The sequence below is a fragment of the Orbicella faveolata genome, unplaced genomic scaffold (assembly GCF_042242905.1).
Source record: "Orbicella faveolata isolate gen_17 unplaced genomic scaffold, um_ofav_v1 contig_24, whole genome shotgun sequence".
Lineage (NCBI taxonomy): Eukaryota > Metazoa > Cnidaria > Anthozoa > Scleractinia > Merulinidae > Orbicella > Orbicella faveolata.
This window is the reverse complement of record NW_028301552.1, coordinates 21,093,895-21,236,877: the sequence shown is the minus strand read 5'-3', so window position 1 is coordinate 21,236,877 and position 142,983 is coordinate 21,093,895. Positions and strand designations below refer to the sequence as shown.

The following is a 142,983-nucleotide window of genomic DNA, read 5'->3' as shown; positions in this document are numbered from 1 at the left end:
GAACATCGCCGTCTGAGACAGTTTTGTAAATTTCGTTGTTATTATTCTCTCCATATTTAAGGAGCAGTTTCCAGTTAGGCGGAATGGCGGAAAAAATGCCTTGTAGGAGGAGGTAATCTGACAATGAGAGATTTTTCTCTCTAAAAGTATCCCAGCTTTTTAACTTGGAGTCGTTTGAGAGGATATGCCTAAGTTTCACAAAACCTGCTTCTTTTATTCTCTTATTGTATATTGATTGCTTGTTAATCAAGAAGTTCTGGTTGTTCCAAATGATCTCATTTAAAACTTCCTGTTTTGTAGCTATTATATCATGATGGCCATTGAAGTCAGACCAAGCTTCAAGACATTCTTTATAAAAAAATTGGTAATTTGCAGGGTAGGCGCGATGGATTGGAATTGCACTGAAGCAGAAAACTAGTTCCTTCGTTCGTAAGATAGTTAGACTAGAAAACTTTCCAAGGGCTAACATAATCATCTAAATACCTTTTAAGACTCGCAATTCTTTGAGTTTTAATCAAAGATTCAGGATGAGGCATTTTGAGGCTACCATCTTCATATTCACTAATTAAAGCCAATCTCCTGATTTTGTCTTTGCCTCTCCACACAAAAGTGAATATCACAGAATTTGTGCTTTTAATCATATCCTTACCAAAGGAAATAAGGGAGGCTCGATACATAAACTAAGGCATAGCGAATGTTTTGACTAATTGAATTTTACCAATCAGTGTTAAGTTTCTCCATTGCCAGCAACTTAAAGACTTTCTTATTGACTGTAAAGTTAAATTGAAGTTGAGCTCTTTACTGTTATGCTGATCATAAGTAAAAAAGATACCCAGTATTTTAATTGGCTCGTTCACCTTGTTTATATCGAGAACTTCATGATTTCGATAAGAACTTCCTAACCAGTAGGCTTCTTTTTTTGTCCTTATTGAATGTAAGCCCTGAACATTCACCAGATGTGTTCAATAAGGAACTAAGAGAGTCATAAGATTCCTTATCACATTGTTATGATTGGGTGAGTCGCGGTTAGAGTACAATTCAGTATAAAAGTGATACATTCTGATAAAATTAATTGAGGATTAGTTATCAATCAATCAGATAGAGAGCCTTTCAGACCATACGTCAGACAGCCCGTCAGACCATCAGTCAGTTAGTCATTCAGCCAGTCAGTCAGTCGGTTAGTCAGTCAGTCAGTCCGACCGTCCGACAGAACGACTGTCCGATTTCTCAATTATCTAAGACGTTGCCATGGCAACCGCAAATTTCATGCAGGTTTGGCCAAAATTCTCAGCCTCGCTGTAATTTTCTGAAGCTTAGTTTGGATTATATTCTGTACATGTAGTTAAAATCGCCCTGAGTCGAAACTGAACTATTTTTAAATGCTTAAGTATTATGAGTTTGCTCTATTTTTATTTGCATTTCTTTTGCCGTTGCGTAGAGTTGAAATAACTGAACTTACGTCTTTCAACCGATGAACAGCAGCCTCTTTCTATTCATCTTTGAGCGAAGAACCGTTGAAATTTGTCTTAATTCTGGTAAGTCATAGTAGCAAAAAAAATTACATTGAGTAGATGACCCCGTGCTTGCTCTACAAGGTGACAACAATTTTGTTAGGTTTGACGTCATATGACGTCAAGTGACGTCATCTAATCCGCCAACGTGGATTTCAATAACGGAAGTTAATACAAAATCGAGCCAAAATGATTATAAAATGCAATTACAAGAATTTCTGATATTTGATGAAGAGAACTGCAAAAAAGTATGGAAGCATGTCGATAAAGTTAAGTTTTGAAAAGACGATTAACTCTAAAATGCTAAAACTTTCGGTAGCAGATGTTCATTCATCCTTCGCGGTAATTTTGATTTGTCAATTGTGCGCCCATGGTTTTGGACGTTGCCATGGCGACTTGCAAATTTCATGCAGTTTTGGCCAAAAATCTTAGTTGAGACTGAATTATTTTCAAATGAAGTTTCTCTCCTTTGATCTTTTTTTTGCAGATAATTGACTTGTATTAAGAACTATTAACTACTCTACCTTTAATGTACATTTTCATTCAGTAACCACGTAACCATTAGAGAGGTGAACATTATCCATTCCCCGATGTATGCAACAAAAATAATAATGATAATAATTAATAGTTGACGTAAAACACCGCGAAATGTTTTCCCATCACCACAAAACACTAATTCTCACGAATAGAAACGTATCAATGCTAATCCATTGAGATGTTAAAAGCTTTTTCACAAAGTACTAGCTCATGTCACTGCACCAAAATATAACCCATGGCTTCGATGTGTTTGATTCCATTATCTGGTGAGTGAGTTGCTTCGTTTCCACACGTGTTGCTGTCATCATGCCGTCCTCCTGTACCAAATCCGATTCTGGAATCACAGTTTCTGCAGTCATTTTCCTGGTTGCTAGTGATGCCGATTCTTGCTTTCGATTGGGAAATAGAATTTCCCACAGCATTGAACCCTTCCTTGTTACAGTTGAGCTGTAAGGAGGCCTGTGAACCAATCAACTTCTTCCACGTGTTACGACCCAGTGAGGTGTTGCGGTATTGCCCGTCAGCGATTAGTGAGTGCAGAGAGTTGGCCGACCTGTTGATGACAATAAAGTTCATTTCTTGGCTGATCTTCATACCGAGACAAATCTTGGAGAAGGGTGTGCTCCAGTATGTTGGTAGCTTGGTCTCCTGTGTATCAAACCCAGTCTGACCTGCTGCAAGATTATAACCTTTCGTGTCGTTCCAAAAGTGAGAATTGTAGTGGAAAGTTCTCTGAAATTAAACGTGGCGGAAAGAAAATATTAACTTAAAATGTTGATGAATGGTCATAATGCTTATGGTTTACATGGGGCATCGCTGGATAGAGGTTTGTACCTTACTGCCGTTAATCTTCATGGCTAGTGTCCATCCTCCATCTCCACATCCAAAGTTTTCCATGTGACAATAAACAGGGATCGTCTGCCCACTAAACATCAGTGAAAACACTCGACTCTCTCTGGACCTGTTATAGGGGAGAAAAGAGAGAATTGTGGAGGATGAGGCTACGTAAAGGAGTTCAGTCACAGTATTTTGAGCTAATTTTGGCCACGTACAAAATTACCTTTAACCTGAAGGAAACCTGAAATTAATAGTTTTCTAAGATAGAAAAACACCAAAGAGTTAACAATAAACCATTAAGGGAACACGGATGGTTAATGATAGAGAAGATTGACACGGATTACAAACGGTGAACTTGAAAAATTTAGGCTAAACTTTTCAAGATGCGCAAACCGTGATACAGCTCTCTTAACTGTCCAAAGTCAACGAGCCAGGCCAAAATTTTACTGTACGCCCAGAGGATTTTCCCAGTCTAGTGAAATAAACTGATCATCTCACTCACTTCACTGTATTTCCACTCGAGTTTCCACATGTTCGCAACTTGGTTGGTTAGTTTCGTTTCCCGCTGAAACGAAACGTGCAACGCGTAGTGCATGGTTTGTACGAGATGAAATCTAAACAGTTTAAATACCTTGCAATTACTAGTATAGTATCATTGAATGAAAAATTAAATAATAAGGGCCAAAAGTGATTAAAATGCGAGAAAAATATAGACTGCTGTAACTGATTTCAGTTGCGCGATGGATTTCTCGGCGCTATTGGTTTAAATTTCTTGGTGAAATCGTTTGCACAATTGTCCCTCTTCCTACACAGTAATGTTTACAAAATTAAGAGGAGATAGGGGTCTGCCTGGATATTTGTGCTTTTAAACAAAACGCCACGTTAGCGTCGTGAACTGAAGTACGGTGGGAAGTGAATCGAGAGGTGAACGACTCCGTTTAAATTGCCAAAACGGAATTTAACTGTGAACTTACTCCTGTTTGTCATAGAGTTCCTTACAAGAAGACACGTCAGTTACAGGGAGGGCTGTAAAAAAGATTAAACGTCTGTCAGTTATATAAATTGTTTTAAACAGCGCTTGCTACTAACAAGACTCCGAGTCAATACAGTTAACGATCGCGCGATGTTAACCTGGTGTATGTTGCGGAGTGCAGGTTTATTGACCATGCTGCGCGATTAGAGCTTCCAGTTAACTGGTTTCGTTAATATGCTACTGTCCTAAATCCAGTTACAAACCATCGTGTTGTTGGCCCCACCAGCCCCTGTGCAAGGTTGTTCCAGTACACCAATTAATTTAATTATTACCAGTAAAATATGATGTACATTGAAAGTATGAGTACAAATGAAAGGTTTTTGCTGTGTTTCTTACGTAATTTTTCTGCTGTACTGAGAATGTTTTCACAGTGTGCTCCGGTGTACCCTTCTTTACAGATACATTTGCGGTTTCCGTCGCATTGCTCCACGCAAATGCCGCCATTTTGACATGAACCAACACCGCATGCGAGAGGCTGCTGAGAATGAAGATAAATAAGAAAGATCTAGTAACCGGTCGATTGTCTTTTTTCTTACATGTGGACTTGAAGATTACGTGCTACTAAGATATAACCCCAAACGTCAGAAATTTAATGTCAATTCTCGTGCTTCCTCAAACTATGTGCAGCTGAGACATGCCACCTAGATCTTACTGGAGGTAGGAGTAATGATGAGCTCTCGTGTGCTCGTAGTGAAACCTCGGTGTTATATTTGAACTAGAGTCTCCCGCTCTGATCTTAGTTAATACATATTTTGAATTAAACAGCAAGCTTGTTCAAGGTATGTCGGGAACCAAGGAGTGACGTAGTGGTGAGAGCACTCGCTGGCCTCCTACCCTGTCGGTGCTCGGGTCCTAATCGTTAACCCGCACGGCGTCATACCGGTGCATGGTTGGAGATTTTTGTTGGTTTTCGTCCTTGGCCCGATGTTTTTCTTTTGGGTTCTCACCTTTTTCGTCCTCCGCGCAATAACCAACACAACAAATTCCAATTCCATCTGGTATGTGTTCCCGATTTGCAAGCCTTTCAAGTAATGCTAGAAGTTTAAAGGGACAAGCAAACTTTCGACGGGGTCAAACGTAAAAGACAGACATATTTTCATTGACAATGGTCTAGATTTGTTAAATTTTACCATATAAGTCCACTGAGCTATTAAAAGAGTGTATAATGAGTTATGCATAAACGAGGGACATCTTCACGGAGGCTACGTTTTCGGCTATACTGTAATGCATATTATAGCATCATTGCCTTAAAGTAACGTCTTTTAAAGGGTGTGCATATTTTGACGCCTCGACGACTTACCTCAAACTCATAGTAACTGAACCCATCCAGGCCAATGAAGTTTTCAAAGTTCTTTTGCTTTTTCTCGTCATTGATCTGGCACACGTGTCTTAGCGATGTAGCGTGATCCTCGAAGTTGAAGGAAACGCACCTGGACTCGCGCATGCACCAGTGAGCACAATCGATCACCGAGGTGACCTGGTGCTTAGTGATCACGTGATTTATCAGCACAGCGTCTCCAGGTAAGACAAAAAAGACATTAATTTTGAGTTTTAACGCCTTCCCTTATTTGCGAAAAATTGTGATTCGTAATCGGCTTGTTGCAAGCGTTTGGTTGCAAGTCAGTGTTCATGTTGACTCTGGGCAGTGATTTCTTTTGCTTTTCTAAGAGCTACGATGTTATCGCATTGCGAAGACCATGAATTTACATAAAACAAGCTGAGCAGATTGATATACGTATTGACTTTTTTGTTGGTGTTGAAAAAACGATCCCCGACCAAAAATATAGACCTTAGGACCTTCCACAAAAAAATGAAGGGCATGGATGACAATTTTTTCGTTGCTTATTTAGCTTCGGTGCAGCGACAGTATTTATACTTCTTTTCTAGGGGATTTGAAAAACGCTTTAAATTCAATGAAACAGCAGTACAACTTAAAAATATTGAAGATGTGATACCAGGATTCATTGTAAGAGGTAAAAGTGTAAATGCTAAAAGTGTAAATTTTAGCATTCTCGCATTCTTTCACACGTATTCTATTTAATATATGCCATTCGCTTGTTATATTCAAAAACTTTTAGGTCTATTTTATCATTTCATATTTTTCTGTCAAAGACAGCAGACTGGCTGTTGAAAGCTCACAACTTTAAACAATTTTACCAGAGAACGTTTTTTACCCCTTTTATAGCAGTACAACTGTTTGTTGAACGAAAGGAGGTAGCGATGGGCAATGAAAGAGTAAGCGAGCCTTTGTAAATTTCTCCTACAATTTACTTACAACTCTTCCCGCTCCTATTTTATTTGTTTAGAGAGATATTAGGCTTACCAAGGCACGTGCCATAAGCTATTGTTTTCCCGCGGTCGTTTGGTCGTTTGGAAGTTTGTTTAAATTATAACCGCAAATTAAAATACTGATATAGAGAATCTATACGACTGCAATCCGTTAGCAAGATGGTATACGGTATCTCTACCATGCAGTTAGTTTAATTCTTGAAAAGAAGTTGACGTGCAAAACCAAAACCAAATTTCGAGTCTAAGAAGAAAAAAAAGCAGCCGTTTTTCGTTTCGTGTTCTTATGAAACTGAAAAAGTGTTCTTTTTCGACGCAACACTTTCATTCTCAGTCAGTTTATTGGACCTGTTTCAATGGCAAATGATTTTTAGTGTTGCTTGATTCATATTGTACCAAAAAAATTAAACTCCTGCTTAAAGAAACCGCCAGGAACAACAAAAACCGAGTTTAACTTTTAACCGATATCCCAGTTGTACTTCATTTACTAGCAACATTGTATTTGAAGTGACTTACCTTGAGCTTTTTTAAAGAAAAACCGCTTAGCAACACAAACGTCTTCACCTCGTGCATGATCGCACCGTTCGGTGAAAAGAATACAAAACACTGCAAGCGTCACTTTGAAAATCCCCATCTCACATGCAAGGGTCACGTCCACTAGTAGAAACTGTTTTTGAAAATAGCGCCTAAAGAAATGTGATTTACTGAAATGAGGCAATATGTCTAATGCACTATTTGTAGCAGAACTCAGGCTAACTCGTAGACGAGTGAGGGATTAATATAACAGAGATAGAAGCATCAACTGTCGATAAAAAACAAAGGGAACTTACTTTCATTGAATTTTAACTATGAAAGACTCTAAACTTTAGCAGGTTTGTTGTTCGCGGATGAAGAAACAAAGTGTATGTGACATAAAATTTCAATAAGAATAAATATCTTTATTTATGAGTACACCTGCTTGGCTCCAACCAGGATAATACACAGATGCTTAACTTACTGAGGGAGATAAGTTACTAAAACATGGGAAGCGTCACAAAGATAATTCATTCCAGGTTCTCTTTTAAATCTGCGTTGAGGTTAATTTGTGTACGATTAGTAATAAGAAAGAAGAGTTTTATTTAGTATTCCGCCTTGAAAATTACCAACAGTTACTAGCGGTGAACTGTCGGTTTATATTTTAATTGCAGTTCCATGGCAGTTTTACGAACTGTAATGAGAGGAGGAACATCTAAATGTCAGTTTAATGTCATCACCATATTGCCAAGCTCATCAGCTGGCAGTGTGATCGTTTGAGAGAGAAACACAATTTGCAGTTTAAAAGTAATTTCAATGTTTCTCAGTTGTCATCAGTTTTCGTGCAAGTTTGCACCTTTTCCTGTCTGCTGCTCCGCACAAATGACCCTAACAGACTAAGATAAAATTCTCGTTAACACTCTAGTAAAGAACCAAAAATTTCTTATATCCAACTGAAGAGCCGCTTTTCCTCTCTATACAAAAGCTGGATGACTGAAATGTAAACATTAATAAATATACGAAGATTTATGTCAATATTGAAAAACAAAATGATTATTGATGCAAACTTGTCAATTAAAGTCTTTTTGATAATACATTACGAATGTGTAGGATACAAAGAAATAAATCGTGTATCTTCCAGGAATAATTAAATTATCTCAGATATGCAGTCGCTTTCGTCGCCATACAGTTGACAGAGTGAGCACTTTTAAGAAAACCAATCACCTTTAGACATAATGTTTTCAAAATGCGACGCAACACTGTTGCGGAAGGGGGGATAGTTCTTTCTAGAAGAAAGTAGTGCGAAAAGCTGCTTGTTTGAGAGGCCGGCCTGTATTACTCTTGGGAAACCTTCTTCATTCTTACTCGAGCTAGCTCCTGTTGAGCTGTAGAGAAAACGGACTGAAGCGCCTCTAAATGACTGCCCAGCCCCTTCCATCCGTTAGTTGATTGCAGAGCACTTCCAGCGAACCAATGTTGGTGATAGTGATGTTATGTACATCTGGTTTACCGTCTTCCAGTTGTAAGGGGCGGGAAGGGCGGATAGAACCGCTCCCTTGGTTTTTGTTCTGGTAAGCCACAGTAGGAAAGACAGTTACATTGAGGAGATAACCCCGTGTTTGCTCCACAAGGTGACAACCAACCTCGATCCCAGGCTCTCTCTTCTCTGCTTCCCTTGGTCGTTGAAAGAAAGACCCTGGTTGCGGCTGGTCACGTGACAACCTGTGACACAAACTTTTCCACCGGGGTAGAGTCAACCAATAATTTTAGTCGATCTTAACTGAAGCGAAAGAAAGGCAATCGCTAGCTACACCTTTGAAATCTTCCATTCCTATTGTAAGCTTCAAACAGGTCAGACGAAATATATCTATATATATCCAGCGTATTGAAGTATCACTCTGATTTCAATTCCAGCCGGTCGATTTACTACTAGAAGTAAAACTGTTTCGCTGTTTTATGTTGCCTGAATTAACCTCACGGCACATTGTTCGCTGAATAAAAAGATGTTTTATTAACCACTTTGCAAAATATAATTCTTGACTACGCCAAGGAACCGTGTTTCACCAGCTGTCTAAATATAAACTTACATAAACCTGATGCAGATGAAATATAAATGTGGGCTTATGCCTACAAAACAAAACTGCATTTTGCACTGCTGTAAATCAAATACAAGTCAGAATACTCGGTTAATCGGCCGTGTGACAGAAATACTTTTAACAATCAAAATACCGCACAAACAAACAAAATAATAATAATAATAATGAAAATAAATTACCTCCAAATTCAAAGATTCAAGAGACTGATCCACTGGTTTCACTTTTCGGTACATGACATTTTACATTTGCTAACCGACAAACAGTTTCTGCTCCATTCGGCTGCCGAATTTCTTTGTGAATGAGTCTTCTCTATTTTGAAGACGGCAGAAATCTTGTAGCATTCTTCATCGGCAAATTCGACGTCGAACCCCGATAGAGCGGCTAGTTTTGAGCGACTGCCCGAGGTTTCGAAACCCACAAAGTTTGTCACAGCAACAAACAAAACACTCTGCCATCCCTCCCACCCAACAGATTTTTTTACCACCCAGATTCTGGGTGGTTACGTGACCAGCCGCAACCAGGGTCTTTCTTCCAACGACCAACGGAGGAAGAGAAGAGAGAGCCTGGGAAAGAGGTTGGGTGAATAAACTTTTGTTAGTTATGACGTCATATAACGTCAAGTAACATCATCTAATCCGCCATCGTGGATTTCACTATTTTTGTTAAAAACTCAAAAAAGAACGGAAGTCAATACAAAATCAAGTCAAAATGCTTATGAAATGCAACTACAAGAATTTCTGATATTTAATGAAGAGAACTGGAAAAAAGTGTAGAAATCCGACCGTCCGACAGTCCGACTGTCCGATTTGTCAAATGTCTTGGACGCTGCCATGGCAACTGAAGTTTTCTGAAGCTTATTTTGGATTACATTTTGTACATGTAGTTAAAATCGCCCTGAGTTGAAACTGAATTATTTTTTAAATGCTTAGGTAGTATGAGTTTTCTCTCCTTTCATTTGCATTTCTTTTGCCGTTGCGTAGAGTTGATATAATTCACTTACGTCTTTCGACCGATGAACAGCAGCCTCTTTCTATTCATCTTTGAGCGTAGAAACGTTGAAATTTCTTTTAACAAGATTCTATTTTAAAAACAACCACGTTATTACCAATCACGGCAAGGCGCAAAACGCACTTGAATGCAATCATGATCGGCCGTTGTCAAGGTGATGACACTTTTGTCGCCTTTCGGCCAATGGGAATTTTCCGTCTCTGGAGAAACGGGGAATTCACCTTTTTTCAAAGATCTCTACAGCCCCTCTATTTATCTCGGTCCCCTTCCCCCTGCCCAGTCAAGTCTTCCGTTTTGCGCTGGCGTCTCTCGAAATTCTATCCGCGCGTTCAACGATCAAATAGAAATAAGAGAAAATACAGGGCTGTGAGCAGTCGTTGTCGGTATAAAAGTCCTTAGTCGTGAAATACTGCCACGAAGAATCTCCTGCCCAGTCGCTGATATTTCCATGGTAACGTTGTATTTTCAACCGGTTATTCACCTTCGGACTGTCCACTGCGACGTGGAGTAGTTTTCGAATCCAGGCAAGGTTAAACGTGATTTGAGTTCAATTCGAAGGACACCGGATGTCTTCATAAGCTTGTTGATGGTGATGTTCCCAACTCACCTTGAATAGTTCCGAAGCCTTCTTCTTACTCGAGCTAGCTCCTATTGAGCTGTAGAAAAAAGGGACTGAAGTGCCTCGGAATGACTGTCCGGCCCCTTCCATCCGTTTGTTGATTGCAGAGAAATTCGAGCGAATCAATGTTGGTGATAGTGATGCTATGTACACCTGAGTAACCACCTTCCAGTTGTAAGGGTAGATAGAACCCCTCCCTTGGATTTTGTTCTGGTAAGCCACACTGGGGAAAAAACTTTCATTGAGTAGATAACCCCGTACTTGCTCTACAAGGTGACAATAATTTTATTGGTTTTGACGTCATATGACGTCAACTGACGTCATCTAATCCGCCTTCGTGGATTTCTCTCTTATGAAATGTAACTACAAGAATTTCTGATATTTGATGAAGAGAACTGCAAAATGTATAGAAATATGTCGATAAAGTTAAGTTTTGAAAAGACGATTTACTCTAAAATGCTGAAACTTTCAGTAGCTGCAGCTGTTCATTCATCCTTAACGGAAATTTTGATTTGTCAATTCTGTACCCATGATTCTAGACGTTGCAAAGGCAACCGCAAATTTCATGTAGCTTTGGCCAATTTCTGAAACTTAGCTTGAAATACATTGTGTACATGTAATGCCTGAGTTGAAACTAAATTATTTTTAAATGTTTAAATATTAAGAGTTTTCTCTCTTTTTATTTTTTTCGCAGGTAATTGACTTGTATTAAGAACTGTTAACTACGCTGCTTTTAATGTACATTTTCATTCAGCGAGTTGTGCCTAACCTATGTCGGAAGAAAATGTAACCACGAGGGTGGTGAAGATTGTCCATTCCCCGATGTATGCGACAAAACTAACAATGATAATAATTATTACTTGACGTAAAACACTGCGAAATGCTTTTCCATCACCATTCTTTATTTGTTCTACAGAACACTAATTCTCGCAAAATAGAAAAGTATGAATGCTAATCCACTGAGATGTTAAAAGCTTTTTCACACAGTACTAGTTCATGTCACTGCACCAAAATATAACCCATGGCTTTGATGTGTTTGATTCCATTATCTGGTGAGTGAGTTGCTTCGTTTCCACACGTGTTGTTGTCATCATCGTCTCCTCCTGTACCAAACCCGATTCTGGAATCACAGCTGTTGCAGTCGTTTTGCTGGTTATTAGTGATGCCGATTCTTGCTTTCGATTGAAAATAATTATTTCCCACAGCATTGAACCCTTCTTTGTTACAGTTGAGCTGTAAGGAGGCCTGTGAGCCAATCAACTTCTTCCATGTGTTACGGCCCAATGAGGTGGCGCGGTATTGCCCGTCAGCGATCAGTGAGTACAGAGAGTTGGCCGTCTTGTTGATGACAATGAAGTTAGTCTGTTGACCGATCTTCATGCCGAGACAAATCTTGGAGAAGGATGTCTTCCAATAGGTTGGTAGCTTGGTCTCTTGTGTGTCAAACCCACTCCGACCTGCTGTAAGATTATAACCGTTTGTGTTGTTCCAAAAGTGAGAATTGTAGTGGAAAGTTGTCTGAAATTGAAAAGAAAATATTAGCTTTCATGTCGTTAAAATTTTTAAATGCTTATAACGTTCATATCATGTAACACATTGTTGTGGGTAGAGATTTGTACCTTATTGCCGTTAACCTTCATGGCTAGTGTCCATCCTCCACCTCCACATCCAAAATTTCCCATGTGACAGTAAACAGGAATCGTGTGCTCACTAAACATCAGTGGATACACTTGACTCTCTCTGGACCTGTTATAGGGGACAAAAAAGAGGATTGTGGAGGATGAGGCTTCTTAATCCTTGTAAAGTCAAAGAACCCAACGCCACTCCTTAAATTATTACTGTACGACCAGGGGATTTTCCCAGTCTAGTGATATATCGAGTTTCCACAGTCATACCGGTTTTGTACCTTTTGTACCTCTCTGAACCTGTTAGGGACCGTTCATTTTTTATGAGGGAGGGGGGGCTGGTGGGATTTGGGAAGCACCATTTAAAAATCGCATGACCCCCCCTCAGCTTACCAATTTTTTCACATGGCCCCCCCTTATAGCGGTCATTTTTTGGGATGACCCCCCCCCCAAAAAAAAAATTGAACAAACAATATTTAGATTTCAACTTTTTTAATATTTCTCTATTATCCCCCTACTTCACGTTATTGTGCTCACTATGAAGACAATATTTACAATCTCTATACGACAGAGAGCTGTTGTTTAAAAAACAAATCAAAAGAAAGAGAAGTCAATTTCGGATCTCCTAGTTATGGCTCGCCCTGAGCGTGTGGCATTTGGCCTCTCATTGGCATCTTCCTCATCTGAATTGATGAATGCAAGAATGACGTCACTTGAGTCATCTTCTCCCCCAGAGTCAATGGCATCACTGTCATACTCATCATTGTCACTTTCATCCGTTTCACTGCTGTCAGCACTTGCCCTGTTGTCATTTTGTGTCAATGTCCTGGCATTTCTCAGTGTTGGTTGGCCAGCTCTGAGAGGACTCTTCTGCTGCAAGCATGAATGTCTTACAATTGCCTTTACTTTCTCACTCTTGCTGCTTTTCAAATGCTGCTTCAGCCCGTGGTGGTTTGAATACTTGTTTAGTTCTGGAACACGTAGCTTTTTAAGCTTGGTTAGACCTTCGCACAACTCAGTCCAAGGATAATCCTCCTCCCTACTTAACTTTGCCTTTTCTTCTGCTCTCTTTTTCCTTTTAAATTCCAGCACTTCAAGATGCTGAAGATAATCCACCACAAACTTCGATTTGAGAATAAACTTATCTGCAAATAGAGCAACGCTCTCTGGGTCAGATAAAACCAGCCTGCCACTTCCATGCTCTTTCTTCTTTATATTGTTAATCCAATCGGGGAAAGAGCGCATTACTACATGAGCATCATGAAAGAGGCTCATTCCAAAATGCGCAATAATGGCAAAAGCGACGAGTCGTTTAAGAAAAGGTTTACAGCTGAACGATCCAGGCAGTTTGACATCTTACAAGCAAAAGAAGCAATTTTTCTAGGTGCGGATGGCTGTTCAGAAAGGGCGAGTGAGTTTTCCATGCAAGGGTACCAGTTGAAGCCCAGTGATGGAAGCAAACTGAGCTTCTCCATCAAAGAGCACAGAGCAATGGTGGAAAAGTTGAATGTCATATTGAAAGATGTAAAGGAACACGATTCCACACTCTTTCAGTCCAATGGGGTTGCTTTAAAGCAGGACGAAGAATTTGCCCACAGTTTTAATGTAAAACAGATCAAATGTACAGAAGCTAAGTTGACGAAGGTCACGCAGGACATGGAAGCACTAGAAAATAAGAAGAGCAATTATAACAGCATATTCAAAGGCATACTCAAACAGCACATCAACAAAAGGAGAAGGAAAAAAGAAAACCGCAGAAAGTCAAATGAAAGAAAGAGGAAGCGGACTGAAAACAACGTCCATGGAATCTGTGTTGGAAACCCGCTAGTAAATGATCTTCCACAATGCCTTGTGTACCCTCCTAGAACGGCCGTCCCAGAAGAGTGTCTTAAAGTTGAGGATGTTGCCACGTCGATATTTAGAAGAGATGGGCCATACATCGCCCAGCTCTTGGAAGGAAATTATTTCCCCAATGCTGCAAGAAGCAGAATCACCACCAACCTCGAGCGGGAAGTCAGAGATTATGTTTACACCTTCATGTACCCTGAAGAGTACACTCTGACAGAAAGCATTGCTGCTTCTTGCAGCATTGGTGAAAGAGACTCCCATAGCAGCACAAGCGGCGACGAAGAACTCGACGACAGCGGAGATGAAGATGAGTGCCGGTGAAAGTTGCATTCGAAAATAACAGTGTTAAATACTTCTTTTCAGTAGCTACAAATGCTTTTTGTCGCCAAACGTTTTTTAAAGCAGAAGGAAAGTTTGTAATAAATTTGTATCCTGCCTTCTATGTTTATTCTATAGCAATTTTTTTGATATTCAAACATTATGCCATTTTAAAGTTTTACTAAAATATTTCACGTGACCCCCCCTTTTTCCCTTATTTTTTTAGGATGGCCCCCCCTCGAAAGCCATTTTTTTTCGCATGGCCCCCCCCCCCCAAATCCCACCAGCCCCCCCTACCTTATAAAAAATGAACGGTCCCTTATAGAGAAGAATGGAGAGGATTGTGGAAGATGAGGTTTCTTAATCTTTACAAAGTGAAAGAACCCACGCCACTTCTCAGTTAAATTATTACTGAACGACCAGAGGATTTTCTCAATCTAGTGACATACGCTGTTCATCTCGCTCACTTCACTGGGTTTCCACATGTTCACAACTTGGCCGGTTAGCTTCGTTTGCTGCTGAAATGAAACGTGCAGCGCATGGTTTGCACGAGTAGAACTCCAAACAATTTAAATACCTTGCAATTACTGGTATAGTATTGTTGAACAAACAATTAGGGCTAAAAGTGATTAAAATATTAGAGTAATAAACTGCTGAAACTGAATTCAGTTGCGCTGTGGATTGCTCGATCAAATCGCTTGCAAAATAATCTCTCTTCCTAAACAGTAGTGTTTATAAAATAAAGGAAAGATAGGGATTTGCCTCAGCATCTTGAGCTGAAGTACTGTAGGAAGTGAATCGAGAGGTGAGCGAATCTGTTTAATTGTCAAAACGGAATTTAGCTGTGAACTTACTTGTGTTTGTCATACAGTTCCTTACAGGACACGGCAGTCACATTAAGGGCTGTAAAAAAGATTAAACTTCTGTCAGACATGTAAAGTGTTTTAAAATGCGCTTGTAGTGAAGGTTGCGGGGTGTACGTTTTACTAGCACGTAAAGGGCATAAACCTGATAATGTAGATTGAAAGTATGAGTACAAATGAGAGGTTTTTGTTGTGCTTCTTACGTAATGTTTCTTTTGTAAGAATATTTTCACAATGTACTCCGGTGTATCCTTCTGTACAGATACATTTACGGTTTCCGTCACATTGCTCCAAACAGGTGCCGCCATTTTGACAACCAACACCGCATGCGAAAGGCTGCTGAGAATGAAGATAGAAAAGAGATTCAGTTACTGGTCGATTGTCTTTGTTTAAAACGGCTGGTTTTTAAAATACCATTGAAGGCTGAAAGAAACATTGGGGTCACTCTTATCTCAACGCAGAAGAATATAATATTTTGCTCAGAGATATTTTTAATTTATAAAGAAGGAAAATTTGTTAGTTAAAAATGACCAGTCTTAATGAACGAATGCAGAGAGTGGCTATAGCCTCTACTAGATCTGACATTTTGTATTCATTTGGCGAGGGAAATTTTATTTGTATCAGGGAAAAGTCAGGAAATTTTTGAAAAGTGATGTCTGTGTCAACCATGTCAGACATGCCAGGTAGATCGTACCCGAGGTAGGAGGAATGAAGAACTCTCTTAGTTAGGCAGCGGTGTTATATTTAAACTAGAGTCTCCCGTTCTGATCGTGGCCGGCTAATGTTATCATAAATTAAAACAGCAACCTTGTTCAAGGTATGTTGGGTACTAAGGAGTGACGTAGTGATGAGAGCGCTCGCCAGCCTCCTACCAGTGTGCCCCGGGTCCTAATCTCAACCCGTGCGGCGTTATACCCATGTGGTAAAGCAAAGAAAACGGGAGACATCTTCACGTAGGCTGTTTTCGCCTACACTGTAATGCATTTTATAGCATCATTATCCTAGAGTAACGTATTTTTGAAGGTGTGCATATTTTGACGCCTCGACAACTTACCTCAAACTCATAGTAACTGAAGCCATCCAGGCCAATGAAGTTTTCAAAGTTCTTTTGCTTTTTCTCGTCATTGATCTGACACACGTGTCGTAGCGACGTAGCGTGATCCTCGTAGTTGAAGGAAACGCACCTGGACTCGCGTATGCACCGGTGAGCACAATCGATCACCGAGGTGACCTTGTACTTAGTGAGCACGTGATTTATCAGCGCAGCGTCTTCAGGTAAGACAAAAGAGAAAGAAAGAAAAAAGATAACACAAAACCGTTATTTTTATGTAATTTGATCGCCTTCGGTTACTGTATCGGAAACATGTTTTACTTCGGAAATAAACTGCCGCTCTTTTGTAAACAACCCACCCTGGAAAAATGTCTAAAATTTGGGTCACGTTCACTAACGATTTGGCGACAACTGGTGGAGAGCGAAGACGTACTTCTCATTTAACTAATTAGAGGACAAATACCATCGTCAAAATATAATAGTTTCTGGAAGTCGTACACTGGACGAAGTAGGCTTAACCAAAGTTGTGATAAGTATGCGACTCTTGTTGCAATTTGAGATCGCAAGAGAGCTTGGTGTGGAATCCGATGGACACCTCTTCACAAATGTCTGGCATTGAAAGCGAGAAACTGTATTTAGAAATACAGTTACTTTGACGTTGAGATTGAATCACGGTTTTACCCTTATATTATAAGTACAGGGAAGCAATTTGCTTATCAGTACAAAGAACTAATAATACAAGGACTTTAAACGCCTAGATACCCGCTTGCCCTCAGAACAACGCGCACTAGTCACTTTTCGTGATGTTTCAGGTAAAATCGGAGTTTTTCAGCCGGACCTCAAAGAACACTCGAAGAATAATCCAAACTGGTCTTAATACATGTTTTACAACAGCATTAAAGTATTCAAAAGGCAAAGTTTCAAGTAATTTGAAGTTATGGCACATGTCGAAAAATATCTCTGAATTTTATTCGTAAATTACGAATTTGACCTGGTAACTCAAAGGGATTTTTTAAAAATTTGTTTGTTTATTGTCGAATGGCGCTCAAGTCAAGTTCTAACCTGTTCTGGATAGCTGAATACTTTGTCTTTCAAGAAAAAGTATCGATAAATTGTGGTTCTCCCGCTTTACACGCAAACGCAAATTAAGTTTAGGTTTTTACTTTTCAGCCTTTGCCGTGTTGCCATTTTGGCGACCGTCGAGTCGAAAATCGTCTTCTCGAATTGAAAGCGCTTCGAGCTCAAAAAAACTATATCACGTTTCATATCTGCCTTGGAAGGGCTATTTGTGGACGAAAAGAGAGAATAATCGATTTTTCGACTTCTGCCGCCAGATTTAAATTTTGCTCGATTTTTGGTGACATTTGCTCTTAAATTCATCGAAGCAGCTCGCTACTAACGGAGCAGCAGTACAACGGTTTGTTAAACTAAAGGAGGTTGCGATGAGCAACGAAAGAGAAAGCGAGCCTTTGTACATCTCTCGTACTCTGTATATTTACTTACAGATCTTCCCTCTGCTATTTCATTTGTTGAAGGGAGGAATTAGGCTTACCAGGGCAGGTGCCATAAGTTATTGTTTTAACGGAACTTTACGAAGGTCGCTTGGAAATGTGTTCAAACTAACCGCAAATTAAAATGCTGATATGGAGAATCTAAAAAAGACTACAAGGCGTTTGTGAGATGGTATACGGTATCTTTATCATGCAGTTAGTTAAATTGTTGAAAAAAAAAAAAAAAAATGACGTGCAAAACCAAAACAATTTCGAGTCTAAAAAGAAAGCAAGGCAGCCCTTTTTCGTTTTCTGTTCTTGCGAAACTGAAATACTGTTGTGTTTCAATTTTCATCCTCCCTCATTTTATTGGTCTGTATCGATGGCCAATGATTTCTTAGGGTTGCTTGATTCATCTGCGTAAACTGCAACCGTCTGGACCAACTAAAACCGTGTTTAACCTTTAACAGAAATCCAAGTCGTACTTCACTCACAAGAAACATTGCACTTGAACTGACTTACCTTGAGCTTTCTTTAAGAAAAACCGCTTAGCAACACAAACGTCTTCACCTCGTGCATGATCCCACCGTTCGGTGAAAAGAATCCAAAACACTGCAAGCGTCACTATGAAAATCCCCATCTCAGACACAAGCGTCATATCCACTAGTAGAAACTGTTTTTGAAAATAGCGCCTAAAGAAATGTGATTTACTTAAATCAGGCTGAATATGATCAAGCGATATGACGGGTTGCATGTTAATACCATCAACATAATTGGAATGACATTCAAGTTGCCGCTAGAGGTTGAGAAATTCAACATGCACGATTTTGGGGAAAACCTACTGTCTAATGCGTTACTTGTACCAGAACTCAGCTAACTCGCAGACGATTGAGGGATTAAGATAACGGAGATGAAGACATCAACTGTCGATTAGAGACAAAGGGAACTTTCAATGAATTGAACGATGAAAGAATCCAAACTTTAGCAGATGTTTTGTTCGCGGATGAAGAAATGAGGTGTATGTGACATAAATAATATCTTTATTTATAAGTACACCTACTTGGCTCCAACCAGGATAATAGACAGACACTTCACTTATTAGAGGAGGCAAGTTACTATAACATGGGAAAATATGACAAAGATAATTCATTCCAGTTTCTCTTTTAAATCTGCAATGGGGTCAATTTCTGTGCACGAGTAGTAAAAAAAAAAGAGAGATTTGGTATTCCGCTTTGAAAGTTATCAACAGCTGTTGGCGCATAAGTGTCTCCAAACAAAGCGAAAGCTCGGTATATTTAATTACAGCTCGCTGGCAGTTTTACGAACCTATAATGAGAGGGGGAACAGCCAAATGTTAGTTTAGAGTCATCACCATATTGCCGAGTTCATCAGTTGGCAGTGCGATGGTTCGAAAAAGAAGGAAATAAGTTTGGCAGTTTAAAGTAAATTTCATTGTTTCTCGGTTGTCATCAGTTCTCGTGCAAGTTTTCACTTTTTCCTGTCTTCTGTTCACAATGACCCATCCCAAGCCAACGAAAACTTTACGACACGAAGTAAGCCTAACTGACCAGGATAAAATTGTCGTTAAAATTCTAGTAAAGAACCAAAAATTTCTTATATTCAACTGAAGAGCCGCGTTTCCAATATATACAAAAGCTGGATGACCGAAATGTAAACAATAATAAATACACGAAAATTAAAGTCAATATTGAAAAAGAAAAAAAAGGTTGTGGATACAAACTCAGTTGTCAATTACAGTTTTTGTGGTAATAAATTACGAATGTGTAGGATACAAAGAAATGAATCGTGTATCTTCCAGGAATAATTAAATTACTCCAAATATACTGTCGCTTTCTTCGGCATACAGTTGACAGGGTTAGCACTTTTGGGAAAACCAGTCATCCATTAACTGATTCATGCGCGCGCTCGCGCGCGTTGCTAAGGAGGTGAAATTTCACTTCCGGTCACTGACGTCAGCCTGAGCACGGAAAATAAAAGCAACTCAAAAGCTTGCAAATTCGCATACATTTTAGATGTTTTTCTTTGTGTTTCACAAAATGGAAAGCAAAAAAAGTACAAGCAAGGACAAAATAAGAGAAAGACAGAAAAACAAGAGCAATAGAAAGAGAAAAACTAACTCCGGTGGCTTTGTGTGATCTCACCGAAGTGCGCTGGTAGTGTACATTGCGCACGCGCTGATAGGGTAACTTCCAATAGATATCGGGCGCACTTTCGGTTTCTTTAAATGCTAAAGGAAACGCGGTTTTCATTAAATCCAGCCTTTTTCGACGATTTTCGATTAAAGCCAACGTTGGCAACATAGCTATGCATTCCTTTTTCGAAATCATGCTTTTTTCAGAAAATTACGAATTTTTCAATATTTTGAAATGCTCTCAAAGTCTGACCTTTTAGAAATGAAACAAAATCGATGCATAGCGTAATGAGGATTTAAATTAAAATATTAAATCAAAGAAAAAAATCCGGAGAAAGAAATTTGCCTGGGAGCCTTTGCATTTTTTCTGTATTAGTCACATGACCATGGGCGTGGCCTGGTGATGTCATCACTAGTGTTACTGGTCATGAAAAAGTTGAAACACATGAAATAACTCTGAACTAACTAAAAATGAGGAGTTAGATGAGACTGAATTTTCCTTAGCAACGGCTCGAAAAGATCGGTTAATGGGCCCTTAAAACTGACATAATGTATTCAAAATGCGACGCGACACTGATGCAGAAAGGAAGATAATTCTTCTAGAAGAAAGCAGAGCGAAAAGCTGCTTGTTTGACAGGCAGGCCTGTGTTCCTCTTGTAGCGATGGTCCAGTCGTCACTAAAGTGGTGGGCCATTTAATCGGTCGGCTCGTCGGTCAGTTAGTCAGTCCGACCGTCCGATTTGTCAATTGTCTAGCTCTGGACGTTGCCATGGTAACCGCAAATTTCATGCCTCTCATCCTAACTGAAAGTTTCTGAAGCTTAGTTTCGATTACGTATTGAACGTGTAATTAAAATCGCCCTGAGTTGAAACTGAATTATTTTTAAATGTTTAAGTATTATGAGTTTTTTCTCTTTTTCTCTTTTTTTCGCAGATAATTGACTTCTACTAAGAACTGTTAACTACTCTGCCTTAAATGTACATTTTCATTCAGACGGCTATCTTTGACCTATGTGGGCAGAAAGTAACCGCTAGAGTTGTGAAGATTGTCCATTCCATGATGTGTGCAAAAAAGATAAAAATGAGAATAAAAAATGCTTGACTTAAGACACCACGAAATGTTTTCCAATCACCACTCTTTATTTATTTGTTTAACAAAACACTGGTAAATTAGCTGATGTGTCATTTCATTATGCAATGTCACACCTGAATAGCTAAGCGTACGTATGACACAAAAAAACTTGTATTATATTGTATTGTACTCTATTGTACTGTACTAATTCTCGCAAATAAAAACGCATCAATGCTAATCCATTGAGATGCTAAAAGCTTTTTCACACAGTAGTAGTTCATGTCACTGCACCAAAATATAACCCATGGCTTTGATGTGTTTGTCACCATTATCTGGTTTGAAAGTTGCTTCGTTCCCACACGTGTTGTTGTCATCAAATTTCCCCCCTGTGCCAAACCCGATTCTGGAATCACACCCGCCGCAGTCATTTTGCCCGTTACTAATGATGCCGATTCTTGCTTTGGAATGGATATAAGAAGTACCCACAGCATTGAACCCTTCCTTGTTACAGTTGCGCTGTAAGGAGGCCTGTGAACCAATCAACGTCTTCCACGTGTTACGGCCCAGTGAGGTGGCGCGGTATTGCCCGTCAGCGATCAGTGAGTACAGAGAGTTGGCCGTCTTGTTGATGACAATGAAGTTGGTCTGTTGGCCGATCTTCATACCGAGACAAATCTTGGAGAAGGATGTGCTCCAGTAGGTTGGTAGCTTGGTCTCTTGTGTGTCAAACCCACTCCGACCTGCTGTAAGATTATAACCTCTCGTGTCGTTCCAAAAGTGAGAATTGTAATGGAAAGTTGTCTGAAATTGAAGAGAAAATATTAGCTTTCATGTCGTTGAAATTTTAAAATGCTTATAATGTTCATATAACACATGGCGTGGGGAGAGGTTTGTACCTTATTGCCGTTAATCTTCATGGCTAGTGTCCATCCTCCATCTCCACATCCAAAGTTTTCCATGTGACAATAAACAGGAATCGTCTGCTCACTAAACATCAGTGGATACACTTGACTCTCTCTGGACCTGTTATAGGGGACAAAAAAGAGGATTGTGGAGGATGAGGCTTCTTAATCCTTGTAAAGTCAAAGAACCCAACGCCACTCCTTAAATTATTACTGTACGACCAGGGGATTTTCCCAGTCTAGTGACATATCGAGTTTCCACAGTCATACCGGTTTTGTACCTTGGCCGGTTAGCTTCGTTGGCTGCTGAAACGAAACGTGCAGTTGATGGTTTGCACGAGAAGTACTCCAAACAATTTAAATACCTTGCAATTACTAGTATAGTATCATTGAACAAACAATTAGGGCTAAAAGTGATTAAAATATGAGAGTAATAAGCTGCTGAAACTGAATTCAGTTACGCTGTGGATTGATCCATCGAATCGTTTGCAAAATGGTCTCTCTTTCTAAACAGTGGTGTTTATAAAACGAAAGAAAGATAGGGATTTGACAGCATCTTGAACTGAAGTACTGTAGGAAGGGAATCGAGAGGTGAGCGATTCTGTTTAGTTATCAAAACGGCATTTAGCTGTAAACTTACTTGTGTTTGTCATAGAGTTCCTTACAAGACACGGCAGTCACATTAAGGGCTGTAAAAAAAAAAATTAAACTTCCGTCAGACATGTAAAGTGTTTTAAAAAGTGCTTGTAGTGGAGATTGCGGGGTGTACGTTTTACTAGGGCGTTAAGGGCTTAAACCTGATAATAGCTTCGTTAACAAGGGAATCCTGAATCCAGTTACAAACCATGATAATGCCGGCGTAAGCGTTTGAGAGTGACAAAGATTTGGTGTCCTTCGCGGATGATATCACAGTCATAAGTATAAGCAGGTTTGCGCTAGAACATGTCGCAAATAACACGTGCATTTGGCGTATTCATGGAAAAACGTTGTTGGTACGACTGAGATCTGTGTGTTAAAACCTCTGATGACTGGGCTACCTTGTCCTCTAGCTGTTATTGGCGGTAAAACAAAGCTGCAAATAACACGCGCGTTTTGCGCATTCGTGGAATACCGTTGTTGGTCCGACTAGCTAACTTTCGCTGAAGAAATCATGGTCAACAGTACGCGAATAATTTCTTGCTTGCAGCTACATCGACCAAGCAAATTAAAGTTTTCCTGGTTTATTTGGGGTGAGAGATTCGTTCATTTCCAACTAGCCTCCTCAGTTGAAGGGATTTGTTTTTCTCTCTCTTTTGCTGGAATAATTAGTTTTTATAAATTAAAAGAGATAAAAAACGTTCTCTGGTAAAATTGTTTAAAGTTGTGAGCTTTCAACAGCCAGTCTGCTGTCTTCGACGGACAAAAATGAAATGATAAAATAGACCTAAAAGTTTTGAATATAACAAGCGAATGGCATATATTAAATAGAATACCTGGGAAAGAATGTGAGAATGCTAAAAGTGTGAAATTAGTGTTTGTTTAAAAGAATGTTATATTGTCCCGGCAGAGGGCACGAATTGTTGTCGTCCTCGGCCGTTTTCGCTGTGTGCCAGGATTCCAGCGTCTTTCTAATGCGGCTGTTGCCTTTGTCAATTATCTCAGCATGGTTAAAGTCGATGGTATGATCAGAGGTCCAAGCATGTTTCGCTACATTGGAGCCTTTAGCACATTGTTTAGTATTTCTGATATGTTCTTTTCGCCTTGTACTAAACAATCTTTTTGTCTCGCCGATGTAACTCCAGGGACAAGACCCACAAGGGATTTTGTAAACAACATTCCACTGGTCGTCGACCCGAGGTCGAAACTTGGGAACAGGGAACTCTTGTTGTAGTGTTTTGCATTCTCACATTCTTTCACACGTATTCTATTTAATGTATATGCCATTCGCTTGTTATATTCAAAACTTTTAGGTCTATTTTATCATTTCATTTTTGTCCATCGAAGGCAGCAGACTGGCTGTTGAAAGCTCACAACTTTAAACAATTTTACCAGAGAACGTTTTTTATCTCTTTTATAATGAATCCTGGTATCCGATCTTCAATATTTTTAATTAGTTTTTAACTGAAAGAATAATGGCCGACCTTCGTACCGAGGTATTCCTGTAGTTGGATAACTTGTCAAACTGGCATTTCTGCACCTGTTATTATACTGATTATCTAAAGGCAAGTACCTAAGACCGGCATGGCGGCAAAGAATTCTTTCATTTCTACGATTGCAGCTTCACATGTCTGATATCTTCATTGCGTGTACATGGTTTAATTTTTAAGGACGGAAATAGTTTATGTTGTCAATATCTCCCCTCACTCGATTTCCAGTGAGACCGATAGACTTGCCAACCACGAATTGAGTCGACTCGTGCGAACTGTGTCGATCCGTCAACACTTACTACCACGCTTTCACGCTTTAGGAACGAGGAAGGTTCGATCGACTCGATTCGTCGACTATTTTAGACGAATACTACATGCGCTTAGAAGACCCCCTCCCCTCCCCCCGCTTATGCGCCTCCCAGTTATAGACCATCTTCTTGTAAACTAAAAAATACATCCGGTTATATATAAGCCCCCCCCCCCCTCCCACCACGGATATAAGTCCTCCTCCTTTCCTTGTTTTGAAGCTTACTTGAAAACCAGTTTGTGAAAAGCCTATTTCCATCAACACAGCCATAGCTTGTTTCGAAACGGTTTTTCATTCCTGGTGTATAAGCTCCCTCGGTTATATGCCCCCCTCCGTTTATAAGCTCATCTAACAGCCTTTACAAAGTTGTATGAGCCCAGGGCGTATAAGCTGCAGTTTACGGTACATTGGATGCAGTGGGCATGGATGGGGAGAGGTAATTGGCTGCTCGGCTCCACCAGCCCCTATGCATGGTTGTTCCAGGCAGCCGCTGCACCAATCAATTTAAATATTGCCTGTAAATTATGATGTACATTGAACGTATGAGTGAAAATGAGAGGTTTTTGTTGTGTTCTTACGTAATGCTTCTGTTGTAAGAATGTTTTCACAATGTACTCCGGTGTACCCTTCTGTACAGATACATTTGCGGTTTCCGTCACATTGCTCCAAACAAGTGCCGCCATTTTGACATGAACCAACACCGCATGCGAAAGGCTGCTGAGAATGAAGATAGAAAAGAGATTCGGTTACTGGTCGATTGTCTTTGTTTAACACGGCTGGTTTAATACCATTGAAGGCTGAAAGAAACATTTGGGGTCACTCATATCGCGACGTAAGAGAATATAAACTCTTGCTCAACGATATTTTCAGTTTATAAACAAGGAAAATTTTTCAGTTAAAAATGACCAGTCTTAATGAAGGAGTGCAAAGGGTGACTGTAAGTGCAAGCTTGAAGCCTCTACTAGATCCGTCATTTTGTAATTTATCTGGTCAGGGAAATTTTATTTTAATCTGGGAAAAGTCAGGAAATTTTGAAAAGTGATGTCTGTGGCAACCATGTAAGACATGCCACGTAGATCGTACCGGAGGTACGTGGAATGAAGGACTCTCTTAGATAGGCAGCGGTGTTATATTTAAACTAGAGTCTCCCGTTCTGATCGTGGCCGGCTAATGTTATTATAAATGAAAACAGCAAACGTGTTCAAAGTATGTCGTGTACCAAGGAGCGACACAGTGGCGAGAGCTTGCGCCAGCCTCCTACCAGTGTGCTCAGGTCATAATCTGGACCCGGGCGGGGTAATACCCATGTGGTAAAGCAAAGAAAACGGGAGACATCTTCACGTAGGCTGTTTTCGCCTACACTGTAATGTATATTATAGCATCATTGTCCTAGAGTAACGTATCTTAGTGTGCATATTTTGACGCCTCGAATACTTACCTCGAACTCATAGTAACTGAATCCATCCAGGCTAATGAAGTTTTCAAAGTTCTTTTGCTTTTTTTCGTCATTGATCTGGCACACGTGTCTTAGCGATGTAGCGTGATCCTCGTAGTTGAAGGAAACGCACCTGGACTCTCGTATGCACCGGTGAGCACAATCGATCACCGAGGTGACCTTGTACTTAGTGAGCACGTGATTTATCAACACAGCGTCTTCAGGTAAGACGAAAGAGAAAGAAAGAAAAAAGATAACACAAAACCGTTATTTTTATGTAATTTGATCGCCTTCGGTTACTGTATTGGAAACATGTTTTACTTCGGAAATAAACTGCCGCTCTTTTGTAAACAACCCACCCTGGGAAAATGTCTAAAGTTGGGTCACGTTCACTAACGATTTGGCGACACCTGGTGGAGAGCGAAGACGTACATCTCATTTTACTAATTAGAGGACAAATATGATAGTTTTTGGAAGTCGTACATAGTACGAAGTAGGCTCAGCCAAAGTTGTATTAAGTAGACGACTCTTGTTGAAATTTGAAATCTTAAGAACCCCACTACAAGAGCTTGTGTGTGAAATCCAATCGACATCTCGTCACAAACGTCTTGTATTCGAAGCAAGAAAACGTATTTAAAAATACAGTATCTTTGATGTTGAGATTGAGTTGTTTTACCCTTATATTACAAGTACAAGCAAACAATTTGCTTATCAATACAAAGAGCTAATAATACAAGAACTGTAAACGCCTACATCCGCTTGCACTCAGAACAACACGCAGTACTCCATTGTTAACTTTTCGTGACGTTTTAGGTAAAATCGGAGTTTTTCAGACGGACCTCAAAGACTACTTAAAGAATAATCCAAACTGATCTTAATACATGTTTTACAACAACATAAAAGTAATCCAAAGGCGAAGTTTCAAGTAATTTGAGGTTATAGCACATCTCTGAATTTTATTCGTAAATCAGAAATTTGACCTAGTAACTCAAAAGGATTTTTTAAAAATTCGTTTATTTATTCTCGAATGGCGCTCAAGTCAAGTTCTGACCTGTTTTGGATAGCTGAATACTTTGTCTTTCGGGAAAAAGTATCGATAAGTTGTAGTTCTCCTTTACACGCAAACGCAAATTTAAGTTCAGGTTTTTACTTTACAGCCTTTGAGTGTTGCCATTTTGGAGACCGTCGAGGCGAAAATCGTTTTCTCGAATTGAAAGCACTTCGAGCTCAAAAAAACTGTATCACGTTTCATATCTGCCTTAGCAGGGCTATTTGTGGGCGAAAAGAGAGTTAAATCCATTTTTCGACTTCTGCCGCCAAATTTATATTTTGCTCGAGTTTTGGTGACATTTGCTCTTAAATTCATCGAATCAGCTCGCTACTAACGAAACAGCAGTACAACGGTTTGTTGAACGAAAGGAGGTTGCAATGAACAACGACAGAGAAAGCGATCCTTTGGACATCTCGCCTACTTCGAATATTTACTTAGAACTCTTCCCTCTACTATTTCATTCGCTGAAGGGAGGAATTAGGCCTACCAGGGCAGGTGCCATAAGTTATTGCTTTAACGGGACTTTACGAAGGTCGCTTGGTAATGTGTTTAAACTAACCGCAAATTAAAATGCTGATATAGAGAATCTAAAAAAGACTGCAAGCCGTTTGTGAGATGGTATACGGTATCTTTATCATGCAGGTAGTTAAATTCTTGAAAAAACGATGACATGCAAAAATTAGAACAATTTCGAGTCTAAAAGGAAAGCAAGGCAGCCTTTTTTTCGTTTTCTGTTCTTCTGAAACTGAGAAACTGTTGTTTTTCAACTTTCATCCTCCCTCATTTTATTGGCCCTGTTCTGTCGCACTTTGTAATAATCGACACGCTTTGTAATACCTGTCGCACTTTGAGATAAAGTTGTCGCACTTTTTAACATCTGTCACACCTTGTAATAACACTAATCGCACTTTGTAATAAAAAAGCTGTCGTATTTTGTAATAAGAGACTGCCGAACTATGTAATAAATCAAGCTTTCGCACTGTGTAATAATTACCGTCGCACTTTGTAATAAAGTTCGTTTAAATAATTCTTTTTAATTAGAGAGTTTGTGGGTAATCCTAAACGATGTGGGCACTCGGAGACAGGGAATACATCCCGCTGAAGCTTACATGGGGAGAATGGCTTGAACGAAGTTCTGCGATCAATGGACGGCGATTGTATTCGCAGGCTACACTCCCTTTTTTTTTTATAAGAACGTGTAGAATTTGGCCTAGGATTTTCTTATTTCATGGGGCAGGCCTGTAGTTGTCCAAGCACCGTTTGTTATTGGCTCACGAAACAATACATAAATGATCCAACAGAAGAAACAATAGAAGCTACAGGTTACCAGAACCAATGAAATTACAGGACTGGAAGAGGTGCTGAACTTCTCATTTCAGATAATACGTCTTTTTAAATTTTGGGGGAAATCTCAACCTCAAATTTCTTATAAAAAAAGATTTTCTAGAGAACAAAGTAGCGTGGTAGTGGCAACTCTCCATTTAAATTTCGTATCTTATGAGTGACATTGATTTGTAGCTGTCAGATGGAAGAAGTGTCCATAGCACATAACGTTCTTCAAATACTATATTTTTCAAGTCAACGTTTAATATTTTGCGATAACTTTGCAGATTGAGAGATGTTTCGCTGCTTGATACGCATTCAAGATATTGTAAAATTCATCAAATTACTTGGATGTCACATACATTGATTGAAAGTTCACTTGAGGGTAATAATTAATTTTCGTTAGCACGTAAATTGTTTCAGTGTAACCATAAAACCAACAAAAACGGAGATGAAACTATTCCGAGATATGAAACTGTCATGTCGATTCACTGAAATAAAAGAAATTTTTTATATTTGACTTTTTCAGAATTACTTGAAGCATTGCAGACAGAAATACACTTGCGATATGCTTTCTATTTCCACGAAGTTCATAATCTCAGCGAACTTTATTACAAAGTGTCACAACAGTTATTACCAAGTGTGACAGCTTAATTAATTTATTACAAAGTGCGACAGTCTCTTATCACAAAATAAGACAGCTTTTTATTACAATGTGTGACATGTATTACAAAGTGCAACAATTTTATTACAAGGTGGGATGGGTATTACAAAGTGTGACGATTATTACAAAGTGCGACAGAACAGGCCTGTATCTATGGCCAATGATTTTTGGGGCTGCTTGATTCATCTGCGTAAACTGCAACCGTCTGGAACAACTAAAACCGGGTTTAGCCTCTAACAGAAATACAAGTCGTACTTTATTCACAAGAAACATTGCACTTGAACTGACTTACCTTGAGCTTTCTTTAAGAAAAACCGCTTAGCAACACAAACGTCTTCACCTCGTGCATGATCGCACCGTTCGATGAAAAGAATCCAAAACACTGCAAGCGTCAATATGAAAATCCGCATCTCAGACCCAAGTGTCATATCCACTAGAAGAAACTTTTTTTTTTGCAACAAGCGCCTAACGAAATGTGGTTCACTGAAATCAGGCTGAATATGATCAAGCGATATGACAGGTTGCGTGTTAATACCATCAACATAATAGACGACTTTCGATACATTAAAATTCAGCTTCGCAGTGAGGCTTAGAGGACACAAACAAAGGAAATTGAATGACCATGTTTATTCATTTCTTTTGTTCGTGTCCCCTAGGCCTCACTATCAAGCTGAATTTTAATATATCGAAAGTGGCTTATTGGAACGAGATTCAAGTTGCTGCTAGAGTTTGAGCAATTCAACATGCACGCTTGTGCGGAAAACCTACCGTCTGATACGTTACTTGTACCAGAACTCTCCTAACTCGCAGACGTACGAGTGACGGATTAAGAGATAAAGACATAAAGATTAGAAACAAAGGGAACTGACTTTCATTGAATTGAACGATGAAAGAATCCAAACTTTAGCAGATGTTTTGTTCGTGGATGAAGAAATGAGGTGTATGTGACATAAATAATATAACTACACCTACTTGGCTCCAACCAGGATAAAAGACAGATACTTCAATTATTGAAGGAGACAAGTTACTATAACATGGGAAAATATCACGAAGATAATTCATTCCAGGGTCTCTTTTAAATCTGCAATGGGGTCAATTTCTGTGCACGACTAGTGAAAAAAGAGAGTTTTATCTGTTATTCCACTTTGAAAGTTAGCAACAGTTGTTGGCGACTAAGTTTCTCCAAACAAGGCGAAAGCTCGGTATATTTTAATTACGGTTCCCTGGCAGTTTTACGAACCTGTAATGAGCGGGGAATAGCCAAATGCCAGTTTAATGTCATCACCATATTGCCGAGTTCATCTGTTGGCAGTGCGATGGTTTGCAAAAGAAGGAAATAAGTTTGGCAGTTTAAAATTAATTTCATTGTTTCTCAGTTGTCATCAGCCGTTTTTCGCGCAAGTTTGCGTTTTTCTATGTACTGTTCACAAATGACCCATTCCAAGCCAACGAAAACTTCACGTCAAGAAAAAAAAGCCTAACAGACCTAAATAATATTCTCGTTAACTCTCTCGTTAAGAGTCAAAAATTTCTTTTCAAACTGGATAGCCGTTTTTCCTCTTTCGATAAAAGTTAGATGACCGAAATGTAAACATTACCAAATACACGAAGATTAATGTCAATGTTGGAAAAAAAAGATTGTCGATACAAACTTGTCAATGTAAGTTCTTTTGGTAACAAATTACGAATATGTAGGATACAAAAAAATAAATCGTGTATCTTCTAAAAATAATTAAAGTACTCCAAATATGCTGTCGCCTTCGTCGCCATGCAGTTGACAGAGAGCACTTTTGGAAAAACCAGTCATCTTTAGACATAAAAATATATTCCACATGGCGACGCGACACTGATGCGGAAAGGACGATAATATTTTCAAGAAGAAAGTAGAGCGAAAAGCTGCTTGTTTGACAAGCAGGCTTGTGTTCTTTTTGCAGCGATGGTCCAGTACGGTCAATAAAGTGGTGGGCCATTTAGTAGGTTAGCCCGTCATTCAGTCAAAGTCAGATAGACAGCCTTTCAGACCGTATGTCAAACAGTCGGTCAGACCATCGATCTGTCAGTCAGTCAGTCAGTCAGTCAGACTGTCAGACAGTCAGACAGTCAGACAGTCAGACAGTCAGACAATCATACCGTCAGACCATCCGACCGTCCGACAGTCCGAAACTCCAACAGTCTGACATTCAGTTAATCAGAACATTAGTCGGTCATTTCAGTGATTCAGTCAGTCTGCCAATCAGTCATTTCCGACCATACAAATGACTTTAAAGTTACCCAGCACTTTAATCCCAATCTATACAATAGACAATACATCATTGTATAAATATTCTTTGCTAGACCTATTAGGTTTTGACAATCTTGACAAAAGTATCAAGTAATCACCGAGTGCAATTACTCATCGTAAGAACCAGTCCAAAGATGACGGATACTTCAGTGATGAATACAATTTTGACATAAACACAGTGGAAATCTCAAAAACTATGAATTCCTGATGGACTAGTCTGCGTGATTTTCCTGCTGATATATAGAAACTGGCTAATACACAGAGATAACGGTTGATATATTAAAAGCATGCTAAAAGCACTATCCACTAGCTGGTTTGGTATATATATATATAGTAGGCGTAGTAATACATGACTGAAACAGATGCGTTCTTAACATCTCATCAAGATGCACGTGTCATCTTCGTTCGGTCATTGTAGTGTCTTCAGCCCCTGCAGTGTATAAAATAAGACCATGATTAGCGTCTTGAAGTGCTAGACAGTTCCTAGTGTTTCTTTGTTATATGGGCTCATATTTTTTCACTTGGACCTGTTAATCTCGTTTATTGATTGTTTTTTTGTTTCAATTTCTTTCGAGATTGTGGTGTTTTACTATGCATAAATTTACTAAAGGCCCTGGGATAAGAAAGAGAAAAAGGAAACAGGGTGACTTATTTGCAAGATTATTATGTTAAACCCTTTCCCCAATGTGTGCATCTATTCATCTGTGGTCAAAACATTGGAGACTGATTGCTAAGAGCGGCTATAGATTTTGTAGACTTTAAAGTCATAATTGTGGAAGCACTAACAAGCGCTGCAATGGTTACCGCACCGGCTTTCCAACACGTTTTTGTATCATGTTGGGTCATGATGTCCTCCGACTTCTCTCTGAATGGAGCTGTGCATTTCGTGTAACAAGGCGTTCAAATGTTCTCACTCTTACCTAAGTAAATATGTCTACGCCTCGCAGACAGTAAGACCATTGTTGTTGAGTTCCTGACTGTCCCCATTACACAGGAATCCATTTTTCTGTTTAGGATCATCGGGAAGGGCCTTGTTAATGTCTCCCACAGTGGCGGGGTCCTCGAGCCCAATATCCCTGCAGTGGACCTCAATTCCTAATCCCTGCCTTGGGTACCGCTGGCAGATCTCCCGATATTCTCCCAGCCTCTTGTCAAGGAGCTCGTACGGCATTTCGTTAATGTAGCCACATTTTCCTAGGCCTTTAGGAACAGGTGCGACCAGGTTGCCAGCTCTCTTCTCGATCACGCTCTTCTGGGCTTTGTACACTATCTCCGAGTTTTTCATGATTGGATGCCATAGAGATAGTTCCAGGACGCTTATTAGGTTCAAAATGCGATTCATCTCATGCTCTGTGATCCAGTTGTTGCAGAAAGAAAGGTAAGCACCAAACCCCATTCCGGTCGCTACGGCATGACCGTGGAGCATTCCCGCAGGCAGCTCGTAACCAGGACTCCAAGTGTGGCCGTACGCGTGTGGTCGGCACTGGTGTGCTTCCCATGTATTGCCATACTCGGATCTCATGTAACTGCAATGGAAACAAATAAATAAATTACTATGGGTAGTTATGTAACGAGGTCCTTGTTTTAACAAGGACCTTATTAAAATAACAAGGACAAGCTATAAGGATCTGCTCGTTTTAAAATCAAAACTATAATCGTCCAGTTCGCTTCAGACGAGAAGATTAAGATTAAGAAGATTTACAAAAAGAGGGCCTAATATTCCGAGCCTTATAGTTCCTTCGTAAACCCTCTCACTACTTTCTGTGTCTCTTTATTCAACTTTATTTCTTTGTTATATATTAGGGTTTCATCTTATTTTTCCTTTATGCCGGCCACGTTAAATAAACTGAAACTAAAACAAAAAGCTTCATGGGTAACAAATGAGTTCTATAAACTGGGTCAAGTTGTTCTTTAGCTAAAGGGCATTTGGTTTATAGAGTATTACATTTTCGTTGACTAACAAGCCAATCGCAATTACTTCACATACCTTTCAAGAGCTTTGCCGATGATGAGATCGCAGACACTTTGAAAAGCCTTCTTGTCCCCCTGGAAATCTTGCATCTCTAGGCCAAACTTGGTACACAAAACATTGCTAGCTTCTTTCTCCAGTAGGTAGAAGAGTTCCTCGTCCTTAACCACTGCTATCTTGACGATCTCAGCAATGCCATGCCGAACGCAGCCGCGATTTTGGGTGCGAAAAAAGCTTCTGTCAGTTATCGTCAGAATCGGGGGATGGTACGACCCGAACAGGTTTTTGAAACCGAATCCGTCACAACCAGTGCGAGGCGACAGTCCAGCATCGATGCCAGCCATGATGCTTGTGGACAGCATGATGTAAGGTGTGTCACGATGGTACAACGAGGTGGCACAGCCAATGACGTCGTGTATGACGCCTCCACCGACAACAAGAACAGGTTCATTTCTCGTCACCTTCAGCTTCATTAGTTCGACCAAGATCTGCTGCACTGTTTTTATGTCTTTGTCGACTTCACCCGAAGGGACGACCAACTTCTGCAGCTTGATGCAGTTCTCGTCGAAATAGGTCTGAATTGCTTCGCCGTAGAGTTCATCGACAACATTGTCCACAAGTGCTACACATCTGTGATGAAAAGAAAAGTTAATAAGGCTCTTGAAAGGTTTACGAGAGGGCCTTCAGTGAGAGGGTTCTAAAACCCTTTCCTCTTTCCTAACTACTGAGTAGAAGCATACTTTATTTTGGAGGCATAGGAGCCCTACATCGACAATGGAACCACGCCTTACGGTCATCCCGCTAATACGGTCACCTCGTTAATGCGATCACCTCTTTTTGTCCCGGCGGAAAAGCCATACATTTTCTTATTAAAAAAAAAAAACCGTTAATGCGGCAAACGGCCACATTCTGAAATCTCAACCTGTATAATCCTTTATAATTTCACCCAGTTTATACGGCACTCGAACCAATTATGTTCATCTTTTCATTGTTAATATTTTACCCAATGATTCAAGTTTTCATTTTTTTAGCTTCGTCTGCATTCCGGATGCTTGTTAAAGAACAGTTCTTTAGGGGTGCTATTGTGATAAATCTGTTGAAGACGTCACTCAATTTATACCAGTCATGAAGTTTGACCCTACCCCGTTAACATGGCCAAATTTTCATGGCCCGTTGGTGACCGTATTAACGGGGTTCTACTGCTGAATTTGCTACGTTCCCTTACCTTCCAAGAGACTGATACACGATTCTCAGCTCTGGGTTGGTTGGGTTCAACACATCGTTAACAATCTTGGCTGTCGTCGTCCGAGTATATCTCATAGTGCACTCTACCAGAGATGCGTCTGGTTTTGCCAGGACTTCTCCGTCACATCTGCGGTAAATGGATGTAGGGTAAACAGCGTGTGGATCCACCTTCAACAGATGTTCTGCATTCTCCAAGTAGCATTCTGGGCATCCTATATCTTGGAGTAAACGGCGCACTGGCATTTTGCCGGTTGCAGAGGCGGTGAACTTCTTGACGATTTGATTCCATTTGGAAATTGCCTCGGCATTGGTATCAGTTCTGCAAAAAGTAACAAGAAAAGTCAACTGTTCAATAGACCAATTCGTGAATTGACAGGCGCATTAACACAAGACTTGTGTTGAGTATATACATGTCGTTCAGAGACATTTTTTAAATTGTATACTTAGGTAATATGCAAAACAACAACAACATCGAAAAGCGCTTAACTTTTAACATAGAAGGTCGATCATCTAGTCATTACTGTATTGACCTTTTTAACTTTTTGACAGTTTATTTACAAAATATATCTTGAAACGTAACATCGGTTTGATTTCATAGCCACAATGGCTTTTTCTTTTGTGCAGGGATTTTAGTCCTGCTTTGGAAAGTTAACTATGCAGAACGCTATAAAATTAAGTGACGAATTCCAGAAATTTCGGGATCAACGGCGAACGTTTGCAACGTTACTCTACAGTCAAAGAAACGAGTGAATCTATCAATGGCAACATGTGGGCATTCTCATTTAGGGCATTAATAAAGGAAAATTTATATATTTGTTTACCTTGGTACCAAACTAGCAAGTTGCTGTATTACAGCGGACGTTGGTTGATTGTAAAAATACTTCAATTTCCTGATTAGCAGGAGCAACTCTAGATCACTGCTGAAAGAGCTTGCCAGCTCTTTGGAGAACACATCTAAGCGAGATAAGCGGATGAGAAAGTCGCTGATAATAGGATGAGCGAAGATTCTCCGGGCGAGTTCATCCACAGTTACTGTAGAGTCATCCGGAAACTCCCAGGGAAGTTGTCCAAGAGAGTTGACCGCCTCGTATACTGCATTCTGAAAACGGAGAAATGTGAAGAAGTTAATTTGCCACGGTTTTTTCTTAAATGTCTCGACGCACATATAGGAGGAAAGAAATCTTTGTTCTTATCTGAAGTAGATAAGTCAAGTTAACTTAAGACTGAGAAACGTGGGAATTTAGCTAGTTGAGGGCGGCCAAATTGTCAGCGTTTTACACTCAACTTAGTATTCATCACTCTATGACCGGCCTTTTCCCTTTTGAAGAAAAGTTCAGCTAGTCGAAAACTTGGCATTTAGACGAGCCAACGAAAGCGTATGCATGCTACAATGCTAAAAGGCATTTCCTTGATGATTTACGGTGTTTCAGGGCAGAAAAATTGAGAAAGCATGGCCACATGTTTCTTACACACTGACAGAACATGGACTTTGATCAAGCAAGGACTGAAAAATCGGGCGCGACCTGCACCTTTTGCAAGGTTCTTGATATTGCCCACACGAAACAATAGATAAAGAACTTGAACAAAGCCCCTACTATAAGAAGAACAAAAGTGCAGATCAACAAGAGGGGATCAAGATTGAGGGTTTATAGTTCTGCAGATCAACCGAAAGATGCGAGTACTCATATAGAGTGGTTTTCACTGAATTGAGTATCTTAAAACCGAAAAAAAAAATTATTCACCAGTTAAACTACTCAGCCAATCTCGAACCGTACATGGTAAAACCAAAACCGAAACCAAAGGAATTGTCTAATTGCTTTCGACACTCAATTGAAAACCGCTCTAATACCTTTAATTCGTTTCGCGCGTTGTATGCTTTTGTTTGACAATGTCTTTGCTGGACAACTTTTGTTTTCATGGTACTTTTCAGGTAGTGCGTATTGGAACACGCGGGATGATGGTTCTCTGGCTGCAATATATTAATTCAGTTGGGTTGTACGACTATTTATTAGTATCCTACCTTTTCATTTTCAGTTGCAGTCTCAGTACCATTCATCTCTATGTCTTTGTTGCCCATCTTTAGAGACATATTCCTCAACTTCACACAAATGTCTTGGTTGGCTCCAACAGTTAGCTTGATGATTACCAACCTGCGTTGAATATTATGATATATGCGATCGATTTCAGCACAACAACCAAGTAATCCCTTTGCTGTTTCATAGACTGTTTGCTTACTTTGACTACATGGACTCGTTGTAGGTAAAATGCCAAACAATATTAGGCGGGAATGTTCTCTCTGAGGAAAAAGTGTATTGTGACATTGAAAATGGGGTCTTAGTCTTTGTTTTTACCTAAACATGACTTTGGCAGTAGGGGCCACTCTTATCTCCCCGGAAACTCTATCTTCTTATTGATTCGATAAAACCATTATTGAAAGAGACGGTAACTCGCTTAAATTGATTATTCCAGCGGTTTGGTGAATTCGCTTCTCGAGTGACAACGAGACTAGTTGCCTTTTTCATGATTGCAGCGCAGTCAATCAACCATTGCAATGATGGCGACATCGTTGATTGCTCAACCTTAATTCGCTTCATGTATAACCATTGTAATAGTAAATTAAAACACAATTTGAATTTAAGGTATGCTTAACGCCCATGGTTGTCAGATCAATCAACGAGATGCTATATGGCTTGTGCGTTCCGGGTAGCTGGATCCGGATCAGAATTTATGATCCAAGATCCCTCGGATCATGGCACATCACAGAAATAGATGAATCCTTGCCCAGGGTGGAATTATCAACTCCTTTGATGCACCCATGCATGCACCAATGTCTGAGTGACCCGAGTGAGTGAGGTCATTTCACTGGTTAAAGATAACGCAGCAATATCTATTGAGCAATACTTTCATTTGGTGATGTCAATTGGCCTTTCAAGTGCTGATTGTTAAGTGCAGAGAAAGACTTAGCATAAATTGACCTAACTTTTTTGATCACAAAATCCCGTATGCAAATGCTACCGCGTCGAGTCAACCACAACCCTTATTGCTACACAAACATGCCGTACCGCGTCTATGTACTACGTTACATTCGTTTTCAGTTTACACGTCTCGGAACTTCTTCTATCCACTGTAAAGTTTGTATCAGTTAACTCCTTGGATTAATCAATCGCTGTAATAGTGTACAAAGGCTTTTTGTTAAAAACTTCAATTGCATTTTCTGTGTTGTCTCTCTCATACTTGAAAATTTAATTTTCAACAAATTTTTCCAATTTTAGACCCTCTCAAAGTTTGAAGAAACTGAAAAACCCTCTGTCTGCCAGTTTGCTTTGCGCACCTATTAGGCTGGGGTTTTTGTTTGGCATCACTGGGAAACCGTACACGTTTCGAACTGTGTCAGAAGGCCTCAGAAATCATTTGTCCTGCAAGCCAGCCTGTAGTTAAAATATCCATTTAGGGATATATTTTCGAAAAATCTTGAACAGAAAAGATATTTTTTTAACTGAAGCTTAGCGATATTTCGACATAGAGATAATCCGCCGCATTGTTGTGTACATTTCTAAAATGTATTCTTTGAGACGAAACAAAGGCCAAACAGTTTTATGCCGTTAAGAACTCAGCCACGTTGCTGTGTACATTTCGAAAACGCATTTTGTAAGATGAAACAAAGGCAAAACAGATTCCTCTGTAGCTACCTACGATTAGATGAAACCGAATTTCAAAAGTACCCTCGGTTGCCGAGGAGATTGTTTCGATTTAATCATCGATTTTCGTTCTCATTGCTCATGCAGAATTAAGTAGTCTAAGTAGATACAAGTAGATGCTTCCAATATCGAGTCGAACTTCTCGAGGTAACGTCTGTCAGGTTCATGTTAGTAAGAAGTGCTATCTTTGCTGATAATTAAGAAAACTATTTATTTCAATAAGAGCAAAATAAAAACTCTCGGAAAGAATTGAATGGGCAGCCCTACGTGATCAATAATCGACACTGAAAAATCCACTGGAGTTCTACATGTAAACCGCATAATTGTACAAATCGAACACGAATCAGGGATGCTCTACTGGCATTATTGTCAATGCGCATTGTTGGTTTGAACAGAACGTTTAGCACCCCTAATTCAGACGATTCGTATGGGACCGAACTGTTTCATGTCTAAAAGTATAAATTGGCATGTTTTGACTGTTGCTTTCTGTTTGTCATTTGTTGTCTGATCGCATCTCTGCCTGATTTGAAGCGATTTCATCGAGTTGGAGCTTCTAATCTACTACTACATTTGAAAGTCAATTCCATCTTTTTTACTTGCTTTTAAAGCAGTTATTAAACTAATAAAGCACTTTTTACGGACATAAACCTGACAGAAGTTACTTTGAGACGTTCATCTTGATATGGGAAGCATCTAATTCTGCACGAGTAACGACACCTCATTAAACGGAGGAATTTTTCCTTGAAATTCGGACTCATCTAATTGCAGATGAACACGAAGTGGCCTGGGTAGCTGGCGGTTCAGTCAGTGGGTAGAGCGCGCGAGCCAGCCACGAACCGAAGGAAAAGAGCGCGCGAGCCAGCCATCGCTGAACTTCAGCCAAAATTAAATCTCTTCTCTGCAAGATTTTCAGAAAATAAAGCCCTAATACAGAGATATCTTAGCTCCAAGAGATAATTCGTGTCGTTCTCTGCAACAGTGGCTGGATGAAAGATTATTTCGCAGGCCTTCTGATGCAGGGCGATGCTTGGAGGTTCCAGCTTATTAACATCATCACTTGAAAGAACTGCTCAAAAGATATTGTTGTGTAATCTGACCCGCGAATAACCTCAAAATGATTTCTAACTTAAGGGAGGTGAGCATTATATTTGGAAAGATCCGGCCGTGGTTAGGATTTTTGATCCAAGATCAGTGGGATCATGGTGCGTCAAAGGAGTCAGTATAAATCCACTCAGGGCAAGGATTCATGAGTTCCTCTGAGGTACCATGATCCGAGTGATCCCTGATGGACCCAATCCGGATCTTGTCATAGAAACGCACAAGCAGACTGCCTCGTGCCCAGTAGTCTGCGCCATAGGGAACGAACTAAACACTAAACCGCGAAAAGAAAACCGCGGGAAAAAACAAAACCGGTTAATAAAACCGCTCGCGCTCCAGGCTCGGCTCACTTCTATCGCCGATCGCGCTCCAGGTTCGGCTCTCTTTTAGTCGCCTGGAAAAGCTTGTGAAGGGAAGGAGGCCGGATCAGACAAAGGACGCTAGTCATACGTTAAATTCAAATTATGCTTTTATTAATACAATGGTAAAACAGCTAATTCAGGTTGAGCAGTCAACCGTCTCACGTAATGGTACATCGATTACGCTGCAAGGCAACTTGGCTTGATGCCACCGTTGGAGTGAATTCATCAAACAGCCGGAAAAATCAATTTGAGCGAGACACCTTCTCTTGTAGTGACTTTATCGAATTTGTAAGAAGAGAAGGAGTTACGTGCGAGATTTGAAAGGCCATTCTCTACAAAGTCATAGGTACAAACAATGATTAAGGCTCCATTTTCGATGTCACTATACGCCTGTTCCTCGAAGGGAGTATTCTCGCCTAGCAACGCCTGGTCTAGCACTTTACCACGCGACGAAATCAGTCAACCGCCTCAACGAAAACTGGGAACCAGAAAATTTGCGCAAATAAAGTAAAAAAAAAAAAAAAAGTCGGAGACGCCGTGAAGGCTGTCAAGTGACAACTTGTTCGTGGCAATATGTAAATTATTCTATTGGCAATATGACTGCACAATTTTATATACTGACGGAAATCGGAAAGGGTTGCATAATCTACGTTCCAACACAAAGCTATCGATCGACAAAGATGTGAAAAATATTATTTCTTTGCCACATGATTTTCACGACAAGTAAGCGCCAAAACGACCAAAAAGCTTATTTAGGGAGGGCCTGGCAAAGAGCTAATCCAAATCGCCTTGAAAAGGGAAAGGAGTTGCATAACTTTGGTTCTAACTCAATGCTATCGCGCGAGAAAGGTGTGAAAACATTGTTCTTGTACAACTGTACAACAAATGTACGCCAAAACTCACAGAAATAGATGGTTATTTAGGGAGGGCCTCGCAAGAACCAACCCAAACCATGTAAGAAAGGGAAAGGGTTACATAAACTAGGTTCCAATATCGTACGGCGGACAGAAGATTGAAAAATTATATTCAGCTGAATGGTTACACGCTAATGGCCCATAGACCAAACGTTAGTCGTCGGTTTTATTATTATTATTATTTTTTATTTTAATGAAAACTACGCCGTCCTAGTTGGGTGTTGTCTAAAGCTTTCGACATGTTACTGCAGTGTTATGCAATGATACTGAATATTTTTTGCCGCTGATTGTCCTGATAAAAAAAGGGAAAATAATTCATAAAGTAAAGTTTGTAATTACCTTCTTCCAGGTGATTATCGTTCTTAAATAGCTGCTCTTCCGATCGGTGCCTACAGACGTGTACGTGTAGGACCTAGGCTTGTGCAGAGGTCTGAAGACTTGCGAAGGTCGTGTTTCACTGCAGCGAGCTGAGTGCAAATGAAGCGATATTTCTCGAAACGGCTATATGTAATTTAATTCTCATCGGATCATTGAAGCAACTGACGCATTTTAATGAACATTTGATTCTCATGCAAATCAAACTCATTTTCATAAGAAGAGCTTTACACCGGGGCAACAGAGGAACAGAGAGACCACTTGTCAAACTTGTTTAACCGGTTCCGGCCGGCTAACGTCCACGTGAAACTTCAGTCCTCTTCTCTGGCGGCCTGCTCCCGAAAAAAAAGGCTAACATTTATGCTGTCAGGTCTCGTCATTGCAGCCGTTTAGTTCAGCCATGTAGAATGTAAAACAAGATTCTGTCCATGCTATCCAGTTTTAGATCGCTGAATAAAGGATTGAAAGGTACAAACTTGTTTTTTCTAGTAAACTGGCTCAAAAACGTGAGTTTCTAACCGACAGCGTGCCATCGATTGCATAACGATAGTCATTTGCATTTTCAGAGATAAGTGCTCTGGCAAAACTCTTCACATGAAGAAGAGCTTGATTTGCATGAAAATATATATCTGAATGGTCTCACACCAAGACTCTTTTTTGATATTAGGACAACCCGAAATGGTCTTTTCACGGTCTAAGGCAAATACTCTTCTATTAAGTACTTGCTTCGTTTTAATTTAAATAAAGCCATTTATTACACAAGATGCGCGCTTCGGATCGCTTCTGACGGGTCTAGAACTCATTGAAGATCTTATATACTCACGCTAGCGGTAGATGGTCATGGATTCGGCAAAGGACGAGGCTTGAAACAAGTCGCATCAACAAGAAGTTTTAATTGGTAAATAACTCCTTGTCCAAGCGAAGAACGCCTGTAACGAACGTAACAACGGTCTACCCGGGAGTCTATCAGCCTAGCTAGCATGCTGATAAAGGAGTTACAGCTGAGTAACTTTAACTCTCTTGAATGAATTTGATAAGCCAGGGTCTGAAGAAGAAGATGAAGAAAGAGTGGAAATCAAAAGATAAATGGCGAGATGAGAGGTCCGAAAACGGGTCGTTCTTTTGCAAAACAATAAATCTATCATTTGACGGCTCTGCCGAGGAACACAATAGCGGGTTGTTAGTGAACGTGTCACGTCATAACGACTGGTTATACAAGAATATATCGTGCAATCCTGTAATTATTATCGGGAGTTATATCGGTTACTGCCCGCCTCGTGAATACCCCAGTTGAAGTCAGAAGGTTCGGTAACAGTTTTCAAACTGTATATCTTGATCATCGAAGATCAGATATTATATGTAAATTTATCAAAATAAACATTTACAGTTATTCACAGACAAAAACTGTAAATACTAATGAGCAGCGCACAGCCGGGGAAGGTACTCCCGTCAATTTAGAATAGGTGTGTGCTGCAAAGGGTCTTAAACGCTGACTCTATCAAGGAGAAAGCAAACTAAATTGATACCATATTTAAGGCTCAAACCCGAAAATGACACCCTGTTGAAGGGTAAAACATAAACTAAAAATGACGTGAACGGGTAAGCTTTATTTCGTTTCTGTAACATTGGAAATTAACCATCAAGCGAAAAATTTGTTTTTCGTTTAGCTGCGCATTTATGCACTGCAATTTTCGCTGATACAAGGAAGGACCGCACCGGGAGCACAATGCCAACAAGGGCCGAAATGATACCCTATTTATAAGGATCGAGAATCTTAAAAAACATACCACATACCTATGTCGCCCATATATTGGATGATATTTAGACAAAACAATTCAGGTTTATTCAAGAAAATAATAGATCTGTCGTTATACGCGTTGGAAGCAAGAAAAACTCTTGATTTTCTTACGTGCGAAAAAACAAAGAAACAAAATATCGGAGTAAAATCCAGCCTCCACATTTAACAATTTATTTCACAGACTGTTCAGACTGTTTCAACATTTACAGACATTTCAACTTTATAACGGCCTGTGGGGCATAGTCCGTTTCGTAATTACAAAATTCAGCATTTGAATATTACAGTCATAACCGCTGTAATTTATCAAAAATTCCATTCAAGTTTCAAATATTCACTATTTCCATTGTCAACTGAGTGATAACCTTAAAAAGATTATTCACTAGGTAGTAGAGGGTCCACAATAGGGTTCTCAGATCACGCTTTCCCGCCCATTTTTTCCTGTTAATCCCGCCATCCCGCCCTTCAGTTGCCTGGAAATGCCGATCCCGCCTACTTTTTACGTTTCTGCGTTAAATTATTAGTTTGCTGAATTAATAATTAATTTAATAATTAACACAGAAACTTTTTAAAAATAGATATCACATAAAAGATCACAAAAGGATTCAATGGGTAGAAGATAAGTAAGCACAAATGATTATAGCGTTTCTTTCTGTAAACTGTTTACTGTTTTGTTTTCTTTTGTCCGCGTATCAATGAAAGAAAAATATTTTTCTTTCCCATATTCAAGATATGGCCCGTTAACACACTTGTCAGTTTCTTTAAAAGCTGTCAGCGTATTCACTTTCCTTGAAATCTGGGCTTAGAGCTTTTCTTTCCGAATGAAGGCATTGCCGCTCGCACATCCATTTCGTAATATATGGCGACGCAATTTATAACGCCTCATACTTCGTTTGGTGAATCACTATCACCGCCATCCAATGTGGCCATCCTGGCCAAAACAGGACAAGCGCTCTAGAAAAGGTCGAAAGACTAGAAAAACTAGAAAGGATCGGGGGTTCGAGATTGCATACGCAAGCGTCGAAGATGTGGGAAATGGACAGAGGTTATTGATGTCGGAGGATCGCAGTAGGACTCAAAGACTTCATACAGCCTCATGATACTAACTTAGTCAAGCGATAATTGATACGTTTGACAGAACCTGACAGGTTACAGAGCCGTTGCTATACATTACTTGAAACCTGACACAGCTATACGCACAAAAGGTTCATTTCTGCCAGCTTGCGGTTTTTGCGCTGGTCAATATTATGAGGTCAAGTAAGAATTAAAATCCTGTATCCTGCGCTGTTCCACTTGCGAATCCCGCATCCCAACCCCATAAAAACACGAAATCCCGGTCCCGCTCGTAATTGTAATTCCCGCTTCCCGCCCCTGTTTAGCTCAAATCCCGAATATCATGGCGAAAATAAGCCAAATCCCGCATCCCGCCAAACCTATTGGGGACCTATTTGGGCTAATCGGAGGGAAAGGCTGCACTTCGTGTAGCCTGAATAGCGCTGCGGCCAGCCTGAATATCACTTAGGTTAGCCAAAATAACGCTCTGGTTAGCCTGTTTACGGTTGGTTACCTCTCGATAATGGAAATGCCAACTTAACACAGTTAAAAAATCTGCATTCTGCAGTCTACCCGCAGTGAACATGCGCATTTTACTACTGTTCTGCAGTCTGCGTTTCAGTACACGGACCGTATCCTAAATTGTTGAGTTGATTGAAATTTGACTCCGGGAGTAAAACGAAACCGCCACATGCGTTTATCTGATTGGAGGAGTGCTGTCGAATGAAAGCTGGTTTCCATTAGGGCATAAACAGGAGCAGCGTGCCGGAATAGAATGTCCGAAACAAATATATATCACGGTTTTTGGTGCTAATATTGCTACATTTATGATTCAGAGACAAAGAAGAACAGTACAAAACATTCAGTTCGAGCCTTGTAGTATTTTAAACAAGACAAGTTTAATTTAGCCGTCCTTTTGTGTCGGCGCAAATACAATTGATAGATCAGATAGATAAAACACAAAGCATCGCTAAAGGACCGTAAAGGCGAAGACAATAAATGCTCGTCGTGGGCTCCTATTGAATGAATGAATGAATGAATGAATAGTTCACTGTGCGATAATAGTGAAGATATCAATGGCGCCACCTGTATTATTACTCTGACCATGCTCTGACAACCTATGATCGTGGGTCGTTTTGATCAAGCGTGAAATTTCGGCTTGATTTTCATTTTTGAATTGGTTGTTTGACGGATACGCGATATGCGATTCTATTAACTGCTGAAACAAAGAATTCTTTTGTTCCATGGACCGGAACTTTGATTTTGCAAACTACGATAAACATAATATATAGATTTAGGCCAGCCTAAAAGCGGAGCTCCTCAGTTATTTTTCGGAATGTTGTTACTAATGAAAATAATCCAACATGTATGAGGTAAATTGCGAATGATTTAATAGTTTCAGCCGGAACTAGTATTACTTCAGCAGATCGAGGTGCAAGATAGTGTGATTATGAAATATAGAGCCACGATTTCAAGGATTTCTGGGAAGCTACCAAAAATCTTGATCACATAACAGAACTGTCTTCTGTGCTTTTTGGTGGTATTTCTTGTTCTTTCCTACCTTATTCAGAAAGACAAGGCATTGTCATTAATCATTATATTCTTCCTTAGTTAACATGGGGACTCCCACACAAAAGAAGTTTACAGATTTTTTTTGTTGTGGGGACTGATTGAAATGCAGTGGTTACAATATACTCAGTCCCTGAATCTCTACCAAATGAAATCTCACAAAAATACCAAAACAGTATACATATGTGAAAAGTTGGAAAGTTTTGTTTTCTAACTTGTCCCCAAAGATACATTTAGCCATCTTCACTATTGTATGGAGTCTCCTCCTGCTGGAAGGGTTTGCAATAAGCAAAATCACCCTCGCATGAATGGTAATTACGATATATTTTTTTTTGCTGATCATGAATACTTGCATAGGCTTCTAATAATAATTTTATTATTCAATTTCAATGTGATTTGTTCTTTTTCTCGACTGGCATTGTGGACTACAAGAGCTGCGATTGGGTTCCATTGATTAATTTTGCTATGATTAAATTATACCAAGAATTATCAGTGAGCTAAGAGGAAGTTATATTATGTACATGTATTTTGTCTGCACTACACAACCAAATGCACTCAAAGGTTATGAGGCATGGGTACATTTGTCAGAAGAGCCCAGCATATCCAAGATATGTTTTGATTGACACATCAATTAAGATAATTTACAGCAAAATGGATAAAAAATACATCAATATCCTACATGCACCAAAGCCAGACATGGGGTTATAAGGCAATCGTTTAAACAACAGATTGAAATAATTTATAAATTAGAGAACACACTATTTCTACAACAGAATGGAACAAATTAACCTTATCGGACATTGCGAATGGCAAGGCTGTCTGTAGAATGTCACAAATTTCTCAACCCTTTCTTTCTACAAAAATGCTAATCCTGCAACTTTGCTTAAGACCCAGTTCTCCATTTCGTGTTGGCAAAATATCAATTTATGCCTTGTCCAATGCAGATTATCACAAAATTGATTTAAAAGCTCAATAAATATCATTTTAAAGCCAAAAAGCCAATTATTTAAATAAACCATGAGTAAATTATCTCTAAGAAAAACTGATTAAATTAACAGGCACTTAAAAATAATTAGTTAATATGTGTTTCTTAATAATGTAATGCAGTGTATCTGTCACAATGTTGCAGCTATGATATTACTACAAACAGGATGGGTTGCAGAACTGAACCTCCAAGTCAGTTTATGCAATGAACTTGGTGCAGAATTTATAATCCCATCAAGTTGTCTGTAAATACAGAGAAACCAAACAAAGCATTACAATCATAAGTAATGAATTACTAAACTCTTTTACATGTACTGTATGAACAGTGTATGTTCCATTAATATTGGGGATCTCTCAGAAGCTGCATCCATGATAAATTAATTTGTTCCCAGATGCATTTGTTTATAGAACTTTTCACAAATTAATATCTCTGTCATAACAGTGACCTCTGTGTTCTCCAACAATTAGCACACAAGAAAAATACACTCAGTAAGATATTGTTTACAATAAAAATCAATGCCTATAAGCAATCATAAGGACCTTAAATTTATATTACCTCAGAAATATCTCACCAGGCCATGGTTGCTTTGAAAATCTTTGATGTTTTAATACAGGCTCCCCATCTGTAACCTGTTCATATATTGACTGACAGGAACAGGCATGTAATTCCTTTCTTTGATATACAGTGTACTTCATTGTTAGCTGTTTACTGACTGTTAGTAGTGAATCAAATGCTAGGGGTTGGTACTCCAACTTTCACTGTGACAGGCTCTGCCCTGATAATACAAAGCAAACTTACATAACTGTTATGAACTTCGCCACTTGCTTTCGAGAGCAAATGCGATTTGCTTCAAACAAGCAACTGGAACATTGAGGGTTACAACAATGTGCACAGTCCCAATCACAGGGTCATCCAGGCTGTTTGGTTGTACATATAACTGTACAACTGTATATGAGTTCAGCTTCCAGAAGAAAATCAGAGTTTGTCAGGATAAATACTGATGTTCTTGCCTACTCAATGAATGAATGTGCAGTTCCAGAAGATATTCACACCCAACACCCATTCACGGCTAGTCTTTAGAAATTCCAAATTAAAGTATCAGGAATCAAGAGCTCTAATAGAGAAAAAACCTCCATGTGGGGTATGAATCTTTTCTTGAAGAAAACAATGTCTGAGAAATCATTAATTACAAAATAATGTTTAAGAAACATCTTACCTTTCAGAGAATTTTGTAATCTACACTGTCTGGCCAGTTCATATACATGTATTTGACAAGTTGACACTGGGCATGTTTGTAAATTTGTGCACTTCAACATCACATTACTATGTAGTAGCACTGGCCAACTAAAAACAAACAGCATAATTTGGTTAATTAATATACACTGTACATTATTAGGTTGAAATATTGGTGTAGATTGTTGCACATCAACAGATACAGAAACTATTTGCACCTGAATCATAATGAGTGAAAAATCGTGCATGAGACATTTGCATGTACATGTAACAGCCCTCCACCTCAGAACCATCACAGATATGATATGATATTTTTAAACTCTCTGAAATTTCAGATTATTCAAGATTAACATATGCACATACATCATCTGGGGCAACCCTAAAACACTGAATTTGGGAACTGAAATCCGGAATCCAGAATCCGGAACCAAAAACCAGAATCTGGAATCCAGATATTATGAATGATGATAGAAATAATTCACTTCAGCAATGTCTAATAAATAAATATGAGCAAAAATCATTTTGTTGTTATTTATTTTCTTGGCTTTACTTCAGCCACAGACTGTAATTGCTAAAAAATTATTGACTAGTTCTGAACAACCCTTAGCTATATATCTGGCCCCGTTGTTCAAAAGCTGCATAAAGCTATTCATTCGGTACATCACTATCCAGTCAGGGTTACTGATTTTTTGGGTGGATAGATTTACTCATAGCCTGTGAGCAGGCTCTAGTATCTGTCTCTATTGTCTGAGCAGGCTAAATAGGTGTCTAGTGTTTTTCTGCATTGGCATGTCACCAAGAGCCTTCATGCGGCTTTGCCAATCACACCCCCAGCCCAAACATGAGAGCCTGCTCATAGACTAAGTTACCCATCTTTTGTTCAAGCTGGCCCTGGTGAGAGCCCGGTTCTTGTCTAGATCAAATTGCTCTGAGAAGACTGGTGAGCAGCACATTAACAACAAGCTATTATAGGCTATTGCAGTGAGTTTCTGGCAGTCTTTTAGCATCTTTGAACAGCATGTGGTCTGATCTGTCAGCAAGTGAGAAGCAGACGGAAGTAAGTGTGCAACATTTCTACAAATTGTTTTAATATGATGGCCGCCAAGAATATGAAATGCTGATTTGTCACAGTATCAGTGTAGAAATTGTGTTAATCTGGAATTGGTCTTGTATCTGTTGGAAGAATCAAATTTCATATTTAGACCAGACGGGTTAGCCCTTGGACTTCGAAATTGGGGGGCGTGACCGTCAATGTACAGGGGGCTGCCACTGATGGATATCCTGTTCTCTATGACATTTTCTATCTTGTTCAGTATGTACTAGACATAAAGGATAAATTTATACTTCCGGTAAATTGAAGATCACTTATTAAACGAAATGGCAATTACCAGCAAGCTTATTTTAGACACTCTCGAGGTGCTTGGAATAAAATTAAGATGCACTTTACTGAGATTCTCATAATCATAGCCCTCACTAAAAATAACGGTTGCACAATTTCAACAGACGGGGAATTTTTGTTTCAAAAAAGGTCAAGTTTGAGGTCCTTTTTACTTGGCAGCTTACTTTTTACAGTCGAAAAGCTAAGCAAAACAATTTTCGCATACTTGAAGAACTTATTTTCTTTGATTTGCGGATTCCGGTTTCCAGTTTCTGGATTCTGGTTTTTGGTTCCAGATTCCGGATTCCGGTTTCTGGGTTTTAGGGTTGCCCCATATTTAACATATTGTTTGCTTCACATTCAGTTTACACATGGCTGTTATCCAGCATAGGCAGACTTATAAGTTTTCCTTCAAAAATATATTGCAACAACTATTGCATCTTTCGTTACCTATTCTTGTGATGAAATGACACAAAATTCAAGAACAAGAAGTCATAAGCATAAAACTAACTTACATGGTAGTGCTTACAGTTCCTCTTACCGTCTGCATATGCTGTCCATAAACTGATGCTGCCTGGACAATGTACTCATTATTTTTCTGATCACACCTTTTAAAATGTCACTGTTATATAATTTGTCCTGAAAAAGCAATACATGAAATGTTATGCCTTTGGCACTCACCAAATGCCTTTACAAGATGTATAATGTACACCATATCAACATTCACAATTCTCTTTACTTTCATTGTAACTCTTTTGTGTCATTTTCCCTCACTTGAAGACAGGACTTCCACATTAGGTTATAATTGCCTCTGGAATCTCTATGAATTCACAGGGAGTGATAACAATTAAATCATGACTAATTTTAGCAAAGGAGGCATTCAAATGTCAGATTTTAATGCTAAGTTTATACAGTAACTTTACATTACTCTTCGTACATATATATAACCTCTCAATTATTGCACCTATAGACAGAAGGTGTGCTGGGGGAAGAAATGTTCTAAACTCTCTGAACTTTTCCCCCTTATCTGTAATAGGATGACTATTATGAACTACAGTTTGTAACCAACACCAACATCAGGTTATGTATACACATGTATATTTGTTGTCGTCTGTAATCATAAAAAAATAAAAATTTAAAATCCCCCATAAAGTTCACACTCAATAACACTGCTACATGTAGCACTGTTACTGGAAATCAATTTAAGTGAAACTGTTAAAACAGCTCTGCCAAAATTTTTCCTAGCAGTTAAGGCAGGATAACAGAATATACATGTAGCACACAGCAAAGGCTAGAGATACACACATGTTAGTTATCAGTTAGGATTTAGTGAGCTTCTGTGCTGTAGGTATGGTGGAAAATAATAGATTATCAGAAATGAAGGTTCCTGAGACATTTTGACAGCACTGAGAGGAATTAATATATAAATTCACAAAAGAAGGAGAAGTTCTTGCCCTGTCCAGTTCTCTGTAATAAAAATATCATTTACATGAGTCATTTATAATATGTGGTTTGTGTTTAAAGCCGATATAATGCACACTCTGATTTGCCAATTCCAGTGCATTATTTACATTTACATAGTATACCTCGGTAAAACCATAAAACATTGCGTGGGACTAAAATAAAAAATATAAAAAATAAAAAGAAATGCCTAATTCATAACAATTTAAAATACTCAACACTAAAACGAATGTAATTCTTTACTTGAAAATTATTCTCCCGTAATGCCCATGGGCCAATTACAGGCAGGCTAAAAAGTCCTAACACAAAGTAAAAGGAAATTAAGAAAACTATTGCTTTTTTCCGGAAAATTGTAGCGACTGAAGACAATGATGGAACACTCTGAGAGTGCATTCTATCAACCTGATGAGATAAAATTTAAGGAGAATAGAGAATTCACAAAGTTATATCACAAACAAATTGGTACAGGACAGGAGAAAGGAAACTGTACAGCCAGGAAGAAACTGAAACTTTCTTCGACCAGCAAAAAAGTATGCATGCACAACAAAGAAAACAGTCAGTGACATTCATTTAATAAGTTAGTAAATAAAAAATTAGTGTGAAGAAGAGAGTAAAGAGAGAGAGAGAGTGGAGATAGGAGAGCACTCTCTCCAACTAAATTGTGTATATATGTATGTAAAAGTTCTTCTTATTACTGAGAAATGGTCAGGGCAAGAACTCCTATTACACTGTTCAATTTACCGAGTCAATTAGTACTATCTCACTTTTTTGGAACATTTCCATATTAAGTGTAAATACCGCATTGGGGAATAACCTCTTATTAACAAAATACAGTCCATGTACCCCCAACCAAAAGCAATGGCACAAATAACATGAAATAGCCAATCAAAATCAAAGCAGAGCTTCATTTGCAGACAGGATTGCCATGCATAATCGTCTACTCGACATTTTGGACTATATAAGCATTTCACCAAACCGAACTAATTGGACAGACAACAAAATAAAACGAGGAAATCTACATTATAAACACAAGATGCATATCACTACATCTGAGCTCGAGTATCAACAGCAAATCCCTTTTCAGTGAACGGTGACCGAATAAAAGAGAGGGTAAAGAAAATTCGTTTAAGCTTGCGGTGTTAAAGTTGAAAAATTATCCACGCTTAAATTTGAATATTACTGAGAGTCTGTATTTTTGCCGACGGCTTAATTTAGCTATGCAGTCATTTCATTGGCAGTAGCTTTACCAGTCTTCAACCAATTTAACCTCGGAATTCACAAAAGCATTTCGCCAAACCGAATAAATTGAACTAACAAAACGAGGAAATCTCCATACTTTGTAATCACAATATGCAAATATTCACATAGGAACAAAAGTAAATTTAGCAAATCCTGTTCGCTTCGGCTTAAAATGGTTTGTAGACCTTTCTTGGTTCAGTTTTCAACAACAGAAGAACAAATTTTAGCAGTCTACGAAGCGGCAGTGCTAACTAAATCAGAGAAAACTTCAAAACTCGCCCGGCCGTGTTTACAAGTACGATTTTGGTTAAGCTTATTTTTAGATGTGAGGTTATAAGCTTAAATTGACGACGAAAATCGATAGAAAACATAATTAATTTTGTTTACAACTTACAGCAACCTCCAAAGCGACCCACGTGTTATTGTTTAGAGACGAGCGAAATTAAAACGATGCAATTTTTAAAATCTCTTACAGCATGGCTTCAAATTAGGAAGACTTTTAATGGATTCCAATTGAAAATAAGCTTATATCGCCGAGGAAACTTGTTAATTTTCATACCAAACGCAACAACAAAAGTCACTTACCGCAAGTTGGCAATTCAGTTCGGCCAGAGTAAATCTTCCAGGCAGAAACTTGCAGCAAAAGTTGTGAAGACTAAACTGAAGTTATATTTTCGATAGATCAACGAATCAACCACTTCTTTCCGCTACGTTTAGTGTTTTGCAATTTCTCTAAAACACTCGGGTACGTTTGATTTCTCTAATGTTCATCACCTGACCAAATCAGGTGACTTTTGAATTTTCTTGCACGGCTGCACAGCATCACGTTCGCGCGAATTTTGAACTTGGCCATGGGGAGTTCGGCAGTCTTCTGAATCAATTTGTCGGGTACTTTCGCCTCCTTTCTATAGCCCTCGTTAGCTTTGGTTCACGCATTGTTCGGTATTATTTCACCTCCTTTCTCTAGCCCTTGACTAGCTATAATTCACGGCATTGTTCAGTACTGTTTCGCCTCCTTCCCCAGCGCTGGCCCGCTCAGTCTTTTTCGCGATATTCTTCGCTACTTCTTTGCCTGTTAATTCTTGCTTTCTGTCTTTTGCTTCAGCGCAACCCTGTCTTAAAAATATTAAATCAACCTCCGCTATCGTTTTTCTTTAAAAATCCCGCCAAGAAAAACGACATTCACCCGCTACCAACTGAGGGTGCATGTCTCTGTCAACCTATTAGCTGGAGTATGGCCGCCATCTTGCGCGACTCCGTCGTCGTCGCCGTCGTGCGTACGCGCCCACGAGCAATACCGCTAGCCATGATAACCATGAGAAAATCAATTCATGGGTTTCCTTTTCTCCCCTATATGGGTATGGGGCTCCGCCGGAGCTCCGCTATAATGTGCCCTGTACTGATGACACATTTATTAGACTAGACTGCTATCAGCCAGTTGTCCAATATAAGCAATCTGATACTGTTTGAAAAAGCAACTATACGATCTGTAGAATTTGACGGGCAGGAAAAGACCTGTTTTCGGTCCGTTTACGGTCCGCAAATTGCATCTCATTAAGGGGACTTTGATCATTTACACTTGTTACCTGAGCGAAAGGGTGAAACAGCGTGTCGATCCGCACGGTCTGCTACCTATTTCCCCCATTCGATCCTATTTACATCACCGCAGATCTAGATATTTTCACTTTTTAAAAAGGAAAGAGGGGGCCGGCTAACTTTAATAAACAGAGAACATGAGCGTGACTCCGATGCGAGTAAGTGACTACAAACAAAAGAATCGCCCTATTTCCCACGCCGGAAATAGAATTACACTATTTTTATAATGACATTATTTTCCATATAAGAATATTGGTTTTTCCGGCCCAGGCTGAATATTCTTAATTTTCCTGCCGATTTTAGGTTGAAAATGTTTTTATGAATACTCTTAGATTGTAGCGTATGACATTTCCTTTTATCGACTTTGGTGGCGTTGAAGTAATTTTGGAGCCAGCCTGCAGGCAATAACGCCTGATATGACACACACAACTTCTTGCGAACGGCAAAGACAACTTCTGATTTTGAGTTCTTTTCTTCTAATCCGTAAATAAAGCTCACAAAAATGAAATAACGTCTCTTACTATTCATTGCAAATACAAATAATTTCACTCTACTGTACACACAGCTGACGAGAGACGGCAAAAGTTTCATTTTTGCCGTTTGCAGTGTGCCCTAAACGTCATGCTTAACCTCTCTAATAGTGTCGAACATACGGCTAGAGCTGTTTTTGCTGTTATTTTTGGCTAGTTTTTCTGTTTAAAGAAAGGAAGAATTTTATACGGTTTCGTTAAACATGTTCAGTTTTAAAAAAAACATATCGTTGTAATGTTTTTGCGATTGTGAAATAACTGAGCTACTTCGCGCGCTCTCATTGGACGATAGGTGTGTTTAGGCGAGAGTATGTAAACACGGTTGTGACGTTCTAGATTCGTGCGTATTTTTGAGAATAATTTTATAAAAGCAATACAGCACTTTTTCCGTGTTTACGTACCTCATCTAAACCCTCAGGGGGTTGGAGAATTCTCGAAAGTTATGCAAACGCTAGACGTAGTCGAGGGTTTGTAGAACTTTCAAGAATCAAGAATTCCCTTGCTCAAGTGAGAAGGGATTTATATTCGAAGTGCCCTTAATGAGATGCAATTTTCCGAACGTACACGGACCGCAACTGTCTTTTACGATCTGTAAAGCTGTAAAGTTTTATTTTCGAACTGTATCAGTTTGTGTATATTGGACATGACTGATACCAAGACTTTGAAGACAAAAAGTTGTTTAAATGAACGCTACATTTGCTTTTGCAAACAAAAACACACTTTTGATTTTTGCTGATTTTGCGAGATTTTATTTACATCGCGTGACAAGTAGGTCAGTAATACTGCAGTCAAAAGGAGTCAACCTCTGTAATAAATATATCTCGGTCCTTGCTATGAATAATGCTTATTCCGCGAGTGCAAATTTGAACCGTCAAATTGCACGTGTTTATTTATTTTTTCTTTTTTACGCTTACATATTCAATGCAATCGGCAACGAAAACAGCGTCAAAAAAAAAACAAAACAAAACAAAAAGAAAGAAAAGAAAAGAAAAACAAAGAATGATTATCCATAAGAACAGGGGTAAAGGGATCGCTGGTACAAGCGGTTAATAGGAGAAAAGGTTCAAGCACCGCCAATCACTTCGAAATAATTCTGAGTTTTCACGCAATCGTTGACAAATTTATTAAAATTTCCAAACTATAACCTGCAAAAGTCTCTGAGGTTCATCTTTAAGTTCCAGCTGATAACCGAGAGTGCAGCACCCCATCTGGTCCCTGTACCTTAGGGTTAAGGGAAGCCACGTGCTTGACAGGTAGGCATCAACATATATATTTCAGCCGGAAGTCGATCCCATATTTTCAGACTTTCAATCAAAGCACTCTTCAAGGATCGCCGCTTCCCAGCTGCTGGTCAAGGGGTGCAAAAGCTGGGTACGAAAGTGGTGGGCCGGCGTAAAAAAGACCGATATTAATTGCCTTGAGAATTGAAGGCCGTTTGGCCTCACCTGACGTGGAAGAATGATCTCAGATTTAAGGCGAGTAAAATGCTTTTCTGGAACAAGTAGCTAACAAGTTGCTGACATTGTTATTCAGTTGATTTGAATTGCATTTTAGACCTCTACATTACAAAACATTCCCTGCGGAAAAACGCAGTTAAACACCCAATCAAATCAGCTCTGAGTAACTTTATTTATTGCTGTTAAATGAAGTTAGCTATTAATATGTGTCAGTCCGCAGACTGATTAACATTAAAATCATTTTGAGTGTAGAACGATCTTCCTTATTTGTGTTGTTACATAGAGATAGTGGAATCATTGTTCTAGCAAAGCATTGTACAAATGGAAGCTACAGAAAGTTTTCACTCGTGTCACGCGCCAGCAGCCATGCAAATTTATTAGAACAAAAAAAAGTTTTTACAAAAGAAAAGAGTTCAACTCCCACGGGATTGGTTTGTACACCAAAATGGCCGCCTTTTTATTGTTTTGGGAACACCAATATGGCCAATATGGCTGTGATGTCATGTGAAAACAATCTATAAAGCAGAAAATATATCATCAACACGAAGTCTCCTACTACTTGTTATGTTTTGGATTCACAAGAATTGCAATCAAATTTTTCATAAGAATTCGTTCAAGGACAAGAAAACAAAACAAGACTGCAGTTATAAACTAAGAAAATTAAAAGAATAACCACTCCGACATAGTCATTTATTAGCAGTAAATTGACTCTCTTGGATCCTTTGCTGCATTCAGTTTTGCCAAAAGGTAACAGTGCTGAAATGATCACAAAGCACCTTAAATCGTAGACAAAATACTCCTAGAACACCGTGACCCTAAGTCTGCCACAACCTGGCGCATGCGTAACCCATTATAGCAGCCATTTTTACGACTTCAGTGCACTTATTTAGTGACTTGTAAAAAAACTTGTTCATAATTTTTAGGTTTCTAGCAATTAGCATATGTCTTTTAGGTTTTGACATTCGAAGTCATTTTCATGACAAAGGCTCCATAATGATCCTGACTATGATCAGAGCATGCAAAAAGTACTATATTCACTGAATACTGTAGTATAAGACTGAAATGGATTCTTTCTAAATGTCTGTTTCTTTGAACGGTGTCCTCAGTCCCTGTAATGTATCAAGAAAATAGCACTGCAATAATTACAGACGGCATTGAAGGGCAAGATAAAATAAAGTTGAACATATACTTTACTCCATGGACTTAAATGCTCCTACGTCGACTTCAACCATTTTTGCTGACGTGTTGACAACTGCGGTTTTTAGATATTCATAGTAAATACTAAGTGATAGAAAATCTTTGAGACAAAACTAAAACAGGGTAACTTGTAGGTGAAATTATTGCGTGTGCACCTTTCCGCGTGTTTTCCTTACGTGATATTGAATAACATCAGTGTCTTCCACTGTTTAGAGCTTTAAAGATAAATCACAAGTAATGCCATGATTTTAACGTAGACATCCGCATCTGCTTATCGCCATATGTTTGCAACGTGTTGCTAGGCAACCTTTTTTCCTGTAAGAAACAGCGAGTTTCGATCGTGTACTAGGGGCAGGAATGATTCTATATTGCATGTTTCGCGACAGTCTTTCTATCCTAACGAAACCGCGGAATGATTATATGTGACATGCTGCTCGACAATTGCGAGGTTCGTACACATAGAGACGGGAATGATTCTATATTTACCATGGAACCCCGTGATCAGTGATACCTTTCTTTATTCTTCCATTTTCTCATTATATTGCAAGCAATTTTTCAAAGCACCATCCTGGACGTCGTCCTTGGGAAGGTCTTTGTTGACGTTTCCCACAGTGGCTGGATCATCAAGACCAATGTCTTTGCAGTGGACTTCAATGCCCACTCCCTGCCTGGGGTACCGCTGGCAGATCTCCCGATATTCTCCCAGCCTCTTGTCAAGGAGCTTGTAGGGCATGTCGTTAATGTAGCCACACTTTCCCAGGCCTTTAGGAACAGGTGCAACCAAGTTGCCAGCTCTCTTCTCGATCACGCTTTCCTGGACCCTGTACAGCGTTTCTGTCTCCTTCATGATTGGGTGCCATAGAGACAATTCCAGGTCGCTTAGCAGCTTCAAAATACGATTCAGCTCATGTTGTGTGATCCAGCTGTTACAAAAAGAGAGATACGCACCAAAGCCCATGCCGGTCGCTACAGCGTGACCGTGGAGCATCCCTGAAGCGAGCTCGTAACCAGCACTCCATGTGTGACCATATGCGTGTGGTCGGCACTGGTGGGTTTCCCATATATTGCTGTACTCGGATCTCATGTAACTGCAATAAAAACAACTACACAGATAAACCTATTGCATAGAGCGGTTTTCAATTGAGTCTCGAAAGCAAGAGTCTATTGTCTAAAGTAATCAGGCAGTTTCTTTGTTTTTGGTTTTGGTCTTACTACGGTATGAGATTGGCTGAATAGTCAAAGGTAAGGGATTGGTTCTGACGTTTGGTTTTGGTTTTGCGACGCTCGATTAAAAACCGCTGCAACACTGAAACAGTGTTTTATGTGGAAGATAATCTACTTGAAGCTCGGTTTCAAAGAATATAGTGACATGAGCAATAGACGTTATAGCGCCATACAGTTGATTCGGGGCCTAAAAAATTGTACTCCCTAACAAACCAGTCAAAATATTTTACATACTATTCAAGAGCTTTGCCAATAATGAGATCGCAGACATTTTCAAATGCCTTCTTATCCCCTTGGAAGTCTTGCATCTCTATGCCAAACTTAGTACTCAAAAGATTGGTCGCTTCTTGCTCTAACAGGCAGAAAAGATCCTCGTCCTTAACCACCGCTATCTTGACGATTTCAGCGATACCATGACGCAGGCAGCCGCGATGTAGCGTGTGAAAGAAGCTTCTGTCCGTCAACGTCAGAACAGGGGGATGATACGACCCAAACAGGTTTTTGAAACCGAATCCGTCGCACCCTGTGCGAGGGGACAGTCCAGCGTCGATGCCAGCCACAACGCTTGTTGATAGCATGATGTAAGGTGTATTACGATGGTAGAGAGAGGTGGCACAGCCAATAACGTCATGTATGACGCCTCCACCGACAACAAGAACAGGTTCATTTCTCTTGAGTCGCAACTTCCTCAGCTGAACTAAGACATTCTGCACTGTGGTTATATCTTTGTCAACTTCGCTGGCAGGGATGACAACCTTTTGCAGCTTCACGGAATTCGCGTCAAAATAAGTCTGTATTGCCTCGCCATAGGTGTTTTCGACTTTGTTGTCAATAACTGCTACACACCTGGTGGTGAAAAGAAAATTTTAAAAGACTCTTAAAAAGTTTATATGAAGGGTACAAGTAAGCTCTAAAATTGGGAGAACTAGCTCATCGAGACATCCACTATTTGGGGAGCTTTATCCTAAAACCCGCAGAAAACACTCTACTGATCACGTCGTTTGCGAGCGGTGTCTTTGCGGGCAGGATCTTCGCAGTCTTGCCACGGGAAGAGCGTGCTCTCCCGTATTATGCTCAAAGGATTGAGTTTTTCCTTTTTCACTCGTAGAGTTCGTCGAGCGAATCATGTCGTCGGGGCCATGCCATGCCATACCATGGCCATGCCAAGTCGTGCCGTGTCATGAGTACTACGGCTGAGCTAAGCTACGCTAACCAGCTAGGCTATGCTAGCTATGCTACGTTATGCTATGCTAACCTATGCTATGCTATGCTGTACTGTGTAATGTTATGCCAAGCTATTTTATGCTGAGCTAAGCTAAGAGCTGAGCTGTGATGGGCCACTTGGCTCGTATGCGAACTTTACCTACCTTCCAAGTGGCCGATACACATTTTTTAACTCTGGGTTGGTTGGGTTCAACACTTCGTAAACAATCTTAGCAGTCGTCGTCAGAGTATATCTCATGGTGCACTCCACCAGAGATGCGTCGGGTTTGGCCACAATGTCTCCCTCACACCTGCGATAAATAGATGTAGGGTATACGGCGTGCGGATCGACCATCAACAGATGTTCTTCATTCTCCAAGTAGCATTCCGGGCAGCCTCTTTCTTGGAGTAAACGTCGCACTGGCATTGTACCAGTTGTGGAATCGGCGGCAAACAACTCGACGATTTCGTTCCATTTTGAAATTGCTTCAGCATCGGCATCAGTTCTGAAACAAACAACAGGATCAAATCGCCTTATGGAGCGTGCGTATAAGCTAGGTTGTTAATCAATGCAAATTACATAATCATGCTTAGAAAAATTAAACAGAAGTGAAAAAAGTAATTGGTCTGGTTCACAGATGAAATGCCCGGGTTCAAAAAGCGTTCCAACTTTCTTAGGAGTATTCATACATGATTGTTAAAAGAAAGTGAAAATTATATTCATACATATCAACTGTACTTGGGACGTTCACAAATCAATGAATTTACCCATGTTAGCGCGTCATAGAAAATAGTAATATGACGTAAATTACAAGTTTTGGAACTGCAAGAGGTTAGTGCAGATAAGTGTCGCTGAAGTTACCATGGTGATTTGTAGGATTTGTGTTACTTACCTTGGCACCAGACTAGCAAGTTGCTGGAGTACCGCGACGGTTGGCTGATTGTAGAAATACTTAAGTTTCCTGATGAGCAGGAGCGACTCCAGATCACTGCTGAAAGAGCTTGCCAGCTCTTTGGAGAACACATCTAAGCGAGATAAGCGGATGAGAAAGTCGCTGATAATCGGGTGGGCGAAGATTCTCTGAGCGAGCTCTTTCACGGGTAGTGACGAGCCATTCAAAAATTCCCAAGGAAGCTGCCCAAGAGACTTGACCGCCTCGTACACTGCATTCTGGTAAAGGAAGAAAAATAGAGAATTTACATGACTTCAATGTACTACCAATTTGTTGGAGCATAAAAATCATAGTCAAGATTTGTTCAGTTGCGAAAGAAGAAACTGAGAACTTGCAGCTTTACATATCCAGAACTCAAAACAATTTCCTTTGTATTTGCCATTGAGTCATTTACTATCGGTTATTTCGAACTCCCACTATTTCGAACTAATTTCCGTTTCTCCTGAGGGTTCGAAATAGCGGGGTTCAACTGTAAATGTACAACAAAATCGAAAGAATGAAGCAGAAATGCAGGCAAAAAAAATCCGCTAAGCAGATCTGATCTGGGCAATTGCGACTCCGAAGGTAAAATATAAACTCATTTTTTTTTTTTTTTTCTCGGCGTCGTCCTCGGCGTCGCCGTCGTCATTGCTTAAGGCCCCTTCAGCTCTCTGGTGACGCTTTATAATTACGGAATCGATATCAACTAAGTACAGGTGACAGGAGCCCATGGCCATGGCTCCTGATAAATATCATACCTTTTCGTTTTCGGCTGTAGTCTTAGAACCGTCCTTTTCTGTGTCTACACTGCCCGTCTGCTCAGACATATTCTTCAACATCACGGACCTTAAATTTTCTTGTTTATATGCGATTTAATGACTAGATTTTAGAACCTACAAAAGAAAAATGAAGTTAGATTTGACCTAATACTGAGCTAAGGGCGATGGAATAACTCGTATAGGTAATTCGTGTAATCCATTGCTTTTTGCTACCAATGTTTGGTGTTGTCAACGTACGTTACAAGAGAACTAATTCTAACATTAATTCACTTAACATTAGTAGAATTCAACTCGTATACTAGTCCAAAGATGAACATCTTGCAGTCATGGCGAAAATATATGAGTTCGTGCGGGAATATTTACGACCCCTATTAGGAAGTAAAATTTAATATTGCCAACTTCTCAATTAAAATACCTCATCTTATTTCCACAGTGTATCGCTTGTTGTCTGACCGCTTACGTTTCCGAAACGAGGCCATTTTAGCGAGTTAACGCTTCCAAGGTTTCCCACTTTCTTTCAGGAACGAAATTTTAAACCTTGTCATGCAACAACTTTTAAAGGTTTGCAATTCGATGTCGAAGCCTTGTTATCCAAAAGTCGTAAATACGGGTTTTATTATATTTAAGATAGTCAAGAGTTAAATGTGTTTAAAGAACAGAACGAAATGACAAATATTGTTGAATTCCTCCACATTTAAGCCTCCGTCCCGACATGTTTAGAATCGAACAATATATATTAATGAAAAAAGGCAAACATCCCCTAATTCCAGTTATCTAATTAACTTAAGGTCCTTTAGGAAGAGGGAGACGATTGCCTTGAAATTGCAAGCATAGACAAGAATAGCGCAAAAGCCAGCAAACATCATTACTCTTCGATCGTACATTTTCAGCAGGAGTTTTTACAGTCATTCTTTTTTTTAAGAAAAAAATCACAATCCTGGATTCACAGGCCATCCGATCACAGAAAAAAGAGCACAACGTACCTAATTTCGTGTGCAAAGAAAACCTCATAACAACACAACAACATACTTTATTATAGGAAATAAACGCTAGTGTTCATTATCGCATATTTACCGAGACTTAAATTAACGCAAATTGAAGGTAAATTTGCTTCCCAATAAAGGAGGTTAGGGCGACAGAGAGGGTAAGATTTCAAAATGAGGGAATTAACGCGTCTCCTAGACCAAAAAAAAAAAACACAGAATTTGTTGAGGACATGAACGAATTTTAACACTATAAAGCTGACAGCGAACATGAAGAAAATTCAGTTGAAGTTCAGTAAACGATTTACCAATGTCAAAGATTGATGTGAAATATATAGGGCGGGAATAAAATTTATTGTTTGGCTGTGTCAAGAATGTCTGGAGTGTGTCACAGATTTGGGGGGGAAATGATGGTAATTTAACGTCGCGGAAATTAACCCGCAACTTAATTAACAACGCGAAAATTAACATTAACATAAATTAACGCGACTTAAACTAAAAGTACCGTAATGCCGGTAGTCTGAAGTTTTCGCAGATTTTGAGTGGAAAGTATTATTCAAACATCTTGACTGTATTCCATGTTTCTCTAGCAATCATTGCCAATTAGCGGCTCTAAAAATCATTTAGGTTTTCTTGTTGGCGAATTTCCCGAGCTTGAGCAAAATGTAAAATTGCATCAGTTTCGACTCTAAAGGTTAATGCACTAAATCCGGCCAACGCTGGCTCAGAAAATTATGAAAGAAAGGTCAGACCTTAAAGCCGAGCCATCTATCTTTTTACTGCCTTAAAATATTCTCAAGAGGTTTAAATATTAATTTTTTTTGGGGGGGGGGGGGGGGGTTGAGATTCTACAACAATTTCTGAGGCAGATATGCGATTTTCTAGTGTATGTGGCCAGTCTTCCGCAGCAAGGCCAAAACAGTCTTCGGAATCTCTTAGCATTCCTAACTATACATATGTTCCTCTTTGGAGGTTTGGATGAGACTTTCGATAGAAATTCGGTAACATTTTCAGGGTTGTGAACTTGTATCGAGAACATAGCGTCGTTGTAGTATGCTCAAAGTCGGGAAATTCGTCTACCAGAAAAACAAGATGAAACATGCAATATTCCGAAGAGGCTTGAATAAGGCTTTCCGGACGACCAAACTATTTGAAAATTTCAGACTGTTGGGTATTTAGTCAATTTAAGACCGCTCCCGGTCCTTCGTTCCTAAATAAGTCGTAGATACGAAGACCATTTAGAACGTTTTAGGATTTAGCTTTTATATCTATTTATATCTATATTGAATGGAAGTTTTTAATATTATTGTAATTCAACTATTCGCGTCTCTCATAATTTTAGGTTTTTAACTCTTATTATATTGTATGTTTGTATTCATAGTATTGTTCATTTTTCATTAGGTTTGTAATTTTATTTTCCGAGGGCCACAAGTTTATTAGCCTTTGGCTATTAAGACGCTTAACCCTCCTTAAATAAAATCTTTATTTATATTTATTGAAAGACATCCCGTCCTCGATATTCCTTCCGGCGACACACTGTAAAAGGTTTTTAAAACTATGTAAAAACTGTAAGGTCGGAACCACAAAATATATTTCGGTAAAACACTAGCCTCATCAGTCGAACGCCATATTCGTACCTACGTTTTTCTAATTCTCTCTTAGCCTCGGCAGTGGATATTGCTCCGGCGTTCCTGAATAAATCTTGCTGCTATAAGGTCTCATGTGCCAAATCCGGCGGATCTCTTGTTTGGGCGCCGCAATGGAAACAAATATGGGTATAATTTTCTGAAAGGGTTTTGAATTTGTGACCAACAGTACACGACACTATCAGCTGTAGAACGATCGATCACGTCTCCTCTTAGTGTACCTTAAAGATTTGGGGATACGATTTCTCCCAGAATTGTATAGTCAAAGACATTTGCATATGAAAAACACAATAAGCATATAGTTCAACATCGTGAGCCAAAAAAGTAGCGAGTAATAAATTTTAAACAAATAAATTAATAGACCATGAACAGTAAGTAACGGATGTTCAGTAAACAAGCATTACCCTGAATACGAGAAAGAAAGTGGAATTTAAATGTTACCTACAAAAAGAACGGTGTTGAATGTGCGTGTTTTTATCCTAAGCTAATCCAGCTCTAACATTACGAATGAGCACGGATGGAAGAAACCACAAGCCACTTTCAGGAATAGAACACCCAGACGCGGTACGGTCACTGAAAGTAAACTGTAATGACAGAGAACTTACCAACTCTAGGCGATAGGAGACCTACTTGTCTTGTTCACTGGACTGATGGCAATGCCACTAGAGTTGCCTTTATAGGGGACTCAAACGCTGTTGTAATTAATTCCCAGACAGCATAAGATGCAGTGGAAGTGACACTCACACCAGGCTGAAATGTTTGCACGTCCTCATGTAAGCAAAGTAAGCGCCCTAATTTTGTCATCAAAATTCTCGTGTTTGGCTGGGTTTTGTTACATTTACGTGAACACTATACGACCTTCCACTAACCTCTTCCGGGGATCATGCACGCAATCGGACGAGGCAATTATTGAGAATTAAAGCTTTTAGCCAGGATTTTTTTTTTTTTTTTTTGAAGGAAAAGCCGTCCAAATATCTTTTGTTTACTCCTGAGAGACTATGGATCTTGCGCCGTGACGCTGGGGAACCAAGAAAACATGTATGGTGTGACTCCACCGGACGAAATAAAGAAAAACTCGGAGACATACGTGGGTGGGAATCAAAGAGGACATTATGGAAAGCTATTGCTACACATGCAATAATCGCTCAGATTTAAAAGTAATTTTTTTTTTTTTATTTTAGTGATTCTCTCAATAGAATCTGAGGATTTGATTCAGTTTGGGCTTTTTCATACATAGTTCACTAAGATGCGTAGTCAAAACAACATATCCACGTAAAATGGATGGATTTTGTCCCAGTTGCCCAGCATGAATTCTTTCGTCTTGCCAACTTTTCCTTTTAACCTTGGTTTATAATATTAAGAAAACCTTTAATCCAATTTTATGAACGAGCTGAACTTCCGGGACATCGGGAAGCTCGCGAAGCACTCGCGTCATGCAACAATTTATTTTCAGTGAAATAGATACGCTGGCTTTCTCAGATTTAAAAACAAACAACAATTTTCACTGAGCAAAAATATACTGAAACCAAGTGGGAATCCAAGCACAGTTTACTTACAGGTCTGGACTACTCAATCGAGTTGCATGAAACTGAATAAATCACACACAGTAAATGAGTTAAATCGTAGCTAACAGAGGGAATGGTTAAGAAAGCAGGTAAATATCAAAGAAGTAAACAAACAGGCGACGATTTACGTTGGAAGGACCTTGACCCCGCACCGTGCAAAAGATAACATATTTTGAGTTTATGCTCATAGACTTTGCACGAATTACATAATCGCAATGCTCCTATTGGTTGGTTGTATGAGCACACATAACCACCTTTTGTATTTTGCCAGGTTTTGTGCATGGTCAACCCCCAAAATAGCCAACAAAAACATACAGCAAAAAAACTTTGTTAAGTTTCATAACCATATCCCTCTGTAAACTATGGTTTAATATTTGTCAAGTTTCTTTTTGGATTGCAAGTATTTAAATTTACAGTAATTTTAATTTGCTGTCCGACATACAGGATAATTTATGGAAATAATAAGGTTACATTTAACTTTTCCTCCTGAGAATAAATATCAAAGGCCAACTCTCACCGTCACTCGCAGAGGACGTTGACAGGCTTTGAAGATCTTAATTTTATCGTCGGCCGAGCGCTTTGTTTAACCGATTGGACTGAAAGTCCAACGTGTTGCTGCAAGATGTGCCCTCTACCGTGACCAAAAGCGAAATATGTGAGGAAGGATCTCGGCGTTTAATGTCAAGTCGAGAGAAACTTAAAAATCCTAACGTCTGCTTTGCTTGGGGTAAATTGATCGAGGAATAAAGCGACAATAACAATTCCCAAACTACTGTGCTTGAGGAGGTTGTAATAGCAATTTCTGGCCAAACAAAAGAGAAGTATATCAATATCAAATATTAAATCTCTTTAAAGTAGAACCTGTACACAGGGCATGACTTCGGACTTTTCCAAATTAACGTTATTAAAACTGTCGACAATATGCATATGGTAAAATTTCTTCGCCGACGTGGGTAACTATGTAAACAGAGCTTAAGCTTCTTTTGAGACACCGTGCAGGTTACACCATCAGGTCAGTATCAATTCTCGACTTCTCACCACGAGGTATATTTACTCCGAGCTATGTACAGGTATTTTGTAATTACAATTTCTGTGGTGTTTTATTGTTTAGTTGTGCATACACAATTGAATAACACTAAGGCTTGAAAATTTAAACCACGAATTAGGTACAGTTAGAGACAAAACTAACTTAATTAACACTAACGAGTACTAAACTTTAAAAAAAAAATGAATAAATAAACCGCCTTAAGTCACGCACGAATGAGTGCAGCTGGAATCACTTTCAGCTCTTCTCGCGTTTCTTCCGGCCCGCGGCCCGCGACCCTTCAATTAATTTCAACGTCCACTGGCCTTCCGACCTCACTGTGAAAGCTGAACACGTACTTCTGGATCGTGAAGATCGCTTCAAAACCACCTGAGAAACGGGCAAACAACACAAAATACGGCACGGCAACAAGGGCAGTCTATCTTATTCACGGAAAAGTTGATTTCATTCATTTGAAATAGCACTTTTGTTCTTCCATAACAAAATATCGCTCATACGAAATAGTCACGTTCGTGCTCTTCCGTTACTACTTACACTTCCACTCAAGTTCCACTCCCACTCAGTTCCACTTCCGTTCGCTGAGTCTTATGCTGTGTTTACATTTGAGCTTTTACCAAGGTAAACAGTTACTAAGGTCAAGTTACTTAACCTTGGTACATTCGTCCAGTGTTTATACCGGCTCAAATAACTCAAGTTGATCTTTCAACATTCGCGCGCGCTGCATTACTAGGGTATCAACGTCATGAAATCGAACTTGGACGAGCATCCCACCGCAGTGGAACAGGAGCAAATTGAGGTGCCATCATTTATGGAGTTCCATCCCCGCCAAAAATCAAAGTTGATCACAACATTCAACTTGACAGTCTAACAATTAACTTGGCGAACATCAACATCATATTTCACTCCTCAACTTTGTACTTTGTATCACAATCATTGAAACTTTAAACATCAACTTTCAAAGTGACAGTTCAACGTTCAACTTTATCCATCAGCATTCATGTTAACATGTCAACAATGATCTTTGACACTTGGGCTGTCAGCAAAAGATGAAGTTTGAATCTCCAAGTCGAATGTTGAGTCACCAAAGGCGCACCAATCCCGCCAAAATTCAACTTGGGAATTCGACTTTCAAGTTGATAATTCAACATGAATTGTTACGTGTCAATATCCGTGTTTAGCAATGAACATTGCTATTGCTGATGACGCAAATATGTTCACCATGACGTAATGCTCTCTCTCTTCCTCCCTCGAGAAAGTACCCTGGTTGCGGTTGGTCACGTGTCTAAGTATGCCAATCAAAGCCGCACAGAGGGTGGGTCCTCAACTTAAATTTAGTCAACACTGCCTAGGGAGGTAAATGTTTGCGCCGCTATACAGATGTTATTTATTTTGAAAGTGAAGCAAGTTGTTTGTCAGAGATCCTCCCTGACCAATGCTTCGTCGCTATGATCTGAACTTCTATGAGTATGAGATGCTAATTGAGAGGGAACTTTGCTTATTTTTCAGTGCTTTTTTAAAAACCGTCAACAACCTGCTTCGGATCAGTTTAATCAGTTTTTCACAGCAAAAGAATTAAGTAACCGTCAAATTATCGACGGGATGCATTCAGCTAAATGAGAAGCTAGTTTCTTGGCCGAAAATTGGACTTACCGCTAAAACAGTTTTAAAACGAAAGCCACTGGATTTTGCAAACGCGCGATCGATGTCGCTGTTGTCAAGTTCTTCATAAAATTTCTCACAACAAGAGAACCGAATGACCGTCAAACTGTCGATTGGATAAATTCAATCAAATTCAAAGCTAGTCTCTTGGCCATACACTGGAAATATCAAACTCTACACGAAGGCATCAACGTCTCCGTTGTGATTTTTTCGATCGAAAAATATAAGCTGCTTAATCAAGTTATTGGTGTTCAGCACTCAGTCGTTAATGCTGTTGATGCCAAGTTCTTCGTAATTTGTTTTCGCCGCAAGAGAATGGAATGACCGCCAAACTGTCGATGGGAGTAATTCAATGAAATTCAAAACTACCTTTGTGGGCGAACAAACAACGTATTTAACTCTAAGCGAATGAGTAAATACCTACGTTGTGATTTTGCCGAATGAAAAATTAAATTAAATTCACCGCGCGGTTCATTTATTGTTGTGGTCGTCATTTCCAAGTTCTTTGTCAATTATTTTCACCACCACAAATTCCAAAGACCGTACAACTATCGATGGGAAAATTCAGCCAAATGCAGGGCTAACCTTTAAGCCGAACTTTGATGCATTGAACTCCAATATCGAATGTGTCAATGCCTTCGCTGTGAGTTCGGCCGAGGTTACAAATTCCACTCCATACTGGGCTCAGGAGGTGAGCTCAGTGGAGACAAATTTTAACTGTCCTGCCCCTCCCTCCAATCATTTTTCTGAAATCTGGAAAAATCTAGCAGACACGTGACCAGCCGCGACCAGGGTACTTTCTCGAGGGAGGAAGAGAGAGAGCATTACGTCATGGTGAACATATTTGCGTCATCAGCAATAGCAATGTTCATTGCTAAACACGGATATTGACACGTAACAATTCATGTTGAATTATCAACTTGAAAGTCGAATTCCCAAGTTGAATTTTGGCGGGATTGGTGCGCCTTTGGTGACTCAACATTCGACTTGGAGATTCAAACTTCATCTTTTGCTGACAGCCCAAGTGTCAAGATCATTGTTGACATGTTAACATGAATGTTGATGGATAAAGTTAAACGTTGAACTGTCACTTTGAAAGTTGATGTTTAAAGTTTCAATGACTGTGATACAAAGTACAAAGTTGAGGAATGAAATATGATGTTGATGTTTGCCAAGTTAATTGTTAGACTGTCAAGTTGAATGTTGTGATCAACTCTGATTTTTGGCGGGGATAGAACCCCATAATCATTTTCATAGGCGAGGACCTCATTCCATAATATTACGGCGAAAATTCAGCCGCTTGATCATACCCAGAGTATGCATGGATACGTTGTATATGCAGCATCCTCCCTGGTGGCAAAATATATCGACAATAATTACACAACATAGGATCGAAGTTTGTCTAGAGAAGGTTGTTAATAATACTGAGAATGAAAAATAGTGCTCTCTTTTGCGTGACGGATTGTTCGCTGTAAGAAGATCGATCCAATCTTTCCACGTTATCTGCTATGATCGCCTGGTGAAAACTGGAATAGAAACGCTTTGTCGACAATCGCGCAATCTGCTCACCGCGGGAAGTGAAATATTACGCCGCCACAAGCGGATATATCTGTCATCTTGACCTTGGTTACCAACTGTAACCATGCCTGATCACAGGGTAATTACAACTTTTACCTCGGTTAAATTTCTTTTGTCTTCTGCGGCATTTACCAAAGTATCAGTTGGCGTTTACACACGGAAAATGTTTACCTAGGTAAGTAAACTCTGGTACCTCGGTAAACCGTTCAAGTCTAAACACGGCATAAAAAACCTAAAAAAACCTTAAATTCCGGGAGATCACCTCTTTTACCATCCGTCTCGAACCTAAAAAGTTGGTGAAGAGTAGAATTCTTCCGATTAAACCACAAAAAAGCGTCAAATACTCCGAAAGTCTCCGAAAATGATACAAATTGGCCAACATAAGTGTAAAAAATGCAGAGCGCTTTCCTTCGAAACCGGGAGATTTGGTGACACTTAGGAAAACCTGGAGACATGGAAGTTAGCTAGATGTGATTTATTATATTTTTATACATATCGAGGACTATATTGTGTTGTTTGAAACTGAAAAACAGCCTTTAAATATTCCGCTTGCTGCTGCATTTCACGAGTTTCTGCGAAAATGATGAAGCTGAGCTTTGCCCTTAACTAAGTTAGCGTATCTCTAACATTAACCAGCCAATCATTGCCAACCTCTCGGATTGTGGTGAAGATGGTTCGAACCAACTTGGCCTTTCTCTGGTCACTTTTCCCGTTATTTCCTCGGTGGTATTGGAAAGAAATAGACGAAAATCTTGTCGATTTTCTCTCAATATTTGACGGAGCAGGGACCTGTTTCTCGAAAGCTCCCGTAAATACCGGGCCGGTTAACGGGAAACTTTACCGGGCCCGAAATAGCGCTTCTCGAAGCACCCGTAAATTTTCCCGGTACTTACCGGGCCCGATAAAATAGCGGGTTGTTACCAATCTCTAGCGCGCACTTCACGCTCGTTCGCGAGAGTAGGATAAAGACTTGGGACTATACGTATTCGACACATTCGATTCTGATCGATTCTGTTGTCGTTGCGACGGTGATGCTTTTTGAGGAACATTGCGAAGTTTAACTTCGAAGTTATCGTTGTGTCAAAGGGCAGCGACTGAGAGTGATCGTCATTTTGCATGGTCATATTATTTGAAAGTGATGATCAGTTGCCTTTTGTAGCTCGATTCGAAGACTTCGATCGACAATCTTGCTCTTTTCTAGGAGTCTTGTCATTTTCCGTGATTCATTCTCATTCAGAATGTTCACAGAGCAATCAAAAGAGATCTGCGGACCGCCGAGGAAACAGTGCGAACTTGAGAACTTGAAATTTAGCTACAAGCGCTTATTTCAGTAATTTATACTGATACGAATTTCGCTTAAGTAAGTGTACAGAATATTGGGAATAAGGAAAGATCTTACTAAAATTTTTAGGCGTGATTTAATCGTTTTCTCCGGCAAACATCAACCGTAATTTTCACTGATCCCAAGTCGACTGTTCTAGCATAAAGCAAGCTAAGATCAATAGAAATGCGACTGAAACAGTTATGTGATTGGGGAGAATAATTTTAAAGTTCGTTATTCTCGTTTATCTATGGTGGGTACAGTACGCTTCTTTGTGTTTCATCTAGTTAGAAATGCTATAACCAACATTTGTCAGCATTTGTGCACCGCGCCTAATGCGACTCTTCGCGATCGCTCTATTATGTTTACTTTTTGTAGAATGTCTGTTTTCTAATTTCCTCCTCCAAAAAAAGTAAAAAGAAAATCTGCAATTAAAACACAGGAAACAGGTTTGGCTTGCAGTAAGATCAGGTTTGCGTGAAAGGAACCCATTTTGATGTTCATTCAAAGAAGCCATTTCGAAAACGCGCGGCGAGTGATCGGCGTTTACATGACAGTGTTTATCTATTCATTAATTTTTTTTCCCGCCGTTTTTTGGTTTTGAAAAACAATAAAATATAACTTCACAGTTATATAGCGCTTCCATGCAAACGCCTTCAAACTCTAAAAAATAAAACAGCAACAATTACATTTACCTAAGTTTCCGGAGCCAGCGGGCAGCTTCTCGCCGTGTTTCTCTCCAATTCTTCCTTAAGCTCCTCAACGAGCCACTCTATTCTTGCTCGTGAGAGCCGAAATCGTTCATTGACTTCGTAGTCAGCCATATCGGCTAGAAAGGGGACGTCTTTGATAAGACCGTGAAACAAAAAGGTCCGCCCGCGGCCGCCATTTTGTTTGGTTTTGCAACATTTGCGACTTCCCGGTAACTTTACGGGAGGTCGTGACCCCTCCCGTAAATTACCGGGCAAGTTACCGGAAAAATTAACGGGATCGAAAATAACGGGAGCTTCGAGAAACACCCGAAAAGTTTACGGGGACTTACCGGGTGATTTACCGGGCCCGATAATTTACCGGGTCTTTCGAGAAACAGCTGCATGCCCCAGGCGTGATTCGCAACCAGAGCAAAAGGTAAGAAAACAACAAACAAATAGAGGCATTTATCACGCCATATTGCGTGCGACTGACGAGGCTTCACGTTGTTAAGTTAAAAAAATCAAAAGATAACGGAAATTAATACTGGTAGTAATCGTAGATTAAAGAGTGCGTTCCGTCGGTATCCGAGACGATATGCTTTTATTACCAAAACTAGGACAATTATTCTGTTTACGAACACGACTTTGAATCGCCTTGGCTTTGGGGGAACAGCTAAAGGGCATTTTCACTTCCGAAACAATGAAACGGAGGACATGTTGGTGTACCAAAGAAATGCTATGGGAGTTGAACTCTTTTCTTATGTAAACACTTACGTTGGGTTTATGTTACATATTTTTCGCACAGAATTCTAGGCCAGCGAAGTGAAACTACACATTTAATTTCCTCCTTTGATTTATTCAGCAGAAAGCAGCGTCGGTTTTGATCGAAGAAAAGAGGGTATATGCAACACGCAGCCAAACTACAGCTTTCTGTTCGTACAAAAAGTCGTACACATTTCGTGAAGACATGTCTACAAGATTTTTAAATGCCATTAACACTGATTTCGAACAATAAATAAAAAACGTATCCGCTACTGTCCACAATAGAGACCTTTAGATCCACGTTTACCGCAAATGTCAAACTGGGTTTTGAGGTTAGACATTTGCCGTTCGCCATTCGGACGGAAACAGATTTAGATTGAAGTCAATTGGAGCAAATAGAAATCATCCTGTCAATACAGTAGAAATTGTCAAAATAACGTCGAATTTGAAAAAAAAAGTTTTCTAGCATGTGTAGTTTTCTAAAGAACTAAAGCATCATAAAACACACATTCGACCTAAGCCGCCGCCATATTGGATTTCCACTCAGGATAAGTGCCTTTCTTCAAATAACAACAAAAGGCTAGGTAATTGCTTATTTGCCTGAAACATTCATCCGATTTGTAGAAAAAGGGTCACTTTATTCGATTTCAGCATTTGTACGAGGCATAAAATACAATTCAAGGCAATAAAGCATGTGGTAAATGACTTACGTGAAAACCTACTTCTTGACGTACAAAACGCGAGTCGAAAACCTCAAACACGACGTCTGGCTCTGGTCACGTGATCCCTAGCGGTTAGCCGTTCGCGGGAAACGTGAATCTAAAAGTCTCTAATAAGCTGCCTCGACCCTCGAAAGTCCGCAATATTGCACAACACTCGAAAGAAAGCATGGAGATGACGTTATTCGCCTCTGAGGAATTTTTTGGGGGGACAAGGGGACAAATTGGTGTCCATAGAAAGAAACATACACAAAAAGTCCATGAGGAGCTTTACCCTCTAAAAAAATTCTGTCCAGGAGGTCTTTTAATCTTGTACACGACTTATCATCGCACGCCAGGAAATGTAACATGAAACAGGACCCGATACTTGCTTTTATTTGTCACGCAGTTTTGCCTTTGCGAACATGCTTGAAGCCAGTGATGCGTTTGTCGCATCTTTGTTACGGTACTTTCCTTGCTAAACCGCCAGAATAGCTCACTGTGGGGCTTAAAAGAGATGGTTATAATTTTATGACATTTTTCTGTGTGGAAACATTGCCAACACCGTCGCGTCAAGGGAAGCCGGTTTGTACCAAAATAATTATGAACAATTATGGCGAAAGCCGCCAGTAGAAATCTACTGTGGTAACATATGTATGAATGCCGAACAAGATTGAAATCAGTAATTACTATATCGTTAGTCTTAATTTTGGCATAGCGAAATGGGGATACATGGCGCACGGCACTTTCGATTGATGACTACGACTTCGAGTACATTCTATGTTTTGTTTGAGCCACATTCTTATGTTAGAATGATGTCAAGATATCGCAGTTTACCTTGCAATATTATTTTTTCTAGCTATATAGCTAGTATAGACGAGTGCGAATCCTTAAAGCCAGGTCTTGGAATAAATGACGTTTTCTTGGGTTAAGACAACGAGGCATGCATTTGGTGTTTTTGTGTCTCGATGATCATTGTTCATGTCGGACTAAATTATTTTTGGCGGGAAATTTCCGCACGGCATTGCCATCAATCCTCCGATCCACAATGCCATGGAACAAGGAAAAGACTGCAGTGGTAAGTTGCACTGAAATTATTAAATATGCTGATATCAGATCAGAGAGCTCTCATATTTGCGTACCTATCTAGCCTAAACCAGAGAAAAGAGTTCTGTAGAGAACGGTTGTCATATGTCGCAATGAAGCGAATTATCTGATTCACTTTGCGCCAAATACATGCTTAACTCGGCTTAACTTGTTCTGTCTTGCTTGGGTAGTCAGTTCTTTATTGAGCTGTTGTTATCTGTCGAGCAGAATATAAACCTGACGCACTAGCTCATTCTGTCTTACTTGGGTAGTCAGTTCTTATTGAGCTGTTGTTATCTGTCGAGCAGAATATTAACCTCGCGCGCCAGCTTATTCTGTCTTACTTGGGTAGTCAGTTCTTACTGAGCTGTTGTTATCTGTCGGGCAGAATATTAACCTCGCGCTTTAGCTAATTCCGTTTTACTTGGGTAGTCAGTTCTTGATTGAACTGTTGTTATCTGTGGAGCAGAATAATAATGCTAACCTTTTCTGCTTTATTTATTTCACTTGCTTGCACCCCAGCATTTCTTGCCTTCTTTGAGAGGTCCGTATTTTGAGTTGTTTCAATATTTTGAGAAAGGAATCATCTTCGTGCTTAACATAATATCTGCCTCTTTTTTTCTTTCTCCATAGGGAGCTGGTCTGCTAGCGGTATTTGTTCCGCGAACACGAAAGTTTGGAAATAACTTACCTCAGTCTTATATGTTAACTTGAGATTTCAGGACATTTAATAGATATTATTACGGCCATTTCATGAAACGTGACAATATACAAAGCTGCGGACCGCATGAGAAAAATAATGCCGCTGGATGGGCTTTGTAACTAAATTAGTGTCATTATGTGTTACCGCAAATGTGACAAATAACACCTCGATCGTACAAAACTTGCGAACTTCGATCTTCAGTTACAGTTAATAATAAGCCATGGGTGGATTCAACACACCCATGGCTTATTATTAACCTAATTTGCATAGATTTTTTTCCTGAGCAAAGCTCGTCATGGAATTTTTCCGCATTACCCGATTAGAACTGCGTTCTCTAGAACGCAACAAGCCAAAATGAATGTAAAAACAAAATAATTTCTGCAATTTGATGATAAGAACTGCAAAGATAGAGAGCTGTGTAGATTTTCAGTGGTTTTGGCAAGACCTGCAGTTTAGGATAGACCTGCTGTGGAGGCTGTACATGTGCGGCCTCGCCTGATCCTAAGTTCATTCTTTGAAACGGAAAAGTCAGTAACGTAGCCATAGAAACTGCCCAAAAAAACCCTGAAAACTGGAATGCAAACTTCTCATCCACTGGGTTCCTTACATAGTAGAAAAGCAACGAGCAATAGTTCGGAATTAGGAATTGCGAGAAAAATGCGCATGCGATTGCATCTTGTTCTCAAACGGAAAGGAAATTTTGCTCCTTGTGCAACATGATAGCTTTAATAAGAGTAAAATGCAAATTAGATGGTGTACAATGTTGAGGTAGCCAAATCCTTTCCATAACGCAACTTCATCTCCTTAAAAAAATAAATATCAACAATTAATATAAAAAAGGTTGGCGTTCTACCAGCTAAAGTTACACTGAACGGAACGGTGCGGTTTTCGTAAAATAGAAGGGTTGGTGTTTTATTCTTTCCCAGTTCGTAGTGCTAAGTTTAAAGATGCCCCCTTTTCGCTTTAAATTTAAAAGGAACTAAAATGTTGAGCTGCTTCTCAGTAAATATGCTGTTTAAATAACTTAAAATGACGTGCGATTTAATCTGTTGCTCGAATTTACACTGGAAGCTGCCGTGTTAAAAGAGGTTTTCGATAAGTCAGGCTGTTCTGATTGGACAAATAAAACCATCAAGCCTATCAAGCATTGACGCGGATATTCCACTGTTGCCTTAATTGTGCAGTTATCATAAGTTTTCTTTCAACACTACGTAACTTCGGAATTCGCGAAGTGAAAACTCGACGAAGAAAAAAGAAACATGGATTCCGTAGACAAACAGCTGGCAGAGATGTCAAAAGAGTTCGAATCGAGAAGCAAAGTGAAAGTTGTCCTTGAAACAGGGCTCTACACACTGGTTCTGCTGTTATTGCTTGTGGGCAACTCTCTAACTCTCTTTATCATATCGTTCAATCGTCAAATGCGAACAGTCCCGAACATGTTCGTTGCCTCACTTGCTCTTACAGACCTCTTGCTGGGATTTATCTCGGCTTCTCCTGTTGGCATCAGCACGTTGGCCGCATCCCAGTGGCCTTTCCATGACACAGCCTGCCAATACCAAGGATATATGGCTGTAACTCTGGCACTTACATCCACTCAACTTTTAGCCTTGATGGCGGTGAACCGCTATTTTCGAATCGTAAGTCCGGCGAAGTACCGACGCTACTTCACCAGGAAAAGAACTACGATCATGATTCTCGTCCTGTGGTTCTATTGTATTTGGGCTCCCTTGCCTTACCTCCTCAGTGGACACATGATGGTATTTCACCCTTCCAAGTTTTTCTGCTATCTTCAGATCGACAGCGGTCCATTCACGGCCTTTATGGTGACCGTTTACATTGGGTTACCAACTTGTGTTATCTTTTACTGCTACCTTAGAATATTCCAAACCGTCAGCAGCCACAACACTAATTTTCAGACCTCTGGTGTTGCAAGCCACACGGTAAACGTTGAAGAGATTAAGATAACACGCACTTTGTTTGTCATTGTTGTCTCTTTTAATCTGTGTTGGACGCCCGTATTGGTGATAGATATTGTGGACACAATCCGAGGGACTTGGACCTTTCCAAGGGAGGTTTACGTGGCATATAGCTTTTTGGCCACCATAAGCAGTGCATTAAATCCTATAATATACGGTGTACTCAATAAGAACTTTAAAAAGGAATATCGAAAGATTCTTTGCTGTAGCTACTGCTGCAAGCAATCTCTTGTGGAGCCTTTCATCCCACCCGAAAAAGGACCGAGTTCTGTAGAAACACCTCTTAAAGCGCAAGAAAAAAAATCATTTCACTAAACACCTAAATATGTAATCGGCTTAAGACGCTTTGCTCTGTTAGCTTTTGAGACACCTTAATGAGGAACTTTGAATGCAGGCAAAAAAAAGGCAGAAATCCAATCAATTTTCTGAAATGGAACCAGTTTTGACAGGAAGTAGCATGTTTCTCAAAACATTATTTAATATTTAGTTCTATTTGTTAGGAACAACACAACTAACCATTTGTAATTTAACTATGTAACAATACCTTATGTCAACATTTTCAGTTTTTTAATTAACAAGTGTGTTTAGTAATTATTTATGTCAGTTCCGGTTGTCCTTGGAGTTATATCGAACAAGCAATGTGTAAATTGAAATTAGATATTGCGGGTTCTAAGAAACCATAACTTGTAATAAACGAAGCCGATGGTTGTTGAATGAGATCCACTGTTAAATAAAACACTGAAAATCCTTTATGTTCCTTTCACCAGGTGAAGCCCCACACTCAGATTCTGACAATTGACATCTCTGCTTCCCACGGTTTTTAAAATCTGAATTACTTGATTGAAACGAAAGCGGTCAGAAATTAATTGTCCAAAAGACGAATTCGTCCAAATTAGTCAAATTTTGCCAAGAGGGCAATGGTACGGTGATCTTGACCGGAAAGGTTTTGTTAAAAGTTTGTTCTTCTCTTAGTCTTAAGATGTAAACTTATATTGAATATAGTAATTGTAACTGTATTTTTTAATTACAATTGCAATTAACTTTTTTTAAGCAAACAGTTCAGATTACGAAAAACACATTACCAAGTTAGTTCAGAGATGATAATTAGAATCAATCGATCCGATCGTTTTATTGTCGGTGCCATATTTTTAATTGCTTAGTATATATTGGACCAGGTTAGGTTCCTACAGCTTTATTTCAATTACGAAGTCGTGTGATAAATCCATCATTAACCAAGCTCGTTCGGGATTGTATTAGGAAAATATAAGGCCACGGTTTCTTTTTTTACTCCTGTCCGTTCTGTTAACGTCTTTGGTCGATGCCCCTCGTGCCTGATCAATAGACGAACTAAACCCCTGAAGGGTGTTAAGGGGGTATGGTACCCTAAAATATGGCGATGTTCATGAAAAATTCAATTTCTTGGAAATACAAGACTTAAGACCCTTGAGGACTTGCCAAAACATTTTGAAACGATCTTGCCGAATTTCCTTCCCTCCAGATGAGTGTGAAATTTAAGGACAGTACACAGTGGCATACGTTTTTTCACGTAGCAACGGCCATAGCAACGACTGTTTACTATAAAAACGTGACCAAAATTATAGATTATTTTTAACCTATATGAACGAAACTATTTAGAAAAAAACTTTTAAGACATGCACAACTCGATTGGTATAATTATTTGTGAAAAGCTTTCCCTCAAATTGCCATCACAGGCTCATTCATTTCCCTTATGAAAAGGAATATTTCCCACAACTGTAGTAACTTTTTACAAAAATAGAACAGCCATTGCACCCCTCCCCCGAGATCCAATCTGCACCTCCCTTCCCCGCTATTTGTGGCTCGTTAAACGCTTAATACTTCGTGTAAGAAACTTAAAGTGCATTTTCCTCAAAAGTTTACTCGTGTACCGACTGACTTCGCGCCAACATTTCTACTTTGCAAGGTTTTTAAGTAGAATTCCCGAAACTTGAGCTGATCAAAGACCGATACTGTCGCGATGATATAAACCAAAAAAATCGTAACATTTTAAGATCTGTCACGTGACATGAGATGATTTGTCCACTGGGTGTGGTAAAAAATAAGGTTATTTCCAAATAAAGCTGTAAAAAGCATTGAAAATAAGAGTTAACTGTCAAAACTTAGGTTCATTGCACAGAACAAAACAGAAACTTACATGATATGCTTATTTGACAGTCAATTCTTGTTTTGTAAAAGAGCAGGAAGTGTTGGCGTCAATACTATAAAACACTACTTCAAATGGCTGTGGCTGGTTTCCATAGCAACCATTTTGAGTAAAACTCTAGAAATTTAATTTCTCTTCTTGAGTGCAATAGCACACAATTGATCTTTCTTCACCATAGTTAAACAAACTTTTTGGTCTATATTGAGGGTACCATACCACCTTAAGCATACGGTATCAACCCACGAGCTCCCAAAAAGGACGGGGGTGTTCGTCGTACCTTTTAGGGGATAGAAAGCGGTTTTGGTATCTCTTAAGGTCCACAGCAGGAGCTTTCGCGGTACCTTTCAAGGCATGGAGCCGGAAAAAAAAACAGACAGGAGATAATGTGTTGTTTTAGAATTGGTACCTCTTGGGGGTATAAAAAGAAATTCAAGCCACGCCCACAAAACAAGATCTTGGTGCCTCTCAGGTTTTTTTTTTTCCAAAATTGCGGACCAGCACCCTCGTCCCTTTTGAGATCCTGACTACCAAACATAACAAGATTGTCAAGACAACTTTAAAATTAAAGGTCCTGGACATTCACCACCTTCTTGCAGTTCATCATCATCATCATCATCATCATCATCATCATCATCATCATCATCATCATCATCATTATCATTATCATCGTTGTCGTCGTCGTCGTCGTCGTCGTCTCTATTTATTTGCCAGTAAATAAAAAAATAGCAAAGAGGGGGCGAGGAGACCTTGAAAGACCACCAGGCTTATAGCGAAGGCTTCCTCAGTACTAGTTCAGCGAAATAACAAATTGAAATTCAAAATATATACAAAAATTGCAGCTTTATGTATGTGCAACAACTTTAACATGACGAGCCATAAGTCGGTTTATCGTGGTCAGTGTATTTGTCTAGGTATGCATCCAGCAGAACTGAGGAACAAATCTCTTGCTTATTTACTGAAGATTTTAAAAAACGCGCCGGTCATTTAAGATGGCGGGTAGTGGCTTAAACATTCACGTTTTTAGCATTCCATAACGGCCACCAGTGTTTCTCCGAAACAAACGCTCAATTTACCGATTTGTGATCTGCCAAGTCGGCTGCTTTTCTCGGCGATTCAACTTCTCCGTAGGAATAAAGTTGGAATGCTCGTCTGTAATAGCTCGAATAAATCAACACAGCTTCACTAACCCTGGGGGGGGAAAACTGCGAAGGTTCCAACGTAGCACAACAAACGACGAAAAGGAAATGGAAATGCACATCGCTCGAGGAATTCATGGCGCCATTGTAAGCCACATGTCCTGATCACGTGCAAGTCCAAGGTTCAAGCTGTTGTCGCCCCAAGGAAGTCAGTGAGTTTTGTTTGCCCAAGGGGATAATAGATTCCAATTTATCATGGAAAAGTCAAGTAAGCTATGTTGCTATAAAGCGAAATATTGGGATTCGTTCTAAACTTCGTTATTATGTGAATTCAGATATTCTGGTTAAACTATATTATGCCTCAATATATCCCTTCTTAACCTATGATTTAATTTCTTGGGGTAACACCTATTCTTCAACTACCCATCCTTTGTTTATTTTACAAAAGAGTGCAATTAGAGTGATGACTTTCCCTAAATTACATGAGCATTCTAGTCCAATTTTCAAACACTTGAATATTGTTAAACTGCCTGACCTTGTCTTTCTTAATATTGCAGTCTTTATGTATAAATTTCACAATTGACGTCTACCATCTGTATTTGATGCTTTTTTCACTCAAGTTAGTAAAAGGCATAACCATAATACAAGAGGTGCTTCGAATATGCTCTATACTTTACCTAAAGTAAGAACAAATTATGGAGTATTCAACGTAAGATTTAAGGGCCCCAAAGCATGGAACTCAATTAGTGAAAATTTGAAAACCTTCTCTATTTCAAACTTCAAAGCATCAGTAAAAAGCGATCTAGTCAAAGATTATTAGTTACTTATGTTCTTCACAGCAGTTGTGTTGTTTTGGAATTTACCTGTAAATTAGTCTTTTGATCTGAAGTATACATGAAATAATTCATATTTGAACTGCGGTTGTAGATGAGAGTGAAGAATGATCATCGCAGTAAATTTTCCAATTTAAGCAATTGGAAAGAAGAAGCCTGAAAAAATCAGGGCTTCAACGGGATTCGAACCCGTGACCTCTGCGTGACCTCAGTTGGTAGAGCATCGCACCGGTATCGCGAAGGTCACGGGTTCGAATCCCGTTGAAGCCCTGATTTTTTCAGGCTTCTTCTTTCCAATTGTTTAAATTGGAAAATTTACTGAGATGATCGCTCTTCGCTTTCAATTAGTCTTTTGTTAATTTCTGTCACCTTTCCAAGTCTTTCTTTTATAGTTTAATATATGGCTGTTATTAGTTGCCATAGCTATTGTGTGCTCTTCTTATATTAATGTTTTGTATTCATATATAAATTTAACTATTTTAAACTTCCTTCATAGCATAGAAATAGCGTTTTTCCTTTTCTTCTTTTCTTCTTGCGTGTGAATTTAATTTTATTTACATTTTCTTGCTGACCTGTATTTTATTTCTATTTAATGCTGATGTTAACTGGCTGGCTGGCTCCGCTAGCCCCTATGATTATTCTAGGCAGCTAGTACTCTAATTTCGTTTTGATATTTTCATTCAACATTGTAATTTTTTTTTAGCAAGAGTGAGTACAAATAAAGATTGATTGATTGGGATTATACAGTTTTGACGCGCGTCACGTGATTCGTTCTGGTCCAATAGAAGACTGCATTTAAGTTTAGGGCAAGAGAAGATGATTGCCAATGAATGTTTGAGTTGGTAGTTAATGAGTTCCTTAGTCATAAAATATATAAGTTTGTTTCCCCATTTCAAATCACGTGATCTTTTCAAGATAATTTTTTTCTTTTATTTCGTGGGAAGCAGTTCTATCAAGTACCATCACTCTGATTAACCGCTGTTTTTGTTGGCTGTTTATTTTAACACCGTTGCTCGTATTAGGTGTTTGATTTAACCTTCGGACGTACAAGGTTAGTGGCCGGGAAAAGGGTGGCTAATATTTGCCTGCCCCTCTAGATTTTTTTCATAAAGTTTACAATATGGTTTTATCCCCATGACAGTTGAACGCTTGTTGTTGCTGTTGTTGTTATCGTTTTTGTTGTTGTTGTTGTTGTTGTTGCTGCCGTTATCGCTGTTTTTGTTGTCTTTGTGGACGACCCAGAGGATTATATCAAGTCAAAGCTGTAAAATTTATCTTAGTTCATAATTCCTTCCTCTGACTTGTTTCCCAGACACTTGCTCTTCTTTAAAATCTGACTGATCTTACGAATACCCTGCGGGTATCTCATCTGCTTATCTTGCTGACCCTCGGCTGTACATTCCACGTTTCTGGGCCAGTCACAAACCTTATTAACAGGGCTGAAATAGAGTCCCTCGGGACAATGTTTCCAGTACGTTATACCATTAGCGCAGTGGTAGAAGCTGTTACAATCTTTTGGATCAGAGTAATATCCAGATGGTTTTTCATTGCAGAATGTCATGTCCCCTTCTGAAAGCAAAACGTATTTTGACATGTGTAATGTTTCTATAAACTTCAGAACACATGCTAACTTTCATAACTGACTAAAGCTGATTACCTTATGCGGTTTTGTATCCTTTGAACTTACTGCTGGAAGGATTTATGCGAATTTAAAATCTTCTTTTCGTTTTTCCCCAACTCTTGCACATTATCATCAATTTACTAGTACGTGTACTCTCCAAAAAAAAAAGCCAATCACAAAAACGGATTCATGACAGACACAGAGCCGGTTTTGAACTTCCATCACAAAGAGGAAGGAATTAAGAGTTAAGAATTTGCTAGCAAAATAAAACGGATCGGATTTCGTGTAACAACTTATCATGATTGTTTTGTTTTTCTTGTGGTTGCACGTAATAGAGACATTACGTTTAATCGATATTAGGTCAAACATTGTTTGCCCGTTTAGAAACTGAATCAGTTATGTTTGAAAAACAAGATGTTAAACAATAAATGCAAAATTTTGAATGAACATGAACATGTTGTACTAATTTAGAAGTGGCACACGGAGTTTATGCAAGCTTTTTTATTCCTTTACAACCGGTCTTATTACTGGGCTTACCTCCAGGAGGCTTGGAAGAGGGAGCTGTCGAAGAAGAAGCGGGACTTGTGCTGCTCGGTGTTGTAGAGGGTACAGGGCTTGTTGGGGGCGTACTACCACCTGTGGATGTGCTGCCTCCTGAGGTAGGCTGGGTTGTTGGTGGGATTGTGCTCCCTGATGGAGTGCTGCTGTCTGTAGGTGATGTTGTCTGGGCACTTCCCGTTGAGCTTGGAGTTGGTGTTGTCTGGGAAGCCCCTGTTGAGCTTGGAGCTGGCGCACTAGTTGGACCAACAGCTATAAATTTATCGTTTGAAAATTGAAACAAGTGAAAATAAAATATATAAAAAGAAAGAGAGAAAGAAATGAAGCACCTCTTCGCAACAAGCTAGAGGTGAATCCCATCGTATCTAGTTTCCTCAATATTGGGGCTAGGACTGTTCTGCTGCTTCTAAAAGCACTCAAAATTTCCTCAGGAAAATACACAGAAGAGGGGTGTAGGCGCCTTAACCTAGATCGTATTCGCGGGGCTGAGTAAAAAGAGAGCAACGAAAGGAAGAAGAGGAGAACGGTCCTAACGGGACAAAGAAAGAAGAAAGAAGACAAGAACCAGCAAGCAGAGGGTGTTACCTATGCTGCTGGAGCATTTTAAGACACCTGCTTTGCTCAGAGATTGAACAGAGGCTTTTAAAACCCAAGTGCAACTTTTAGATGCATTTTCCCGTCAAACTGCATTTTGATAGAATTCCAAGAAGCTCAACATGTGTAGTTCAAAAACTATTCAAGATAATTTCATGCAATTTTCTGTAGAAAATCTTGAATGGTACTTCTGTGCAATAAACCTAAAACAAAGTACAAAGGTAAATTGACCATTCCATGGCAGGCATATTTTTTTCTAGAAAGGGCCCATTATTTGTTTACGTGAAAGTTTTTTTATTTATTTTGCAAGAATCATGCTATATAGAATGTTTTAGGTTCATTGCCCAGATCTATCTATGCATAAGATATCCTAAAAATTTCAGGACCACAGGAGTTTTCGTTATAAAGTTATTGCTGTTGGCGTGATGCCTGTAAAATGAGGGTCTAGTGGGCGTGCTCCTGTTGCTATGGTAACAGATGGTGTCAACAACAGTGCCAAACAATTTCTCTCAGTGAGTGTTAATTATTACTGGAGGGACTAATGAAAATGTTTCAAATAATGTTTAAACTTTCCAGTTTTAAGGGCCCATTAACCGATTCATGCGCGCGCTCGCACGCGTTGCTAAGGAGGTGAAATTTAACTTCCGGTCACTTACGTCAGCCTGAGCACGGAAAATAAAAACAACTCAAAAACTTGCAAATTCGCATACATTTTAGATGTTTTTCGTTGTGTTTCGCAAATTGCAAAGTAAAAAAAGTATAAGCAAAGACAAAATAAGAGAAAGACAGAAAAACAAGAGCAATAGAAAGAGAAAAACTAACTCCGTGTGGCTTTGTTTGATCTTACCGAAGTGCGCTGGTAGTGTAAATTGCGCACGCGCTGATAGGGTAACTTCCAATAGATATCGGGCGCACTTACGGTTTCTTTAAATGCTAAAGGAAACGCGGTTTTTCATTAAATCCAGCCTTTTTTGACGAATTTCGATTAAAGCCAACGTTGGCAACATAGCTATGCATTCCTTTTTCGAAATCATACTTTTTTCGGAAAATTACGAATTTTTCAATATTTTGAAACGCTCTCAAAATCTGACCTTTTAGAAATGAAACAAAATCGATGCATAGCGTAATGAAGATTTAAACTAAAATATTAAATCAATGAAAAAAATACCGAGAAAGCAATTTGCCTGGGAGCCTTTGCATTTTTTCTGTATTAGTCACATGACCATGGGCGTGGCCTGATGACGTCATCACTAGTGTTACTGGTCATGAAAAAGTTGAAACACATGAAATAACTCTGAACTAACTAAAAATGAGGAGGTCAGATGAGACTAAATTTTCCTTCGCAACGGCTCGAAAAGATCGGTTAATGGGCCCTTAAAGGTAAGCCTAAGGTATCATACCACCTTAATTAAGTCTAAGTTTCCTCACGGATGAAAACAAAAGCTTTCAAAATCTGAGGGACGTCTAAGACCTCTTGTACGGTCTTTTACTTTTCAGATTTCTTTTTCTCTTTTTCTGATACCAAGAGCATGATGTAAAAGCGTGTAAACTGCAGTTCTAGAGTCGCAAATAAACACTGTTACGCCTTGCTGGTTGTTTCTGCCGGAGTTAGAAAGGATTGAAATGGATCGGGTTTTTTGGAATGTCCACCCAGCTAGTCCTCAAAACCCTTTTCATCAGTGTCAGACCTTGTGTTGCTATGACATTTGTTTAACGTGTGGAGTTGCGATGGTGTAATGGTTGATGCGCCGGACTCCGTATCGAGTGGTCCGTTGCTTGAGCCCTGGCCTAAGTCATGATGTTGTACTCTTGTGCAAGACACTTTACCTCACTGTGCCTCTCTCGGCCCAGGTACATAAATGAGTACCAGCGAATTTATTGCTGAAGGGGGGGAGGAGGAGGGAAGGAGGAGGGGAGGAGGAAGGCGCGACGCAGACTTGACCCTTATTGACTGACAGCTTATATTAAAGTGCACCTAACCCCAAAAATTTTTTTTCGCTAGAACGAATCTACTTATTATTTGAAATAGTTCTGCGAAAAAATTTTTGAATTCCGTTAAATCCTCGATTTTCTATGCCACGACGAAATCTCGAAAATAGCTCCAAAACACCGCCATTTTGTTTCACGACCGAGTTTGAGGAGAATGGGTCCAGCGGCTCTTGTGACGTCTACCCAGGAAGGTTGGATATCTCATTTCCTCTCATTTCCTTCAGGATGGTGCAATACACATTCGAAAAGTGCACAGAAACGCCTTCCAGAGGTGCTATCGGCTGTTGCAGCAATATTCCAGATTTAAAGAAAGATATATGTACAATTTACTGACGATGATCGACTAATGGTGCAATAAAGACGTAAACGATGGTTGATTTTGTCGAACCGAAACAAGCGAACTGAATCTGTGAGAACCATTGAAGAACTGTCACTGGAATTTGTTCCGCAGACTTTCGAACGCTATTTTCATAAATTTTCTACTTAAAGCTAACCAGCAATTTGTAGAAATACTACCTACAACCTATATCTTCCAATCCCGCAGTATTTATAACATAACCGGCAAAGTTGTGTGATCCGGTCATGATCAAGAAGCGTTATACTGATATGTAAATAGATCGCAACTGTACGTCGCTAACCAACACTTATTTCTCTTTCGATTTAGATGAAAGTCGAAGATTAATCCTCTAGAGTTACATGATAACAAAATTGTTAGACTCACAGAGTTTTTCAAAGGTTTGGAAATCAGTAGTGCGACAAAGATTCTGTGCAATAGCGTCGAAAATATGACCGCGTACCTTTATCTGCGGACCGCCCAGGGAACACATCCTTTTCGCTTATCCGACGAATTTCACTGCAAACTTTGAGAACAATTTACATTGGTTATTTGGAGTTACGACTTAAAACGTGTGACAATGTGAAATCGGTAATTGTATGAAATGTTTCCTTCCGCCTTGCTTCCCGCAGCTTCAAAAATACAGGTCCAAACAATACGATTTTCAATCGATCGAAGCCAATGTTTTGGAGGTCATCAAGTCTCGAAAACTGCAACACGTACGTCGCTCTTATAAACATGAAGCATTCAACTGAAAGTAAAACACAAACTGGATTTAACAGAACCTTGACAAAATACATTCTCGGTAAGGACAAATGTAAACGGGCTATAAACACGCGTGGGAATCTTATGTTTAGTTGACGAAATTACCATCCAAAGCAGTCCTTGAGTTTCTTTCCTGCTTTTCGTTTGCCTGCTCCTCCACTTCGTATCTAGCTTTCCATTCCTAATACACAAGCAGCTCGTCCGCAAAGACGTCTTCCCCGTCGTCGCTTGAAATATTGTAAATTGCTCTCAAAGCTCTAAGCAGTGAGTTCACAGTTGTCGAACGTGCTCGATCGAAGTTTATTTCGGAGTCTTCCGAATCGAAACTTAACTCTGACTCCAGTGACGAAAAAGAAATGATTCTGAGACAAAACTTGGACGTTTTAGTCCCAAAATACATCGGAACGATTAGTTTTGCGTTCTATTTTCTCGAGCAAATACAGAGAGTTGACTGAGGCGCTATTGTGTTTGGTTCCTGGGTAGACGTCATCAGGTACCGCCGCCCCAGACTCCCTAAAACGCGGTCGTGAAACACTTAATCGCGACTTTGAAAGGGCATAGAAAATCGAGGATTCAACCAAATTCAAAAATTTCTTCGCCCAAATGCTTCAAATAAAGTCTAGATTTGTTTTAGCGAAAAAAACATTTTGGGGTTAGGTGCACTTTAACGGCATTGTCTCTGTCACTCACGTTGCTCGGATTTTCCTGCTTGTCCGTAGCATTTGAGGCTCTCTGGATTACTGTCTGCAACAGAGAAAAAGATAAAAATACTAAGCGTCAAAAAGTAATGATACTTGAGGCAGGTAAAGGTGTTAAAATTAACCGACGTAGATACGGCTGTCAATTAACCTTAATCAGTCGACTAGCTCAGGAGCTAGAGGCTCCACTTGCCCTCTCACGCAGAACAACAGTTTCATTAAATGCTTATTACCTCTCTCATCAGTGAGCAATTTTACGTACCCATGCGCGTTATACGCAAGAGCCCACAAGACTTCACTAGAATGTTTAAAGGTGCACCTCCTGAAGGTGTACCTAGATCGAAAAGTACTTTGCACAGTTAAACTGTTCTCATTTGTATGACAATATGATGCAAAATCAGTATGCGGGGCAATTTCGCCCGCGGCGGGCAATTTTGTAGTTTCTGCCCGAGATTACCTTCAAATAGAAGGGAACTGATTCTGAAAGTTTATTAAGGTACCAAAACACCAAATAGATCTCAAAATGATGGCAAATGAGCAAAGAATAGCGCAAAAATTAACGAAGTTAAAAGATTGACGCGAATTACTAACGACGAACTGTATGAAATTAAAGTTATACATTTTTTATTTATTTATTTATTTATTTATTTAAAGTGACACATCTTTAACAAATTACAAGTATCACAAATTACAAATTTAAGATTTCACCAACCCAACGGAAGAGGCCGCTTAATATGTACAACCCTACTATTCAGCTTCACAAACCAATGCTTATGCGCCTCTTTAAGTCAAGAAATTTCACTTAAAACTTAGTCTTTGAAAAATGAAAACATGCATTTATTGTTTTCTTGAAGCATCTAATGCGTTCTTAATTCCACAACCCCATTACTGCCACTTCTCGACAAAGCCAGGAGCTGCGCTTCATCTTACCGGAGCCTGTATTGTAACAAAGATTGAAAGTTTCTTCTTCCCATGGGATAATTCTCTTCCCCCAAAGACCTACCTGGTTTAAATCCGGAGTACTGTATATCAGTGGGAATGTTCTCATCATTCTTTATCCCCGGTAGGGTGGCCTGCAGTTGCTCGCCGCTTATGCTTGTGATCCTGAATTTCTTTGGGAATTTTATCTCTCCCAATCCATCGATGTTAAAATAGTTGTCATCTGTTCTTTTCATACAAACCCACTTGTTATTGTGTTCGATCTCCATACCCACTGTTACTACTCTGTTAAACAAGCAACAGAAACGACGTCATCGTCATCTTCTACTCTTGAATTTTATGCATTTTTATTTGAAAATTTAAGCCTTGATAGCGGGGCAATTTCAATATATTAGCATTCTAACTTCCAAGGCTTACGGGAATAAAACAAAAGAAGTTAATTATTCATTCCTAATTCTTGATGCAATTTCTTTTGTATTATTCCCCTAAGCCTCGGAGTCAAGTTAGAATTTTAATATATCGAAATTGGCTATCTTCGTTTCACGTAAGAAAATATAGAAAAATTTAGCTAAAGTTTTTGCACTTCCTTTTAGGTTGTGAAAAGAAAGTCATTCAGTGCGAAATCAAAGTATGAGGCCAACAGATCTAAGAAATGTCCATTTTGAATTCCTTGTTCGATTCTGCTTTTAAAAAATATCTAGTGTAAAACTTAATTCTCGTCATATTTAGCTCGCCTTTTGTACACTGTTCCCGAAGGTGTGTGCCAATGTTTTTAATAGAAAGGAATATGGTACTCACTTGGAGTTCCTAGCTTGTAATTTCATTGACCAGGGGTTACTTCCTGTAAAACGGAACTGGATGTTCCCATCTTTGCCAGGTACAGTAGGACACTCGACTGCTTTGAATGAGGTCTTGTACTTACCATAGCCTTCGATATAAAGATCAAAACCGGCTGCGAGGATCGGATGCAAGATGACAACAAATATAAAAGGTCAAGCATGCCAATTGTTATATAACATGATGTAAATAGTAAGTGTATTGTTATAGTGGAATAACTGCAATACGTTTCTTGGTTATTATTTCTCAACTGACAAAAGGTAATTATTTGAAAAACGTTAGTAATATCGACGTTTTCAACTTAAGATTATAACCTCCCATTTAAAAAGATACCATGCACTCTGTTAAATTTTGTGCTCACGAGAAAATAATTTTGTTCTAGTGCAGTATTTTTCAACAAAGGCGATCATCAATTCAAGTTTGGCATGTATTCTTATAGATATGCCGATGTTAATGCCATTTGCATTTAAAGTTATAGAGGCCAGTGATGTCTCATTAACTGCTGTAGACTCGTGCATATGGTGGTAATAAACTGGTATGCCTTTCACTAGTTTGTAACCATTACCATAGTCGACCCACCCTGTTTGCATCCTCCACACAGGTCACCAACATAGGCCTTGTAGGTGCCTTTCATGGGAGTGGGTCCCCCAGTAGAGGGGCTCGTTTGTTCTCCATTGGCCGTGATTTTAATACACATGCCGCATCCAAGTGACTTCTGGTAGTCATCCTTTCCAGCTGCAACCATGATCCAGTCAGGCTGTTTGTTCAGCGGCGACGGTGGATCTAATGCGCATGCTCCACCTCCTGGATAATCTCCGTAGTAGGTGCTCTAATTGAAAAGAGAGAAATAACCTTCGATATGTTTATATATATTCACATGCAGAGATATCTGAGTAAGGTCCTAAAGTCGTTGAAGTCACGTCAACAGAGATCTTCTTTTCATCTTCTCTTTGATGTTCACGGTTAAAGAAAATCAAGCGTTATCTTATGTGTGCAGTAGAAAATGTGCAAAAAGGGAATTACCAAGGACGACGACTGATATCACCAAGCTGTCGTGATCAGAAGTTCTCCGACAATGTGGCTGCGTGCCTGTTGATTTTTTTGAATAATACATTACAATATTTAGAGAGGAAGCCACATCAGCCTTAGCTGGTTTTCATGCTGGTCCTCCATCCTGGTCAAATTGGAATTTGGAGATGTTGGTTTTTGTGGAGAGAGGAAAACCGGAGAACCCGGAGAAAAACCCTCGGAGCAAGGCGAGAACCAACATCAAACTCAACCCACATATGGTACAGAGCCAGAATCGGATTCCGGGCCACATTGTTGGGAGGCGAGCACTCTCATCACTGCGCCATCCCTCGGATTACCTCCACGCCCACGCCCCCCCCCCCCCCCCCCGCCCCCCACTATGACTCCCCTCATTATTTTTTTACCATTTATTTTATCGCTAGTTAATAATCACATTTCTTCCTAATTCATCCAAAGAGTTCTTACATCTCCTTTCGTCACTTGCGAATATCGATTCCATATCGCTTTTACATTGTCCATGCTTGTTTCCGCCTAATAAAGAAACAACTGTGGCCAGTGAGCAAATAAGTGTCTGAATGGTATAAAAGAACTGAAAATAAAATAATTGAGAATAAGATCACTGAAGGCAATAAAGCTTGAATCATCCTTCTTAGACATTACCAAAAGATAGCAAAAAAATTCGCTTATATGCATTAGGCTTCTTTTACAATTGTTCATATTGCAAAAGATGTTTTCAAAGAACATTTCAAACAGGACATCATCAGTTTACGACCATTATTTCTTTGTGCATTTTCAGTTCTGCATAGAATTTAAACAACAGTCCTCACAGACGCAATTAATTTCAGTTATGGCAAAGTCTGCATATGAGCCAAGTGGCCCATCAGCCCGGCGCTTATCTTCGGCCGGTTTTCCTCAACATAAAATGTTCCCGGCCAGGGCTCTAGATTAAACCGCACGATCCGGGGGCGACCGCACTTCCGTAAGGCAACACATAAGGCCACCGCGCTTCCACAATTTCTATTATACTAATTATTAAAATCGACTCTTACCTGAATGTATGTAACATTAAGAAAAATAAGAAAACTTATAAGCGAAGTAAACTGTAGGAAATTCATCCCTAAAAAGAAAGAGAGAGTCCGTTAAGATAAGCTAAGCATTGTACCATGGGCTGCTTTTAACAAGACCAAACAACTCAGTGAAGTGCCTCATGCAGAGTTTATTAATTCAAGGAGATTTTCGAAGTTCTTAAAGTCCGTAATGGAAAGTGCTGGAAACGGTTTTGAGGAAGAATAATCACGCTTCAGTCCTAGAACAGTAGAAACTCAAAATGAATAAATTACGGAAAGAAAAAAAAAGATGAGAAAATATAACTTGAAGGTGAAGTGAGTGCTACGGGCCAGCTGAACTAGCTTGTAGAGCGCAGCTTAGTTTGGTGTCTATGGTACGGTAGTAGTAATGCTGAAATATCCCACGGGAGGACCTCCATGTGAAAAAGTCGGGCACACAAGTCGGAACGTTTGAATTAAAACCTGATTAAGCCCTTAAAAGACCAATCTTGGTGTGGTTTCGCTTTATTTGACCGCTAAAAGGTACCGCGGACTGCGGCTCGTCCTAAACACTCCTATAGAAACGACAAGCATCTCCAACCTTTTCCCGCGACGTAAATGCTCACCCCACCGGAATAGTGTCAACTCCCTGTAAAGACATAAATTATTATCGCTGTGTTGTACGCAACTTAATCAGCTGTGAAAATAAAGCCTGAAAAACCAAACAAACAAACACGCAAACAAGCAAATAAATAAATTAAAAAAAATCAGGCTTGAACGTTCTGTCCCGTTCAAGTCTGATCACTGGGATTACCATCATTCATGTCTTTAGTTACATCTTTCTCCGCAATTCGAATGTATGATCTTTTATATAACGAAAGTGGACTCGACTAGTTCTCGTTCATTTTATACGATTAACAGAACTGTCTCGTGGGAGTGATCTTCTATATATTCATTTGCAATATTAACCCTCGAAGTGGATGGCTGCGTTGGAAAAGCAAATTGTGGTTAAGGAAACATTAGCAACCCGATAAAATGATAACTTTCCAAGTGACACTTGCCGATCGCTTTTGGCGAACGAATTGATTCATTTGCCATAATTCGCGGGGGATATCTGTCGCTCTAGAAGGCTGAAAAAATTTTAGATCCGGAATACGTGCCCAGTTCACTTCAGTGTTAATGTATTCTTTTGCCTACACGGTAAGAAGATACATAACGTAAACGATTTTAGTTTCTATTTCTCGCATTAATGTCATCGCATAGAATGTATTACTTACTTTATTTTGGGAATCTGACCAATTTAGCAGACGGGAAAAAGATTATAAAAATATCACCAATTCTTTTCTAACGCCTAACAGTCCTATCAAGTAAACTGTGCGAGATTTCATCGCCTCACCTTACAGTACGTTTCCCGTAGGCTGTACTATGCTTTAAGTCCGTTGAGACAATTAACTTGTCGTCTACATTTCACTATAGTTTCATTTACATTTCATTTCACCTGCACTAGGATTCATAGCAAAACAGGTGAGCCAATGGAGCTGACATCGTGGGCTGTACTGTCGACAATAAAATTAACGGGTCGTCTTTAAATCGCATCAGCGCACCGACCAAGCGACTAAAATTCATATTACGATTCAATGAACAAGCTAGAAAGATGTTACTAAATGAAAATTATTGAGATTAATTGTTGTTAATGCGGAATAAATTTTTTTCATTGGTGATCAGTTCAAACTTTTCAAAAATGTTCTGGGCCAAAATATGTAAGAGGGAGGAGCTTTGTTGATGACAGGAAAGAAACGAGAGAAGAAGGCTTGTCTTGTCTCATTATTTTACTACCTAAAGCCGTAAGCAGGTCACGCGGAGAGCTTCACAGTTATTAATTGTCGTTCTTGTTCTTAGAGGTCTCCATTCTTATGGTCAAAAATCGAGACGCACCTCTGTCGTTCGTTCGGTCACCGCTGACCAAAAACGCGCGGGAGTCTGGAAACGAGATTAAGGTATGAGGGTCTCAAATCTCAATGGGATTAACCGTTACCAGTAAAACGGACCAAAAATTTAGCCGTTAGACGTAAAATATGGGAAATTTAATCCGTTAACCGTAAAAAAGTTAACGATAAAAAAAAAAAAATAACAAAAAAAAATTAGCCAAAAAACTTTAAGTCTCCACATCTCTTGTCAAGACCTTTTTGTGTCTTATCCTGTGGCTTGTGTTTGTAGCTTACTATATTAGAAAATAAAATTCTTATAATAGTAAGCTAAGTAAGTAAGTAACAACTTTATTTTTCTAGGGTAGCACATGACTGGAAAAACTGTGGACCTCAATCTAAATTACAAATATTAATAATACTAAGACAAATACAGCAAATAAAAAAAAATAAAAATACTAGAAAATAAGAAAAAGTAGTACTTTAGAATTTCAATAATACCTTTAATACCTTTTCCCTTGCCGGAATGGTTCAAAGGCCTCCAATATTATTTTTACAGGAATCAAAATAAATTTGTGCTTTTTGAAACAATGGTTATTAATTTCCAAGATTTCTGTCAAACGTAAGATAAATAAATGAACCGTTAGCCGTGAATTAAAGAAGCCAAATTATTAACTGATAGCCGTAAAAGCTATAGCTACCACTTCATCGGGACCCCTCAGGTATTGCGGTAAGTATAAGCAGAGTTGGTTCTGTCACATAATCGTTAGCACAGAAGACTCCAGACAGCTAGACTCGATGAATAGAAGGATTACATCTAAGATTCAGACTAATTGCTAAGAAAAAGGACTTACAAAGATTTGGTTACAGTTTTAAAACTTCAATCTAAATGAACATTTCATAAACCAAGTTTTTCGCGAACTTTGACTGGTTCTTATGATCTAATGCAAGACAGAATTATAAATGAAGTCATTAAGATTTTTTTTGTTTTATATATAGAACAAATAGATTCCAAGTTACCGTTCGTCTGTCCCTTAATAAATCACAACAGTAACAATAGTAACTAATTGACACACTCAGCCTAAAGGCTCGTGTGTCATTTTTACCACATTTTTACCACTGACATTTTGACGTCAACTTCCCGCTTGACGTCTTGTGTGATCTGTTACTGAACAGACGCACGGCAACATGGAATCTATTCGTTGAATTTTTTCATTTTAAATGGTCCACACAACTCTTTGAATAACTAGTTAATTTTTCCTTTTTTTTTCCCTTTTGTCTCATATCGTAGGAATAATTCTCCCACAAAAACAAGAAAACAACAACAACAACAACAACAACAACAAACAAAATAAAACAAAAAACAACATCAAAACAGCAAAAGGACGCGTACTGTCCAATTACAAGCATGACGCGTACACTGTCCAATTAATGCTCAAATCGGGCTGCTGATAGCTAATCACGTTCGAGAATTTTGTTATAGTTTTGATTAAGAAAGCAATAAATGGTTAACTTGAGCAAAACGAGCACTGTTACAATCGGCCATCGATCGATCAACGGACTTAGTTTGACTTTGTTGCTATGCGTGGTGCAACAACACTTCTGAACTACGCGTGTAATCAAACAAATGCATTTAGACTCAATAGCTCTTTAACCACGCAAATGTTAAAAAAGGGTTTAAATGGCGTTTGATACTCTACAGGTAAAAGCCGTGGAAGATTTGTTAAGTTTTACAAATACGAACGGCCATCGATCGATCAACGGACTTTGTTTGACTTTGTTTCTATGCGTGTGCAACAACACTTCTGATCTACGCGCGTGATCAAACAAATACATTTAGACTCAATAGCTCTTTAACCGCGCAAATGTTAAAAAAGGGTTTAAATGGCGTTTGATACTCTACAGGTTAAAGGCGTAGAAGGTTTATTAGATGTAAGTTTTACAAATACGAACGGCCATCGATCAACCGGCGCATCATCAACATGGCGTGGGCGGGAAAGAGAGATTGGGGAGAGTGAAATGAACAATTCAAAATGTCACTAACAACCTCATCTTACAAAGGTGACATTTTATTCTTCTAGTAATTTGTAAATACATTTCAAATTACTTTAAATGAAACGTTTTTTCCCTTACTTTTCCCAGTCCTTTCCCCCTCTCCCCGCCAATATTGCCTGCTTCGCACGATGGTCTCGATGAACTCTGGGAACGAGGATGACAAAGAGTCTAATGGCGGAAATAGGGAAGGCGTAACAGTGACCGAAGACAGAAAAAACGCGAGGATTCGCTCTGAAATTTGCTTTACTGGCCACTCTTTATCGTACACTACGACGGATTAAGCACCTAGGATCCTATTCTTGATACTTTGTTGGAGTCTTGGAGGGAACTAGCGGAGGTTAACGAAGAAATTCCACTGTACGTGAACGTTGGACTTGTTGGAATTTGTTTCCAAGGAGAACGTTTACAACGTTACAAGTGAAAAGCTAGCTTATATTTCGATTCCCAGAGTTTTGTGCAACCTTTTTACAGTTCTGGGAGGTCGTCTATTACCATCGACGTAAAATATTGCGATGGATCTCTTCAAAGCAGAAATATGGCGGAGTTTTGTGAAGGTGACGTTTATCATGTCCAGTTTGGTCGTCATCACCTCGGGTAAGTAGATCTACACATTTTTGAAACCTTAATTTGTCAATTTGCCCGACTGTGCTCTTTAACCTCCATTGACAGTATTTGTTATTGCCTTTCTTTTCGAAGTGTACGTTCGCGTGTTAAAAATTATTAACGCTTCTTTCGTGTAATATTCTTTCGCTATGACGTAGTTTAATTAAGCATAATAAACGCAGTATTTAAAATGCTGTTGAACGAGCTCCGCGAGGGAAACTGTATAAAATGTGTCGTGTTTAGAGTAATTCAGGATGTTGTGGTATTGAAGTTCAATTTGAATTTCCGTTCATGTTTAAAAAGTGGTGAAATGTTTAAGCTTCCGTCTGTAACGCGCACAGACTCTCTTTCTGCTAATAAATGCAAATTATGGGTTGTGATCAAAGTGCCCGAAAAACATTGATACTGCTTTGTTGCTACAAGTGTAAATCATACTGCCATCATTTAAAGAGCATTGAAATTATGGTAGCCATCAGACCTTGTTGCTGCCTTGAAGTATAACTCATTCCAAATATTCAGAAACTGTATGATATTATGTGATCCCAAATGTTAGACACTTTGTAATAATTTATGTACAGTGTAGACTCCTAAAGTGCTAAAGTTACCCGAAGACTTTCAAGGGATAATATTTTCCAAAAAAAAAATGTTTTCAAGCCAAATTAGTGATTACTGTTTTATGGGCATTTTCCAAAACAAAACCTACAGTATTGTCCAAAAGTAATGCAAGCAATAATCGTCGAATATCATGAAAATCGTGATATACCAGCGATATTTAAGACTAATTAAGTTCAAATGATATATCGAGCGATATAACAGCTATTGTGTTATTTTTCGGTAGGATATTGCGAGATATCGTTTACACTTTGTGATATATCATTTCCATTCAGCGGTATATTGTTCTTGTTGAGCGATACATCGTTCTCGTTGAACAATATATCGTTCTTGCTTAGCGACATATCGTTCCCACTTAGCGATATATCTTACTCCCTTAGTGATATATTGTTTTCGCTTAGCAATACATTGTTTCTGCTCAGCGAGATATCGTTGACTCCTTGTGACACAAATGTACATATCTTCACAGACCGTTTAAGCTAATGAAGGATCCTCTTCGCTACAAACTAAGTTTTTAAGATGGCGAGTTCATTTAATGAGATAAGATCATAAATCAAACATGTGAGCTACAGCACGTAAATTGATCGAACGTACCTGTCCAGGTTCCAAAAGAAAAGAAAAAAAAAAAAAAAAAAAAAAAAAAAAAACACTCAAACAATCGTGAATTCCTGCAACAAGTTTTATACCAGAGAGGACAACTCTATCACCTCAGAGGTTTAGGTGGGCAGAATAATCAAGAACCGGAAAAGTAGATGTTATGTGTATTTTTGGCTGTTCGTTTAACATGGCCTCCTGCCGTGTAAGCCAATAGGATCCAGTCTCCACACAATGTTCGAGTATTGATTGGCATGGCAATGCGAGAAATGATTTTCCCTGACTTGGCAAAGTCTTGTCAAAATTTGTTTTGTCAGCTTTCATTATTTATTTATTTTTTTTGTTATGGTAGCATATATGCTATAGGTATGTCTTTGTGCAGAGACTGGGGTTTAATCAGGGAAACTTTGTGTGTATTTACATGTACACACAGTTAAAATGGTGTTAAGGCAAGCGAGTTCGATTTCTGCCACTCTCTTGGCTCCAACAACAATGCTTCTGGGTTGTGGAATCATCTTTATAGTCTATGAGTTACTGGAGTGTAACAAGGTAAGTTTATTTAGACTTTAGAGGAATCGATCGAAGCTTCCATTCACAAAAAGAAGAGAGCGAAGGTTTGTGCTTCGTCGAACCAGTTATTGCTTGACTGTGGCTGTGTTCATTACACGTACATAGACTTAATTTATTTATAGTGTTCCCATTTAGTGGTTATTTACTGCTATTTTAGTTTGACACTTAAATAAAGGTATTCATTCATTCATTCACTTTAACACTAATTCATCGTACACAATCTCTTCACTATGATATATCATTGCGGGGAACTTGGCTTTACTACGATATATCGTTATATAGTGAACTTCGCTTCAATGATATATCGCGACGATATATCGTTTCGCTTTACAAGATATTGTTGCAGTGAATTCTCGCTCAAACGATATCACAGCGATATATCGCGAAGATATCTCCGATTTAGCGCTGATAAATTGTTTTGACGCTCGCTGGTTCCTGGGATATTTCGCTGATAAATTGCGAGAACAAAGCGCGATATTCATTGATTATTGCTTGCATTACTTTTGGACAATACTGTATACAGAGTAAATATATAAATTACCGAAACTTCAGACCTACATGTATACGAGTTACATGTATCCACAAAAAAATAATTCTAACATAAGGAAACAGTCTGCAAATTGACATGAACCAAAACTGGAATGCGTCAAATGCAGCAAGTTGTAAAAGTGGCAGTCTTGGCTGCAGACTAGGTTTTCGTGCTTTAAGTATTGGCTTCTATTTTCTTTCAATGACTGTGTGCATCCTCGAAAGCCTCAGCAAAATTATCAAATTTCAGAAACATTAACCCACAATATTGAAATAATATGTTTATTACAAGGGGTTTATAAAGCTAGGGATGCATTACAGTGGTTATCAATCACACGCGACCTTCAGCGCAAAAACATCTTGACAAAACCTAAGTTTTGGTGGATGTCAATAATCTCCGCCTCCTTGCCGACTGTATGCAAAATTTACCTGAAAAAAAAAACAAGTCTGAAACCTTGCAGCAGTCCACTTGTAAAACTTATCATTCTACTTTCGGTATATATGACTTGCTCACTAATTACATTGGTGTTAAATATTCCTTGAAATCTATAAATGAAGACGTTTGCTGGGTTTTCAACGGCCATTCGCATGCATGAATGACCCTGAGATCAAGCAAATCTGCAAGTGAGCGAACAAATTATTTTTGTACATATTTTTCTTGGGGCTACGAACTGAACAATACTTTAACCTTAAAACTTGTAACTTATGTTACAAAATTAAAAGGTTTACAAGAAGTTTAAGTCTTGTTCAGTCCATCTACTGCAGAAATAATTTGTTCACGTGTTGATCTGCTTGATCTCAGGGTCATTCATGCATGCAAATGGCCGTTGAGAAACCCGACCAGCCTGTCTTCAGTTATAAATTTCAAGGAATATTTAATGCCAGTGTATTTAGTGAGCTAGCCATACGTGCCGAAAGTAAAATGATAATTTTTACGAGTGGACTGCTGCAAGGTTTCAGACTTTTTTTTTTTCAGGTAAATTTTGCATACAGTCAGCAAGGAGGTGGAGATGATTGACATCCACCAAAACTTAGGTGTTGTCAAGATGTTTTTGTGCTGAAGGTTGCATGTGATTGATAACCGCTGTAAGTACAGTGTAGGATATTAAATCAGGGCTCGAAAAAAGTGTTGTCAAATACAGTATACTGATCAAAGAAAGTATGCATTGTATGTGTTAATTTTATTAATTATTATTTTTTAGCTTTCAGTTGCAACTTTGATACATCCATGTGCGGTTTTGTCCAGGACAGTAATGATACCTTTGACTGGACACGTCATCGGGGAAGCACTTCCTCTATGTATACTGGACCATCTGCTGACCACACCACAGGAAATGGTATGAATAGAGACCTTCCTTGATTATACCTTCCTCCTTTACTTCATTTGAAAATAGGAAGAAATCTTATTTATTGTTATGGTGGAATTTTATGCCCAAGGAGGGGATCTAGTAATAAATGTAATGAGGTGAAAACTACTTTTTTAATAAAGGCCACATGATTTTGTTTTCATAAATATACAAATAGAAGGATGCTCTTTATACTCATTAGAGTTTTTAAGTCCTTTATGATTGATAGTACATTTATAAACACTATAATTTATGTAAGTTGATACAAAGGTTGGCATGCATCAACAACAAAATGGAAGAACAAAATTAATCTTTCAAATGAGAGTACTTACATAGCAATGACTACACACCTTGATCGGATATACATGAGCAATGTCACAACTGCACAACAAAACAACTTGAAAGGCTAAATCTGTAATCTGACTCAGTTGACTGAGTTGATCAAAGTTAAAATTTGGCCTGGTGTTCCCCCCCCCCCCCCCCTCCCAACATCTCCCTGGAAGAGTCCTGACTGTCCTGTAAAGTTTACTATAGTAAATGGTTTGAACCCAGGAGTATCAGTAGTTCATATAGTGTGATTGTCTGGGTGAGGGTAGTTCTGAAAAGAACTGCTGTTGGTGACTGACGTTTCAACAACCTGAGCGGAAGTGATCTTCAGAGTCAAGTTAATAGTGTTTGTCAGTCGATGGTGTTACAGGGACAAGACAGGGATGAACCTAACAACAGACAGGGAGCAGTTTACAAGATCAAATGCTCTGACTGCCAGGCCTCCTACATTGGTGAGACTGGCAGAAACCTTAACACAAGACTGACTGAACACAAATGAGCCACGAGAAATGGCCATGCCAACAATCACATTGCTGTACATCATCAACTGACAAACCACAACAATGACTGGGACTCTGCTCAGTGCTTAACGTACAGTACAAACTATTTTCAACAACTGACTCTGGAGAGGTGGTACACCAACCTATAACAAACACTTCTTAACAGATGCCAACAACTAGCGGTGCCTTACAAATGACTTATCCATGACAGAAATGAAACTGACAAAGGGACTTCCAACAGACCAACTTAATTTGACTAACAATAAATGGACCAAAAACTGACCAACTTGACTAACAATGGACGGATCGAAACTGACCAATGACTGATGACAAACTTTACATGAGTCTTTCAGCCAATACAATCATGGCTAGACTGACCAATCACGTTCAACGGACCAGACTTATAACATCATCGACTGAGAAACACTATTCACTTGACTCTGAAGGTGACTTCCGCTCAGGTTGTTGACATGTCAGTCACCAACAACAGTTCTTTTCAGAACTACCCTCACCCAGATGATCACACTATACGAACTGAAGTCTACTATGCTAGATCTGAATAGGACAGGATTAAATGCAATATAGAAAATTAATGAATGCCATAAACTTTCAGTCATTTTACAAATGGCAGTGAGAATTTCCAAATTTATGAGTTTTCAGAGACAGAAGTGTTAAATATTTAATTTCCACTTGCCTACCTTTACAGGGTATTACATGTACATAGAAACATCATCCCCTCAACAGACAGGTGACTATGCAAAACTAAACAGCCCCAAGCTGCAATTCAGCGGGAGCATGTGTCTCCAGTTCTACTATCACATGCATGGTGCAGCCATGGGGACATTAATTGTGATTGTAAATGGAATCAATGTGCTCTTCACAAGTGGGGATAAAGGTGACAAGTGGTTGAGAGCAACTATTGATGTAAATTTATCAGGAAAGTATGTGGTAAGAGATTATCATGGCTACTGAAGTGCCTAGTTTTCTGCAAGTATTAGTTCAGCTTTGTTTTGTTTTCTGTGTCTTTTTTTTGGATAGCAGCAGATATATTTAGTCATTGCAACACTTACATGACATCAAACTTATATTACATTACATTTACTAACATTACTTACTATCTACTTCGATAGAAATTGAGAGCAAAATAATAGTCATGACCAATCATTTTTAAAGTAGTAAAAACCTACTTGACATTCTAAACTTTTATTATCTGATTAGATCGGGACTCTTCACAGACATTTCAAATATGCAAAGAAGTGGCTGCCATTTTGTTAACAACTGCATACTGCTAGGCTATTCAATATCTACAACAGAAATAGATGCATGTATTTAGTTAAGTAGCCAGTGAGAGAATTACATTCCTGATACAACTATTTTTAAAATGTATCATGAAACATTTCCTCTTATCTGATTTGTACTTATGTCCATTTAGAAAAATTAATAGATCTATAGTGTCATTTAATAATCCATTCCTGTGGTAACCCCTTCTTTGGTTGAGAGTCGGTTAACTATTCAAATGCACCATCACATGAGTGACTTTGATATTTTGGTAACTTAAACCGACTAACTGCAAATACATGTAGCCAGGTTTAACTTGTTAAGGACGTTCGTGCTAATTGTTTCTACGCATCCTTATCGCGCACACAAATTCACATGCTGCATCATGCATTGAGACACACGCTAAGTAATAAAAATGAACAATGATGGGACAGATGGTCATTGCTATAACTTTGCCTGGATTTAACTTTCTTGGGTGTTCAGTGACCCCTACAAGTATTTAAATTCTTTTGATGGATCATTTTTAACTTGGAGAATATTATTTTCCAAGTTGTAGCGGTGAAGCGATTTCACTCCATCATTCCATCACTTCCTGTTAGACATTTGAAACCCCGGAGGGGAACTCCAATATGAAAAGGTCAGGGATGCTCGTTGGAAAATTTGAATTTAACTCCTATTATTAAAGGAGACATAATATGGGAGTTGCTGGAGTTTCATGAAACCCCTAAAATATACCACTAAAAATGGAATAGGTTTGATTACTAGCCACTGTTCAAGAAAGGATCCAGCGCACACTTGTACAACTGACTCACGTACTTGAGATATCAGCGGAAATCAAGCCTTAAAACAGAAATTAAATGAGAACGTTTCTTTTAATTATTATTTCTTCAAGTGCGCCCTAAAGGATACTTTGACAGCTAAAAATGGTGACATTTTGTCATCAACACCCTAAGTGAGACCAGAGTCCTTGATTTGTACCGGAGACGACGAGCATCCCCGACCTTTACCGGATTCGAACATCCACCATTTAAGGCTGTTTTACAGTCGTGTGTACCATGTCATGTTAGTTATTCTTTGAATTTCTGGCGCAAGTTCTCAGTACTCTGGATCTTACCACAGAAATGCTCTACACTGAATAAATTTCCACACGAACATTTAATACAGTGTATAAATAGAAGCTACCTGTAATTATATATTAAATAGCTCATTTCTCAAAGGTGCCTGCTCGTACAGGATTAACCACAATCGATTGCCGAAAATTGACGAGCTGTATGAATTTTCGAATTATTCAAGCCGTGATTAATTGTTTTAGACGATCAATAGTCAAGAGAATTGAGGAGAATTTGAACGACGCGTTCCGCTGTATAAATGCACATAAATACGGACATGGCGAAATGAGGAACAAATAGTAGATAAATAGAAGAAACATCGTTAGACAAGGCTGGGAGTTCTGCAGTCTTAAATAGGGAGCTTAAGAAAACCACGATGGCAATGGGAACATTGCTCAACAAAAGGTTTAATGAGCAGAACAATAGCTGTGCACGTGCGTTATAATCCTTCGTATATTTCTTTGCCATCCTCTTCAAAGCAACAACGTGAAATGACCAAATTCTGCATAGTCTGGAGAACATGAACCACAATGGCTAATTTTTTAAATTTTTATTTCGAACTTATCGATGTGTCCTAGATTCAGTTTCTTGATACATGTAGCTTTGACAGTGATAAACAAAGTAAATGGCTTTAGGGTACCACAAGATTCGTAGCTAAATTATAAGATCATTTTTTAATCGATGTTGTCCTCGCCACCGTCGTCGTGGTTTCTTAAGCTCCCTAATATTGTCTTGGAAAGGGAAGTGAAAAAATAACAAAATGAAAAGAAGTTATTACAACACGGGGTATTTGTATTTGGTCACCCATCCAAGTACAAATCCTGCTGAACAGGGCTTAACTTTGTTGAGCGGATTAGACGTGGTGCTGTCTTTGTGGGATAGTGACTCTACGCTGAACGCACTTTTTTTAATTTCTAGGATGAGAAAAGGTAACAAAGAGAGAGAAAAAAACCACTGATACTGTCTGGGAAAATAAAGAAGAAAAAAAATGAGAGGAATGAAAATGAGAATTATTACTTGCTTTGGTGATTGGACAAGAAGCAGTACATTGTACTTTCTTTTAAATTGTTTCGGTCTCTTGGAGGACGATAACTCGGTCTCTCAGACCAGTAACTTCATGAATGTTTTCAGCAGTGTTACATATCCTAGTGTATTCTCTTACCATTGCGTTTTGCACTATTTCTTAACAATTCCAGTGGGCTTTAACTTCAACTTAACCTACGGATCAAACCTTCAAGTCAGTGGCTTCAAAATTGTCACTGTTTACAGATGATCCATTTTCCAAGTTGAGTGGCTCATAGCCACTTTGATCTCTACTGATTTTCTATGTTTAGCGAAAAAATGAAGAAAACCTATCGATTAGAAGTTTGAGTTTTTTTTGCAAAATGCACCATCAAATTCCGTTCATTTTAAATAGCTCTTTGTTTATCTGTGCGATGGTTTCAAATGCCTCTTGAAGGGTTACACGAAAAAAATTTTTGTGTAACGTTGGTGACATTTGGAATTATTTACACAACAGACCCACCTCTACAAAACATGACTAAGATCGCTTGTCTCCGTTGACTCACCTTTGACATTTTTAACTATAAACCCCTTTAGACCATAATAATAATAATGCTGAATAACTTGTGCCAATTTTTCAAAATCAGGGTAGTTTTCCACATGCTTTATCTCTGAAATGAAGTCGGTGACTCCTAATTTTTTTTGCATTGCTGACACAAGTAACTCATTATCTAACTGCAGTATAAATTTAAAAAAATCTAGAGCAACTGGAAAATTTCGTGCGAACGCACTTAAGTGCCATTATTATGCCCATTGGTAGTCAGTTGGTCATGTAGCATTGTGATCCTACTCACAGTTTTTGTATAATATTAAATCGTCCCCAATTTCCATATGTTGTAATGGTTGTAGGTTACATTTGAAGGAATACGGGGAAGTAATTACCAAAGTGACATCGCAATAGATGATTTTGTGTTGGAATCAGGATCTTGTCTTTCAAGTGAGTGCATAAGAGAGTTTTAAACTAGCATTCATGGATCAGTTTTTGATGACTGGATTGATTATTATTTTGTAAACAAATGATAGTACATGTACATGTATATGTAAGCTAAGTGATTGGAAATTATGTAATGTTCGTGTAATAGTCTAGAAACTGAGTGTAAGAAGAAGCATACATGTAGAATGTTGCTGCTGCCCCAGCTAAATCATCAAATTTCAGAAACATTAACACTACTCAATAATGAAAGAATACGTTTATTACAAGGGTTTTATAATGGCAGCTTGAAAAAAGTGCTGTCAAATAAAGTGTACTGATCAAATAGTATGTACATGTATGATTATGTGTATTTATCAGTAATTATTGTTTTTTGATTTCATTTTTTAGCCTTTGGTTGCAACTTTGATACATCCATGTGCGGTTTTGTCCAGGACAGTAGTGATACCTTTGACTGGACACAACATCGCGGAAGCACTGCTTCTAGTGGTACTGGACCATCTGCTGACCACACCACAGGAAATGGTGCAGGTATGAATATGGACCTTGATTATATCTTCCTCCTTTACTTCAGTTGAAAATAAGAAGTGATCTTATTTATTGTTAAAAGGTGGAATTTTATACTAATACTACAAATAATATATATACATGTAATGAGGTAAAATTAACAAATTGACGTCAGTTTTTCATGCGTCTGTCGTGTTATTGACCATAAATTTTGTCACGACATTGTCAAAGTAGCTGTGGATCCACAAGGTGATAACCGAGTGGATCCGCAGACTAATTTGACAATGTTATGATGAAATTCATTGTCAATAACAGGACAGACATATGAAAAACTGATGTCAATTTGATTTTTACAATAGCAAATTGTCAAATTGTCCGCTCTCGCTCGTTGACGCATGGCATAAATTATAAAATCATGTGTCTGTCCGCTTATTGACCATGAAAATTAGCCAATGAGCACGCGAGAATTTCTGCAGTTATCATAAAAACTACTTTTTGACAAAGGTCAGGTCATTTTGTTTTGGTCGTAAATGCACAAATAGAAGGATGCTCTTTCAAACTCATTAGAGTTTTTAATTCCTTCTTTGTACTGTAATTGAAAATATACATGTAGAAATGCCATAAATTATGTAAGTTGATAGGTTTGGCATGCAGCGACTAGAAGAGAGTACTTACATAGCAATGACTACACACCTTGATCAGATATACATGGGCAATACATGTCACAAGAGCACAACAGAGCATTACGAAAGGCTAAATCCGTAATCTGACTCAGTTGACTGAGTTGATGAAAATTGAAATTTGGCTTGGTGCCTCCCCCCTCCTCCTTCCACAAATGAATGCCAAAAACTTTCAGTTGTTTTAAAAATGCCGGTGAGAATTTCCTCATAATGATTTTTCAGTGACAGTAATTGTAAATATTTAATTTCCACTTGCCTACCTTTACAGGATATTACATGTACATAGAGACATCATCCCCTCGACAGCCAGGTGACTATGCAAGACTAAACAGCCCCAAGCTACAATTCAGTGGGAGCATGTGTCTCCAGTTCTACTACCACATGTATGGTGCAGGTATGGGGACATTAACTGTGAATGTAAATGGAAACAGTGTGTTCACAGCAAGTGGTGATAAAGGTGACAAGTGGCTGGAAGCGACTATTGATGTAAATTTATCAGGAAAGTACACGGTAAGAGATAATCATGGCTACTGAAAAGGGTCTCATTTGTTTCAAATTTAACAACTTTTAATTGTGTTGTTTTCTACATGTATCTGGCTTGTATGTACTGACTGGTCACAGCTCTATTTTAGTAAAAATCTACTTGTTATCCTGAACTTTATATCTAATTAAATCCTCTTCACTGACACTTCAAAAATGCAAAGAAGCAGTTGCCATTTTGTTAACAACCACATACTGCTAGGCAACTCAATATCTACAACAGAGTGGATACATGTAGTTAGTAGTGTAGCCAATTACAGAATTAAATTCCTAATAGAACACTAGTGCAGTGTTTAGCCAGAAAATTTTACACGAGGGGCCAAAGTGGCCTCGGGAAACCTTTTTTAGGGGCCAATTTTTGTAGGAAAGGGACCAATAAATTGAAAGCTACAGAAGGAAAAACTGCATCAGGGTACCAAGGAAAATAAAGCAGTTTATTAAGATCTATGATAAAATTTAATAGTAAGTGCTTTTTGAAGTGTTTCTACTCAATAAAGTTTTTTTTTTTTTTTTTTTAAATCAGATAATAGTATCAAGGATCTGTGCATTACAAGAGAACAATCTATAGACATACATGTACAGGCATAGTCAATGATCGAGGGTTTGCAATGCATTATAGGGTGATTTCAAACTTGGAATTTCTCCGATGTGAGAGAATCAATACAGCAAAACAAAAGGATGGATTGATGTCTTTTCTTATGTTGAATGTTTTAGAAGCAAAGATCTTTAAATATAATTTCTAGAGGGACATAATGTGTGATATAATAACCATTATTAATTGTCAACACAAAGAAATGTAGTCGCCATTATGGCGACTAAACCAGAATTTTTGGTTGCCAGGGATGAAATGTTAGTTGCATTGGCAACGGTATTGGTCGCAATTTCAAGCCCTGGGATGGCTTTTAAAATACTATGCCTGTGTTAAGCCTGCTGTCTTGTAAAAGGAAAGGGCCAAATTGGCCTTTTTTTCGTTTTTCTGGGGGTGATCTCTGATTGCAACATGGGATTCCTGTAATGGCACGGTCTGGCGGAAACACTGGTGCTGTAGATTTAAGAGTGAATGTCGGTAAAAATCAAAGAAAATTCTGTTCTCAGTTTAAAGGCCTAGGTAAGTAACTGAAGGAAATCAACTTAGTTTTTTTGAAATATTCAATATAACAGCAGAAATTCACCAAAAACTGCATCGTACTGAAAGCTCTGATTTCACTTAAAATAATCCAAAATTTTACACTTTTCAACTTCTTGCTACACAGACATTTAGATGGCTGTTAAATGTTTTCAACTTTATATGTATACAGTGATTCTTCCTTCATCAAGATATAGTGATTGTTTTCATTTCTTGAGTTTTCCGAGCAAACTGAGCCCCAATTAAGTTAACAAACTTTTGTAATTAAAACAAAACTCAAAAATTATGTAATTTCAGTGAGGGAAAAAGCTGACCAGTAGTGCTTCAAATCATCTGATATTCTTGCCAAAGACAGTCAAGTCAATGAATTTTAGGTTTACAGTTTACTTTCGTGGGATCTAGCAGCAATTCTGCATGAATGCCGATCAAAATTCGAAAAAAATTGTCATTCAGCCCCTTTGAAATTTGCAATGTAACGCAACACTCCAAAAGAAGTTAAAAAATGCATGTTCGTTTGAGACAGCACAATAATAAAAAAGCATATTAATGTCTTTAACATTTGGAATGCTTTAAAAGTAGTATTGAACTTAAAGTGCACCTAACCACAAAAAGTTTTTTTTGCTAAAACGAATCTCCTTGTTATTTGAAATAGTTCTGCGAAAAAATTTTTGGATTCCGTTAAATCCTCGATTTTCTGTGCCCCGACGAAATCTCGAAAATAGCTCCAAAACACCACCATTTTGTTTCACGACCGAGTTTGAGGAGAATGGGTCTAGTGGCTCTTGTGACGTCTACCCAGGAAGGTTGGATATCTCACGTCCTCTCATTTCCTTCAGGATGGTGCAATACACATTCGAAAAGTGCGCAGAAACGCCTTGTATGAAATGTTTCCTTCCGCCTTGCTTCCCGCAGCTTCAAAAATACAGGTCCAAACCATACGATTTTCAATCGATCGAAGCCAATGTTTTGGAGGTCATCAAGTCTCGAAAACTGCGACACGTACGTCACTCTTATAAACATGAAGCATTCAACTGAAAGTAAAACACAAGCTGGATTTAACAGAACAATCACACCTTGATAAAATACATTCTTGCTAAGGACAAATGTAAACGGGCTATAAACACGCGTGGGAATCTTATGTTTAGTTGACGAAATTACCATCCAAAGCAGTCCTTGAGTTTTCTTTCCTGCTTCTCGTTTGCCTGCTCCTCCACTTCGTATCTAGCTTTCCATTCCTAATATACAAGCAACTCGTCCGCAAAGAAGTCTTCCCCTTCGTCGCTTGAAATATTGTAAATTGCTCTCAAAGCTCTAAGCAGTGAGTTCACAGTTGTCGTTGCCCGATCGAAGTTTATTTCGGAGTCTTTCGAATCGAAACTTAACTCTGACTCCAGTGACGAAAAAGAAATGATTCTGAGACAAAACTTGGACATTTTAGTCCCAAAATACATCGGAACGATTAGTTTTGTGTTCCATTTTCTCGAGCAAATACAGAGAGTTGACTGAGGCGCCATTGTGTTTGGTTCCTGGGTAGACGTCATCAGGTACCGCCGCCCCAGACTCCCTAAAACGCGGTCGTGAAACCTTCAAGCGCGACTTTGAAAGGGCATAGAAAATCGAGAATCAACCAAATTCAAAAATTTCTTCGCCCAAATGCTTTGAATAAAGTCTAGATTTGTTTTAGCGAAAAAAAAATTTTGGGGTTAGGTGCACTTTAAAAAATTGCCAAAAAGAGTTAAAATAGAGAAAAAAAAACAGCAAACTTTTAAACGACACTCTCCATCTCTCGCGCTGCCCAGTTCCACGCTTGAGAAACTCTACAAGGAAAACACAAATTTGAGATCCATTTGTTCACCGGTCAAAATGAGTCAAATTTTAAGAACAACATCTTTTGTGTTGATGTGCGAAACCTTGCATATTTATTAAGAAAGGATTTCCCAGTTAAGCTGCTGAATGAAGTAAAAGAGGCCCCAATGGCACAGTGCGCATACGTGTTGTTCACTTATATCTGAGCTGCACTGTATATACATTGGAACGGTGAAAATTAATTTTATTAGAGATTAGAAGCTTTATACCGTCGCTAGCCAGTAGGAGGCTATTTGTTTTCATGAAAAGTAATTGTTGTATCACAGGCGGACCACCCTGTGTGTCCATGGTTGATAATTGTTTATATGAAATGAACAGAATCAATGAAGGTTATGAATAAAGCTCTGAAAATTGCATATCTAAACTACATCTCGGTCTGAATATCCCAATAAAGTTAAATGAAATGTTAATTGACTTGTGTGTGGTGTTTTTTTTCGCCTTCCTGAGCCGTCTGAAGTGTTTTTTTTTTTGTTTTTTTTGTTTTTTTACAAAATTACTTTTTGTCAGATACCGGTAAAACAAGAGAGGGAGACAAGGCTTGCAACTTGGTGGCCGCCAAGCGGGACCTCCTCCACTTCAAACTGGAATTAATGCCAAAACACTGAAAATCTCACCTGAATGGTGACGGTTATTGATTGATGAGATTTTTCTCTATCTCTTTGCCGAATTTGAGCTTCATCCCTCCAACACTTCCCAAGAAAATCAATGCTGAAATCACGAAAACAGCTTTCTCAATATGATCGGTGCCAAACTCAGCGACCAAAGGAATTCAAGGCATGCAGACCATTTCAAATCTACCAATCAGCACTTGGCATCATGTTAGTCTGCCGCAGACCAAGATGAAATCTAGGTATGCAATTTTCAGAGGCAACGTCTAAGTTAGACTGTTTTTAAATGGTTTCAAACATTAAAGACATTAATATGCTTTGATTGTACTGTCTCAACTGAGCAAAAGATTTTTAAGCGATGATGTATTGTGTGATGTTATTGCTTTATGCTGGCATGCATGCATTCCTTTGGATAGTGATTTTGCACAGTTTGTAGCGCTTATGTCTGTGTGCTTATGTCACACACGATTTATCCCCCTGTGGAAGCGAAATGCACTCTGGGAGTTCCTTTGCTGCTATCCTTCTGCTGTTTGTAGGTTCAGCGGAGTGCTTTTAATTGTAGCTTTTAAAAGAAGATTTAGGGGTGGATTTTGGTTAAAACAGTATCGGATAAATTTGCGCTCACTGGCAAACTCGTAATAAGAACATGTCCTCCATACATACAAGTTTAGATAGACAAGTACGTCGAACAGGCGATAGGTGAAGGCTTTGCGACTTTCCTTTGTTGTTTGTAGGATCAGCAGACTGCTTTTAATCGATATGACAAGTATCCAGTTAAAACAACAAATTAATCTCTGGTGAGGTAATTAGTGTTGCCAAATATTTTTAAAGGTAATAAGGTGTCGATTTCAGAGAGAGTAACTTTTCCTTTGCGGCTTTCCTTTGCTGTTTGTAGGATCAGCAGAGTTGTTTTAATTTCTGAGCTTTTAAATGAAGATTTGGGGGTTGATTTTGGTTTATGCAGTGTCGGATAAATTTGTGCTCACTGGTAAGCTCATAATAAGAGCATATTGTCCATACATACAAATTTAAATAGACAAGCGAGTCGCACACGCAAGAGCTGAAGGGTTTACATAAAATTTATGGATTGGTAGCACAGTTGTACTTTTGCCAGTCTTGAAGTGAATTGAATGAGTATTGTCTGAATTGAATGAGCACTGTGAGAACACTGTATGAGCATTGTATGAGCACTGAAATATACGGTTTACAGTAGTGATAATGAAGTCAGGGTATGATTTATTTGCAGTTCTTAGTGTTTTGTGAAGTTTTGGAAATGTGCTGTTTTATATTTTCTTTCAACGAAAGAGTGGTTGTGATTAAATAATCGATAATCATTTTGTCAGGGTAAAGACAATATGAATGTTCATTGATGATAAGTATGTGGTTAAAACAACAAATTAATTTTTGGTGAGGTAATTAGCATTGCCAGATATCTTAAAAAGAAAATAAGGTGTCGATTTCAGAGAGAGAAACTTGTACTTTGCAGCTTTCCTTTGCTGTTTGTAGGATCAGCGGAGTGCTTTTAATTTCAGCTTTTAAACAAAGATTTGTGGGTGGATTTTGGTTTACACAGTGTCGGATAAATTTGCGCTCATGAGCAAACTCATAATAACATATCTTCAATACATACAATTTTAGATAGACAAGCGGGTCGCACATGTGATATGACAAGTCAAGAGAAAATGATTTTCTCTTGGACAAGTATATGGTTAAAACAACAAATTAATTTCCGGTGAGGTAATTAGCTTTGCCAAATATCTTTAAAGATGATAAGGTGTTGATTTCAGAGAGAGAAACTTTTCAGCGGAGTGCTTTTTATTTGGGTTGGTATTAGCACATGGACTAACAAGATGGACCTGGTACATGAACTACTTGAATGAACCACCAATGGACGATGGACTACCCTAAATGTAAACCCCTAAATGTAAACCCCTAAAATTTCTAACCCAAAAGTTTAAGAATCAGTTTGTCTGTTCATGTTCCAATCTTCTAGGAACAATTTTTAAACGTCATCGTTTCTGCATGCATTGCGTGCCGTTTATTACCTATTTTGGCATGTTGCAATACACCGCAAATTTCAAAGGTATGGCCATTTAGAAAATAACAATGTATATAGTGTCTTTTAATTTTTCCCATGGCAACCTCTTCCTTGGTCAAGAGTTGGTTAACTGACTCTTCAAATACACAGTTGCATGAGAGATTCTGATATTTTTATAACTTTAACTGGTCAACTAATTGCAATTAGTATCATCCAACTAGCGGACTAATGCAAATCCTGCATTTTAATTGGCTATGCTACTAAAGGACTATTTCGAGTAGCGAAATTGACGCAATCAAGCATGATGCTTTCTTTCATTTTATTCCCAAATAAATATTCTTCAACTTGCATTTCCTAACTTTATTATTACCTTTTTTGTCTGACTAGTTGGGTGATACTACGCCCTTCATCCTCAAGGGCCACAGGTCAATAGCCCATATGGCTTCGCCTCATGCGCTATTGACCCGTAGCCCTTGCAGGCTACAGGTATAATTGTTAAATAGCCAGGTTAACTTGTTAAGTGCTACCATGTCCATAAGTAACATGGTGGTCATGTAGAATTGTGGTCCTATTCAGTTTTATTTTTGTTGTTATAACGTCAAACCCTAACTTCCATCTCTTGTAATGACTGTAGATTACATTTGAAGGAATACGGGGAAGTGATTACCGTAGTGACATCGCAATAGATGATGTTGTGGTGGAATCAGGATCTTGTACTTCAAGTGAGTGTCATGGAGCATTTTTTGATAACTGGACTGAATATTTATAAACAACTAATGGTAAGCTAACGGACTGGAAATTATGTAATGTACATGTAACAGTCTAGAAAGTGTAAGAAGCATACATGTAGAATGTTTCTGCTGTCCCAGCTAAATCATCAAATTTAAGAAAAGAATGTTAATCTGAGACAATAATGGAGAAAAAGGTTTCATTGTAAAGTATTTTTTTTGGCCTAATTGTATAAAGTCAGGGACATAGGAGGTGTACAATCATTCCTACCCAATGATTTTACTCAGAATTACCATGATTGACATTGTAAACTAGGCAAATCCCAAGGATTTTCATATAGTTAAATGAAATTTAACATAGTGAACGACTAGGAGCTAGTCTGGTCAGTAGCGTTTTTATAGGCGGTTGTTAGTGTCTTGGCCGTCTGTGAGCGTTTGGTTAGCGTTTGGTGCGTTCTGTAGAGTTTGATATAGTTCAATGAAATTTTACATAGTTTATGACCAGGAGCTAGTCTGGTCAGTAGCGTTTTTTTTGTAGGCGTTTGATGGTGCCATGGCCATCTGTTAGCGTTTGTTTAGCGTTTGGTGCGTTCTGTAGCGTTTGCAGCAGTCATATGGTCGTGAGAGCCCTGGGGCTGACATTGTCCAGCGGTATTTTTGGTTAGTACGTATGTTGTCGTCCCATGTGCTCGCAGTGTGTTCATCGCTCTGTTAGTGTGGCATTGTGGATTGAATTATAGTTTAGCGGTTCTCGGCGTTACCTCCCTACCCCTTTTACCTCCCTTTTTTTTTCACCATGCCATCTGGCTTGAGTGTGACGGGTGCCTGTAGGGGGCTTGGCGCAGGGGGCTCGTGGCTTGGTTGCGGGTTGGGCAGGCCAGTCAGGTGTTCTAGCGCCTTGGGGATGTGACTGCGGTTGCAGCCCCCCGGGCTTCGTAGGCACCTTCCCTCCACTAGCGACTTAGGCGTTAACTGGGAATATAATTATTGCCAATACATGTAACTTGCTCAACTGCACTGTCATACTGCAGCTGGAGTTTAGTTTTTAAATTTTGTACTCACCTAGAGTTGAACACCCAGTCTCTGACTGTAGAAGCAATCACTGCATATTTCTTCGTATTGGTTGGTGTTGTAAATTATTGGTCGCAGACTCCCCTTTCCCCTTTGTTGAAAATTAAACTGGAAAAATTTGAAGCTGAAGTTAACTTGGACCATAACTTGGAACTTAATATTAACTGGCCATGGTCAATTCAATTTTTTATATGATTATACTTTTTAGCTTACTGTGTTGATCCTGGAACTCCAGTGCATGGTTCTAGAAATGTTAGTAGTAGAGATGGTGGATTTCCAGATGGGACAATAGTTTCTTTTCAATGCAATGTTAACTATAAACTCAGTGGAGCTAAAAAGATTATGTGTACTGAGGGAAAATGGAGTGAGAAAAAGCTGCCCCTGTGCCTATCACGAGGTATGTGGTGTTTTTTTCTTGAACTATATGTAGGTATAAAATAGTGTAGACGTGATTTGCATTCCCAGCATCTACATGTACATTGTACCTTAAATAACTTAATACATGTAGGTTGATTATGTACAGCAACCCTGCCAACTGAACTATGTGTTGGATTTGATAGCCCTTAGAATTTTGGCAAAGGTTTTATAGTCTGTAGAGCTCTTTAAATCTGAGAATTTTGAATCCAAATGGATTTTCTGAACTTCTCTGACAGGATTTCAGTTTCAGAGCAAGCCATTTTGTGGGCATAATTAAACACAAACATAAATAACAAAAATTATTTCTCACACACATCTGGGAGCCATACAGGAAAAGATGCTCCTACATGTATGATTATATGCTGTAAAAAATGCCAATAACTACCAAACATGAAAACTCACAGCCCAGCAAGGGCTTCACAAGAATGAAGAGAGGGAACTAAATGACCTATCAAGCTAGAAGGATGGGTGGGTGGGAGGTTAGGTAAAGAGCAACAAGGAAACTGGAAAACAACGACCCACAATGTGACCTGATCCCCTGCACACTAGCCCACGACTGTGTGAGAAATAACGTTTTCGCTTCTTTCGTTTCCTCAGGCAGCAGGAAACAAAACTTTTTTGCACGATGAGGGATACTTATTTTTGTTTATGAACTTGGATAATTCAGTAGATTTGAATTTGACATTGATGGTGTGAAGTGACTGAAATACTCAATTAATTGATCAAGTGATTGATCACATGATTGATTGACTGATCAATCGCTTAGCTGATTGATTGCCCAGTCGGTTGATTGATCAGTTGATTGACTGATTGATTTTTCAATGATCAATTGATTGCCTTATCATCTTTTTGCAGTCTGTATCTTGCCACCACCTACATTTGCTCATGCACATGTCAGAAGCAATCCAGTGCCGAACACCAAAGGCAGCTATGTTGAGTATGCCTGTGATTTAGGCTACGTGTCTGATCACCGCCCAACTCGCCTATTGTGTGATAAAGATCCCAAAACACTAGGATACAAATGGAGTGGCAACTTCACTTGTGAAAGTGAGTACTGTTCTATGCACCCTGATACAATAAAGTGCCTTGAGACTGGGTAATAAGCATTTAATGACTGGCCTCAAGGGAAATAGTGAATTTTGTTTCCCTGAGGCTTTCAATGTTGAATCCCCGAGGTGAGGCATTTTCCCATGCCTCCCAACTCAAAAATAGATCAAACTGTAAGTAATAACATGTCATTTCAATAGCAAAACTCAATGACAGATGTTTCTGTTACTTTACGGCCCATGTTGGTTCCCCGTGGAGGGGCACCAACATAGCGTCTCCACACAAAGCTCTATAAGTTTGGGTGAAACACTTCTCTGAAAAACGCGCGAATGAAAAACCACACAGATCTAAATCTTGACCAGGTTGTTTGTTTTCATATGTCGAAAGATTCTTAACTTAATATATTGAATGGTTACGATTGTTATTTTTGATGGTGTGACTGTGGAAATCAGCGATAATTTGTGCTGGACTGAACAATGTCAAAGTTATTAATATATACATTGCAAGTGTGGACAGACTGACAAAGTTAATGCGTCAAGGGAGTAAAATGCATTAATGTCGTGAGCATGACCTCCAGAAGTCAAAACCTACAAGACATATTTTTATTGATCAGTTAAATGAAATGCTTTAAGCCCCAGCCAAACAATTGCAACATTTGAACGCAACATATCGCAACATTGTTGGGTGCAACATGTTGTGCACGTTTGTCACACTGTTGCGATGTGTTGCGACATGTTTGGTGTTGCAAATTGAACTAGTGCGCACGCCTTGGCGAAACATTGTTGCACGAACCTGGTCAAATGAGTAAACAATAAGGAAACTTGCACAAAGGTTGCATGAAAAATTTGACCATTTTCAAACTTGAGCTAATAACACCCACTGTAGCAACATGTCACAACAGGGTGACCAAACGCACGCAACATGTTGCACCCAACAATCTTGCGATATGTTGGGTTGAAATGTTGCAATCGTTTGGCTTGGGGAGCGAGTCCGCGAGATGGTCTGCGAGCGAAACGATCCGGCAGGAAGAGTCTGGTGAAGGGCGTCAAATTAGTCTCCTCGCGACTTTGCTGCTCGCACCAGTGCTGGCTGGACTTTTAAGTGCACTGATGCTACAGGTACATTGTGTAAAAGTAGTGTTGTAATATGCCATGCATGCGCAAGGCTGTGATGCCAAAATGAAAAGTCTGGCAGACTTTTTGAAATTCTATGCCGTTCTTGTCGTGGAAAAATTGCTAAAACTAGTTGCAATTTGCTCTTCCATCAATAATTCACGGAATATCTTCACTTTGGTGTTCTAAGAGCCTTTTATGAATGACCAAAGGTAATAATTAAAATAATCATTAAAGATTATTGATATTGCACCTTTTAACATGCAATGATCAGTGGCACGTTACATCACAAATTCTGAAAATTATATCAAATTTTTAAAAGCTATTTTAAGAAGGTATGGTTTGCATTAGGATTTAAACTGTTGATCTATGTTTGATTTCCTCAACGAGATGGGTAAGGCATTCTACAATGTGGGAACAGCAACAGAAAAAGATCTGTCTCGAAAAGATGTCGACATCTTCCCACGAGGGAAATCAAGAAGTAGTCTATCAATTGATTGCAGCTGATAGATGGATTGTTTCCTAACTGAAATGAAATCACTGTGGGTGACTGACCAAGCAAAGATTTAAAACGATTAAAAGTATTTTAAAAGAAATAAGAAATCTCACTGGCAGCCATTGAAGTTCATGGCTGAACTTAGATGAAAATATAACAAGTCTAGCTGCAGCGTTCTGGACTCTTTACAACTTAGAAATCTCAGTGTTTGGAAGTCCGTGCAGTAGACTGTTACTATAATCCAGTTGGCTTGTTATAAAAGTATGCACCAAAATTAGGTGACTTTTCTGGGCTAAATACCTCCGGATATGTCAGATATTAGTGCCATTTTTTACTGCTTGCTAGTATAGTGCACAGTGTATGTGGACTTGATAACAGTGGTGTTCTGACTGTAGCTTTCTGTTTTGTTTTAAACAGAAGTCAGGTGTAGCCCTCCTCCACCTCTAAGTACAGGGCATGGAAATGTTAACATTTCGACCTCTGACTCAACTACTGAAGCATCATATTATTGCAACCCTGGCTATGTGATGTTTGATTTCAAAGGGGAGATCGTAGACAAGTTTGTGATGAAGTGTGATCTAAGTGGTAGCTGGTCGTCGAACAGCCCTACTTGTTGTGAGTTGCGTTTAAAGTTCAGCACTTCATAAAGTCAAAAAAATGAAATCGTGACGCAGTGGTTTGGGAGTTGGAGCAATCAAATCCTTCTCCCTGCCTCTACATGTAGAAGGATTTGAGTTTGGTGACCCCAAATTCATCTCCCCCATGCAGTGTAAATATCTAACTGGTAACTGAGAGGTTTCAAGTTCAAATTCTGTTCCCTGCTAGCCAGAGTGTGAACAGGCTTCCTAATCGATCATTGGGCAAAGAGAAAGCGGGAAGAAAAAAAGGAGGGGAGGGGAGGATGGGAGAGAAAATGGGGAGGCCGTACAATGGGTGCTTAACGTATGGCCCTCAAAATATAACAACACACAAGAACAAAGCCATAAAGGTGTTTCTTATGACATCCGTTTACAGAATTTCTCAGCTACTATTCATTTTCTTGGGAAGTCTTAGGCATGTGAGTGTGCTTTTAAATGCTGTTCACATCAGAAATAATCGAAAAGCTTACTACATGTATTTCAACAATGAGTCTTTGTTTGTGCCACCTACTAGTGTTGCGTTAAATTTGGCTATACCATAAACTGAAGCTGCATGTTTACTTTGTGTTTAACTAAGCTTGTTCTCTCTTACAGTGAACACTTGCTATCCACCTGATAGTTCACTTGCTCATGGCTATATTCTCTCAAGGGTTAAACAGTATATCTTTGAAGGTCAATATATTTACCCAGAAGGTACGGTGGTCACTTTTGCCTGTGATGCCCTGTACAAACTTCCAGAAAATACAGGACAGAGGACGTGTCTAAACTCTGGGTTATGGTCTGGAAGACGTCCTCACTGTGGTATGTCAGCTTTGCATGTACAGTGTATGCAGTGTCAATTTATATGATATGATTCAAATATGCCAAATTGTTCCCAAATGTTTATTTTTTTATGTTTTTTATGTTTTTATTTTTTAGTTTTTATTGCAATAACATTAAATTACATACAAAAATTTCGATTGGTTCTTGCTTACAATCTATTACAGGACAGATGCATAGATGACTTTGCTAGCAATTTTTTTTTCGTTTTTTTTTTTTTTTTATTATGTAATATAAGTAGATTCCATGTTGCCGTGCTTCTGTTCAGTAATAGATCACAGAAGATGTCAAGTTGTGATAAGAACATCAGTGACGCACTGGCCTAACGGCCCTGGACACATTTTGATGTCATCTGTGATATACATGTGTTACTGGAATACACAACATGGAATCTATTTGTGAAATATACTAAGTACAGTTCTGAGTTGCTCAATTCACCCTCAAGCTATTTTGATAGTATGTGATGAACCTTGTGTACCCGACCACCACAGCTCTTCCTAAGACCTTTATTTAATACTTGTTACATGTACATGTACTTGTGGAATTTGTTGGTGAAGTACACCATCAGCATTCTTGGTGGTGAATAACTCTTATGCATGATGATATCAGAATAGCAAAAATCACCGCCAAGCATCGGTTTCAAAATGGTAATTGAACATTTTTATCATGAGCAAATTTCCAAAGCAGCAGAGCTGAACCACATAAAAACAATTTCGTACAAACGTGGCTTGGTGGTGAATTTTGAGCATGTGACGTAATCATGGGATAAGATCTTTTCAACTGTACATGTAGTTTGATGCAACTACAAAGTATTACTGACAGTGTGCTATTAGTATAGGTATTTCTTACATGTAATTGTAAATAATTATGTCAAAAAGCTCAGACTTAATAATTTGAAGGCTAGTGAACTTTTGCTACTTAAATGTACATACTACATGTAAAGATGTGTATTTTTGTCTCATAATAGTTCGAAGTGCTTGTAGAGACCCCGGTGGCATATCAAATGGCTATGGTACATCGAACAACACCGATTCGTCACAATTCCCTATATGGACATTGGTGACTTTTCAATGCAATACTGGTTATAAGCTAGTGGGCTCAAGGCAGCGCCAGTGCAGGGCAGATGGGAATTGGTCCGAGAGACAAAATCCAACATGTGAAGGTAAGAAACATGATTATAACACTCTTCCATTTGCATTTAAAGATGATTTCCAGTCCGTACTGCGCACACTCGAGGGTTTGTTTACGTTTTTTTGTTTTGTTTCATGTAAGACATCACGAAATATTAACATTTCACAACTACTTACATGAAGTAAATTCAAAGTTTCATGTCAACCACCATTATGGCTGCGAAGCTCTATGTTTTGTTCTTTCTCATATCACTTGATGAAAGAACTTTGCAGCTGTAAAAATCATTGAAGCTGTTGGAAAAAGAATTTGAAAGGCCTCAAAGATATAAGGTATGTACATGTGGCTTGTGACAAATAACATCGATTCACATTCCATCAAGTGAGGCTTATGATGTTTGCAAACATAAGGGTGCTGAGACTTTCCAGTACGGACTGGAATTAAGCTGCAGTGAAGACAGTATAAACATGCTTTTGTCCCTTTCACGCACACGTGTTTCCAACAAGACCTATCCCATAGTACTTGTCATATTCAGCCACAGGCAGCCCAACAGACACTACAGAACACACCATTGTTTACGTACATGTGTGTGAGTGAGCTCATGGAATGTTTAAGGTTCCTCGATACAGTCGTGCTAAACCATACCAAACATTTTCAATGAGCTTTTTAAAAGGCTTCCCTTGCTAATTAATAGTGGTAACAGGACTGAGTGGTGTCCAATTCGGTCTGTGATCATACGAGTGATGAACAAAATCGAACGACCGTGAAATGGGAGTCCGATTTGTTCAATCTCAGGTATGACGAATGGTTTGGATAATAGCAATGATGATATATACCTTTAAAGAAACACATGTCACTCTCAAGTTTAGAATTGAACAGATAGTTTTAACTTAACGTGCGTTAATGTGGCTTCAATATGGGCTTCTCCCATAATACAGTATGTATAGTGCTGTTTTGATGTCGAGAGCAAACTCCACAAGTTAAACACTTTAATTTCAAACTTTCTGTTTAATTTTTGTATTACTATTGCAGTTGTCTTAATTACTGGCACTGTTATTGTAATTTGTCACTGTTTATATCCTGGCGTACACTTTGTTCCTCACTGCAGATGGCAAAAGCACCGGCTGAAACATGTTTGTTAAACTTGAGAGTGCTGTGTTTTTCTTTGATCTTGATGTAGTCCACTAAGTATTTTGTATTTTTTCCAATAGTGATTACAACCTCATTTCTCTTTGTAGCGTGATCTGAAGTACATGTAGACTAATAGTTTCGTAATGTACATGCTACACTACCCAACCCATTTTTTTTTTTCTTGGAAGCCTCTCTCCACAGCCAGAGGCATGCAAGAAAGTAACACTACTATACTATGCATTTTTGTTGAAATTATGGCGTTTTTCCAAGTCGCATTGTTGTTCAGGTTACTGAACTGCGAATTATTCTCCTTAAAATGTTTAACAGTAATTGGTCCGAGTGGGGTACAATTCAAGGGGTAATTGGGTGAGTTATTTCAGAGTACAATTCAGGGGGTAATCGCGCGAGTTCTCTCCATATCGCTGATATGAAATTGCGAGCTAATTGACTAATTAATAGTAGGAAAAAAAAAACTTGGAAAGTCAGCTTCTTTTGGGCGTAAAAGTGGGTAGTAACTTCCATCAATTTTGCACACAGTGCACATTTTCCAACATTGGTTAGGGTGGATGGGGGATACGGGATCCAGCTCAAGTGTCCCAGCTACTCTTGTCTGGGATTGTAGATACACCGCAGGGAGAATTCTAGAACAACTCAAAACCAAACCAAACAAATACAAAATCACTAACGAGAAAAATAGTTTAGTATTATCCCGGCAATTCTTCCAACTGAACGAGGGTACTGATGACATCTTGAATTTCAAATGACTGCAGTGATCGAAAGGTAGAAAATTCTTTTGCAGCATCTACTTTGAAATGCAAAAAACCCCAACATCTTGACCATGGCAGATATGATTCTAATGGTAGAACCTCCTATAAGCTGAATGAAGTTATTACCGCGGTGTGTAACCCTGGCTTTTATTTGTGGGGGGAGGCGACAAAAACGTGCTGCGGTTTGGACGATGGCGCAAGCGCATGGCTTCCTAAGAGTTGGCAGTGTTCAGATTCCATGGGTCAGGTCTCTGACACTCGTGTCACTCAGTGTCTAAAGCCCGACATGTACGATGAAAAGTGCACAGAGATTGGACGTCATGCAGTTATCCTCAACGATAAGATGTCCTGTCAAGCCGCAAGTGAAGGTAGGTAGCACTTGCTGTCAAATTCAGGGTTGTTGCCTATTTCCTTCGTGGCTGTTAAGCTTAGTTTTCACTATAGCGGCGCAAGCACAAGCGCAAGCGCAAGCGCAAGCGCAAGCGCAAGCGCAAGCGCAAGCGCAAGCGCAAGCGCAAGCGCAAGCGCAAGCGCAAGCGCAAGCGCAAGCGCAAGCACAAGCGCAAGCGCAAGCACAAGCAAAATCATCGGAACCTTCCAAACTGTTTAGGCGCGAGGTAATCTGGATCCAGTGTTTCATTGGCAAAACATAACCACGTATGCTAAATATGCTCGTGCTTGTGTAATGCCTGAGCGGTGTTTCGTTTTCACTTGTAGCGAAACGCAAGCATAAGCGCAAGCATAAGAAAAAGGAAAAATTTTGATCCTTGTGCTTGTGCTTCCGCTTGTGCTTATGCCTGCGTCAAGGCGTTTTCACGGTAAAATAAGGATTCTTGTGTTTGCGCTTGCGTCGCTAGTGAAACATAGGCTTTAGCTCCAGTTACGGCGGATGCCTCATGATCAGGACTATGACAAGTAGGTGAGGTGTGCGGGCCGAGTGGTTTAGGCGCTAGAGATTTTATTTGTAGCGATTCCTGTTTGAAACCTTCCATCTTCGCACTAAGCTCTAACTTCCGGCTCTGGACAAACCCAAGTCGAAGAAAACGCCATATTTTAAAGGTTGAGTTTTAGATAAATGCTGCAGACAATAATTCGAGTAGCTGCGCTTATTTGATCCGACTTTATCGAATTGATTTTCATCGTTTTTTAGGGGTACTAGTATTCTTTTAGGTTCATAAACCATCAAGAGAGGTGCGGTGCCATAATAGTTATATAAACTGGAGTCCAGATCTTTCCCTGGCCGGGTTCATTGTGTTGTGTTCCTTTGCGAGGCACTTCGCCATTACGGTGCCATTCTCGACCCAGGTACAGAAATTGGCGCCGATTAGCTAACATACTATCGCGGGGGAGAAACCGGGCTAAGAAATGTTGGTGCACCGTATTCTACTGTATTAATTGAAAAGTGCCAAAATTGAGAAAAATTGTTTGGAGCTAGCGGCGTCAACGTAGACTGCAAAACAGTCGTTTTCGGGCGTTTTCGGAAGGCGCGAAGCGCAGTAAGCGCGACCCTCGCGTGTGGAGCGCGCGAGCCTCACACGCCCGTAGGGCGTTTTAGGCGAGAAAACGACTGTCGGCTTTTCATACAACGAATTCGTTCTAAGCGGGGGTCGTATAATGTCACTGAGGTGACAGAAATTGCTTGACAGCTCCACCCACATCTTCCAGCGGTTATCAGTCACACGCGACCTTGAGCGCAAAAGCGTCCAGACAAAACCTAAGTTTTGGTGGACGTCTCGTTGCCGACTGTGTGCAAAATTTACCTGAAAAAGTGAAACCTTGCAGCGGTCCACTCGTTAAAATTATCATTTTACTTTCGGTATGTACGGCTAGCTCACTAAATACATTGGCATTAAATATTCCTTGAAATCTATAAATGAAGACGGGGTTTGTCGGGGTTTTCAACGGCCATTCGCATGTATGAATGACCCCGAGAGCAAGCAAATGTACACGCAAACAAATTATTTCTGCACGTATTTTTCCTGTTTTCCTTGGGGCTACAGACCGAACAATACTTAATCCTATAAGGTCCTATAGAGCGGTTTTCAATTGAGTGTCGTAAAACCAAAACCAAAACCAAAGTAATTGTCTAATTACTTTCGACACTCAACTGAACACTGCTCTAAAACTTATAATTTATTACCTTACAAAATTATAAGGTTTAGAAGACGTTTAAGTCTTGTTCAGTCCGTAGCCCCAAGACAAATACGTGCAGAAATAATTTGTTTGCGTGTATATTTGCTTGCTCTCGGGGTCATTCATGCATGCGAATGGCTGATGAGAAACCCGACCTGCCCGTCTTCAGTTATAAATTTCAAGGAATATTGCCAATGTATTTAGTGAGCTAGCCGTTCATACTGAAAGTAAAATGATAATTTTTACGAGAAAACTGCTGCTAAATCGTCCGGAAGCGCATCCAAGTCAACGTGGTCCGTTTTCCCGCGAGAATTGCTGTCTTTAATGTGAAACTGAAACGGCGTCTATATCTTTTTGATGAGGTGTGAGTGACATTTGATGACAGGTTGCGTCAGAATTTATCCAATGGGAATTTCCCGTTGCTGGAAGAACGGGTAATTTTGAACGAATTTAACATAAGCATAGCGGACAGTCGTATTTTTTAGCGTCTCTCCCCATTCTCACTCGCCGTTTTTACACTCGCTTCAGACCTTTCGTTCGAATATTGACCGTCTCTCGCGTTCGCAAAAAATACGACTGTTTTGCAGTCTAGCGTCAACGTTAATGAGCGACATTTCGATATTATGTCTTTGTCGGGTTTAGTTAAATTTCGTATTAAATTCACTGAACTCTGAGAATTAATTTCCCGAAAAACGGAGATTATCAATAATAATAATAATAATAACAACAACAACAACAACAACAACAATAATAATAATAATAATAATAATAATAATAATAATAATAATAACAACATTTCTAAAGCGCCCTTTCCCAAAGGTCCAAAGACGCTATTTACAAGGTTAAAAATTCATATTACGAAAAGAAGTAAAGCTAGAAGATAAGTTAAAATAAATAACTACAATAAAATTTTCAATTTAAAAAGGCACGCTTAAAAAAACTGTTTTCAGCTCTCTTTTAAATATGTCCAGCGATTCTGCATCCCTAACATGTTGTGGAAGACTGTTCCAAAGCAACGGCGCAGCAACAGAGAAAGCACGGCGGCCATAACTATTTAGTTTGAAACCAGGCATAAGCGTCAGTCCTCGAGTACCGCCTGTTGAAAACTAGCCTCTCCGGCGTTTAATCGAACTATAAATGGTAGTTGCACCTAAAAGATTAAAGTGAAAGGGTGTCTGGAAAACCCGAATAGCGAATAGTCGCGAATAGCGAATAGCCAATAGTCCCGAATAGTGCGAATAGTCTCGAATAGTGCGAATAGTGGCGAACAGTCGCGAAAAGTGGCAAATAGTGACGAATAGTCGTCAATAGTCACCGCTTTAGATCTTATATCTTGCGTTAATTAATTATCCAAATAAGCAACAGAATTTCAGTGAATTTGTTACCTTTTCTTCACCGGACTCAGGCTAGGGCTGTCCATCACCGACATTAAGAAAACAGAAAACACAAGGATAACCTAATAAAGACGTATTTAGACTTTTGCAGCGGTTAAAACAGAAAAAATTACGTTTGGAAACACCTCTTGTCCTGATAAGCGTCTGTACTTTTTAGCGGGAAAATCCCGTCCTACATTGCTGCGAGGTTGGCTGCGAGATACTGGGTACCCTATTTGCTACGATTTGCCACTGTTCGCCACTATTCACACTATTCGCCACTATACGCAATATTCACACTATTCGTACTATTCGTTATTCGCTATTCGGGACTATTCGCTGTTCGCTATTCGCGACTATTCGCTATTCGCTATTCGGGTTTTCCAGACACCCAAAGTGAAGAGATCGACTAAGTGAACCTATCGAACAATACCTTGTTTGTTTTGTTTTCTTGAAAGATGGGACCCCGACGGCATCTGCAAAGCGTGATAGTGAACTGGACAAAATGACAATTGTGGTTGCGACCGCGGGTTCTACCCTTGGTGCTTTGATCGTCTTGCTGACCGCCTTGGTTTGCTTTCGGCGATTTCACCGTAGTCGGCGATTCCGACGCTATTCATTCCGGAGCCGAAGATACAGCGACGACGACAGAATTGCCATCATTGCTGCGTACACCGGTGATGTTCACTTTATTTTGCCTTCTTACGACGAAGCTATAAGTCAGGTGGAGCGGTCACCGCCACCGTTTGAATCTGTGGTGGAAGGAGCGCAAGGGAGTGGCAATGAACCGACGTCAAGTTCTGAAAATGCTAGCACCAGCCAAGCTGCAGGCCTGGAGGCAATTTCTGCTGCTGAAAATACAAACAGCTCGGAGCCAGTCGGTGATTCTACGAGCATACGAGAACACGACACGATAACCGAGCAGCGACCGATTCATATCGTCAGTAATCCGCTAGCGGACACCGCAAGTGATACCAGATCAAATGCTCCAAATGCGACTGAACAGACTGCTGATGCCGCCAACGAAACAGGAGTTAATTTAGTCCTAAATTGCTCCGATGAATCTATAGACACTGGCGATGCTGAGTTGTGGCCGAACCGACCACCCGATAGTCTCCCGAGCAGCTCTTCGGAAGACGATCTTACGTCGAGTCAAACTCAGCCGTTACTTGGCAACGGAAGTAGAGGAGTTATGGTGTGATTCTTCGTGACTTATCTCAACGTCACGCGCTGCAGTCTGTTTTTAGTAATTGTACGTCACCCTGAATGTTACGCAATTGGAAAATCAATCTATTTCACGCGAAAAGAATTTAGAAGATGTCCGCACCCCGTTAAAATTAGGTAAAATATACACTCTTCTATGTCACTAGTAATGTTTTGGTTGTGACGCTAATTGGGAGATCGGGGATGAAAGATTGCGTGACTAGTTTAGATAGATGGTCAGTAAATATAATTTGTGGTATGAATTTCGATTAGCAAGGCTACTTAGAAAATGTTCGTATGTGTTGCTGCTCTCTTTTCATAGAAATTTTGTAACTTAGCAGCGTGACAACATGTTGAGGTATGCTATCCATGAATGTTGTCCAAGCAAAGCTTGAGTGAGGCCTATCACGCCTGTAAACGAAATAACGCACAAGTAGTGAACTCAACTATACTTCTATAAAATATTTCAAATTAGTATTTTTGATAAGAAAGTAACTTCACCTTATAGTTGTTTCGTGTTAAAGTTTGGATCCTGTTATGTTTCATTCTTTCATGCATCTCGTTTTTCTCTTCTTGACTAACAAAGTTAGATGAAAGTCGAGTGACCGACTAAATAGGTTTATTAGACTTAATTAGATTTTGTCTTTTTTAATCTCGAAACTGTTTCCTTAAGTGTCGTCAGTTATTGGGTGAGTCCAAACGTAAACTAATGTCTTGTTTGTTGTTGCTTAAAACAAAGTCGGTACACGATCTTCCTTTGTTCGCACGTTGTGTTCGTCGTAACCCATTATACTAGATTTGATCTCAGTGCAGTATATGGTACGACAGGGTTTTTGAAACATGCTTCACCCGTCTTGATTCAATCATATTAGCATACGTCGGCCTGTGATCCATTTCCACAATTTCCCTGCAACTAGCTTCTAAGTTCACGCCTGCCACAGACCAGTGAATACAATCGAGGGGAATCGCGTGTTGGAAACCCGAATTTAGGCCCGGTCCACACTACGCCGAAGGAATTTGGAAACGGAGCTTTATTTCTACGGTTAGTCCTACCGTCCACACTAATCCGTCACGAAAACGGAGCTTTTCATAAACGCTCTTCAAACCCGAGGAATTTGAAAACGCCGGCATTCCGTTTTCGTGTGAACTGAAAACATTTTGAAAACGGAGCTTTTCGAAAACGATGACGTCACGATAATCACGTGATTCCCTGCCCGAATTTTCGTCAAACACATTCGAAATGACCTGTGATTTTTTCAAATTTCTCCAGCGTAGTGTGGACGGAAAACACTTTTATCTCCGACGTAGTGGTGACGGGGCCTTATACACTGTACTGAAATCGGCGGTAACGAGCTCATAGTAAACGAATTTTGTGACAGTCATTCAAAGACCGCTTTGTATAATACAGGATTAATAATATCAGTGTAAATAGTTCTCAAACACATTTAGCAGATAGTAGTTCGTAGCGCAAATGGGTATTTTAACGTAATCTTCAACTTATTCAACGTTCAATAAATTGTTTGCATTACAACTGTACAGAATGTAGATTCCGAATTTTTTGTTTTTCAACTTCTTTGGTCACCTGCAGTGCACTGATACAGTGATCAACACTATCAGCTTGAACTGTAAACTGGTCAAAACCATTCTCGTACCTGGTGCTGCCCGTTTTGGTATGTTTTGATACGTGGGTTAAAAGTGCCACGGTTTTGCTCCACGAGGCTACTTATTAGAACTCGTTTTGCCTAAAAATTATGCGTTGGGAAAGCTTCAGCATGGTAGAGGATGAAACATTTTCCAAATGGCATGTGCAAGAAAATGCACGAGCTAATTCAGTTTTAAGGCGCCCTCGCTTGACTATGTCCCTTGATTTCCGAATTTAAAATCATTCGAACTGCAAATTTGTAGTTGTATTCTGAAGAAATGAAATCTGTGAAGAAATATATTGGATAAATAATGTTGACGTCAACATTTTTAATCATTTCTTTAAATGCGTGGTTAATTACCCATAGTTTTCTCTCATTTCGATTCAAATAGAGACCTTTTTCCCCATTGTAAATCGCGCTAAAAAGGAAAAAACAAATTGTATCTAGTAGGCCCCACCTTAAAGCAAATTGAAATCGTTCAAGAAGTTGACAACTAATTAACTTTGTTCATTGTGAGCTTTATTTTATTCCATAAACTGGCGATAGCCCAAAGAAACTACGACTTCAAACACAACGCACAATGAACTATTGATAGCCACCGAACCACCACTGTGTGGTGGAGTCCTCATTCATGGTACAGGTAAACTTGGGATTTGCTGTGTGGTAAAACCCAAAGTCATCTTCACTTGACACGGAACCAACAGTTGGATCAAACTGGCAACCTTTATGGGAGCTGTCGATATGTAGAAGGTACGTGCTGATAACCTGCCAAAACCTGGCTGTCTTGCGTATGCCCATGTGACCACGAATGTTCACAAGCTCGGTCTTGAGACAAATACCTCTACCTAGGAAAGCGAAGATATCAGTCTCCGCAAACCGTCCACGGATGTAATCTTTGTAATGGTTGATACCGTATTTGTCAAAACTGCAGGTAGCCCGCCAGTGGGTTGATACGTCTCTCAGACTTCATTCGGTCAGCTGTCAGTCGATAAAGGAACCAGTTTGGCGAATTTTCGTTGACCGGATCGTTGACTGAGAGAGGGGAGCTCCTGTTGGTTACAAAATTGAAAATGATAATCTCAATTACAGCAGCAGGAAAAATAACCTCACCGACAACTTCATTCTTAAAGTTGATGCTCAAAATGTAGACTTTTGGTCCATGCCAGTTAACTGGCCTTACTGTAGCTTTTTGGGGGGCCTGGTATTGTTTCCTTCCCAGTGCTGCATTTTTTCATATATAATCGATCAGGATCGCTTCATTTGTTAGTGTCCTTTAAGATATTGTTAAGAGCTGGTAGCAGTTAGGACAAACAACTGGTATTATATCATTCGATGCATTATTTTTCTTTTCTTTTTTTTTTTTTATTGGCCAAGGGCCCACCACGTGATCTGCAAATAACTGCCTCCACACTCTTGTTGCCAGAGCCTGCGTTCTCTTATCCAGTGAAACGGTTTACAAATAATGGTCTGCTCTTGCGTAATACGGTCTAAAGTTGTTTTGCTGCAAATATTCCACTCATGCGTAATATTAACCACGCTCTTGTTTGAAAAATGGCAGATCGCTTCGCTCTAAGGGACCGTTCATTTTTTATGAGGGAGGGGGGGCTGGTGGGATTTGGGAAGCACCATTTAAAAATCGCATGACCCCCCCTCAGCTTACCAATTTTTTCACATGGCCCCCCTTATAGCAGTCATTTTTTGGGATGACCCCCCCCCCCAAAAAAAAAAAAAAATCGAACAAACAATATTTAGATTTCAACTTTTTTAATATTTCTCTATTATCCCCCTACTTCACGTTATTGTGCTCACTATGAAGACAATATTTACAATCCCTATACTACAGAGAGTTGTTGTTTAAAAAACAAGTCAAAAGAAAGAGAAGTCAATTTCGGATCTCCTAGTTATGGCTCGCCCTGAGCGTGTGGCATTTGGCCTCTCATTGGTATCTTCCTCATCTGAATTGATGAATGCAAGAATGACATCACTTGAGTCATCTTCTCCCCTAGAGTCAATGGCATCACTGTCATACTCATCACTGTCACTTTCATCCATTTCACTGCTGTCAGCACTTACCCTGTTGTCATTTTGTGTCAATGTCCTGGCATTTCTCAGTGTTGGTTGGCCAGCTCTGAGAGGACTCTTCTGCCGCAAGCATGAATGTCTTACAATTGCCTTTACTTTCTCACTCTTGCTGCTTTTCAAATGCTGCTTCAGCCCGTGGTGGTTCAAGTACTTGTTTTGTTCTGGAACACGTTGCTTTTTAAGCTTGGTTAGATCTTCGCACAACTCAGTCCAAGGATAATCCTCATATGATTTATCTTTTGCGTCCCTACTTAACTTTGCCTTTTCTTCTGCTCTCCTTTTCCTTTTAAATTCCAGCACTTCAAGATGCTGAAGATAATCCACCACAAACTTTGATTTGAGAATAAACTTATCTGCAAATAGAGCAACGCTCTCTGGGTCAGATAAAACCAACCTGCCACCTCCATGCTCTTTCTTCGCTTGGACCCTTGGCTGCCAGTCATCTGGATCACGCCCTTCTTTTGGGGTCTTCTGGTAGGAGAGGTAGTGGTATTCCGGTAGGCAGGAATGGTCAGGAACTGGTTTAGGATATCTTTCTATGGGTGATGCAGTCCTTTCACAACAAAAAGAACAAATTTCTCCTACCTTTTCTTGACAGGACAACTTTAGAAACTCTCTGTAGTTCTCCCCCTCCTCATAGTGCTCATTCATAAACTTCTCAATCTTACGGAAGTAACAGTGGCCTGGAACAGAGTCTTTCCTTGCTCCTGCATTGTGATACTGAACCAAGTACGAAGTGTTGTGAAAAAACTGGAAATCTGTTGATGTGTTGTGTGAAACACATTGTTACATTTAATTTACAGATGTCTTTATTTGGAAGGTTTTTACCTCTACTCTAGTGATAGGCATGTATAAATGTTGCCCTGTCCAGGTAAAACAAAAAGCTACGAGTGTTCTCAAATCTTGCAAATAGTGGATTACTTTTTATAAATTTTAGCATACTTGTTGTGGTTTAAATTTATCTATGGTTTAAAATTTCTTTATTTTCAAGGTAAAATGGGGTTGACTAGCCTACAAGACTTTTACGGTTCGTGACATTTGTACATTTACCGTTCTCTGTTCGGTCACTCGACCTTTCTTGTCGCTTCACTCGTATTCATGAAGGGCACTTCATGTTGTGTAATAAGGAGGAATTTTAGTGGAGTTGAGCCGTTAGATCGTGCTATGGCAAATTTTTACAGGTCATAGGTCTGCATGGTTTCCGCTGTTATCTGCATGTCGACTCGTTGAGTTTGACACCTGTAATTTGCCATGTGTTTATGCATTGTTTAGGCTCATTTCTATTGCAAGATATGCTTTTAAATCTCCATGAATTTGCTTTTGAGGGACAAAATATGAAATTTACCGTGAACATGTTGCTTACTTGCATTCTATATTGTGACGCCGGGCCCGGCTGTGATTAGAACTGTTTGCAAGCACAGTAGGTAGATCGTTATCACGGATATCATATTTGTTCTCCTACGATTTCCTTCGGAGACGCCGTAGCTTTACTTTGAGAAAGCTATACGTTTGTCTAGAGACATTCCTATGTTTCTTGCAGCTATCTGATCGAGCTTGTGTTTCTCTTGCTCGATGTATAGGTTTATTCCTCCTTTTTATTTCCTCCTCTTTTGCAAACCCCGTCTTTAAAATGGGGTTGATGCTATACGTTGAGTGCGTATTTTTGCTTTAAGCTCCTTGACGTTAGTTGAGTGCTGCTATGTCTTGCACGATGTAGAACGGGGCACGTCCATAATAATCATGAAAGAGGCTCATTCCAAAATGCGCAATAATGGCGAAAGCGACGAGTCGTTTAAGAAAAGGTTTACAGCTGAACGATCCAGGCAGTTTGACATCTTACAAGCAAAAGAAGCAATCTTTCTAAGTGCGGATGGCTGTTCAGAAAGGGCGAGTGAGTGAGCGAGTTTTCCATGCCAGGGTACCAGTTGAAGCCCAGTGATGGAAGAAAACTGAACTTCTCCATCAAAGAACACAGAGCAATGGTGGAAAAGTTGAATGCCACGATTCCACACTCTTTCAGTGCAATGGACTTGCTTTAAAGCAGGGCGAAGAATTTGCCCACAGTTTTAATGTAAAACAGATCAAATTTATAGAAGCTAAGTTGACGAAGGTCACGCAGGACATGGAAGCACTAGAAAATAAGAAGAGCAATTATAACAGCATATTCAAGGGCATACTCAAACAGCACATCAACAAAAGGAGAAGGACAAAAGAAAACCGCAGAAAGTCAAATGAAAGAAAGAGGAAGCGGACTGAAAACAACGTCCAACGAGTTTATGGAATCTGTGTTGGAAACCCGCTAGGAAATGATCTTCCGCAATGCCTTGTGCACCCTCCTAGAACGGCCGTCCCGGAAGAGTTTATTGAAGTTGAGCATGTTGCCACGTCGTTATTTAGAAGAGATGGGCCATACATCGCACAGGGAATTATTTCACCAATGCTGCAAGAAGCAGAATCACCACCAACCTTGAGCAGGAAGTCAGAGATTATGTTTACACCTTCATGTACCCTGAAGAGTACACTCTGACGGAAAGCATTGCTGCTTCTTGCAGCATTGGCGAAAGAGACTCCCATAGCAGCACAAGCGGCGACGAAGAACTCGACGACAGCGAAGATGAAGATGACTGCCAGTGAAAGTTGCATTCGAAAATAACAGTGTTAAATACTTCTTTTCAGTAGCTACAAATGCTTTTTGTCGCCAAACGTTGTTTTAAAGCAAATGGAAAGTTTATAATAAATTTGTATCCTGCCTTCTATGTTTATTCTATAGCAATTTTTTTGATATTCAAACATCATGCCATTTTAAAGTTTTACTAAAATATTTCACGTGACCCCCCCTTTTTCCCTTATTTTTTTGGGATGGCCCCCCCTCGAAAGCCATTTATTTTCGCATAGCCCCCCCCCCCAAATCCCACCAGCCCCCCCTACCTTATAAAAAATGAACGGTCCCTAAGGAAGTGGTTTAAATATAGAAACAAACTTGGTGATTGAATGATAAGAACAATTATTGAACTCGGTTATCTCAAGATATCGTGCTTTCTCTTGCAGATAACGAATATTTTGCTCAGCCCCGTCCAATTGTTCAATATGGACTTTCAACCTTTCCTACTTTTTTTCAAATCTCAGTGCCCATACGTTATTTTTTGGTAGAAGCAACCATTTATTTGCTACTTTCTATACTTTTTTCGATATTTTCTCAACACGATATCATTCCCTAGTGTATTCCTTTCTTATTTATGGCTTTCTTGTCTGGGGAAACAGCGATGATGGTAGAGATAACGCGAACTATAAAGACAATAATACCTGAAGTGCGAGAAACCCTTGTTTTTAAAACTCCAAGATATGAGAAGAGCCCATGCTGCACCAGGCTCAGTCTGCATATCACAGTACACAGTGAATCCATTCCCGGCAGCATCGTAAATCTTGTAGTAGCCACAGCTGTTGGCGCCATTTCTTAGATGATCGACGCAAAACCTTGGTTTGGCCTTTGCAGTTTTTCCTGGGCAAAGGTTTCCCTGCAAAGAAATTGAATTGCGTTGCTTGAAAATGTCTGACATTTAGGTTAGCGGCACTGCACGTGTCACAGATTTTAGCCAAATTTGCGGACGCAAGAGAATCGAAAGAGAATGGCCACCAAAATATAAAACAGTAAAGGAACATTTCAGTGATAACAAGTATAAAAGAAGGTGTGGATGAACAGAAATTGAAGAAGATTTAAAAGGATTGTTATATGGATTTTGGAAAAGTATAGGCTGAAAAATTTTCAAAGTTAATCTCGTTTGATACCTTTAATTATAGCTCCTGGAAGACACATTTGTTTGTAATAAAGCTGTGAATCCATAAGTAATTTCTTTGCTAACATTAAGTTTCGTAGCAAAACGTAACAAAAAGACTTCACTCAGCTGCAACACAGTCTCTTTAACAGGTACGCACAAAAAGTCACGATGGATGTATATTTATTTATATAATTTAACTCTTCTCGATGTGACTAGCCTGCGTCGAAGACAGTCTAAACCACGGTATAGTCCATATCGGGGATTTTACTTTTATGACACGTCCGGGTGCAACGCAGGCTAAATGTGACGCTTTAATAGATGAATTAGCAGTTATATCTGGTTACCTTGTTCACGCGGCAACTGTTTCACAAAGGTTAATTTTTCACTCAATCCACAGTAATTGGTTCTGCCGATCTCTAACAAAACCTTGGTTTCATACATACCTCTCAGATTATTATGTGTCCGCAAAAGGTGTCCACGGGAAAATGTTCAGTATACATGAGATTAATAATACAATAAAGGGCCACTTACTTTACAGCTGGAATCTTCTTTCTGCCCTGCGTCCAGTTGTTTAGGATCTTTCGTGGACACGTTAGTCTTTTAAGATCAAAGCAGGGAAAAGAAATGAGTATATTGTGAATACAGTATGAATAGTTACAGTGTATTCTTTTTGAGATACTCTTTTCCGACATTCGTTTTATTGAGAAATAACTAGACTGTCTACCAGGTTAAATTATAAACTCCATATGCCTTAACACAATGTCCACTTTAGCTTATCACACTAACAATAATCTGCCATACTTTATACAAACGAGGGAAGCCAAGGAAAACCTGATTTTCCTAATGTATTTGCCACATCTGTGGGCTAAAAATCGATTAAAAATTTAGAGAATGTGATTACCGATTTTCCATGGCAAACGACGGCCAAACACAAGAGGAAAGCATGTCTTAACTGCATGATGGACTCAGTGAATCAAATCTGCTTGTTGGTGATACTACAAAAAACATTTTGTTAGTAAACTATACATGCAAACTTTGTAAATCTGCTTGAAATTTAAGTAGCCCCATTAAGTTTATAAGAAGATTAGACTCGGAAATGCAGAAACATGGTAAGGGTAAGAATTATATAAAATAAAGGATTGTTTCGAAGATACTGTTGCGACAATTTCCCCCCAAACTGAATAATGATATCAAAGAGGAATGAACTGAATTCACGATGAGACTGAACCTGATAGACTGATTCCCGCAATATTTTTTTTGAGGTCAGTTCCACAAAAAAAGAAGTCAATACTCTAATTGTGTTGGCAAGTATTGTTCAACTCGTGATCTCGACAATACCGACAGAAGAAAAGTTTGTCAGTTACGAACTGAAATAAACAGTCGACATGCAGTGATTCTCCGAGACTGCTTGCCACAAATAAAGTCGAGAGCTTGATTGCTAATTCCCCATACGTTTACAAACTCTCGTTTGGAAGGTCATTATCAAATTGCTTTATAGGGGTAACATTTCGAATTGCCCTCTTAGTTTACTTTAAAAAGGAAAACGCAATTGTTTTGGACTTAATTCTGGTCGGCGACACAAAGTTGATAGCCAGAACTACCTCAGCTATACTGTTCTTTAAAACAGTTCAATGCTTCGAAATTGACACTAACCTTGTCTTAGTCGTGTCTTGCTATTATCTCCTCCGTTCTCCTCTGTTGACAATCAACTGCCAGTACTGATGTATCTCTTTAGTACAATATGCTCGCTCGTGTGGATCTGCAATAGGTTAATGTTAGTAAACATTTTCGCGAAAATCCCGTCACTTGAACATGTTCTGTCGTTTATTCTTGACCGTGACTTGGTTAGGGATCATTTGTTTGGTTATCAGCCAGTTTCTCTAAAGAGCTACTGCCAGAGAAGTATTTTTCACGTTTTGATAAAATTAACGTTTTGATCTGTTGGATTATTTTACTGTGCCATAAAATGTCGACAACTCAGTGCGTGTACAACTGCGCATTTGAGTGTTTGGCTTCGATCCCGCTTTCCCACATGACTTTAGCGAGTGTGAAATTGGGATGTTTAGACTACGAAGACAATGAAACGATACGATGCTTTCAAGAACAGTTTTCGTGGTCAACACCAGGCTGACTTTTAAATCGCGTATCATAGGATGAAACGGTTTCTTACTGTCGTAAGACTTATCTGTATGGAGGGAAAGTTGAAAGTACCGGATTAATTTAAATAATCATGGAAATAGCTTAAAAAGGAAATCAAAACTAGAAAAATATTGACTCAAAACCGAGCAAATAGCTTTAGCAATTTGCATGCGACTTTGCAGAATATATTAAGTTGTGATTCTCTTAATCAGTACCGCAGGAATATTCATTCGTTCTTTTTTTGACATCAATTCTGGTGATCACAGATTGGAAGGAACAGGAAACGTAGTAAAACGCAGTTCAATTGTTATTTTTCGTTATAAATACATGTAGCAATATTTTCTTTTTCTCGGCGCCACATAGTGAAATTTAAAGTGATATCAGATAGAAGTTGCTTTTGACAACTTACAATGAATAAAGTAAGAACTATTTGCTAACAGAGAAAATTCAAACCTGTGCCAAGTTTAGCATAGGTAATGCATTGTTTCTGCGAATCGTACTTGTCCACGGAAATTTATTGTTTTGTTTGCTTCAAATTGTAAATTAAATGGAAATGTTTGTTCGATACGCAAGATTTTTTCATTCCTAATCCACTAACCCCAGTCCCTCGGAAAAAATAAAGGCAAAAATCATACCGTTACAACTAGAACAAAAGGCCCAAAATTAATCGAAAAAAAAAAGCTTTACTTTAGCTCAATGAATTGCTCAGCTCATTAGCTGGTATAAAATGCAATATTAGAGTTATATATGTGAGCAAACCAAACACAGCAAATCTAAGGACAAAAATTATATGCAAGAAGCACGTCGAATAGGTAAGATTAAAATCCGTACATTTGTTTTCCAATTTGGAATACACTTTCTCAGTAAAACGGCTGGCTGGCTCTGGGAAGGGTTCTCAACCCTTCACTAGTATTAAGAGTTTCTTTTTCTGAGACCCCGCATTAACTCAACTAGAAAGTATTATATTATGTAATATATATGGAAATATCAATTTCCTGATTTCATATTTCGGCTGTACTGATTCCTGTCATCTGCTGAACCTGCTATATGAGTTGCGATTATAATGAACTTATTGAGCTCTATATATAAACACTAGCTATTTGCATGCTAAATATGTTGTTGCAGGAGTATTGGGCCTGCATGCGGATTTGTTTAAGCGGAATCGAATATCAAGAATATCAAGCTCTACAAATGCAAAATGCAAACTAGACGCTTCGTTTCTGCCTTCCTCAGAAACGTCCATCTCGCTAGTTTTAACTAGCAAGATGGACATCCTTACTTGGACGCTATCTTGACAAGAGCTTAAAAGCTCTTTCTAACGTTAACGCCAAGTTGTGTTCTTTACTATATGTCTTTCAAAACAAATTAAAGCTACAATATACGTTAGCATCATCCTGTTTAGGTGCCTTCGTGAGAGGTATCGATCCCCTTACAATTGCGACAGATGAATCGAAACAAAATAAATTCTTAGTTTTATACATGCCTATTTGTCAATCTCAGTAACACGGGTAATATATGATATAGTACAGTACATAAAGCTCTCTAGAGCTATACGTAAACTTCTAATTTAAGTCCTCTAACCAATTAGACAAATCATCACATGGTGAAATTATTATTGTCATTAAGAAGGGAAACTTTCATTTGAGGACCTATCATGGAAAACACTTGTATACGATCATTTCCCCAGTCACTAACTACAAGTTGATCATCATTGAGGAGAGCTACGCCCATTGGGCGATTGAACTGTCCCAGATCCTTGCCTTTAGAGCCGAACGAATTTAGACACGTGCCATCGAATCGGAAGAACTGCACGCGATGATTGTCAAAATCGCAAACGACGATTCTGTCTAGGTTATCCACGGTGACTCCTCTAGGGCTGTAGAGCTCTCCCTTCCTAACTCCCGGCTTTCCAACGGTGTTAAGAAACTTGCCTTTCGGGCCGAAAACTTTTACGACATTATTTCCGGTGTCCGAAACGACGAAGCGGTTTCGCACGTCGCAAAAAGTAACGGCTCTCGGGTGCTTCAATTTATTCTTCACGGTGTCTCCAAATTTGAACAGGAACATGCCATCGGGCGAGAACACTTGGATTCTGTGGTTGTTCCAGTCGGCGACTATGATTCGACCTTCACCGTCTACGGAAATACCTGACGGCCCGTCAAACTGTCCCTCCGCACTGCCTTTGCGACCAATTTTTCTGATCAATTTGCCAGTTTTGGTGCTGTATACAAGGAGGCGATGGTTGTCTCTGTCAGCCACGATGACGTTTTTCTCTGTGATGTCAAAAGCAATTCCCACTGGATAGTCAAGCTCTTCGCCTCCGAAGTCCATTTTGCTCGAGCCGTTGGAGTTCAGTAAGTGCACGCAGTGTTTTTGCGTGTCAGATATAGCTATGTCCCCGGTGCTGCTTATGGCTATTCCGTGGGGCTGGGTGAACAGGCCGTTGGCGCCGGAGACTGAGCCAAATGACTTGAATGGAAGCATCACTGGAGGCTTGACGATCAACTCGAATGGACTTTCCTGTATGTGTTGGTCTCCCACTTTAACCACTAGGGTGTAGATGCCTTCCACCTTGGGAACGTACGTTACTTCGTATAGGCCATTCTCCGTGTCTTTGACTTCAGCATCGATGACTTCTCCACAGATGGACGAGGCCTGCACTGTGACACGATCAGCGACGCTGTAACACACCTCGCCTTTCAGGTCACGAGTTGTCACGGCGAAACACGTTTCTTCTCCGACGAAAGATTTCCCGAGCCCTTCACCCTCTGCGAAACAGGAAAGTGGATCTGTGTTACTCACGACAATTTGCCCAAGGGATGCAGACTCCAGGGTGCTTACAAGCGAAGGATTGGGGATGTATTCTACGGCGGCACCCACCACTGGTCGCGTGTCGACAATTAAATCATCCATTTTCTCCAGTCGAGAAATCACGCGATCTCTCAGCATCATAATTTCGGCTGCGAATTCTCTCCTCAGAAGAGAATCCACAAACTCGAGTGAGCTGGCTGTTTGAGTATCAAGGGTCTCAAACTGTCTCTTCTGCGACAGAAGTTTGTCTTTCTTGTCGCTTCGAATATCTTCCAACACTTGAATCATCTCTTTGCCGTGATTTGTAAGGATTTGTACCAGATTGGCGACCTTTGCGTTCACTTCATTCTTTAGTGCGTCTACGCGCCTATCGATTTCTGTCATTCGTCTATCCGCGTTCTCAATTCCCGTTCGAATCTGGCGACTTTTTTCGCGGACAATGGCGGCCTTTTCTCTGATCTCGGCCTTGCCTCTGTCGCCTATTTCTTGAATGTCTTGTGTTGTGTGATACTCCTCGTCAACTATGTTGCACAAAGCGCACATGTAGACATCGCAGTCGGGACAATAAAACTCAATACCTTCTAGGTCTTTTCGTTCGTGCTCACAATAAATAGGACGTCTGTACAGCCTGTCGTAGTCGACGCTTTCAAACTCCTGCAGCTTGCGCTGCCGGTGTCTCTTCTTCACCGTCATTTGAGAGTGGGCATTCATACATGCCGAGCAAAGGTAAACGTCGCAGTCGAAACAGAAGACTTCCAACATGGACATTTCTGCACAGTTGTCGCAAAGTCCTTGCTGTTCTTTCAACTTCTTAACCTTGCTAAGATCCAGGAGGCGATTCAGGTGGAGATTTGACGGCGACTCCGACACCTCGGAAGCTGGGCTCTCGACTGGTGCGGTCTCCTCTGTCAGGCAAATTGGACATCGAAATAGACGGTCGGACGCATCTTGACTCCACAGCTTCTCCAAACATTTGTAACAGAAACTATGCAAACAGACGGACAGTCGAGGATCCTTGAAAACGTCGGAACACTGTGGACACGTTATCGAGGATTCAAGGTTTTTAAGTATATTATCCACTGTGTTGTCAGTTGCAGGACCGTTTGAGTCTTTCATGTTCGTCGGCCAAGTCTGTTAACAGGTCTTGTAACTCAGAAACGCGTTGAAAATAAGTCTAGATGTTCCCCGCTAATGACACCACTGCTAACACGGTGCGAATATTTCCGTGTACCGACGTGGCGATCAAAGGCAGCTTAAGAATTACGGCTACGTATTCCCTGAGGTTGTTATCATGATATTTTATATAGATCCGTTATGGATCACGAATCACTTAGGTTGTTCAAAATAACTTCTTTTTTTTTTCCTTTTTTATCGCGCAACTCGGTATTTCTTTAGCCTAGCTGACATTAAGGAATAAAATAATGCAAATAAACAAAATTGCGCCTGAAAAAAAATAGCTGCTCATAGCACATGTGGAGTCTATCGAGCTGAATTCTATGACTGAATGAGTAATCTCCCAACAAGCCGCTTTGTAAAATAGTTTACATATGTAAATTCTTGAAAGCACCCACGCAATCTTCTTGACAGTCGATATTGTGTGACACAATGTAAAAGCATTCTAAAAACCTGCTATTTGAACTTTTTTGCCGCTTATTCTGGTCATCCTGTTTGGCTAGACACTGTGGCGTCTGTGCTTTTTCCGCTTCTGTCTTATTTTGTTTAGTTTTTGATCAGCAATCAGTAATGGATGGGCCAGCGCAAGATGTGCATAAATTTCACGCCGGGAGAACACGATTCCCTCTCTATATTGGCCTTGCTTCTTCTCAGGAAAAACAACTATCGCGTGTACTAGCCAATTTCCTTCGACAACAGAAAGTGAACATACCACGTAAAAACACACAGGAAGTGGGGAACTAAAAGCAATGTTGAAATTTCATCCACTCCAGAAAAATATTCTGAGAATGCATTGCTTTTTGATTCGTGCATGCAGCAGGGGGTACTATAGGATCACTTCACTCTTGCGCTCTCATTCTAATATCAATACATAGTTAATTGTCGATGTGATACAGGAGGCTTCAAGCTATAATTCTAAAATGTTTCAAATTAAACAAAAACGTATTTGTTAGAATAACTATAAATTATATTGTTACTTAACCGTGATGCCGGAACGAAACGTGACTTGCAATGATGAAGTCTGGAAAACACGTAATAACGTTTTCTTTTGTCGTTTTGTTTTGTTTTTCAGGAGTTAAACTCCAATTGCAAATTTTCTTGGACTCATTTGTCTAATATTAACTTGGTTCCCGGCTTCGTTACAAGGTTTAGAAATCAGCTCTAAGAAAAATCGAATCATTGCACAAAAACAGAGCTTTAGTTCAAGTGTGGCAAATATTGGTTGCCTGAACTGAAACGACTAAGTAAATACAATATTTGAAGCGAATGACGGAATAATAAGCAACTCTGATGATGTCATTGACAACTTGGTGTGATTACTATTTAGCTCCTAAACTGGAAATCTAACTCACGTGTAAGCCGGCACAAAACGCAACAGTGATTAACACACACGCATGAAACGTTGAGCGAGAAGTGGGTCTCTTGTTTTGGACCTACGCCGGTAAGAGAATGATATTTTGCCTCAGTGAGATAAGAGACCGTTGGTGTATTATCTTCCCCGGGAGTTTGATCGGGAGTAGACAGGGGGGAACGTAAAATGTTTTTGAGACTTTTGGAGAAGGTCTTTCTTGGATTGACAATCATAGCCTCTTGGAATGACTAATACATAAATAAACTCCCGCTAAGGGTGCATAATGTTTCTTACAATTGTTCTTGACTTACTGAGGTACTGTTATGGACTTTTAGAAAGGCGCCTTACTGACTGAGATATATACTGAATGAGAAACACGCGAAATTTTTTTCTCCAAAGAGACAGTTCATTTCTACGGGAGTACAGGTGGCTGGTGGGATTTCATTTCATTTCATTTGTTCCTCCAAGTAACGAGACGAGATCAGAGAAAAATTGGATTAAAAATCAGACAGTTCTGTGTATTTGCCCGATGAATAAAAGTATGATATTGACCTAGCGGGTGGTAGGTATTCGTAAAATATTGGTCGAGTTCCTTTTATGCAAGTTTATAAACTAGCCAAAACTAGAGGGAAACCAATATTTAAGAGTTAACAAAAAACTTAGTTATAGTGGCTCTTGTAAAACTCTGCTGATAAACTAGTGTTTCCCTGCGATCCATTGAAAAAAACAAAGATTTCTACTTGACAACAAATTGTTTTCTGAAAGTGAATATATGAAAGATCATATATTAATATTTGAATATATTTTTTTATTTGTGCAATGATTTGAAAAAACAGCTCGCCGAAGCTAATTCGTTAGCTTTCAATATTAGCGGTCCCATATTGCAACATTCAGACCCGCTGGGAACCAATCAGAAACTTCCTTTTTATTTTGGACCAGTTCTCTATATCACGCATATAACATAATAAGCACTATTTTTGTCAGCTAGCTCAACGAGCTTCATTTTTTTTTTGTTATCATTTTTTGTGACGTCGTTTGTCAAATCGAGATTATAGATGTAACAATCCCTTTGTGTTTGGATTCATTGTTTCTTATCCTTAAACGACGGGAGGGAAGTATATTCAACGGTTTGTTTTAATCTCCTCCCCTTGCTGTGAGTGAAGTCTGTCGATCGTGATGGACTCCTGGGATATGCTGTTAGGTAATAAATAAAGTATGGAAGGGCCAAAAGGGAGTTGGCTGAGAGTGACGTGGCTTAGGGAGGAATGGAGTATGGGGGTTGTGGTCTCCCCCTCTCTCTCTTTCTCCCCCTCCTCCCTAATGTATCCTTTTTCTTCCCCCTTCCTTTCCACCCCATCCTCGACTAGACAGCCTGTTCACAGGCTGGAAATAAAGTAGGAGGGCTGGACACATGTTCCTTGAGGAAAATATAAATTCGGCAAAACCTCAAAAGTCATATAACCTGCGTTACATACGTAAATGGGAAAGGGGTAGGAGAGGGCGTTCCTCTACTCTCATGCCACACCCCTCCTACCTTTTTCCGTCTTGCCACTCCCCCGTTTTACGCCATATGCCTCTCGCAGAATTTTTACACTATTATACATGCTGTCATTACAACACTTAACCACACTTCGAAGTTCCGCTTCTTGTGGAAATAAAACGTTCACAAATATATGTATAGACTACGAACAGCCTCAGAGAGGACGGACTAAGACGGACTACGACGGACTGTTACACTCATTACGTCCATGTCTAGTGGCAGATATTACAACGTTCTTGTACATATGCCTTGAGTAAATTTCGTTTTATTCTGGACATAATAACTACATCCACATCATGCATGTCAGCCCCGCTGTTCTTTACGATCTGCTTATATTATAAAAGAAAAGCAACTGTGAATGCGAGCATAAATTGCTCATAACTTGCAAAAAAGCTTAAAAAAAGAGGAAACTCAGTCAGTGATGCAAACAGTTTCATTGAAGTGAGGTATGACATGAGCACCTGGAAAAAAGTCTAAATACGCAGGGTTTGACAGTTTATGCTGGCATAATTTTGAACAAATAATAGTAGGTATAATGCCGGCTTAATACCCATATTTTACGCATAATTCGATGATGCATAAATACAACGGCCAACGACTGACGAATGGTGTACACACCATGTTTTAAGTGTACTGAGGCCACGAAACTTGATCCGTTCCACGCCTCGTTGGTCTCTTTTTTTTTGTTTGTTTGATGCAGTTTACTGATATGTTTTCATTTTGTAACGTATTTATTTGCAACACTAAGCTTTTTTGTTTTCAATAGAACCCTAAAAACAAAACAAAACAAAACAAAACAAAAACAACAACAACAACCAAAGAAAAAAACAGAAATGTTCCACCCACGGGAAAAAAAAAAATAACCTCCCAAAAACAGCCACCTCTCTTCAACGGCCACTTAGTTCGGCATAATAGGCTCGTAATACCTCCAGCCGAGCATATTTTTGAGCATATGGATGACGCACCGATTAAAAAGCTTAATAACAGAGAATACGAACATAATCCGTCTGACCCTATAACAGTTTCAAGTTTTAAAATAATGGCTAGATAATAGTTCGATAAATAAGTGTTAAATAATACCTCCAG

General features: G+C 39.3%; 9 protein-coding genes, 1 long non-coding RNA gene and 1 pseudogene across 17 annotated transcripts in view; 2 read left to right on the top strand and 9 right to left on the bottom strand.

Moving 5' to 3' along the window:
• Positions 1-9,185, bottom strand: part of LOC110044653 (uncharacterized) — a 9,784-nt gene extending 599 nt beyond the window's left edge. The window contains exons 1-7 of one of the 2 annotated variants that reach the window (XM_020750216.2): positions 7,035-9,185; positions 6,721-6,890; positions 5,219-5,433; positions 4,255-4,396; positions 3,860-3,911; positions 2,883-3,009; positions 1-2,780 (exon numbers count right to left, since the gene is read on the bottom strand). The exon at positions 1-2,780 is cut by the window's left edge and continues 599 nt beyond it. In XM_020750216.2, the coding sequence (XP_020605875.2) occupies positions 2,262-2,780; positions 2,883-3,009; positions 3,860-3,911; positions 4,255-4,396; positions 5,219-5,433; positions 6,721-6,838 (1,173 nt within the window). In that variant the 5' untranslated portion in view covers positions 6,839-6,890; positions 7,035-9,185 and the 3' untranslated portion in view covers positions 1-2,261. The remainder of the gene's footprint in view (positions 2,781-2,882; positions 3,010-3,859; positions 3,912-4,254; positions 4,397-5,218; positions 5,434-6,720; positions 6,891-7,034) is intronic. The other variant, XM_089290896.1, reaches the window with a different exon arrangement.
• Positions 9,186-11,324: 2,139 nt separating this feature from the next.
• On the bottom strand, positions 11,325-18,841 carry LOC110044603 (uncharacterized). The gene is made up of 7 exons (XM_089291823.1): positions 18,478-18,841; positions 18,158-18,327; positions 16,149-16,363; positions 15,298-15,433; positions 15,086-15,134; positions 12,060-12,186; positions 11,325-11,958 (listed from the first exon to the last, which is right to left on the bottom strand). Exons 2-7 carry the CDS (start codon positions 18,291-18,293, stop codon positions 11,440-11,442), a joined length of 1,182 nt encoding a protein of 393 aa, XP_089147949.1. The 5' UTR covers positions 18,294-18,327; positions 18,478-18,841; the 3' UTR covers positions 11,325-11,439.
• Positions 18,842-20,907: 2,066 nt separating this feature from the next.
• On the bottom strand, positions 20,908-29,238 carry LOC110044644 (uncharacterized). The gene is made up of 6 exons (XM_089291824.1): positions 28,959-29,238; positions 25,632-25,846; positions 24,772-24,910; positions 22,401-22,449; positions 21,755-21,881; positions 20,908-21,659 (listed from the first exon to the last, which is right to left on the bottom strand). Exons 1-6 carry the CDS (start codon positions 29,092-29,094, stop codon positions 21,141-21,143), a joined length of 1,185 nt encoding a protein of 394 aa, XP_089147950.1. The 5' UTR covers positions 29,095-29,238; the 3' UTR covers positions 20,908-21,140.
• Positions 29,239-30,922: 1,684 nt separating this feature from the next.
• Positions 30,923-40,763, bottom strand: LOC110044597 (uncharacterized). Its single transcript, XM_020750155.2, has 7 exons — positions 40,573-40,763; positions 36,182-36,311; positions 34,983-35,260; positions 34,142-34,480; positions 32,935-33,546; positions 31,868-32,473; positions 30,923-31,377 (listed from the first exon to the last, which is right to left on the bottom strand). Exons 2-6 carry the CDS (start codon positions 36,248-36,250, stop codon positions 31,882-31,884), a joined length of 1,890 nt encoding a protein of 629 aa, XP_020605814.1. The 5' UTR covers positions 36,251-36,311; positions 40,573-40,763; the 3' UTR covers positions 30,923-31,377; positions 31,868-31,881.
• Positions 40,764-44,825: 4,062 nt separating this feature from the next.
• LOC149110858 (uncharacterized) lies at positions 44,826-52,730 on the bottom strand. 3 transcript variants are annotated; one of them, XR_016207934.1, is made up of 4 exons: positions 49,163-49,943; positions 47,227-47,354; positions 46,566-46,785; positions 44,826-46,252 (listed from the first exon to the last, which is right to left on the bottom strand). It is a non-coding gene; the product is annotated as an uncharacterized LOC149110858 (long non-coding RNA). The 3 variants fall into 3 exon arrangements; XR_016207933.1 differs by lacking the exon at positions 44,826-46,252 and adding an exon at positions 51,907-52,730 and having other exon boundaries at positions 46,606-46,785; positions 49,163-49,732; XR_016207932.1 differs by lacking the exon at positions 44,826-46,252 and having other exon boundaries at positions 46,606-46,785; positions 49,137-49,943.
• A 2,327-nt stretch (positions 52,731-55,057) lies between these two features.
• LOC110044598 (uncharacterized) lies at positions 55,058-63,700 on the bottom strand. 3 transcript variants are annotated; one of them, XM_089291762.1, is made up of 7 exons: positions 63,474-63,700; positions 60,219-60,353; positions 59,422-59,699; positions 58,693-59,034; positions 57,560-58,171; positions 56,588-57,189; positions 55,058-56,013 (listed from the first exon to the last, which is right to left on the bottom strand). In XM_089291762.1, the coding sequence occupies exons 2-6, from the start codon at positions 60,297-60,299 to the stop codon at positions 56,619-56,621; spliced, it is 1,884 nt and encodes a 627-aa protein (XP_089147888.1). In that variant the 5' UTR covers positions 60,300-60,353; positions 63,474-63,700; the 3' UTR covers positions 55,058-56,013; positions 56,588-56,618. The 3 variants fall into 3 exon arrangements, with proteins under 3 accessions (XP_089147888.1, XP_089147889.1, XP_089147887.1); XM_089291763.1 differs by having other exon boundaries at positions 56,613-57,189; XM_089291761.1 differs by having other exon boundaries at positions 55,058-57,189.
• Positions 63,701-75,236: 11,536 nt separating this feature from the next.
• On the top strand, positions 75,237-76,357 carry LOC110044601 (melatonin receptor type 1B-B-like). The gene has a single exon (XM_089290950.1). It carries the CDS (start codon positions 75,237-75,239, stop codon positions 76,266-76,268), a length of 1,032 nt encoding a protein of 343 aa, XP_089147076.1. The 3' UTR covers positions 76,269-76,357.
• A 4,654-nt stretch (positions 76,358-81,011) lies between these two features.
• LOC110044646 (uncharacterized) lies at positions 81,012-91,900 on the bottom strand. The gene is made up of 10 exons (XM_089292468.1): positions 91,792-91,900; positions 91,116-91,163; positions 90,518-90,585; positions 89,934-89,999; positions 89,019-89,268; positions 88,401-88,554; positions 87,667-87,887; positions 86,656-86,709; positions 82,263-82,535; positions 81,012-81,673 (listed from the first exon to the last, which is right to left on the bottom strand). The coding sequence occupies exons 3-10, from the start codon at positions 90,581-90,583 to the stop codon at positions 81,381-81,383; spliced, it is 1,377 nt and encodes a 458-aa protein (XP_089148594.1). The 5' UTR covers positions 90,584-90,585; positions 91,116-91,163; positions 91,792-91,900; the 3' UTR covers positions 81,012-81,380.
• Positions 91,901-94,633: 2,733 nt separating this feature from the next.
• On the top strand, positions 94,634-126,923 carry LOC110044613 (uncharacterized). Of its 2 annotated transcripts, none has more exons than XM_089292024.1 (14): positions 94,634-95,088; positions 98,604-98,738; positions 100,281-100,522; positions 103,873-103,960; positions 104,345-104,479; positions 105,410-105,651; positions 111,954-112,041; positions 113,327-113,515; positions 114,391-114,582; positions 116,608-116,805; positions 117,423-117,629; positions 118,615-118,809; positions 120,706-121,041; positions 124,638-126,923. In XM_089292024.1, the coding sequence occupies exons 1-14, from the start codon at positions 95,007-95,009 to the stop codon at positions 125,378-125,380; spliced, it is 3,072 nt and encodes a 1,023-aa protein (XP_089148150.1). In that variant the 5' UTR covers positions 94,634-95,006; the 3' UTR covers positions 125,381-126,923. The 2 variants fall into 2 exon arrangements, with proteins under 2 accessions (XP_089148150.1, XP_020605834.2); XM_020750175.2 differs by having other exon boundaries at positions 104,345-104,485.
• Positions 126,924-127,522: 599 nt separating this feature from the next.
• Positions 127,523-134,530, bottom strand: LOC110044655 (uncharacterized; annotated as a pseudogene). The gene is made up of 4 exons (XR_016207987.1): positions 133,785-134,530; positions 133,415-133,480; positions 132,411-132,622; positions 127,523-128,074 (listed from the first exon to the last, which is right to left on the bottom strand). The product of XR_016207987.1 is annotated as an uncharacterized LOC110044655 (transcript).
• A 989-nt stretch (positions 134,531-135,519) lies between these two features.
• Positions 135,520-139,808, bottom strand: LOC110044649 (E3 ubiquitin-protein ligase TRIM45-like). Its single transcript, XM_089292026.1, has one exon. It carries the CDS (start codon positions 138,947-138,949, stop codon positions 136,619-136,621), a length of 2,331 nt encoding a protein of 776 aa, XP_089148152.1. The 5' UTR covers positions 138,950-139,808; the 3' UTR covers positions 135,520-136,618.
• Between the last annotated feature and the right edge of the window lie 3,175 nt (positions 139,809-142,983).

Coding starts and splice junctions, on each gene's coding strand:
- LOC110044603 (XM_089291823.1), bottom strand. CDS start 18,293: ATGACGCTTGTGTCTGAGATGGGGATTTTCATAGTGACGCTTGCAGTG. Junction 16,364..18,157: donor TTTCTTAAAGAAAGCTCAAG/GTAAGTCAGTTC, acceptor TCTTACCTGAAG/ACGCTGCGCTGATAAATCAC. Junction 15,135..15,297: donor TCTTACAAAAGAAACATTAC/GTAAGAAGCACA, acceptor TCTTTTTTACAG/CCCTTAATGTGACTGCCGTG.
- LOC110044644 (XM_089291824.1), bottom strand. CDS start 29,094: ATGACACTTGGGTCTGAGATGCGGATTTTCATATTGACGCTTGCAGTG. Junction 25,847..28,958: donor TTTCTTAAAGAAAGCTCAAG/GTAAGTCAGTTC, acceptor TCTTACCTGAAG/ACGCTGTGTTGATAAATCAC. Junction 24,911..25,631: donor TCAGTTACTATGAGTTCGAG/GTAAGTATTCGA, acceptor CTTCATTCTCAG/CAGCCTTTCGCATGCGGTGT.
- LOC110044597 (XM_020750155.2), bottom strand. CDS start 36,250: ATGTCTCTAAAGATGGGCAACAAAGACATAGAGATGAATGGTACTGAG. Junction 35,261..36,181: donor CTGCAACTGAAAATGAAAAG/GTAGGATACTAA, acceptor CTCCGTTTTCAG/AATGCAGTATACGAGGCGGT. Junction 32,474..32,934: donor ATCGGCAAAGCTCTTGAAAG/GTATGTGAAGTA, acceptor TTTCCATTGCAG/TTACATGAGATCCGAGTATG.
- LOC110044598 (XM_089291761.1), bottom strand. CDS start 60,299: ATGTTGAAGAATATGTCTGAGCAGACGGGCAGTGTAGACACAGAAAAG. Junction 59,700..60,218: donor CTACAGCCGAAAACGAAAAG/GTATGATATTTA, acceptor TTCCTTTACCAG/AATGCAGTGTACGAGGCGGT. Junction 59,035..59,421: donor CTTGCTAGTCTGGTGCCAAG/GTAAGTAACACA, acceptor TGTTTGTTTCAG/AACTGATGCCGATGCTGAAG.
- LOC110044601 (XM_089290950.1), top strand. CDS start 75,237: ATGGATTCCGTAGACAAACAGCTGGCAGAGATGTCAAAAGAGTTCGAA.
- LOC110044646 (XM_089292468.1), bottom strand. CDS start 90,583: ATGAATTTCCTACAGTTTACTTCGCTTATAAGTTTTCTTATTTTTCTT. Junction 89,269..89,933: donor CGCAAGTGACGAAAGGAGAT/GTAAGAACTCTT, acceptor CTTTTCAATTAG/AGCACCTACTACGGAGATTA. Junction 87,888..88,400: donor TTACAAGCTAGGAACTCCAA/GTGAGTACCATA, acceptor CTTGTTTAACAG/AGTAGTAACAGTGGGTATGG.
- LOC110044613 (XM_020750175.2), top strand. CDS start 95,007: ATGGATCTCTTCAAAGCAGAAATATGGCGGAGTTTTGTGAAGGTGACG. Junction 100,523..103,872: donor ATTTATCAGGAAAGTATGTG/GTAAGAGATTAT, acceptor TAATGGTTGTAG/GTTACATTTGAAGGAATACG. Junction 114,583..116,607: donor TGGCAACTTCACTTGTGAAA/GTGAGTACTGTT, acceptor TGTTTTAAACAG/AAGTCAGGTGTAGCCCTCCT.
- LOC110044649 (XM_089292026.1), bottom strand. CDS start 138,949: ATGAAAGACTCAAACGGTCCTGCAACTGACAACACAGTGGATAATATA.